This window comes from Chenopodium quinoa, unplaced genomic scaffold (assembly GCF_001683475.1).
Source record: "Chenopodium quinoa cultivar QQ74 unplaced genomic scaffold, ASM168347v1, whole genome shotgun sequence".
NCBI classification, from domain to species: domain Eukaryota; kingdom Viridiplantae; phylum Streptophyta; class Magnoliopsida; order Caryophyllales; family Amaranthaceae; genus Chenopodium; species Chenopodium quinoa.
The window spans coordinates 1,123,731-1,260,887 of record NW_018743066.1 but is presented as its reverse complement, the minus strand read 5'-3'; the positions used below and the strand labels follow the sequence as shown (position 1 = coordinate 1,260,887).

The window sequence follows — 137,157 nt, the reverse complement described above, 5'->3', positions numbered from 1 at the left end:
GGAAGCTAATAGAGAATAGGGGGAGTCTATAACCCTATTTGTGAGCTATAACTATAAGGAGGTAAGATTTTTTGGTGGCATGGAATCAAACTCTATGTCCGCCTATTTCATTGCCAAACTACAACTTATCTTTACTATTGCCCATTTGTCCACGCATTCCCACTCGTTTTCCCTTCATTTTTTGTGCTAAATTTTGCAAACGGCTAAACTAACCATGTTAAAAGCGGTTTTATAAATATTACTCTACTTTGTGTTTGATATTACTTTCTTGGTTTTATAAATATTTCTTTACTTTGTGTTTGATTTTATTATATGGGACGGTTTTAGTAGGATAAAATAAGACGAAGACTGTAAGTATTGTTGCTCAAGAGTATCCCATCGTTGGAACCTCATATATACACTCATTTTCGAGTCATCAACTTGTTAGATTTAGAATCTTATTCTTTCGTACATTTTCGGATTATTATCTTATTTAGCCATTTTGTGATTGGAAGTCTAAAGCATAACAAAAATAAAATAAATAAATAATCTAGGGCTTTTGTTAATTAGATTTGTTGGGTCTTTATTAATGATTGATTTAATGACTAAAGGTCTGTAATGAGGACTAAAGACAAGAGAGCTTTTGACCTAAATTTTACTAATTTTGACATAAGTTGATCCTTAGGGCCTTAGGTACCATATAAGTCCTTTAAAATTAGTCTATAATATAGAAGTCAATAACTTTTTAACACTTCTAACCTTTTTTAAGAGGGACAATTATAATTTGTAGTATAAGATTATTTGAAAATACATTTTGATGATGAATGCATCTCTCTCTATATATATACAAGTCCCTATAGGTTCATTTTCTTAAATTGTTAGCATCATGCTTTCTTTTGATAATTCTAAAATAATTCAAAATTAGCTCTAACACAATAATACTCTCATTGTCTCATTATAATTGTTCACATTAATTTAAAAACGATCACATAATTTGTTAGATGAGATAAGTAAATTAAACTTAAGTGGAGTAGCAGTCTCACATCTCCAATAGCCAATTGACACCATAAGTTAGTTTAAGTAGTTGATCCAAATATTCCACCACATAACAAATTATTCAAATATAATGAAAGAGTTTCATAAGTCTCATCAATCCTATATAACCGTAATTATTTTAGCATTTGCAAAAGTGGGTTTCAGCTAATAAAAAAGGGAAAATTTTAACAAAAAAAAAAGGCTGAAAAAGTTAGTGGGACACTTCGAATGTCTCTTCTTTAATTTATCTCTCTAGGTTATGAGGCTATGTTTGTAGCCTATTTATGGAGTACTACAATTTTTCTCTTCCAAGGTGGGTAACGTCTAACTTTTTAGTACACTAGAAAAATATAATTCCAAAAAAATATTGCTCTTCCAATTTTAATATTTGATCCGTGACCAACTATGTCGCCTTTGTATTTGTCTCCTTTCGTGTGCATAAATTCAATTATTATTGTTATAAGAGTTTAATTAGTAGTAATTTATGTTGCCAAAAAAAAAAAATAGTAGTATTTTATAATAGAGTATAAAACATATTTCTGGATTTTAATTTTTAGGTTAAGCTTTTAGTTACAATGGTTTTCTAACACAGTATTGGAGCCAAGTTGGCATGTTGCATCCACACTTCAAGCTTATATATTTTTTATGGAGTATTAATCAACGTTTAGACAATGAAGTGATGATAAGGGTATGTTTTCTTCAGCTTATTATCAATTCACTTTAGTTTAGTTCAGTTTAGTTCCTAATTTCATTCTCATAAAAATATAAAATATTCAGTTCAGCTCAATTCAGCTCAGTTTAGTAAATTAGAACAGAACCTAATGATAGGGATTTCATTACCTTTTATAGATATATAATCAATTAATTTAACAGTAATGTCTAGAGAGGGAATTTGTTATTACATTTTATTGAAGTTGTTTGTTTGGTTTTTTTTTTTTTTTTTTTTTTGACAAAGAGAACTAATAAAACACTAAAAAGACCACGAAATAGACAGACGACGGCGAGCATGACCCGCTAGCCAGTGATCCGGTAAGACCCAAGACCTAGGAACCTTCTGAACCCTGCAGGCCAAGAAACTGTTGATTGTATCTTTGATAGCCTCCAAAAGCCAAACGCAAGAAATATCATTACCACCTGGCCTTGACAGAAGGGAAACCACCTGAGCACAGTCCGTATAGACCAAAACCCGATCAAAGCCCCGACGCTTAGCCATTCTGAAAGCCCCTAAGCAAGCTTGAAGCTCAGCCTGCAATGCTGAGGCAGCCCTAGTAGCCCTCAACCCACCTCCCAAGACCAAATCCGAGTGAACGTCTCGGAAGATCCAACCAATACCTGCCGTATTATCATTACCATTCCAAGCTCCATCAAATATAATACAGCAGTCAAGAGTATCTGATACTAAGCCCCTAAGCCAACCTTTATCCAAGGGAGAAGAAAACTCCCAAGGCAAATGAACCGAAGATCGAATCTCAGAAACAGATAGCGCATCCTCCCCCCTTGAAATCCAAGTCGAAGCTAAACACAAAATTAGGCTAGGAGAAACCACAGCATTCCGAAAAATCTTGTTGTTACGAGAGACCCAAATTTCCCACATAAAGCAAACAAAATAGGAGAGACTAGACCAATCCTTGGACACCTTGAACCTTGTAATCGTGCCAGTGAACCAATCCTGGAATGGAACTTCCTGTAACGAAAAAAGAGAGAAACCTAAAGGACCATTAACAATCAGATCAGAAACAAACTCACAATCTCGGAAAATGTGCGAAGTCGTTTCGCAACTTTGACAGCAGAAGACACACACAGGAGTGATTGGCATTCCATGCTGATAAAGGATAGAAGTGAGAGGCAAGGCATCATGCAACAATTTTGAGACAAAAACCTTAATCTTCGGAAGCATAGCGATTCCCCAGAACTGCTTCCACCATGAATCAGAGGCTGGAATACTAGCCACCACATCCATTGACTGTCGAACCAGCATGGCATAAGCCGTCTTAGTGGAAAAGCTCCCATCCCTAAAGAACTTCCAGTAGACGAAATCATCCATGACACTGAAAGGCCTTTCCAGAGAAAGAATCCTTTACACAGAAACAGAGTCAAACAGGCGATGTATCATAGAGGTATCCCACGCGTTTGTACGCGGATTAATAATAGAAGAAACATGGGTCGGCAAAGACGACCCAATCACATAATCCTTGAATTTGACAGGGCCTCCTAGAACCCAGTCATCCTCCAAGATCCGAACCTTAGACCCGGACCCAACTTTCCAGGAAAGGCCGGCAGATAAGGCAAACATGCCGTTCATGAGACCACGACAACCCCAAGAAGATCTAGGAGTTCTAGCCGCCCTAGAGGAACCCAGAGAAGGATACTTGGAAAGTAAAACCCTTGCAGCCAAAAGCTGAGGATTATGCTGAAAACGCCAACATTGCTTAGCTAGCAAGGCTGAATTCAATAAAGAAACACTCCGAAGACCCAAACCTCCCATTCCTTTAGGGAGATGCAGAAGGGACGCAGAGCGAAGAGCCAGACCCCTAGAGGTAGGCGAAGTCCTCCACCAGAAACGAGCCAGCATGCCATCGATCCTATCGCAAATCGAGGAAGGAACCTTGAAAACCGATAAAACATGATTAAACAAGGCTACCAGAATTGAATTGATAATTACGAGCTTGGCAGCAGCTGATAAGCGAAGCGAAGAAAAATCAGCAAGACGTTTAGCCACAGAATCCAAAAGATGACCAAAAGCTTCAACCTTACTTCTACCCATGTCCACAGGAAGACCAAGATAGGAACCTAGAGAATCCTGGCAATGAAGACGCATACTGTTTGCCAAAGCATCCCGATAATCCGTCGGAGTGTTGGAACTAAATTTTGCAAATGACTTTTGAAGATTGATCATTTCACCTGACATGTCACAAAACTCCTTTAATAGCAACATTACCTGATCACAAGAATCCGGAGAAACTCGAAAGAAAAGAAGAGAGTCATCCGCAAAGAATAGATGAGAGATCGGAGGAGCACCCCGAGAAATCCGGATTCCTTGGATAAGAGAAAGATCCTCCGCTCTACGAAGCATAGCAGACAAAATCTCCATACATAAAACGAAAATATAAGAGGAAAGCGGATCACCCTGACGAAGACCACACTGAGGACGAAAAGCTGGGGAAGGGTCTCCATTGACCAGAACTTGATACGAAATGGTAGAGACACATTGAGAAACCAGGTGAATCCAATAAGGAGGAAAACCAAAAGCCTGTAAAACTTTACACAAAAAATCCCACCGAATACGATCATAGGCTTTGTTCATATCAAGCTTAAGGGCAGCGAAAAAACTTTTCCGCGCTCGAGAGCGATTCATATAAGAAAGAACCTCATGAGCCATCAACCCGTTATCCGATAGAAGGCGACCATGGACAAAAGCATTCTGAAACGGAGAGACCAGGTGCGGCAGCACAAGCCGAAGACGACTGGTGAGACACTTCGTAATGCATTTATATAGGACATTACACAAACCAATAGGTTTAAACTGAGAAACACACTCCGGACGGTCTACTTTCGGAAGTAAGACCAGAAACGTTCGATTCCATTCCTTTAACATATAACCATGAGCGAAGAAATATCGAACTGCCTTCATAACCAACGGGCCTACTTTTTGCCAGTGGTGCTTGAAGAAGGCAGAAGAATAACCATCGGGGCCCGGAGATTTATTATCCTCAATTTGAAACATCGCCTTCTGGATCTCCATATCAGAAAAAGGACGAAGCAAGAGGTCCTTATGGTGTTGAGAAAGCGTAGGGAGATGTAACTGATCCCACCAACCAGACTCCGGGATAGGCGTCGACGAAGAAGGAGTATAAAGATCCGAATAAAAGGAAGAAATAACATTGTGAATCCCATGAGCATCCGTAATCCATTGACCAGAAGTGTCCTTAAGACTATGAATGGCATTACGGCGACGTCTAGCATGGACAGAGGAAAATAAAAGCTTAGAATGACGTTCACCTAAGGCATTCCAACGGACCTTAGCTCTCTGACACCAATAAGAAAAAGCCACCTGGGCCGCTGCTAATTTCTCATTGCGCAAATTGAGAAAAAGCCGACGTTGTGACCTATGCTGCAAATCAGACTCCGAATCCCCTAACTCAGTAGCAAGAGTTTTCCAATCTACGCCCCAAAGTTTCCTATGGGAAACACACCAAGCCAACAAACGGCCTTTCAAAACTTGCAGCTTACGAGAGAGGGAATACATAGGAGAACCTGCTTGAAATTGTAGTAACGTGGATGAGATAATAGAGTGAACCTCAGCAGCCGAAAGACACCAATTTTCAATCCGATACGGGCGAGAAGATCTAATAGTACTGACCACATCCGAAAGCACTATTGCTGCATGATCTGAGAACAAAATTGGTTGGTGTACAACGCTGGTGTCGGGATAATTAAGCATCCAAGAAGGAGAGGCATAAGCCCTGTCTAGCCGCTCAAAAATGGGGTCTGAATCCAATCTATTATTTGTCCAAGTAAAGAGAGGACCCGAAAAAGGAACAACCACAAGTTCATTATCTAAGCGCCATTGCATAAAATCTAATCTCCCCAGGATACTACTATTCCCCCCTACTTTATCTGAGAGAAACTCAATTTGATTAAAATCCCCCAAAATTACTACATTCGAAATCATAGATAGAATATTAGTAATAGTGTTCCATACTTCTACTCTATCTAAAGTTTGAGGAGCTCCGTACACAAACATGACATGTTTTATTTCATTTCCCATCACCAATTTACAAGGATAACATGCTGAGATATATACACCGGCTCCAACCGAACAGGAGCAAACCAAAATACAAACATCCCGCCACTTAGGCCTACGACATCTATCCCACAACTACCCAAAAAGGAAATAGATGCTAATTTACGTACTACACTATCTACAGAGATTATGGTTTCCATTAGAAAAACTACATCCAAACTACACGAGCGGACCAAAGACAAAATATACGGAATTTTAGGGCTAGTTAAGGTGGTTATAGTTGCGTTTAATCATGCTTTCTAGTTAAAAATTAGAAAGATTGAGTGAGGGAATTGTGATCTTCCAAACAAAAGGAGTGGCTTGATTCGATTGCTCGAGCGAGTTCAATGTATAACATTCTAACCCATGTTATCCGTCTTTGTCATGTTTGAATCCTATATTGTTGAAGCAAATATCAAGTGTTTTTGAATAAAGATGATCCTTTGTGTAGATGGAATGCAAGCTAAAGCGTACCTTTTTTGGTATAGTGCTTAGTCAAAATTTTCAACACCTAATTTGGTCTAATCTAAACTTTATTATGATTTTGGTTAGAAAAGAAAATACTCATATATAATATGACAAGTATCGAATATTTATCTTCTAGATTTGTTTAGTTTAAGTATAAGTCTGTATCTATTGATAATGTGATTTGATTCAAACAAAACTTAGCAATTAATTAATGGAGTATAATATTGACGAAAGTGTAAAAGGAAAGATTGAACTACTAGTAATGTAATTTGATTCAAACAAAACTTAGCAATTAATTAAATTCATTTAATACGGGGTACAATATTGCGAAAGTAAAATATAATGGAAAGTGATTAATTATAATGATCATTAATCAATACTCCTTGTATTATTGTATTTATGCAATCAAAAATGGTTTATGTTGCACAATTTTACAAATGTACAAGTATATGGTTTTATTTAAGGGTCTGTTCTGATTTATTGAATTGAGTTGAACCAAACTGAATTGATTGGAGCCGAAGTGAACTGAACTGAACATTTTATGAGAGAAGAAAAGTGAAAACCAAAATGAACTGAATTAAACTGAAAATAAACCGAAGAGAATAAAGTTCAATGAAATAAATGAAAGAAGATGGTTGGCAACAGACGATGTACGTGTGTGAAAATAGTTGGACAGGCAAGAGAAGGATGTGTCTAATCTTAGTCTGCATATTTTTCTAATCTACAAGTCTATTTCTGTCTTTCACAAATATATTTTTAAAATTTTTATTTGAAATAGACTACGTTCAGTTTTCAGTATAATTTGATATGTATATTCAATTTGTCATCTTCCAACTACTACCCCCCATATTTCTAGCTTCTTCTAATCTAAGTACTGAAGTCTGAAGTAGTAGTACATTTTATATGCCTATAATTTATTTTGAGTCTCCTGCATGCCTGGATTATTGCAATTATTTTATTTTCATTTTCCGTTACCATGCATGATATTGATATATTGGTGCTATCAATCGTATCGTATGATCCATGGGAAGAGTTTGAAACTTGGAATCAAGTTCGGATACAAATTTAAGGTCCTGTTTTGTTCAACTTCATGAGTATAAGTTTAAACAAGGTTAGATCAATTATAGTATAATAGATAAAATAACAAGATGATAGGAACAAGTTTGATTTATTATTTTCAAATTAAAATTTACGTATATGTTAACTCCCATTAGGTTTCTATGAGTATTTGTTATATATTGTATGCGAAAAAGCTTACCAAGTAATACAAGTATTTAAAAGGCATTTAAAAGTTATTTAATTAGTACTACGGTAAGGACTGTATATTTCAATCTTAAAATTAGGGGTTCAATCCTACAACTCAATTACGGTACAAAGAATATGTAAATTCATCAAGCTATATCTCCCCCTATTAATTAATAATGCATGCTAAATTAAATCATAAGGCTATTCTTTTATACTACTAGCGCAAAAACTGTGTAAATTTATTGTGATTATTAAATTTCAGTCTTAATTTAGGGATAAAATAAAAATGGAAAAGATCCAAGGGACAAAACACAAGTCTCAAGCCTGAAGAACACATCCAATCACTGCGATAAATAGATTTACCGTACGCAGAAAATCAGATGCTCCATCGAATATTTTTACTATTTTCATTATTTCACTCACACCGTCCCATCATTATTATTGATATAAATATTTTTTAATCTTTATTATTATTATTATACAACACTTAAAAAATAAAAATAAATAAAGACAAAGTGGATGCTTCTCAAAGTTCTCTGCGATTATACATATACTCATAAACAAGCTTATAGCTAGCCTGTCCATATGGTATTTTTTTTCACACATAGCTAACCTTTTATTGTTAACTAGCTATAGGTTTTTGAGATTTTATATATTGCACATCAACATCACCATAATGGAAAATTATTTTGCACTATTTTTATACTTTACTTTGATTAGTATCGATGATTTATGCATAAAATTAAATACGTAGTATTACATATAAATATTTGTGTACTTGTTTGATTTATCTTTTAATGTGTAATTTCGTATATTAACTTTTTATTACGATGTACTCCGTATTATTTATTCATAGTGGTATGTGGCCTTGGGACCCCTTTGAAAATTTGGTTACAACATGTGGTTCGTAGGCCAGGCCTAGCCGATTTCAAGGTATGCAAACTCAAACACGATTTAACTCAATATACACCAAACTTTTATGAACAAGGAATGTGTAATATAACCTTTAATTTTATAGAATTTTTTACCTTTCCAATCCCAAAATTGATATAGATTGAATACTTCCGATTGATCCATGAGACCTTCCACGAGAGGCTACTTGTGTGGTTAGAATAATCAACTTTGCCTCCTAGATATTAATTAAATTTTTACTTCAAGAAACGCTGCCCCCCCACCCCCTTCTTGCTTTATTGGGTCCATCAAATGTCAACTTGGGTCCATCATATGGCGGATCCAGGGAGGTATATAAACTATAGAGGTACAACTGTTTCCCCATTCCGCCAAAAAGAAAAAACTGATAACAAAAGAGATTGCATGTTTATAATAGGGGGTCTATTAGGTTATGTAACTAACCAAAACAACGAATTAGCCCCACCTTTTTGTGTTAAATTCTAAGAGACAACCTATTTAAAAACTGGTCTCTTAGGTTATATTTTAAATTTTTTTTTGATGCCAAATCAATACTTTTAGATCAAAGAGACCTGTGGTTGTTGCAAATAACTACCGAACCTAACCAGCCTCAAGACACACACACACACACAAAAAAAAAAAAAAAAAAAAAAAAAACTCGAACGTCCCCACACAACATACTATTATTGTTGTTGTTGTGAGGGCCGAGCAAAACTATTTAAAAAACTGAAAGCTTGATCCGTAACAGATTTGAAAATTAGGGTGCCTTATCCGATAATCATAACGATCTGGTATTCAATTCGATAATTTGTTATCGAATACGGTTATTGGGTATCATTTTAAAAGTAATGGTAACCTGGTTCGATTTAGTAAGTAGCTAGTTCTTTTTCCCTCTACTTAAATCTATTTATCTAATTAAAATCTAGACACTTACTTTACTTTTAAATCACTTTATAGTTTAAATGATTAATAATATTATTGATAAGTAATTTGATCATGATAATCATGTAGCATTGTTGCTAATAAGTGTTGAATGATATCATAATAACTACATTATTAAATTTAATTTTTATTATTGAATATCATATTGGACACTCGATAACTAATCCAAACACCAGATACCCAAACTTATCGTTTCAATTAATGAATATCAGTTCGTTATTGGTTACTCGAACCAATAGTGTTAATGATTCAAGTACCCAATTCATGCTCACCCCTACTAATACTCCATAGTTGTTTGTTGTTATTGTTTAAGTAACTAGGGAGATAAAGGTGCTTAGGGTTAGGGTTAGGGTTAGGGTTAGGGTTAGGCCGCCCCAGCTAGCTCTTCTGTGGTACGCGAATCCGTCAAAACAGTGAAGCTTAAGAATTTATACCTGCAATAATATATAATACTACTGTAATTGCATAAAAAAAGTTTATACGTAGTATTATAAACTAATCTTACTAGAAAGCTTTTGTGAACGTCGTCAATTACTTGCATCGATATTACATAGAATTTGAGGGGCCAAAACAACCTGTTTTTCTTACTTTCTTTTTCTCTTTCGTTGTAATACTCCTAGTTGATAACTTTACGTCATTTCTATCAACAGTTTACTTGCATATAAAAAAGTATAATGTAGAATCATGAGCTAGTGAATAAAGTAAGAGAATATTTTATACTTGTACAAAGCTACTCGTAATAAAAAGTTTAGAGCTGATCAAAATCATTCCGACCTGATTTTTGGTGAATTTAGGGCATATTTATTTTGCTATTTAAAATTTAATTAAATGTTTGGGCATGCATTTTAACGATATTTAGTTTTTTTTCGAATCAGTTCAAAAAACGTAAAAGTCGGTTATTCCAGTCTTATTTTACAGGTTTGGGCAAGCTTTTTTCGGCTCAAACCTCTGCCCGGCCTAATCATGTGGATTGAATTTTCTTGCGTTGACCCAGACTAGTCCGTCCTTTGATCACCTCTAAATAATTTAATGCATAAATATGGATACAACAATTTAGTCATGAGTAAAAATTGATCAATTTAGGGTATGTTCACATTTGTTGAGTTGAATATAGTTGAAATGAATATTTTATGAGATAAGGAAATTAGGAGATGAACTGAAATTAAGCTGAAGTGACTAGGCCCTGTCACCTAGTTAGCTCGTCAGATGTAATTTTGAACCCGTATTGGGATTTTAAAGAATAATCAAAGGTTTAGCTCTTATTTACGAATTTCAATTTCAAGAGGATGGACTATATAATCTCTTCTTATTGGTATATACCGAAGGTTTAGCTCTTATTATTAGGGCATGCCACTTAGTTAGGTTTCTTAAGTGGGATTAATTATTCTAGCATGATCCGAGAAAGTTTCATGCCCTAACACAAAAGTCATTTAATTTCTCAAAATAAAAGAATTAAGTCGCCCGTGATCTGTAAGATAAGCATAGAATTTACTCGTAGATCAATTTTGTAAATAGTCATATACATCTAATCATACAAGTACGGAATTGTCTTAAATAATAATTACTTAGCTGAGTCATACCTTCTACAATAGATAATCTATTGATACGTAAATAATATAAAAGAAACATGATTAAAAGGTGAGTGTCACAATAATCATGGATTATTCAATTGGGGTCACTTAACCAGCCAAATTGATGATTTATGTACCTACCTTTCTAAAGATTTCAATTAATTATGACCTTTATCAATCTCTTTATAAAGCAATTAATTAATAAACCACTTTAATCAATTCAATAGTGTGCTAGCTAACATAAACTAGTTTATTCTATGTTCAAGCATGTGATGAACGATCATTAAAAAGTATGGATACTTTTGAAGGTTAAATAAATATATACATGCAAAATTAATCGTCTAGCTAGCTTAAGTGGACCTAATTTGTACTTCAGTTGTCCTTAATAACAACCAAATTAGTGGATATTTTCATAATAGTATATCAAGAATCTTATGCTTTATATTTTATAATATGCACTTTTTCATAAATTATTTTTATCTATATAGACCAACTTTCTTTTACTCTAGTCAATTGACTTGCTTTACAACATTGTGGAATAATTTGTATGTTTTTATTCTATTCTAATTTATGATAAAAGATTGTAGTTTTATGATATCATATCATGCAACACAAAAAGGTTGAGAAGTTATTAATAAATAAATTAATACACAAGCTTTTATATACCAGGGAGTACGTTTTCTACATGTACTGTCACATGCATATGACAAGGCTATGAATTGAAGTGGATAACGTATAGGAGAAAATTCCCTATACAACTAGCTTAATGACATGAATATAAGCATATGCTGTCAGTACATCTTACTTAGAAAGTTAAAGATAAATATTGTATTCAAATTATCTGGATACTCTTTTCGTCCCTAAATAAAATTTGTACTTCATATACTCTTGTATATGATTATCGCAAAGGTTAACATACTTAAAAAAGTTAACAATGGTAATCGTTAAATTTGGAATAATGATAAATTGAAATGGATAGAGAGTAGATAAAGTAATGAAAATGTTAATCAAGAACTTAAGATAGCTTATGCTTTTTTTTTTAGATGGAAAGTGTTTGGTTGATCCAAAGAATAATCCTGACCAAATTTCAATAGTTAGGGTCTATTCTCATTGACTGAACTCAGCTAAACTGAATTGAACTGAAGTGAAATGAATATTTTATAAGAGAAGGAAATTAAGAGCTGAACGGAACTGAAAATAATCGTATGAGAATAGACGCTTAAGGTCTTTTTGATCAAGTATTTGTGGGTAAAACGCTAAGAATTACTTTTTCTATCTATAATAATTGACATATTTATTAAGTTTAATTAATTATACCAATTATTCTAGCACGAAGGAAGTAGCCAAATGGAAGGAAAGAGGTAAGCGGATCCTCCACTCCACCTCCAAGTGTATACTTATGAGTCATAGAGTTATAGGCCCCCCGTACAATAGCATATTGTTTAGAAATTCAATCTATCTCTATATCCATGTTAAAATTATTGCTATCTTGAGTCTTGACATAATGAACAAGAGTGGACAAATGATGATATTATTGAATCAATCCATGGAAAATTTAACACACATAATTTCGAACATCATTGTAGTTTAATACTATTACTTGTGAGCAAAATCACTTCCTAAATCCGGGGGAGATCTTTTGACTAATTAAAAATAAAATCAAATTTTAAGGTATAGTATTATACTATGGTACTTTAAGACAAATAAGTTACATTTTATATGCCCTTACTCTTAATAGCACTTTCTCGTCAAAAAAAATAAAATTGCAAGTGGTATATATAAACTTGTTTGAGTTTTTACTAGCGTAGATATTGGTTAAGGGTCTGTTGTCTTCAACTTAATTTTACTTCATTTCAATTCACTTCAGTTCCTAATTTTCTTTTCTCATAAACAATTCATATCAGCTTACTTCAGTTCAGTTCCAATCAATTCAGTTCAGTTCAATTCAGATCAGCTCAATTCAATTCAGTAAATCAGAACAAGCCCTAAGAGGTGGTAATAAAATTTACAATCCTAAACATCATTTAGGATATTTTGTGAGATACAAGCCTTACTATCAAAAAATAACTAACCTTATATTACACGGTACTCCGATGGGTATTATGTAATAGTCATTAATATTAAATCATAAATTCATAATCCATTGATTTAGTCATTCTCATAGGTTCCTATGAATCACGACGAATGAAAAGCAAAAACGTAGAAGACAAAAAAGATTTGGAAAGCCTGACGTCATACACAGTGTCATTATCCTTGATCAATTGGCTATAATATAAGCATGCCAATATAAATAAAAACAAATATAAATAGCCCTTTAAAAAAAAGGGTTACCCTTATTTTGATAAAGAATTTCATGTTTAGAGTATGGCTTGCACATTTGAGTAACAAGGGCCCCTACATGTCCACCAATTTTGCCCAACTCTTTGAAAATATATATGGAATAGTATATTTATAAAAAAAGCCCAAAAAAAAAAAAAAAATCAAGTTATAAATTTATTTTTATATAATTTGGCCGACAAATTATGCTTTTGCTAGTCTAATCTAAGGCACTATGAATGGAGGTAAAATAATTTAAAAATAAGATGCTATCCTATAATTTTAGCCTTGCCAAATTCTTCCATTAATAAAAGATTGTAAGGCTATTTTCCATTTAGCATATTATCCAATGAGATGTTGATCATTTGAGTGAATCATTTTATGTTGTTTGATTGTTGGGGATTGACAAGAAATGTGTGTATCATTTCTAAGGTGACTTTTCCTTGTCTCTCTAACCCTAGCTTTCACATGTTACATTGATATAATAGAATATATGCATGAAACATCTAAATATATTATGGTCTAATCAAGGTCTTTTTTGGGAAAGTGATTAGGTAGTTCTAGTTATATACCCTTTATATTTAATATGTATGTTCGACCTAGTCAAATTAGTTAAAATGTTTAAATTTGGGATTTAAATAACTAATTTAGATAAACTCGGATTCTCTAACTAATTTAGACAAGTGTGCATCATGATGGGAAACATAAAAGAATTAAATCTTTTACGGTTTTTGCTAGTTGAGTTGTTCTAATGTGAAGATTGAAGTGGAGGAAAATAACAAGAGAGGATCTTAATTCAATTAGAAATATGGAATAATGTTTCATAATAGAAATTTGTTTGAAGATATGGAAATTATTTATTAGAACCATTCTTTTACATCTTTTTTATTCAATGTTGTGACTTGTGAGGTTACTTAGTAAGTGGTTCTGTGGAGGATATATTGGCAAAACTAAACTCACAAATAAAAGCTAAAATTTTGACGGCACCTTTCCAAGCTATTTCGATGTACTTTTTATAGCACTATTATATCAATGTATTTATGTGTCAAAATTATTGACATTTTTTGTTCAAAAAAATAAAATAAAATTATTGACAATTTATAAGCATTGGAAATTCACAATAGGTGAGTTCTTAGACTAAATTTTGACACTTCAAAGAGAATAAATATCTTAAAAAGTGTATGGTTATAATTATTACATATAACGACACAAAAATAAATATATAGGTAGTATATACCTTAAAACTGAGAGTGAGGAATAGCTAATATAAAGTAATTAGAGCTTTTCTCCCAATTCTAGAATACCTTGGGAACAATTCTCATCCCCACCCCTTGTGGCTTTTTTAAATAAAATAAAATAAAATAAAAATTAAAACTTTGATGTATATATATATATATGTATATATATATTTCAATACTTAAATCGAATGATCATTTGTTCTGAAAGGACCGCCAGCGATCTTAAGAAGACTTCCCCCTAAACAATAAAGTATATTTTATTTGCTTTGGATTTGTCTCAAGAGCATAAGACCTAAGGGGGAATTGAAGGCTGCATAGGGGAAGAAACCTAACAAAATTTCTGAGGATGTTGTTGGGAGAACTGAAGATTGCATAGGGAAAGAAACCGGCGTAATTGCTGGGAGTGTTGATGTAGCTTCACATGATAACTCGTGACTTGCCAAACCTATGGCTGAATCTTCTTGCATCAAATCTAGAGTTGTTTCACACCTATCGTGCCCTTCCATAGGGGGTGACTAAACTCCATTGGCGCAGAAACTTCCTAAGTTTCACCATGATCCATCTTCCTCAAAGGGTTGACTACTCGGATGGTAATGAAATTCTTTTGGAGAGAACAATAAGATTGTATTGTTCGCTCTTTGGAAATCACTCCATACATTGTTGGAGTTAGATGCAAATAGGACACAATTGTTATCAATAACTTCAGGCCTAAGATCTTGGTCGGTAGGGTTGACTTTACCCTCCAAATCCAAAGAATTGCCATCAACGTTCTTTTCCATTTTGGTGCTGTCTTTCACACCTAAACACCTTCAAACATGACCATCTCCTTCCTTTCTTTTCCCCTTTTTTCCTAACTTCCTACAATTATCTCCCTTCCCAAAATGAGCATAATCTCTAAACTTCTCACCCCCCCTTGTTACTACAAGTGCCTCATCAACGAACTTGGGAGACCAACCCAATATGGATATAACCTCCTGTAGTTTTTTTTTAGGACTCATAGTTATTGGGATCTATGTTTAAGGCTCGTGCAAGATCCATGAAAGCTAAGGAAGGTTTATTAAGCTCTAACGCTGCAATCGCTCTTCTAAAGTAGGCTTTCATTAGTGGTATCAAAACACAAAGCCGCTGAACATAATTGACCCACTCTATCGTAGTCTTTCACCTTGATGAAGCAAGCACCCAAGTTTAGATTAAGGAACACATCTATTAGAGCTGTCAATTAGGGTAAATGGGTCGGGTAAGAGTGAGTCAGGTCAACTCGGGTCGGGTCAATTTAGATTAATTCCATAACCTATGCGGGTCGGGTTTGGGTTGGGTCATGCTTGAGTCAATCACGTCGGGTCATACTTCTTATCGGATTTAGGTCGGGCTAATAACAGGTCGGGATACATTCGGGTCGAGTGAACAATAGGCAGGGTTTAATTCAGGTTTTCACGGGTTAAAACGGGTTAGGGTAATCCTCGGGTTCGAGTCTGGTTCGGTTCAAGTCAATAATTTGCGGGTTATAATCAAGTCGGGTCATTCTCGGGTTTGATTCGGGTTCGATTCAAGTCAATAATTTGCGGATTAATATCAGGTCGGGTCATTCTCGAGTTCAAGTCGGGTTCGGTTCAAGTCAGTAATTGCGGGTTATAATCAGGCTGGGTCATTTCCAAGTCGGGTCATTCTCGGATTCAAGTCGGGTTATGTTCGAGTTAATAATTTGCAGGTTACAATCAGGTCGGGTTTTTTCCAAGTCAGGTCATATTTGGGTTCAACTAACTATAAATAGATAATTATCATTTTTATCAAGCTATTTATTTCCTTTGACTATAATATATATGGCAATCTACTAGGGAGATATAGTCTATAATTTAGGAAGATAATTATCTCCTTTGACCACACAACAAATATATATTGTATTTAACTCTTAAATTTTTGGATGATGCTCCTTTCTTTTGCTGTCTGGACTGACTTGGTCTCCCAAGACAAAATGCTTTGTTCAACAATAATAAGGTAGTCTAAATTGCATTTAAGGTGATTTGAAATCGGGTCAGGAACAATTTGGGTTGAATTTAGGTCTGATCAATAACAAGTCGTGTTAATTTCGAGTCGGGTTAGTAACAGATTGGGTTGAATTTTTGGGTTGGGTAAGTAATATGTATGGTAAAAGTCGGGTCGGGTCATTAACAAGTCTGGTTAAATTTTGGTCAGGTTTATAACAAGTCAGGTTGATTTCGGGTCAGGTTTGTAACAGGTTGGGTTAAATTCGGGTCGGGTTAGGAACAAGTCGGGTTGAATTCAGGTCAGGTTAGTAACAAGACGGGTTAAATTCGAGTTTTGATGGGTCAAATTCGGTTCAAGTCGGGTTCGGTACAAGTTAATTAAATTGGTCGTTGTAAACCAGTAAATCGTTTCAAGTTGTAAACCGGTAAATTGGTTGTTTAAAAGCAAAATGAATGGTTCCACACACCCAATTTGACTCCCGTAGGGTATTAGGGAGGATGATAAACATTTCGGCAATTTTTATTTACGGCCGAAAAAAAGTTAAAAATTCCAAAATTGAAGGCTAATGTCCACGCTTTTTAAGAAATTTTGAAGGTTTCGGGGCCCGGTGTCGAAAAATCTTGAAATTCTATGGGATACATCTCGAGGTCATATAATGTAGTTTGGAACCATATATGATCATTATTTGTTGTCATAAATGTTCGTGTTAGTCTTGAATTAATGAAATCGGCGCAAGTTATAAACCGGTAAATTAGTCATTTAAAGGTAAATTGGATAGTTCCACCAACCCAATTGAACCCCTAGAGGTTATTAGGGACCATGGTAAACATTTCGGCGATTTTTATTTTCGGACGAAAAAAAGTAAAAAAAAAACCTAAATTGGAAGTTAATATCCATGTTTTTTTTGAGAAATTTCGATGGTTTCGAAACCAGGTGTCAAAAATAAAATGAGATTTTATTTGATACATCTCGCGGTCATATAATGACGTTTGAAACCATTAATGACCATTATATGTTGTCCAAAATGTTTGTGGTAGGCTTGAGTTAATGAAACCAGTGCAAGTTGTAAACCGGTAAATTAGTCGTTTAAATGCAAATTTGATGGTTCCACCCATCTAATTGGACTAACGGAGGGTATTAGGAACAATATTAAACATTTCGGCATTTTTTAAATTCCAAAATAGAAGGCTAATATTCACGCTTTTTGAGAAATTTTGGAGGTTTCGGGGCCTGGTGTCGAAAAGCTTTGAGTTAAAAAGATATATCTCGGGGTCATATAATTTCGTTTGGAACCATATATGATCATTTATTTGTTGTCATAAATGTTCGTGGTAGGCTTGAGTTAATGAATTCGGTGCAAGTTATAAACCGGTAAATAGGCTGTTTAAAGGCAAATTGGATGGTTCCACCCACCCAATTGGAATCCCAAAGGATATTAGGGAGCATGACAAAAATTTCGGCAATTTTTATTTCAGGGCGAATAAAGTCAAAAATTTCCAAAATTGAAGGCTAATATCCACGCTTTTTGACAAATTTTGGAGGTTTCGGGGTCCGTTGTCAAAAAATATAGAAATTCTATGGGATACATCTCGGGGTCATATAATATCATTTGTAACCATATATAATCATTATTTGTTGTAATAAATGTTCGTGTTAGGCTTGAACACGTATGAGTAGCTAAAAGTAAACATTTCATATCGTCGCAGAATATCATATCTCTGGTTAATCTTCGAAAACCAATGTGTATTGTATTAAAAATTCATTCTAATCATGGCCCACGGAGTACACTTGGTTTTCTAGACGTAAGAAGTTTTATGGTCCGACCCCTAATGTTCTATCGTGTAATTCTGCTTTCTTTACCTAGTTTAGGTTGTAATCATGTTTTTCATTAATAGTACTCTTTATCAAAAAAAAAAAAAAAACATTCTAAAGTTCAGTAGGGCATTATAAATTGCACAGAAGTTCCACCGGAAGATGGACATGCTCAAGCGTCAACTCGACTTTGTAATTTTTGCCATTAAACCTGATAGAAGCGTTGAATTTGGATGTATCCCCTTTCACTAAGAAAATTTCAAAGCATTTTACAACTATATAAAAATACTGTAAGATGGTAGAATGTAACATCAGGAAAGTGCAAAAAATTAAAAATGCATAGACAATTACCAGCTCTAAACTGTCATATAACCATATACTCATCGTTTCCCACACAAACGACTTGATTCACCTTTTCGACAAGGATGATTCAGCAGTTCACCCAGACGCATAAAAAGTGCACAAAAGGCCAGGTATGTTCATATTTGGCATAACATGTCCATTTTGAAACATTTAATCCCAACCGGAATATGCAACGCTACCTTAGCTTAGTTTCTGCATAACAACTGAATTAGCAAGACCAGCCTGCCCTATTGTCTGGTTCAGATCACTGAGTGGCTTGGGAGGAAATCCGACAGTTTGGAGCTGGTAAGTTCTACTTCCTCCTGGCCGTGAAGCATCAATGAAGGCGCGGATATCATTGATTGTGTGGTGGTAATTAAAATGGGCCACCATGCGAGTCCCATCTGCTAACCTGAGCTGAATGGGGGTCGAAGGTTGGCTCTGATCCACAACCAGGCCAGCAGAAGGGGGTGGGGCAGAGTTGAGAGGAGCAGTTTGCTCGGATGCTGCAGAGGAAGTGCTGCCGCCAAGGGTTCTTCCAACACCTTGAAATGCAACAGTCCGCTTCTCAGGTTCCTGCAAGTAAACAAGAGAAAATCAGGAAAGTGGTTATTCACTCCTTCAGTTCCATATTCCACAATATATGGGATTAATGGGAAGTCCAAAAATAATCTACCACTTACCAACCCCCCTCTTACAACCTATTTTTCAATTTTCTTAATTAAATGACAGCCCTACAAGATTACTTTATATGCACGACATAGCCTAAATTGAAGATTAAACTTTGGCAGAGGGATTATCAAACAACAACAATATGCATGGTGCTAAAAAAGACAGTCATTATATTCTACATCCTAAGCTAACCAAAAATATCAATCAATGAGTATTAAGCTACTTAAAGAAAGAAAAAATTTAACTGAGAACTCACAGGACAGTCGACTCCCTCCCTTCTGATGAGATTTACATGCACTGAAGACCTTCTATCTGCAGGTTCAAGCTCTTTTGGGCACTCAGATTTTCCAATGCTCTGCATTGGAGAAAAGTATAATGTAACTGAAAAACACGAGATACAAAACAGGATGGGGGACCGTACCGGGGGGGGGGGGACATAGGCTCTGAAACTGATTTATTACCTCTATGAATGATGCATTTTCAGGGTCATCCAACCTTCTGAGGGGACCATCATTTACAGTGAATCCATTCTGCCAGAAAACAATGTTGTGGACAACTGGCTCAGCTGGCTGAGAGCCAGCAGCTACTGCCTCCCCAGATGCAAGTGTTCTTCCAGTACCAGTGAAGCTTGAGCTAGAAGGGCGCAGGTTCTCCAGAGGACCTTCAACAGCACCTAGTTGCCTCGCTTGGTTAAAAATCGCATCCACATCATTACCCTTGGGTGGCTCTTGGACCAGCATTCCACTGCAAATGTGCAATTTCAAGCATTAGGCAAATCATTCAAAATATAATACAAAAAGGTTTTCCAAATAAACTCCCCGACAATCAACTGCATGGCTTTTGTTCATAGTGCTTTACAGTTATGACTGAAGTATCCAGGAGAGAGGGAAGGTGTTGGGGGGGGGGGGGTATCAGACACAAGCATTCGAATCTCTTACCTCGTTCGCAAGTTTTGCGACTCAATGACCTCATCAAAAAAAACACAGGAACTTGACCAGCTTAGTAATCTAAAGTTCCCTTTATTAACAATACTAGACCTCTTAGACAGAGCAGCAGATTAAAGTTGGAAAAGACAAAAGAGGAGAGGAGAATAAACCTCTTTATAAAGAAATTAAAGTACCCAAAAAAAAAAAAAAAAAAAAAAAAAGCACCCCTACCCCCGAACTGCCAAAGCTCATTAGCTGGGTGAGAAAACATCATCCATGACATGAAGTGCTATTCACTACAATTAGGTCCATACTTTACTACTCCACACGGAAAAACTTTCCTACAGCCAAACACCGCTCATCCTGTCACATTACAGTGAGACTCAAGAATGAATTGCTCACTGTGGTATTACGAGAGCCTTCAAATACAACTATTCCTTTCCCTCTCCTCTCACCCTAATTCTACTATCTTTCTCAACCGCTAGTTCTCTTTCTATTTCCAAACATCTCATTACAAGATGATATAAATCAATTCTAAACATTTCATCAACTGCTTTGGGTTCTAGCACGCAAACTCACACCTCCCACGTTCGTATTTGACAATCACGAATAATCAGCAGACATCCAACTTATGATAAGTGGAGTATAACCAACACCTTATACATGGGTATCATAGGCAAGAGGGAAAAAAGTTAATGACTTAAAGGGAACTGACGAGTATCCAAGCTCGCGGAACCACTTTTCTGACTTTTATCCAAGAGAATGCCTTAAGTCCCTTAACCCACCAATGCCGCGTCTGGCTAGCAGTTAGAAAAGAAAAGATTTATCGAAGGGCAAATAAAACTAATTCACACATTTCCAAGAGAGTGCCGCTAACTAAGGAAATCAGACTGCAGTCTTACGATTACCTCTCAATAAATCAAACTTGCTCTATCATTCACTGTCAAGTGTCAACCACCACCTATAAAGATAGGATAACTAACCTTACACCACACCCTTGAAACAAACCAATCATCGTTGTGATTTCCTACTTCCCATTCAATCACTAAAAAAAATTGAACTTTCGTCCCTTTCATTTGCCCAATATCCATTGTCTTTAGAATGCTAGATAACATTTAATATTGGCAGAAAAGTACGTCAGATTTTGACACTTAAAAAGCTAGTCCACTGTAATTCGTACATAGTGCCGCAAATTCCAAATAGTTGACACCAACAATTAAAATACTACCAAACAGAAGTACAAATGCAATCATGGCAGGACAACACTTGGTAACAACATCATAAACAACAAAAAAAATCTAAAAATGTACACTAAAAATCAAGCATTAAGAAAAGGATAAAGGTGCAACCCCTTCTCACCGCCATTAAAGCATTGATTATTATTATTATTATTACACACCAAAATTTCTAGAAAAAAAAAAGCATTCAACAACACAAGGCAATTCTTGACACAAACAAGCATTATTTAGTTTCACTAGCTTCAATAGACCTAAGTTCACAAGTTCGGTGTATGGTAAGTTCAGAAAAGGGCCAATAAGTACAATTAAAGTTAAGTTCACGACTAACCAAGTTGAATAACTACAATAAAATAAGTAACAAAGCTACATACAGGGCTAATAATTTAAGATATGATCATACTCGTATAAATTTAAATAAGTGAACTTCAGGTGAATGGAGCACACCCTTGACTGTAACAAAAAGGTTGTTCTTGAAACTAACAAGGTTATCCCATAACTGTCTCAAACCAAACCAAAACATACCCAAAAAGCCGAGAGCTTGACAACATCTTACAACAAAGAACATGACTTATACACCTCGATTTCATAAAACCAAGCATATTATAATAACTAAATCACAAAATTATATGTCATGAAGTATATTATTCCGTACTATATTAACAGTCCAAAAAGAACTAGCAAAAGGGGCTGTTCTTAATAATCCCAAACTAAACAAAAACATACCCAAAACCTGCAATTGACAGCATTAATAATCAACTCTATGATTCACAATAAAAAAACCTCAATTCAAATTACCAACAACGGCAATCCTTAAACATCCCAAACAAAAACATATCCAACAACGATTAACCACAAATTATCAAATTATACAATCAAAGCACAAAACAACAAGCAAATTAGCCTCAATTACATCATAATTAACAAAAGGGTAATTCTTAAAAATCAAAAACTAAACTAAAACAGATCAAAAACCCAAGATTAACAAGAAATTATCAAGTGGGTAACAAATAAATTAAATTAAAAAGGGTAAAAGCGTAAACCTTTTTTCACCACCAGTGTAATACTCTTGTGGGGCGTTATCAGAGTCGCTATCAGAGTCAGGACTTGAGCGACGATTCAAGTCGGCGAGTGTTCGAATCCCACCAGCGGGTCGACTACCACCGCTAACAGATCTCGTTGTTTTCTTGTCTTTGGAAGCCATGAAAATTATTAAGGTTTGATTGAGGTTTTTTTTACAGTTTTTTTGCAATTTCTTCTGCTGCAAACTTTAATAGTTTGATGTGTGAGGAAAGAGAAAACTGCGTGGATGGCTGGATGCTTTGTGTGTATATGTGTCAATGGGTGTATTTCCGATATTTTTTTTTGGTCAATGCTACTGTAATCCTTTATCTGTTTCTTAATCCTCGTTTGGTATTAATTGCAATATTAGGTATTCACCAAGTTTAAAATTTATAAGATGGGTCTAAAAGAGAGTTTTTTTTTTTTTTACTACAACGTCTAAAGTACTCCCTTTCTCTTTATTATTATGTGAGGAATAAATGCTAGAAAGAAGAATGTAATTTAGGGACAAGGAGTATTGTTAGTAAGACAGAGAAATAATTTTTTTTTTGGGAGAAGAGAGAGAAATAATAAAATAATAGTGGATCTTTTTTAAATATAAAAATATTGCAATTAATATGAAATAGATGTAAAAGAAAAGTGTTGCGCTGAATACGAAACGAATAGAGTAATATATATAGTACTTTGTATACTTCGTATTTTTTTATGTTTAGAGAACCACGTGGGTAGATGATGAGAGTCGATCCCAAGATTTATTGAGACCGGGAGGGAAGTTTTAAACACTTGAGCTTATCCTTACTCAATCTATTGCCTTAATATTGAAGCGTGGAAACCAAGCATAGTTTAATCTAGTGGTAAGATTTGCATTTCACAAGAGAGAAGAAAAAAAAGTGTATAAATAGAGAAATGTTGCACTATTTGTTTTATATATTATAAAATGATAAGTGTGACAATTAAAAACATACCAAGGGAGTACCTGTATATATTTGTTTTTTTGGTAATGTAAAATACTCCATTTATTTTTTTAATGCATCATTTACTACTTTTGGGTATATATTAATTTTATGATGGGTATTTGGTACCAATTACAAAGTGTATACAGTCGATACAGAGTATCAAAGTTCATTATTTTTCTCTCTTCCCTATTAAAACCCCTTATTTGGTTTTTTTTTTTTTTTTACCATTTCTTTCTCTTTTATGATCCAACTTAAATAATTAAAAACTATTATTTCTCACATGAAAACCCCTTATTTTTTAATTTTTTTTTTTTTTATCATTTCGTTATCTTTTATGATCCTACTTAAATAATTAAGTTCTCACATGATCTCTCTTTTATGTTCTCATTGTAAGTTTATTAAAATACTTGTATATTATGTACATTTTTTTTTTTGAATAGTAGTATACTATGTACTTAAAATAACATCTACTTGAACCCAACTACAATAGTTGGGTAGCCATTATATTTCAAAAAAAAAAAAAAAAATAGATAAAGCTATGTTGTTTAGAGTTGCTTTTCTCTGCCATGCTCTATTTTATACTCAAAAACTCTAGAGAGAAGGGTCTCTCTCTTACAATTTTTTTAGTAAATACAAGTGATACATCTAAAATTAACAATGATACTCCATATATATCTATAAAATAGTTTTTTTTTTTTTTTTTTTTTTTTTTTTTTTTTTTTTTTTTTTTTTTTTTGGAAAAAATCTACACAATAGACAATAGTAAACATAACTAAAACAGCGTATCAATAACAACAACCGAGCAAACAGATAAAGTGAGTAGACTGTAATAAGTAAAAGTGTAGAGTACAAATAGGACTAAAATAAATTATTTCTTTGGTTGTTGTACCAAAGTAAATAAATAAAAATTCCTTGGATTGTGGATTGGACCCCCCATGTTCAAAAGTTGTATACCAAATGTTTGTACCCCGTGATATCAACAAGACAACACAACAATAGATCTTTGCCTCTTGAGTTAATAATCAACTAATCACACAACAATTATTCCCATAAAATAACTTTAAGTTTGATTAGTTTTCCTTACACTAATGAGAGTATAGAGAATCAAGGATAATCACTCAATTCATGATGTTTATGTGTTACATAACCTCTTCTTTTTCAATAGGTAAGATGAATGATCCAATTAGTTATAACTCCCGAGATATCTAAATTTAATTTATGCTACGCATGGAAAAAAAGGGGCAAAATATCCCAAAAGAATCTTTATCTATTATCATTTATGCCTTGATCTTCTCAACTTTTTAATAAAGCGTATATTTAAAGGAAAAAAAATTGAGTTATTTAAAAGCCCGATTAAAATCTACACTGACAAAGTAACTCTTATAACATTGATAGAGTAATTTCATATACAAAGTATACTTGTTAAACTGTTGAGTAACCCTAAATATTGACATAGTAACCCCTATAACATAAGTCGAATAATCTCTATATTACTGACTGAGCAACCTCATGGTTGCTGGCTTCATTGTATAGTTAACCACATCTAAAGTTTAGTGGTCTAAGGGCCTGTTCTCTTCCGTTGAAATTCAGTTCAGTTCAGTTCAGCTCTTAATTTACGTCTAATGATATTGCTAATGATATAAAGCCAAATTTCATTCTTTTAAGCTCTTATTACAACGACAACAACAACAACAACAACAACAACAACAACAACAACAACAACAATAATAATAATAATAATAATAATAATAATAATAATAATATTAACAACAATAACAATAATAATAATAATAATCAATAAGTAATAAATAATAATAATAATCAATAAATAACAATAATAATAATAATAATAACAATAATAATTGAAATAATAATACTAATAATAATAATCAATAAATAATAATAATAATCATCAATAAATAATAATAATAATAATAATAAATAATAATAATAATAATAATAATCAATAATTAATAATAATAATAATAATAATCAATAAATAATAATAATAATAATAATCAATAATTAATAATAATAATAATATTAATAATAATAATAATAATAATAATATTAATAATTATAATAATAATAATATGTACATTTGTATATACACATATGTATAGTAATAAATAATCAATAAATAATCAAAGATCACTAATCCGTAGTTAAAAATCACTAATTAATAAGTTTAGTTCAGTTCAGCTGAGTTCAGTCAATCGGAACAGCAAAATAAGTTAAACTCCTTGGAAAAAAAAAATCTAGAATACAGTTTAAACTGTTGTGACCAACCTTGTATAAAATCTAGAATACAATCTAAACTGGTGTGGCAACCAACGAATTAAAGCTAGTGGACTAAATATCAAGAATACAGTGTAAACTAAAGCAATAATACGAGTATGAATATTTTATGTCGGTAATGGAGCTAAATACGGAGTATATACTAGTATTTCCAAGATAGTGACTGTGTTGTGGAATGTGGATAGAGTATATTCAAGTTGTATTTTGTCAGCAAATTTTTTTTAATATAAACTTCTTGAGTTTAATTTATTTAAACTTATTTTGTTAGATTGAACTTATTTGAACATATTTAAATTAATTAACTTTAGTTAGGAATAAAATCAAGTGACGAATGTGTTTTTGGTGTGACCGTTTGTAAAAAATAGAGTAATCTCTATAATAACTTGTCATACCGTGATGACTAGTCATATACGTAGTATAAAAGTTAGTGATAACCCAACTCTTTTATTTTTTATTTAGATTGATTAAACACGCGTTAATTATCAAAGGTGGTTCCACATAAATTCGAATCTTTTACCAAATTGTCAAAATTCACATGATCAGATTCTTTGTTATTGTCTTGGTTCTCAAGTGTCTGCATCTCTTTTGATTTTTGTTTCTAACACGTTTTGGATGTTTGCCCTTTACAGGAAATGTTGTAAAGAACAAAGAAGCGATGTCCATGCAGTACAAATTCATGACTTCATTGTTACATGTTGAGATATACTTCGTTGTAACCGAATCGACGGTATTTAAGCAAGAAAATGTGTATGCACCGTAAAAGTCATGCATCGTGCTAAACCTTTTCGGGAAGGGGATACATCTTCGGGGTCAGTCATTCATAAAAGTAACATGATACGCTGTTAAAACTTAAATACAAAAGTCAATTTTACATGTAATTCTAATAGAAAGTCTATTGGGGCAGACCATTTTCCTATGTACTTTGTGTAACGAGTCAAAAACAAGATCAATCTATTTCACTCTATGTTTGATGTCAAATCTATGACCTCCCATCAGCTCATGTCCAATGGCCGTTTATCAAGGCGACGACTCTGTTTTTGATTCCTTAGCTCTTCAATGTCAAAAAGGGTTTTCTTCCGAGATATTGCGCTTTCGATATACTCGTGTACAGGGGGAAGGGATCCTTCTTTAGCGTCTGTAGAGGTGTTAATTACTTTGTTCCGAATAACCTGTTGAAAGTAAAAGAAATTTCTTTTTGATTATATCACATTTACAAACATCAACAAAGGTGCAAATTCGCCTCAAGGCAAAAAAGTAATTTAAGAGGAAGCAAGGAAGGGGGAAAAAGAAAACTTACCTTGGATGCCCAGCGACGCTCTGCCTGCTGACATACATCTCTGATATCCCGTCCAGACAAGCTGGTTTTGGAAAAGAAAATGAGAACATTCATAGCAATGAGCATCACTATAAACAAAGTAGTCGTATTTTGCAATTTTTGTTTTGTTCTTTTCACTTCAAAACAGCCTTATTAAATTTGTTTTAATTGTAAACTGGACTTGGGTAGCCTTTATTTTTAATGACCATATTTATCTATAACTCCATAATCATTGATCCATGACCACAGGTCAAGTCAGTGCAAACACAGTTGAACTTTGCTTACCCTTCGGTAACTGAAGCAAACTCGTCGAGTTCAGAATTAGCAAGGTGCTTTGCATACTGAGCTGCTATTTTCTGTCGATTCTGGTGATCAGGCAGACCAAAGAAAATCATCGAATCAAATCGGCTGAAAATAAAACAAAGAGTTGGTTAGTTGAGGTCTTAAGACTCTTAACTCGCAAGTAGGAAAATGCAAATAAGATCTGAAGATAGCTTCTTAATTAAATTAGTAGCATATGCTGTACCTAATGAGAGCAGGATCAATATCCTGCTTTCTGTTTGTTGCAGCAATCACCACCACCTTCTTATCTTGTTCAAAACCATCAATCTGTACCAAAGAAGTTATTATATAGAACTCTGGTCTCGGTCTTATGAACAAGTATAATATAAACTTCACGCTAATTGTAATTTTTTTTAGAATCTTTACAACACTTTAAGGCAGAAATTGAAGTTCAAGATTTTTCGACTAGCGCACACTAAATTTTTAATCCACAATAGATTGTAGATAATTTCTAGACAGGCTTAAGAAGCAAGATGTCATTGAGTGTCAATAGAAGGCTTGATTTGGACCGGGTATGAGAGCAGAGTCCTGGCTTGACTAGGCCAAACTGGATGATCATGAGGGGTGGCTTGGTCTGAAAGTACTTTCAAGAACAACAAAGCTAAGAGGAACTATGAGATGCACAATACACACAAGAGAGATGCCTAGTTGGAGAAGACTAAGCAGCCGATAAAGGCAAAAGCAGAACATTCATTTAGTTCAATTGGCCTTGAGATGCGAAACAACAAAGCAATTTTAAGTTTGAAGGAGATTTGAAACACATTGTGCTGTTTTCATTCTCACTCCTCAAAAAATTATTTTCATACTAGTCAAATTCCAGGCCCAGAGGCATGGTCAAAGTACTTAGCTAGCAACTAACATATAAACAATATCAATCTTTCAACTCTTGCCATGTTGAAGACTGTTTTACCTGCCTCAATAACACCGATAAAATTCTTCTAGTAGCTTCATGTATCTCACTATCACGGGCAATAGCAAAAGAATCAACCTGCACGGATTAAAATACGGTCATGTTAGTAGATAATTGAGACCACACTTGAGTGGGCTGTCCATGAAATGCTAAGTCAGCTGCAAGAAATTAAGTACATCCTCTATCACAACATATTAAGCCATATTTCTATTTTAGATTGTCCCAAAATAATACCCCCACTTTCTAAACTTTGACAAGTCAAATTTTGAACTTCCCAAATTAACCCTTCATGATACCCTTATAAGAGTTCCAAATACTTTGTTCATACAACCTTAGTATGATGAAGATGGAACTTTTAAGCATGGTGTCAAGTACCTCGTCCAAAAATATGATTGCACCATCTGGAAGCTCATTGGCAAGAGAAAAAACCTTCCCAAAGAGACGCTCACTTTCACCGTAATACTTGGACATGACGACCTCCAATGGCACATAAAGAAGAGGAACCCCCTAGAAGGCACAGTAAAAGATAGCTCAGTTGAATTTGATAACTTATAAGTGACATGAAAATACAAGGCGCTACTGCAATTATAATTCTAAGAACAAAAAAACTTTCAGCAGAGTATACAAATTATTGCAATCCAACAAGCATGTCTACAATTGGATATTCGGAATCATAGTATTCAAACCTATGACATTTGTAAAAACCAAACTGCAAAGCAAGAGTGGTGCTACATAAACAGCTAGGTTAGTAAGGTTACTCAATGCATTTCAATTCACCACAAGTAACTATGTTGAGTCTTTGATAGTGAACGGATATGGACACTTGACACTTCACTTTGGTCTTTTGGACCAATAACACGGGCTGACTCTCAGGTGTTTCATTTGATCTCATGCTCATATAAGCAGCCTAGTTTCTAATCCACATTAATCTATAAGTCCATTGACTGGAATTATATGCTGCATTCAACTGCAGGGCATAGATATTCATTCTGTTTCTGAAAACTCGAATAAACAAGAACAGTATGACTGAATGACACACAATTATGTATGCGATTAGAAATTCAGAACCACATATAGCATGAAACCACATTAGTAAACCAACCATATGTAGCATACATTCTTCAACAAACTGCATTTAGTTCTTTTTCTTTTTCTTTTTTCTTTTTAATAAACCTGCAAAAAATACAGTATCACAAGTAACAAGCTCGGTGACAATATAGGATTGCTCCTGCATATGACATATCACATGTAAACAAAGACCGACTGATCAAAGTACAGCTGGAATGGTATGAGATATCATTTGTCCAAAAAAATAAAGGAGCAAATTTGACACTCATATTTTTTACGTAGTATATATCATTCTAAATGTAAAGTAACAAATCCATCAATTAAAGATCATTACAGAGAGTAAAGGCTTACCGCTTGATTAGCAATAACACGAGCACAAGATGTTTTCCCAGTACCTAAGCACAAAGTATATGCATGTCTTAATCGAATGGTCTCAAGATGGCTAATAAAGTCTATCATTTCCCTAGTAAATATTGACATTTACAAGACAAAATGTGGACAACATAGTTTCAGTTATTTTGGAAGGAAAACCTGGAGGGCCTTCAAAAAGAACAGCTCTGGGTCTATTGGACTCAAATTTTCGCCGAGTTCCACGGGCAATATCATCATATACTTCAGGACTACGCAGAGCCAACAGCACAGTATCCTCTATTTCCCTGTAAAAGAGAAAAAGAAGGGAAAAAAAAGGTGTATTAATCCTCTGTTGTTGGTCAGGAAGAATTTTAGGTATTGCATACAAAGTGTTTAATAAATCCATAAAATATTGTCTCTTATATACTTCGAATGAAGTATATCCAGTGGGACACTGCAAACGCAGCTATTAGATAAAAGGCACACATATAATAAGGTCAAGGAGATCACTCTTCCCCATTTCACAATTATTTTCATCACCTCCTGAGCCCAATTATTTGACATTCAATGACAATTACATTTGATACTTCACAAGTACGTGCATTAAAAAATCAAAGACCTCTAAAATTTAAGTCTACAATCTTAAATAAGCCAATTCATCAAAGACCCAAATCTCAAATACCTCTTTTGCTGATCATAGCCAGCAATGGTATCCCATGACACCTCTTCATTGGCATTACCAACAAGTGGTGCATCAAGCCCGAATACACGTATGCCCATGGCTTCTAAGCTAGTAATTGATTTACTCGTCGAAGGTGTTCCTGCAGAACTACTTCTATCTCCGGCTTTGCTCTGCCCTGGCCTTTCACCAGCTATTTGCATGATCGACACCAGAGCCTCAAGCTCTGCAGGACTAAAGCTTCCTTTCTTCAGGAACTCAACCTCCTGAAAGTTTATCATCAACAAAAACATCAGCTCGATGCTAGATGCCAGCAATACTCACTATGATTTTTTTTTTTGGGGGGGGGGGGGGGGAGGCCATATAGCATCTACAAGGACAGTATCAACTATCAAGTTTGATTTAAAGGCGATAATTACCGGCTTATCAGGACTTATCAGTGACCTAAATATTAAAACACAGAGATCACTGTCATTTGAAATGTTTTCTCCTGTGCCAACACTACTCCCTCCACTTTCTCTCTTTTCATTTGGGAGCCTGAGAGCTAGCTGCCAAGCAACTGTGCTGAAATTATACAGCGTAACAGAAAAAGAAAAAAGAAAAAAATATAGAGTTAACTGATAAAAGCAGATTCAATCACAATATATAACTGAATTGATTACTACTAATGGCAATGAAACTGAAATAGCATAGTTGCAGAAATAAATCTGACTTACAAAACATGTCAAAAGAAAAGCCAGAAAAAGATTGATAGAACTTAAGCTTCGAAATTACCTGTCCCAGGATTGAACTTCCAAAGGTGAACCACCATTGAGGCTTGCAGCAAGGTTTGCTATCAATCTAGGGATTTCACAATATGCAGGTACTGGGAACTTGATAGCAATCTACACATATCATAAAGAACCATTATCATAGCAGGCAACAATGCCAAAAAAAAAGAAGCTGATAACATAAGATCAAACAAAATGTACAAACTACAAACACTTGGGCTGCACAAAGCAAACAGCTTTCTTTGAATAGCTAGTAAGTTTGTTCTTATCTTTTGACTTCGTCAGCCTTGAGATGATTATACTTAATAGAAAAGTATAAGTAAAACCTCACAAGAGAAGCCTTCAGTGTTGGACCAATTTTGACCTTTTTAGGCCCAGAAAGAAAAGAGGCCGGGGTTCTTCCCATGGACCCCACAAGACCCCGGGAGGCTGGATGCGCCACCTTATTATCTACCTTGAATATATATTCACTCTAAACTTAAGTTTAAGGTATGCTTCCAAATTCTATCACAATCTTATTAAAGCTATGGTTTGTTATGTATGATTTCTACTAAATTTTGATCCCGATTTCCTCAATTAGAATGAAATAACAAAATTGTGAACATCGGAGGACTAAAGGAGTAAAGGACCAATGATTCATTTAATTAATCCCTAGGTTGACTCCAAATAGGAAGGAACCGGACTAGCCTCTTTTCTGTGCTCCTCGCCTCTTGTAACTCTTGTTATATCGTAATTAGATTTGATAGTAAACAAAGTTTGGAAAGAAGGTGATGCAGAACTATACAAGAAACTCTATAATCTGTCTCATCAGCAATAAATATGGTATTTGATGCAGAATTTTACTAGGGTGATAAGGTATGTGTACCTTTTGGCCCTTTACTGCAACAGTGAATCGTGGATAAGAACCATACTTCAAGCTTTTGCTTCTTATAAGATCCTCCAACCTACGTCGTTCATTTTTCGCTATTTCTTCCAGGTTATCATAACTTGAAGGGATATCAGACGGCAAGGGAGATTCTGAAGGGACCTGCAACGGGTTCAGCAACAATGAAGTGCTCTTCAATATACTCAGTATGCAGTTCAGTTTAGACTTTAGAGTCCAATTTTCCAAAACAAATCATACGGAACAAGAAGCAGGCAAACTAGGCCCAGCGCTAGCAATGCATGAAAACATGAATCGCCACACAGAGTAGTCAATCTAGATAACAAGCACAAACCTCATTTGTATCTGCATAAGCCACATCTACAATCCCAACACCAATAACACTAGCTAGCACAAGCGGAATGCAAAGTGACCGGGTAGACTCGAAACTAGAAAATGGAATACGGCCTTTAAACGCATTGGCTAATTGCTGCTGGGTTCCATAACCTGCACATCACATAATTGCAAACCTGAATTGATAAATGTTCTCGTGGTCTAGCATCAACCACTCAACCACAGTATCGCTACATATCGATTAAAAGGTATCAAAAGTTGTGATAACATAATCACAAGAACATTCATGTCTTCCAAAACAATTCTAGTAATAACACAATTTCAAAAACAAGATACAAGTATATGAATTAATAAAAAGTACTCTTTCTGAGCTACCATCACCTAATAATCAACTCAATCAAGCAAAATTAGAGGTCTTTCAGCTCAATTTTAAACATACTGATTTCTTGCTTATGATTTCACCAATGCTCTGCTAATAAAACACAATCTAGTGTTTCTTTCCAACAATATATAAAACTAATATTAACTAAAACTAGCAAAACCCCAATTCAGAAAAGCCACTAAATTTCACAACCAAACATACAAATTCAATTTTATCGAATCCTACCAGCAACAAGCAAAATCAGCTTAAATTACTCAATGACATAAACCCATTAATTCTACTTATAAAGTCTACAAATTTATGTGCTCAAGGTTCAAACTATAAGCTATAACATTAACAAGACTAAAGGTTAGTTATTATTATAAGACCCAAAAATAAAATTAAAGGGATAAACTTAAAAGAGTAAAATTCATAGAAAACCCAGAAATTAGAAAGAAAATATTACCATGACAAAGACGAGTTTGAAGGAGTTGAGGAGATGATGAAGGGTTTATGGTTTTAGAAGAAGAAATTGCACTGCGCCAAACTCTCCTAGTTAATAATCGACTGAATGTTGCCATGATAATTCCAACTTTTGATCAAAACTCGAGGGTTTTTGATGAAATTGAATTTTGCTAGAATTACTAGGAAATCGGAGAATTGAATTCCAAGTCAATTTTATTCATAGTCCCCCACCAATACTACAGTTGGGTCGAATAAGCATGAAGAATCTGATTCTGGTAGCTTCAATTTCTTGAAGGACAGGTTATGTGATTTTTCTTTGGAAGGAGAGGTGGGGAGTTTTTTTTTTTTTTTTTTTTTTTTTTTTTTTTTTTTTTAACCGCTCACGTCAACCTGACTCAAGTTAACGGGCTAAACGTGTTGGTTAATAGGCCGTTTTGGGGATAAGGGGATCTCCAATTCTCCATTATTACAATGCCTAGTGGGAGTTAAACCTCGGGTCGGAATATTCTTTCCATATCACTAGGAAAACAATTGGTTGGTAAAAGGGTTGGGGAGCATTGTATATTGCTTTTAATACCGTTCTATACTTCTATTTCATAGATACCTCATATTAAATAGTACTCGTAATTTCTATAGTACTTTATGTTACATGAGAAAGTAAGGGCAAAGAAAGATGAGAAGGATGCCAAATAAAAATGGTTTACACTATATCCTCAAACATTTTTTAAAAAAAAAACTACGTAATTTTTAAGTACATTACACTTGCTCATTGTTTTAGCTTGAAAACAGAAAAATAAATGTTTGATAGAGTGTTACTTCCTTTAACGAGACATTATGTTTGTCAATTCATCATTAGATATCGCTATGTTCTATACAACACGTGTAACACGTTTAGGTCGTTTACACATGTTGATCTAGGTATGATGTGCATAGTAAAATCTGTTTGATGTTAAGTAAATAGCGTAAACATCGAGAGACATGCCTGTTTGTAAAGATTGTCTACAAGTAAATGGGAATATTTTTTGGAGGAGAACCTTGATGCTAATTGCAATGAATATTTGTGGACTGATCCTTTGGGCTCGTTGTAAGGATTATTTGGGGCCTTGGGCTTGATTTAGGGCCAACTATGGGCTGTTAGAAGAAGTGTCTCTGTTGGGCTAAAACTGGGCTTAATTCAAGTCTAGTAGGATGACATTAGCCCAAATGATCCAACTGTTTTGTTTTTGTTTGATTCAGCTTTAAATTGCCAGGGAATTAAGTGACAATTACTACTTTTACATTTTTCATCACAATTCTAAAGCTTATTCTAACATACATAAGATTTTTCAACCTTTCCAATTTACAACAATTTGTCACACAAATTAGTAATCCATGAGTTGGTTATAAAACCATATTCGAGAAAGCATATTACATTTCAACACTAATCAAAGAGAAAGACCTCTTGGAGCATGCAGTGGCCTAGAGGTCACCTTGCATCCTTGAGGTGCGAGGTTTGACTCTCATCAGGCACAATGCCATCCCCCCCCCCCCCTCAGAACATTGCCAGCTAGGCTTTCTATGATAGGAGTTTTCGGTTGGCGTCTAGTTGATCTTGCCATGTAAAAAAAAAAAAAAAAATCAACACAAACCAAAACAAATTAAAACTATATAGCACCGACCTAATATAGTTATAAAACCAACCAAGTAACCATCTTAACTAGTTAATTTTTTATAGGATAGTGTTCGCCAATAATTAAATCATGTCTACATCATTTACCTATAATGTCGGTGTAAGAAAAATATCTTGTATTATATTTACTTGAAGGTCTTGTTCAAATCGCTAGTTCAGTACTATTGTCTTTATATCATGCATGCATGTATATAGTACGTACGTACTGTTGAAAGGCATTGGATTATAATCCAACAAAATTGACGTCAACTTTCTGCATGCAATTGTATGTCTTTAACTCATTTATCATTTTATGACTTTATATTATGTCATGCATTCGATCTGTATGTAGAAAACCATTGGATTATTATCCTACAAATTTGCTTTCAACTTTCTTCGATAATTTGGCCTTTTCTTTTGAAGGGTCTCTTAGATGACACTGCTACTTTCAACATTGTGCTCCATATCCATTATTGTCAATATAGTTTAATAACATAGATATCATCGATATAATTAATATCCATGATTTATAACATGATGATCACTTGTAGAAACTCACCCAAAACATCGTTGTATGTGTATTGTATATTATGGTGTTTAAATTAAGCACAAATTATGTATTCGTATGTAATATGTATAGTGTTGCACTTTGTAGCATTATGTGCATGGTGCATCCTTCAAACAAAAATAGTCATTATACCAAATGAATTAAACATATATAATTGTTAGACTAAATTTTTTTTAAAAAAAAATATATTCACTCAATTCATTATGTACAAACGCATTGTAAATCAGATTGTATTTTTATTGTGACCGGACTTACAGTGAGTCCAGTGTATAGTAATAAATTAATAATATCATATTTTAATATATTTATATTGTAAGATTTTGACGTTCTAATATCATATGGAGTACAATAATAAATATGAGCTACATTTTCATTTTAAATCATTCACGTACTGTCTATATTCATATTAAAATGCGACTTCAATTTATACGTCTTCTTATACTTTGTTTATTATATTTACTTTTTTTTTTTAAATTGCAAATCTCTATCCTTCCAAAAAAAAATTAAAGACTATTTTAACATAAGGCTACTTTTTATATTAGATGAGTCATAAGTTATAACGATGATTAGCCAAACATCACCACATAAATAATAAGCATATATTCCATATAAACCATCCCCTTAATTATCCAATTAAATAAAGAGCTATCCAGCCGTCCCATTAAGCTAATTTTCATATGTTTGGTAACCTTGTTATATGGAAGAAACAGCAAGGTTAGTTCCCACAATAAAGTGAAAGTATATGGATTATTTTGTTTATACTTGAATAAGGGCATAATTATTCAATATTATAAAGATTAAAGGTAACGAAAATTATAGTAATAGAAAGTACTTATATACCAAGAATAATTAATGTTAATTAAGTATTGTGACTTGGGTTATCTTCTGCATAGAGTGCACACAAGTTGTCACCCACACGTGCAGCTCTGGCTTGATCTCGTGCCATGCTTTAGATTTGAGGAACAAGAAAATCAGACAAACAGAAGAAAAGGAATAAGAAACCACAAATAACTAGGAGGAGCTAGACTGGGCATTTTATTACTCGTAATATAAATCAAGTTCCGTCAAAGTTAACACGTTGGAGGTGATAGAGACATAAAGCATATAAATCGATTTTAAACTTCAACTATTAGCTTACGCTTTTAGTTAAATTAGTCCTCTATTATGGTATCAGGAGCTGAGCTAACATGACAAGAGGGTCACGAGTTTCAATCTTATATACCCCTTCCCATTAGTTAAAATTCTTTAAATTAGTTAAATTGGTCTTCTAACATTGGTCAATATATAGGTTATACAAACCATTTCTTCAACTTATTAGGGTATGTTCTCATTGACTGAATTCAGCTGAACTGAACTGAACTGAACTTATTAGAGTTAAACTGAAGTAAACTGAATATTTTATAAGAGAAGGAAATTAAGAGCTGAACTAAACTGAACTGAACAATTTAAATCTTCAAAATAGAAAAACATAAACTATGTCATGGAACCAAGAGATTAAACATTATATGAGCTACTATATTTCCCGCCCTCTTCAAATTTACTTGCGGGTGGAGAGGCAGACAATGCAACAAGATGCGAAGGAGTTGGTGCAACAATTATGCGGTAAATGCCAGAAATTTTGGCCCTGTCATCCACTAGCTTGTTAGAGATCTTCAGCCAATCCCAAACTAATAATGATTTTATAATTTAGCAATGTACGTACGTGATGAGAATATTTGGTTTGGCTTAATTATTAGATTAATTGTTTGGTATCAACTAACAATAATTATACTTTGGTTTTTTTTTTATTTTTATAACTTTGTCATTCTAAAATTAAACTATACATAGATTTGTGAATTAACATAGCAAGGATATCTTAAAATTATAAATTATGTCGGTTGTTATGATATAATATTGATCTTATCAAAGTTTGTATGTGTATGAATGTGACTATCTATGTGAAAATAAAAGGCATGATTAGCTTATACGAAGCATATTAGTTTGAAGTAGATATATGTCCATTTTTATTCCAAATAAATTGGTGTGCTACGATTGCGATATTTTAAATTAAATGAAAAAGAAATAATATGTGTCACCTATTATACATTGAGCTAAAATAACATAATAATCCTTATTTAGGTAAATATTTACATTTTTACTATGTCACAAGACATTGTAATTTCATTTAATTCAAAATCGGTTTGTATTATACTTCCTAAATTCCTTAAGATCGAATCTCCCCATTTGTACTTTAAGCAACATCATTAAATGACCTGGAAAGTTGTTTAGGAAACGGAGATTGATAAAGTATACAACATAATTTTTGGGCCTCAATCATCAGCTTAACCTTTTGATTGAGTTGGTTCTTTGAAATAGTATCAGAGCCAACATGACATAGAGGTCACAAGTTCAAATCTCATCCACCCCTCTTTCAAAGTGAAATTAAATCGCGCCAGGTATGAGTGGGCCTGTACCGCATCCACGTTTCAAGCCCAAAGGACCTTTCATGTGAGGGAGAGTATATCTACGTATGTAGGGTATGCAAAGAGCAAATTATTATTAGTTTTGAAAGTATTATACTATTATAGACACTATGGTTGAATAAAAAAGTTCATACAAATTTTATTTTATTTATATATTTTTGTAAGAAAATTATGTTATATTAGAATCGATCCAAATTATGTCATAGGAGGAGATAATACAGAGACATATCATACAATATTGGTCATAATATAATCTCTAAATTTATAGGAGATGGCGAAAGCTCCCAACTAATCATCTATGTCATTGGTATAGAGCATGCTATAATATGTTAGGTAAAACGCATACTTCAATTTTTATGACTTTTCATTAAGATTGATCGACCGACTGCAAATCTTGTAAATTAGTTCAAGCAATTTGGCAATATATATAAGTTATTTAAGGCATTAAGCTAACACATTGCAAATCTGTATTAGTACAAATTAATGTACGATTGTACTCCGTAGCATTCTACTTCATACGAAGTAGCTAGTATATTTTGTGTAGCAAGTTAAATGTCTAGGGTTGGAATAATTAAAAAAAAAAAAAAAAGTGAATATGCTCTTTAGCTAATCACATAACATTAATAATTTTGGGTAAAAATTGAAATAGAGAAGGTAAAATTTTGTTTAATTAAGTGTAATGTAAACAAGCCTTAAGTGAGGTAGGCTAGCTCATAGCAATATCATTGTGAGACATTGTTATGGAGTAGTATCCTTCAAAGATTAATTACCGTCGTCCATTAAATTTGAAATTTCAATTTAACTTCACTTTAAACCAATACAAGATTATATACTAAACAACATTTTTCATGTAAAGAATGTCTAAATCATTTGTTTCATACTCGTATATATAAATGAATGGGGATCCTCTATGCTGTAATAAATTTCCCTTTTTTTTTTAAAAAAAAAAAAAAAAATTATTCTATTGGCTCTAATCATATCGAGAATGAACATCTAAACAAACATATATAGGAATAACTAAAGGCAAAATTCTCATATTTATCCTCATCAATTCATCATACACACCGTAAACCTTATCCTTCTCGGTCCATCTAAGAGCTAGCTATTTGCTAGACGGATAAACTCGATTTATAAGCTATTTGCTAGAAGGATAAACTAGATTTAAATTATATAAAGTTAACCCCTTAAATCAGATACAAATCCCTATCATATGCAATAACAATTAGCATTCAAACCAATGAAGATTGGATCGATTTATGTATACAAATTACAAAGCAAACATTAGTGGGAAGGCAAATTAATTACATAGAAAAAGATTAAAAAGGACATCAATATAAGTCATAAGATAGAGATTAAGGGAGCTTAATGCTTGAAACCCTAAATTGAGCTGTCAATTTAGGATTTGTTCCCTCCACTTACTTTTACAACCTCAACCCATGTGCCTTGTCTCATCTTAGAACTTCCCCAATTACAAAGTTATCACTATAATTAATCAATTAATTAATTTTACTTTTTAATTAATTACTTTAAAGCACATCTGAAAAATTCTTTTTTCCAAGTATATTATGTCATTTTTTAATTACCACGGATGGAGAGTTTGTCACCACTTATCCTATCTAGTTAACTGCCAATAAAAAGTTGTATTTTCTTAATCTAATTTTGTGTACTTTTGACGAACAATGTTGGAGACAAGTCGAATTAATTATCAATTTTTATGTGGTTCGTTTGTAGAGGATTAATCATTAAATTATTATTGTAAGTAAGTTTTATTAGTTGCATAATTACAAGATTTACAACTATTATTTAAGGTCATAGATAGTGCCATTGGATGTTTATTGGTGGCACTAATTTTCTAAGAAGGCTCCCTTCCATTCAAGGGTAGCTCTCACTTATATATATACTTTAAATTAAATTAATATATTTTATCATATCGTTGAATTAAATTAATAGAATTTACGAGGTTTATTATTTTTGTTGGACGAGGACACAACATATACAGTAACAAGAAAAGTACTGAGTAGTAAACATAGTAATATATGTAATTGAGAATTTAGACGTAGTTCTAATCAAATAATCAACTATTTATGTAAAAAAAAAAAAAAAAATAATGTGTTGGTATGAATCTAAATTTTGGATATAGGATATCATACGTTCAAATAGTATAAATGATACACTTTTTAATTTAGTCATTCTTTGATAATATTCTCCCTATTAAAACTATAATTAGATCACAAAGTTCCTATTTAACAATAATGATTATTGACTTTTAGCAATTTTGATGTGAAGGAGCATCAATTTTAGTGGTGTAGGACCAAGGTAGTTGTATAAGATTTTTAACATCTTGTGTTTGTGATTATATTACTTAGGATTATGAAAGATGTGACGATTTTAAAGAAGATAAGTTTTTTTTCCTACGTGAAAAATAATAATGGAAGATGTTGATATGAAGTGTAACGGGCAATAACTTTGACAATGATTCAATAAAACAAAGAGTGTGACAACCCATTTTGTTTTTTAAAAAAAAGTGTGAACCACATACTAGGTTCAACTTCAAGTAATGAACTAAATAGTGAAGATATTTAGGATAAGAAAATAATCCAAGAGATTATTTGATAGTAATTAAAATCATTTTTACTAGAACATAAATATCGGCTTAATTTGATGGATGAAAGAGGGTTTAGTAGAAAGGATATTCCTATCTTTGAGATTAAATTCTATATTGTAACCATTATTCTAGACATGTCTTTTGAATAATATTTTTTTTTAAAATTATCTTTGAGATTAAATTCTATATTGTAACCATTATTCTAGACATGTCTTTTGAATAATACTTTTATAAAAAAAAAAAATTCCTAAAATGACACTGACTTAATACACTAATTGGGACTGAACTGAACTGAACAGAAATTAAGCTGAAAAGAACAGACCCTTAAGCACAACCTCCTACAAAAATACTACATACTTATGTTAATTTAGACAAATAGATTTCCTCCACACATTTTTAACATTGTGCAAAGGTTCTTAATGATTATTGCTCTTGAAGCCAAAAAGAAGTATACTTGTATAACATCCAAAAAGCACTAGGGCCAAGGGTATTTTTTACATTCTTCTAAACATATGCTTAATTGCTTATGCTTTAAATCTCAAATTTCAAGGGCCCTCTGATTATTTTTCAGTGAAGAAAAGGAGGCAAAAAAAAAAGGTCCAATATTTGTACTCTCATTGTCAATCAGAAAAATAATGCTCAATAATTTAATGTCGACCCCTCAAGTTCAAATTTTGTACCGAATATAGAGACAACTTTAATTTAGTAAAAACGATCCTTGTATATTATCATGTGATATGTTAAGAATTTTCTTCGTGAAAAGGTTAGAGCTTCCCAATAATCATACTTCAAAAAAATTACAAAGTAATGTAATTAGGAGCAAGTACTTTAGAAGTTTAAACTAAATAAGTATGCAAGAGCTCTTAATTAGTAGCTTATGATTGTAGCTAGCTTGTGTCAAACACTAGTACTTTTACTTAGTCAAGCTCAAACTTGTATTTGAAAAAAGTCAAGCAAAATCTTCAATTTGAACAGAGTCAAGGAAAATCTTCTGTTTGAACAAAGTCAAACGAGCGAAAACTTAAGGGATACTTAATTACTTATGCAATACTCGTATTATAATCTTAGAAACAATCATCGAGAAATACTAGTGCTATAAACTACATCCCTAAGGCCTATTAGTCCATAAAAAATTACCACTATCATCAATTAAGTAAACCGCTAATATTCACTACTTTGTCAAACACTATATAAAATGATACTCGTAAAGTTAACAGTTGATTCTCAAATAAAAATATAGGCTATTATGAAATTTCGTCCTAAGCAGTGTGAGAAGATTACTTTTTATTCCTCATTCATAACAAATAGTGTTAATCAATTAAATCATCTAAAATAATATGTCGATTAAAGTGTAACACTTTAAACAAAAACACAAAATGAGTAAATCAATTAAATTGTCTAAAATAATGTGTCGATCAAACTATAACACTTAGGAAAAAAAAAAAAAAAACACGAAGGGTAATAAATTTTTTTTGCATAATTGCTAATGTATTCAACAATAATAATAGTGTAAGTAATACATACTCTCTGAATATGGAATAATATTTACAAAAAAATTTAAAATTAGGATGAAGAATAAAAATCTTATCCAATAAACTATACTTCCCTGTTAAAAATTTCACTCATTCCTACTACACCTAGTAATAAAAACAGTTAAAAACATAACTTAAACCGTTAAAACAGTACTTTTCTTACTAAACAACCCACGCAAACTAAACATATTATTACCATTACCACCACCACCACTACCGCCACTTCTCATCCCTCCTCCGCCACCGTCACCACCACCGCCACTTTCTTCGCTTCGACAGCTCAAACTCTGTCGATACCCGATACACACCGGAACATTCAGCTTCAAAACCCGGCCTTTACCCGAACCACCACCGTTGGGTGTTCGGTTCATCAAAACGGGCTTCCTCACTTGCCATACCGGGCTGGTCCGGCCCAAATGAACCCCGGCCCGGCCCGGACTACTGGGCCAAGACTTTCTCGATGTTTTTGACTCGCCTGATGAATTGCTCCTTGAACAAGGCGCGCTGCTCACTTTCCGGTTTGATTGAACCGCCGATCTGGCCCGACCCGAATTATTTCCCGCGGATCGGCTTCGCGAAAACGGCCAAATATTTATATTCAGCTCGGCCGAACTATTATTATTACTATTACTATTATTACTATTGTTACGAGCGTTTTTCCGCTCTTTCTCTCTCCTCTTCTCGGATTTCTCCACCTTATTTTCGGGTTCATTCCCCGGTTTTTTCTCGGCCCGCTTGAAAATCTCCCTCCACCGCTTCGAAGCGGTTAAAATCTTGTTATTCGAAGTGATCAAAGCAGAGGGTTCGGGCTCAGGTTCAGAGTCCGGTTCGGAAGGAGACGGGTCCGGGTCGGTCGGCCCGGTATCCGGTTCAGGGACAACTGATTGGTGAGGATGAAGGCGGTGAAGAGGGAGTAGGAAACCATCGGAGAAAAGCTCATCAGCTGATAGAAGAGTAGCGCTTTGTGGGTCGCAACCCGTGTTCGAGAACTCGAATTCGGGGGAGTTAACTGAGTCGCTGCTGCTACGGCGGCGGCGGAGAGAATGATTGGGTTGAGAAAGTGTTAGAGTTCTTGAAGGCGATTCCATTTTGTGTTGTGTTTTAGAGAGAGAAAATGGGTGTGTGTTTTAGAGAGAGAAAGTGTGAGAATGTTGAAGATTTTGGTGGTTGGAATGTGATGAATTGATGGAAGGTGGGATGCAATAAAAGAGAGGAAAGAAGAGAAGAGAAGAGTTAAATGAATGGAGAGAAAGGTGGGAGTGAGTAAATGAGGTGGGTGTAAAGATCATCGATAAACAAACACATACTTCATATCCTCTACCTTTCTTTTTATATAAGCCGTGTACGGAGTATGTTCTGTACACGTATTTTATATTTTTCCTTACGTATAAATTAATAAATGGAGTTAATTGATATTGTGTGTGAAAGTCAATATGGTTTAAGGAAGAAAGAATTATAAGCTTAGCTTTATGATTGTATTATTAGCATTGAATTAGATAGATATTGAAATTATTTACTCGTATTTTAAACAGTTTTTTTAAGGTAAGATAAATTAAAGGATCCTACTGAATCACCACCTCTCACATGTTAAATCAACCTAGATTTATAGGTCAACGCTTGAGAGTAGAGAGAAGGTAAGGGCATTCATCTACCCCCAAAGAATTGTAGTTGGTGAGGCTCAAACTTGTAACCTTAAAATCACAAAGGTTATTTTTTTTTTTTTTGGGTAAGATAAAGAACCATACCCGAAGCAATTGTTCTTGATAAGGTTCAAACTTGTAAACTCAAAGTCACAAAGTAAGTTTCCCATCAACTCCACAAAGGTATTCAATTATGACACAATATGTATCTTAGCTTTTTTCGTTGTTATTTACTTGTAACGCACCATTTTGACGTACATTAGCTACCCAAATCTATTGCTAAATGGTTCACTTTAATGGAGGGCTAAATGCAATTTGAATTTATAACCTTCTTAACTTCTTATCATCGAAAAGCCTAATTAAGTAAAATTTGATCGCATGACATTCAATTCACAAGTCCGAAAAGCCTAATTAAGTAAAATTTGATCGCATGACATTCAATTCACAAGTCCAAACCCATTACACTAGACCAAATCTTGCTTAATTGATTTGTGCAATATAGTAATAGAAATCATAAATTTTACATACATGTGTATGTTTTTGTGTGTAAGTTTAAAACTTTATTGATTTTGAAAACTCAAAGTCTAAGGATGTCTCCCCACTACTTTTTTGGGCTTGTATTTCTTGCACTTTGAGAATGCAACAAGCATGGTACACCTGTATTTTTTTGGTTTCCATAATATATGGCCTTTTTATAAAACGAATAATATAGTGTCAATAGTGGTATCATTATTAGCCAATTATACGATCCTAAGTTACTACACAAACTTATTATATTTTGATTTTAATTTCTTATTTTTTATTATTATTATTATCGTATAATTATTTGGTATAAGTGTTGCTTGATAACAGCGCATCTCCTTTTGAATGGAGAGCTACATGTACTTGATTTATACTTTAAGAAATGATCTTATACGATCGACTAGCAAGTAATCTTGAGATATTGACTTTAGTTATTGTTGGTGTTGATTTATCTTACTCAAATACTCAATTGCCCCCTCTTTTTAGGGTAAAATGGAGGGAAATGCCAACAACTAACCACACTAATTTAACTTTAGGGAAACTAATCATAGACAATAATATACAATTAAAGAGATAGTAAAAGTAACTACGTTAGTAACTTAAATTAACTTCTTTGAATTGAATACTTTAATTTGAATGGTGTATTTGGATAATGTTATGTGGTCAAATTTAAGAATTAACATACTCCATACGTATGATATATGAAGACTATACATTAGTATGATATAATGAAAAAAATAAAATTAATTTGTATTATAAATGCACCTAATAATTCAAGATGACATTTAATTTTAGATGCATACTTTTCACCTTACAAAAATAAGTTACGAGTCCAATAGATGCGGATAAGTTCCAAACAGGTTCAATTAAGGAGTTTTTTTTTTTAAAAAAAAAAATGTATTCAAATAATCCCTCTATCAGTGTACTATTCATTGATGCATTCAAAAATTGCTACAAGACAAACGGGACACATAATACATACAAGTGATACAACTTTATTAAATTCACTAATTTATCAACTAGCATAAATTTTCAAGTCCTTCTAATCCTTACGATAGTTTTATCTTCATACTCATTACTTGTATAGTCAATCAATTAACAGTACAACGACCTAAGCTACTTTATAATTGCATACATCTAATGATAGGTATCAACCAAATATGAATAAACAATGTAGGATCACAAATTTTTTGTAATTACATTGTTGTGTACATTATTGGAATTCATGGAAGTGACTAGACCGTCTAGACTATCAACAATAATGCAATTGATAACCAGAATTTTCAAAAATGATGATCATAATAATCCAAGAAATTTTTAAAAAATTGGAAAAGAAATAAAAATAAATAAATAAATAAATATGAAACTCATCAGGTGATCAGATCTGTATTACAACTATGTATAAAGGTTCAAGTGATGTCATATCAAAACGGTACGTAACATAACATGTGAGGGTTCATGCATGGTGCTCACATTTTCATAAGATCATCAAACTGTTATTACTAGTATTTGACTTCTCTGATTTTTTTGTTATGGAATAACTAAGCGTTGACTTCCTCCATTTATCTCTTTTTCTAAGTTTTTTCCAAGAAGGCTATATAGGAGTAAATCAAAGGATAATGAATTGTATATTATTGTGAGTGTAACCTCTCAAACATAGTAAAATCGTAGGATATATAACCAGTGATATATTGTCTCCCAATCGATTAGAGGTTAGCGTGTATAATATTTGAATTCAATCAAAAAATATTCTCAATTGACTAAAGGTGGTTAGCGCTTATTATATTTAATTGTTATACTGTTCAATCAAAAAAATATTGTATGTATTCTTTAATAATAATAATAATAAAAAATTCAGTCTATATATATCAGAGGAAATGAGTAAGAATAAAAAAGTAAATTATCAAACCTAATTTTCAAGCACAAATTTTTATACATGGCTGGTCATACCGTGTGACTGAGATTATTCGAGTTATTTGGTCAAGAGTTCGATCAGGGTTATTCGATCAAGGGTTACTTGAGGGGTTACTCGGTCACGAGTAACTCGAGTAACCTATAATTGATTATCTCGAGTAACTCCAATCACACATTGTGGCCATTCACATAGAAATATCCTCCATTTTCAAGTAATATGAAACAATTCAACCACTCGTCTGATCTACTAACAATATAATAGTGTTTGCCAAAAAGAAAAGATCCTATCTAGTTAGGTTACCTTATTAATTACTAAGCTTAAATAGCTACGTATTCAATCACAAGAAGGGACGAAGAAGTGTTGTACAACTGTACAAGACTTACAAGTGTATGTGCAACAACTGAACAACATTATCTAAAATACCATATTTGAGACCCTAAGTTGCTTGTTTCATTGGCCTTTATTAATTCAAAACTTCATGAAGTTACTAATCTTTATATCTAATAAATTAAGATCATTATTGTTGGGAAAATTATTAATTGCATACATGCATATTATTGCTCAGTACAATCTAATATGATTTAAATTGAAATCATATTATTTTTTTCATAACTCCTATTATACAAATTTACATATAGCATAATTTAAATTAAATAATAATGTTGTGAGATGAATATTCATATACGTGCTATAAAACTTATAATCGTTATATATTGTATTTTGTATAGGGAAAACCTTGATCTATCACAAAGTGTAATAATCACACTATATTACACTACTAATAAATATCCATGATTGAATGCCAATAATCATAAAGACCAATTCAATAAAAGTGGAAAATATCACAAAAGGAGATTAATATATATACATTATACTAATACTTATCCTTGACAAAATATTGAATGGCAAATCATGGCTCACCTCAAAATTATTATAACCAACCAATCACATGTAGGAAGTTTCTTTTTAAGAGTTTAGCTAAAGATTAAAGTATGTGAAGCCAATTCTCATAAATAAAATCAGTAAAAACCAAACAATTCCATACAAAGTCATCACTATCGTTGTTGCACATGCATGCTTACAAAATCCCCTTTATTATTTATTTTTATTGACAGAAATTGCTAATTTAAAGGTCCAACCTTGGAAATTATATTTTAATCTATGGCAAGAATCTTAATAATTTAGTTGTTTGGTCTCAAATGATCAATCTTGTATAGTTTAAAAGCAAAATTTGCACGGTTGGATTCAACAAAATCAAATAATTTAATATATTCCCTTCGTTTCTTATAAATCGTCCTATATTCAAATCGCATTTTATTAATATTGAACAAAATTGTGTGAATAAGAAGAGGAAAAGAGAGAAATGAAGTGAAGAATACATATTAAAAGAGGTACTCCATATACGTAATAAACTTAATCCGTATGTGACTATGTAAAAAATTCTAAGAGATAGTTCAAAATAATATACTGGACAATCTTTAACAAGCAATTAATGAAAAAATTGTTGTACAAATACATGAAAAATATCAAAAATGACAGATTGAATTATATAAACTAAATTATCTAAGTATGGGTTAGAAGAAGATTGGAAAATTAAAAAAATAGAAGAAAAAACAAGGTTGGTATGTACTCGTGGGGACTAGGAAATAGGAGGTAATGAAGAAGAATTGATAATAAAAGGAGTGATTTTTGTCAATTAGGAATTTGTTTGGTGGCTAAATGATGAACCATGTGTTGGCTAAAACCAACATTTTTGCTTTTAGTGCATTGGGCCCCTTCCTCTAAACTATCCCTTTCTCTAAATATATTACTTGATTTTTAGAGGTTGACATTGGTTTATTACATTTATATTCACACAATTGTACCGGGTATATCAACTTTGGGGGGAAAAAACTAAAAAGTATATTTGGCATATTTTTGGCAGTTGTCATACAATTCAATTTCGGAATGCACTAGTAAAAAAAACAATATTAGCAACCGGCAAAAAGTGACTAGTGGTGTGAGGAAAAAAAAAATGGTGAATTTCTAGATTACTTGCGTAGAAGTATTTCATGTTTATAGTGAAAGTTTTAGATGATTGTAGAGGTATATTGTTACCAATTAAGTTTGGTAAAGTTAGTGTTTGGGAAACTCATTTTAATTTCAAGGTCATACGTTTGAGCTTCACCAACTACAAGCATTTGAGAGTAGAAGGATTCCCTTACCTCCCGTCCTTCGATCCGCTTCCTCTATTATAAAAAATCATATTTCAATAGAAAGTACCAATGAATAAAAGAATTGATGGAGGAAATGAGTAAGACACAATTTTAAAAGTGATATTAAAAAGTAATTAATCAAGAGCTACAAGAAGTCAATACAAAAGAGTCAAAAAGTAGTAAAGATCAGTCCAATGGAATAGGTTTAGTCAAATACTACAAAAATGTGTGAAAAGGAGAAAAACAATTGTATATTTTTTGAAATTTGTGTTTGTGTGTTTATTTATATGGGGGATGAAATGTATGTCCTTATTGAACTCCATGAACAACGACCCATAAAGTTGCTTAAACACGCAAAGGAGTTCCTAGTTTATTGTAAGAAAATGTTTAATTGTTCCCCATATACATATAGTCTCTTTCTAGGAGGATGGATCCCAAGTGGAAATGTACTAATTAACTAAACTATTAAAGCCATAGTTTATGTTTTTATAAGATTTATAAAAACAACTTTCGGTACATGAAATTATGTAGATCTATATCAATCAATTCAATTTGTGTCAAATTATGTTGGAAAGGGATGACCTTAATTTGTGACTCTTGTGAGATTAAATAATTTTATTGTCAAATTATGTTGGAAAGGGATGACCTTAATTTGTGACTCTTGTGAGATTTATTTTTAACGTTCTTTACATGTAAAGTTCGAATATAAATGAATTAGATGATAAAGTTTTTTCAATTGAAATTACAGCCCACAAAAATAGTTTTACAAAAATTATCTATGCTACATAAAGTTAGAACATGCATGCAACCTTTCCAACTAGAGCTAGAGGGGTTTATTTCAAAAAATTTGTACGTAATACTCGTGAGAATGATAATTATTTAAATAATTTAGTAAATGTACACGAAACATTAACATCAAAAGCAATAATATTTTTTTATTTTTTTTGAAGGGGCAATAATCTTGCACACATGTAATAAATAAAAACTGGATTAAAAGAGGAGAAATTGTAAAAAAAAAAAAAAAAAAAAAAAAAAAAAAAAAAAAAAAAAAAAAAAAAACCTTATTCAACTAGTAAAAAGCAAAAGAGCATAAATAAAAAATGAAAAATAATACGCCCACCGTGGGGCTCGAACCCACGACCACAAGGTTAAGAGCCTTGCGCTCTACCAACTGAGCTAGACGGGCTTATGCATTCTAATGTAAATTTTATACAATTGTCTCTTGAAACGTAACATTCACTAATTCATTGTTTTGTGGTATTTTGGGAAATTGGTGTAGTGTGAATGTGTGATGTGTCTTGATGCTTACCCTTTACCAACCTTATATATGCCATTTGAGTCCTTTTAACACAATGAATTTGGATCAAATAAGTAGTGTGTACGTTTGTTTTTATCTATTATGACAATTAATATAGCTTTTATAAGTTTTAAAGATCATGGGGCGAACTTTATATTGAGAAATGAGATACATTTTTCGTCACATGGTATGAGGTTTTTTCATGCCATAATGTGCTACAAGCCTATGAGTATTTCGAATGTAACCACTTGGTTGTACTAAACCTATTGACGTGTATTATCTTCCCAAACAATTTCTCATTTCTATCTGTTTATCTTGCTCTCGTTATATATAGGATAATTATTATGAATTGTTGGTAAACAAAGAAGAAAATCATGGGGTGACAAGCTGACAACAGACAAACCCAAGCAAAAATGTTCATGAAAGGAATTGCAATCGTTTCTTATGCAATAAGGTGGATTAATCAAAGTGCTTGTCTCACACTGCATGGGAAAATGTCACACAACCTCTAGGATTATTAGGTCTCGAAATTAGAAGACTTCCAGATTGGATCATGAGCCAATCTTATGTTCAGATCAGGAGAGCAAGCAATGACTTGTGTTAACAATGTAGTCATACTAATTGTATCAAGCTTAGCCGACACTTTGGCGAATTATTTGAGTTTATTTGGCTAATCGTCAATAATTCTAAGAAAAATTAAATGCTTAAGAGCAAGGGGGATTGAGCAAAGGATAAAAGAAAATTACATTTCAAAGTTACTTTAGGTGAAAAAATGAAGTTATTTTTACTATTGTTTCTTTATTACGTTAAAACTTCCCGTTTATAAAAGTTATTCAATTGTAACAAATGATTTAAGGGTGTATTAAAAATTGGACATTGCCAACATAGAAGAAGCACCCAACATTCAGTGGATAGCTCCATTCTTATGAGTAAATCATCTCAAATATAATCCCGCAAAGTTCGTACACAAAACATGTATAGTGTTACTAACTAAAATTCGCCAGGACATATGACAATTATTCTACGCACAAATTATTTCCAAACAAGAGCGAAGGACATCTAAATATCTAATCATACAAGTCTGGTCATCAATGCTAATGAACTCGAATAAAAATAAAATCATCTAAAAACCTAGTCATGACCACGTATCAAGTTGAAACTTGTGTAAAGCACAATGCACACAAATCAGACACTATAAAGCTTTACTTGAGTCGAATGTCCTAGAAGCCTAACATCGGGGGAAAAAAAAAAAACTAGACTTGAGCTCCGAGCTCCAGAAGCAGAGTATGACAGACGGCATTTGATGTAGGACCAACGAATTGAATAGGACCTATATGATGGAAAATATTTAGAACAAATATGATAACACACTTGATAAAGGCAATGAGCACTTGCACTAATATCATAGGACAGTCGTGATAATATACACAATTCACATTCACAACTTACCAGGACTAATGTACCGATTGTTGATGGCCCAGTCATCTCGCATAGATACAAACTTCTTAAATGGTGCACCTACAATAAGAAAGGAAAATCGATCATTTCACATAAATTACTGGAATTTTCTAACAACGTAGAAAGCATCTATAAGAAACTCCACTGATAGTATAAAGTGAGATATGCGAATTAAGAACACATACCTTCGAGTTCAACCATAGCCTTCTTGATTACAGGCTTGAACTTACCTGCAAGTAGAAAAAACAGCATCAATGTTATAATTTTTTTTAATTTTTATTTCAATAACAGCTAGTGGTCTTTAAGAGGGATGATAATTTTTTTTGTTAAAAAAGGAAGAGAGCAACTGGAAAATAAACATATTACACAAATTTGGGGACCTCAACAAAAAAACTGATGCCAATCAAGTACTCCCACAAGTTACATGACTGAAAACACATTGCACACAAACTATCTTCTGGCGCTTCAATGAGAAATTCACAATTGTGTATGACCGAATAACAACCCAGGACAGGTACTTTGCTTAAATTTTGCTAATATAACCAATCTTTTAGCACAATCCTGAGGTTGTTACTTTCTTCGCCAGGAGATAGCAGGTTATTTAACGAGGGCTCAAAATCTAGTCAATGTAGATTGTAATATGAAAAAACAAAACAATGTAAAACAAATGTACCATGTCTCCTCTCCACATCCATTAAAGAAGTCAATGCTGTTCCACCAACAGTCCAATCCTCAACAGGTGCATCAAGGTTTCCCACCTACAAAGGAAAAGACAAATAAGGCACAAACATATTGGCATGCACAGCAAAAGGTAAATGATGCCTTTACTTTTAATGGGTTTACAGAACAATCGAAAAAATAAAATTTGTAGCAGAACTGAGATAGTCTTGATTTGCGATACAAATATCTTGGTTAGCCTATTGTTACCAGCCTATGTAAGCACAAAGACATAAAAATATATGGTAGCTCAGGTAATATGGACAAGAAAAAACAGTGATCATTAAAACTTTTAAAATATAGTGTCCAAAATTTGTCAATTAATATCATATAAGAAAAACATACTGATGATATCAATCCAGTCCTTCCAGCATGAAGTAGAGCTCCAGCAGCATATCCCAACGCATAACAATATGAAGAATCAAAATTGGTGGGCAAACCACATCTTCCCTCATATCTGTACACAATAAGAAAACGTTTAGTTAGATATGGTACTAAATATGCAAGCAAGGTAAGAAATAAACTTTAGTTGAACTATTGAAATACATTGTCAACTTTGACAAGGCTATTAACTAGGCTAACATGCATATAATATCATCTACATATCCAACTTGGCTACTTGCCAATTATACTTCACAAGAAAAGCATTAACCAACACTTCTACATTGCCACAGTATCCAAACTTTAATCTCTCAACCAGAATCTATTCTCATCACTAATGACACCAAGAGGCCAGAATTTTCAAATTTATGTCTGTCTCAAAACTCTCAATCACACAACGAGAGAAGTAATCCATACTGACACCCAATTCTCTCTATTTTATATTAAATGTAACAATTGGTTTTGCTATTATTATAATGCACTCCTGTGAGCATGATATAGATAAAGCTTGCAATTGATGACCTTTCTTTATAACTGCATGTTCTTTAGTTCATACTTTCATAATCTTATTTTGAAAAGCATGGATGTTGCTTTATTCTGATTCGTATGATTTTTCTTTAATGAAAGCAAGAAGATGCAAGTTTTTTTCTTAGGAATGATATGTTTTTCTTGGAGCACTAAGTTATTTCCGGGATCATGGTGTGCATTTGTAATGGAGGCTACTTCAGGCTATCCATGATATTAAATATGAGCATACAGGTGATGCAGCAAAATTAAATTCATGTGCAAGCACAGCATAAAAGACAGAAACTTCTGTCTTCACATTCATTCTCTTGAACTGATACTCTGATAGTCCAGTTCTCATAAATAATAACTATCAACAATCAAATAAGAAGGCTTGTTGTACATGCATATTCAGCAATTGGCATGTAAAATGATGGATAAGAACCCAAAGGAACAAGAAAGTTTTGCAAATTATGTGCACCGAGTTTCTCATTGTCAATATGTGACTAGAATATCGCTATCATCTACCCCTAATTTGCCAAAACTTAGTAAAATTGATGGGTATTATAAATAAATTCCATGCTGGCTTAGTGATAATTACCCGAAAAAGTGAGATTGTCCTTTGAAATCCCCCTTGTATACACCTTGTTCCCTCCTCTTCTCCAGTTCAGTCTCAACCATCTGGATAAGCATCTTTTCTGTTTCTATTTTGGCAACCTACAACAAAAGCAACCAGAATATATTTACTGCACACAAATGCCAGAAATAGGCAATTCCATCAACATATAACCTACGAGGAGATGCACTCACCTGGACATTTCCATGAGGATCTCGCTCAAGCATTAGTTGCTCCTGAATGGCTTGTGGTAGAAATTCAAAAAGTTCCAAAGACTGAGATGTCAATTTCTTCTTCCATAGACCAGCTTCATCGACAGCTTCATGAGCCAATATCTCATTTAGCTCACCAATAAGCTTTTGAACCTGTAAATTCATGAAAACAAAGTATTACTACTAGGATATGTGACTGATAATGAATGTTATACCACCCCATCAGCATATAGAGCAGCTCCTAACAGACTAGCTTTGTACCTCAGGGATAAAATCAATCAAGCCTTCTGGTATCAATATGACACCATAATTGTAGCCACGTTCAGCCCGTTTGCAGATTATGTCTACCATGTAGTCTGTCACATTTTTCAAGGTCTGTTTCTTGGCATAAACCTGCAGTAAAATTTTAAGTTAGATTCACTTCTTGACATGGAAACAAACATGCTGGGTTGGGGGGGAAGGGGGGGGGGGTTCATTAGGCATTAATTCTAGGGTAACTCAAGGGTGGAACTTGCATATGCTCTTTCCTGTTTGGTAACAAAACATTGTAACTATTTAAAGAATGAAACTTGGATGTATATCTAGAAAGAAATATAGAGCTTAAATTTCACACATAACACAGTATGTGCTACATCGAAAATAAGCACTTAATTTAACAGACTTTAAAGGTCAACTGATAGCAAGGTACCTCTTCTCCAATAAGAGAAATGTTTGGGTGAGTCTGCAGAGCACACTCCAAGGTGATGTGTGAAGCTGCACGACCCATCAGCCGCACAACTGGATATGCACACAGGAAAAACAAAAAAAAAACAATATTAGACATGTTCTTGCAGTGTGTCACCAGACAAGTCAAATGACCTACATACAGGGCAGAACAGAAACATCAAACAGAGAAATGATCTTGTTATCCTTGTACTTACAGTGATAATACTTTCCAGTTGAACGAGCATCAATCATAACATTTCCAATCATCTCAGCATAAATCTGCATATAGTAATGTTGTGTAAATGTACACACCAAAAGACAAATTGCACTATACTAAGCCTCAGGAATAAACTTGCTAAAGACAAAAGGCATACAAAGGAAGAAATAAAAGAGTTTCTAGCCGCCTCTTAAACTCACCTTGCAAGCAGTATCAAACCCAAAGCTTATTGGGACTTCTTTGGATTTCAAATCACCATCAATGGTCTTTGGGCAGCCAATGACACGAGTCTTCAAATTTTTACTCCTGTTCAATACACCAAAAGAAAAGGTTTACAGGATACAATTATATTCCAATTAGAGACCAAAATGTCTGGCATAATAAACAATTGCTGCAACTGTCAACAAGAAGTTGGCTAGGTCATGGCTGTAATAAATTGATCCTAACAGAGCTAACACAAGCATAAATCATAACTACAAATTTTTTCTATACCTGAAGTTCTCAGCAAGAAGACAAGCATTGGTATTTGAGTCATCTCCACCAATAACAACAAGCCCATCCAAATCTAGTTTCAGGGCTGTCTCTTCTGCTTGTTTGAACTGAAATCACCCAAATTGTTACCAAATAGTCAGTATTCAGAATGAAACAGCAAGCCAACAAGGATGGAAGGGAAGAACAAAGAAGAAAAGGAGCTACTTGCCTGTTCTGGAGTTTCAATCTTGTCTCTACCACTACAAATCATGTCAAACCCACCCTGAACAAAAAATTAATAACGTGATAAAATACCAACATTATGACACAAATTATGAAGTAATTAAATTAAATAATAGATTATACTTCCACTGTTTCTTTTTACTTGCAACGCTTTAAATTATGCAAAAAGCTCAACCATGACTAGTTTCGATGATTTATTATTAAGGAAAAATAGAATCATGCAAGATCTTGTTAGATTTGCCTCAAATTATACTTTCATAATATCAAGTTTTTACAAATTGACAATTAAAGATATCAATGGTTGAAATAATTCATTGACAAGCATGAAATGAAAAGTGATGCAAGTAAAAAAGAAATAGAGGAAGTACTGAAGTATATATTGAGAGCAACATGCATATCTAGAAAGGGTTTCCTCATTTCCAACTCCTTTCGATTGGCATTCAATGAACTTTTAACAAAGACTAAACAACACCAATATATGAAACGCACATTTGCACAGTCCAGTTGAGTTCACATGTGATAAAAATGATAACGTTCACTAACAGATATGTAAGAAATCATCAATCATTTACATTAAGGATGGTGATAGCTTCAAAATGTTAAAGAAACCTTCAAAATCATGAAAGCTGCTTGGGCTCCAAAATATTCTAAGCAGAAGATTTGAGCACTCTCACTTGACCTAAGCAGAACATAGACCAATGGTAAAAGGATTGGGAGCTTTCTATTTCAGCAATGGATCTCCTTTTTTTAGCTTCAAATGGATTGAGACCCAACATATTTTCTGGACCCTTTCAGGTTTAGTTAGGTAGTCACAGTTCCTAGGCTATAGGCACAAAAATATTCAAGTAGGCAACAGATTCTATAATAAATGGATAATGATAACCGTAAATTTTGGCTCAACGGCCAAAACACAAAGTACTAGCAGTTCCTTCAAAAGACTCCAGGCACTTGCCTCTATTACATTTGGTTGTAAATGATCGCGTAACAGCTTAGTGCTATCATAAGACTAACCCACATACCTTGCAAGCACATTGTATATTGGCAATTGGCAAAAATTCTGTAGACCTTTAATTTCTCCAAGTGATTAAATGACCTACATCCTTGACAAACTTATTCTGGGTTTTCTTGCTCGGAAAATTTATCTTACGATAAAAGCTCTTTTCTTTGTGTTGAGTACTTGAGTGACAAGAATACTCTCTCCAATAATAAGCTCAAGAACTACATAAATTTTTTTTAAAAAAGGAATAAAGAAGAAGATGAAAAAGGACTAAGAAACTGCCGAATCACATTGAGCAAATTTCTTTCCAGCCTTTGTCTTTTGCCCATGGAATGAAATATATGTGGAACAACAATCAAACAAGAACTGCAATGTAATGACATTCAGCTATCAGCATACAAGACAAATTAGATTATTATTCAGTTGTCAGCATCGTCCATATCTTTGAATTCATTCATTCTGGGGGGCACCAGTTGTATGGGGTTTGACTTTTGAGATAATGTTAGGAGTTCATAGCAAGTTGTAGGTTGGAACACTTCTGCAAACTAGGTTGAACAAACAAGTGCTTCTAACTACCATAGAATATCATGTGTTACACGCATCAGTGATACAATGTTAGCAGTTCATTGCAAGTTGTAGGTTGGTTAACAATTCCACAAACCAGGTTAGATTTAAAAGTTCTACTAACTTAGGCTATCATATGTCACACATATCAGTGAAAGAATTACCTAAAAAAAACAGACTTCCATTTTCTATCCAAAGGTTGATTGGTAACTGAACCAAACAAAAAATTACTTTCAAAGTTTAGCCCACTGTAATCGCTTGCATTCCTCAACAAACCTTACCTGATTTCTGTAAGGATGGACAAAGTCCCAGGTCAACTCTACATATTTGCCCTGCATGATCCCAGCAGGACCACCCCTGAATCCATACATTACACTGCCCTTAGCACGAGCTTGCAAATAATCTGCCACCAAATACCAAGCACACCCAAATACAAAAACAAATCAATCAATAACATCACTAAATTTCGCTTGATCAATTAAAATGCCAAACTAATGCATTATTCTAAAAAGGTGAACCACATACCAAAAATCCCACAAATGACATTGTGACCTCCTGGTGCTTGTCCTCCAGACAATACAACACCAATTTTGAGCTTCTGGTCTGATGCCAGTCCTTCAGTGTCACTCGGTACCATTACCGATGATGGTTGTCCAAACAAGCTAGGAAAAAGCTTCGCGATCTCATCTACAAACACACATAATATAATCACAACCATGCTCCGTAACAACTAATGAAACAACAATGTATATACATTCAATCCTCCAAATAGTTTAATTTTATTTTGTGCACATTGAACTCAAAAACACAAAAGGCTACACTTTTTTAAGAATCTAAAATTAATTCATTGATTTAAATCTATATGACACCTAATATTACATTATGCAATTAAATCCACATCAAATATTCTCGAAAAGTTTTAAAGCAATAAACTTTTCAAGAATATTCCCAATCAAACAAACGGATCCAAAATAATAAACAATTTAAATATCAGACATTATAGAGAAAACTTCGGATCAAACACTTTCCAGATTAAATTCTTACTACAAAACATTCAAATCATAATCAAATTGAATCCTTCAGTTCACTCGATTAGGTAAAAGTGTCAAAACTTCAAGCATTCAAAATATGATCAAATTCAAGCATCCTACAATTTCTATTTAATCGATCCAAATATATGCAACAATAATCATAACCTTAATCAATACGAAACAAAAATTCACAAAAAAATAAAAATAAAAATGATATACTTCGATTAATCAAGATCAAAAGTTAAAGAGCGAGAAATACCAGGATTTCCGGCAGCGGAACTGTTGGGACCATTAACGACGGTGAAGTTTCCGGTGAGAACACTAGGAAGAGGAAGAGAGTGATCGATGCGACTCCTCTGAAGTTCACTGTAAACATTCGAGAATCTTCCGGCAACCGGAGTAGATTTTCCGGCGGAGGTATTGCCGTTAGCAACTGCAACTGCCGCCATTGTTAGGGTTTAATTGGATTGATTTCAGCAAATTGAGTAGAGATTATTTTCGAGTTCACTTGATTAACAAGAAATAAGCACTTTTATTTTTTTCTCTCTCCTAATTATAAATAAAGAGGGAAAAAGAGTTGGTGAAGAGGGTAGATTTGCGGCTTCGAGATTTCCGCCCGCAAGTGCAACTACGCAAGTGAGTGAAAGAGGGTCGTTGTTGGTGGAATTCTTTGTGACTTGTGTGGACTAGAGCCCAAATATTAGTGCAACCGTTGTAAATCCGATGTGGCACGAGGGTCGTACGACTAAGCAAATTGGATCTATATTGATCAATTGGTGAAACTAGAATGTACTCGATAGTCAAAGTCTTGTCAATGCTTGCTCCAAGGTTTAACAAATTTTTAAAGGTTCGTTTACTAAACAACGGTTGGCTCGTTAGTATTTGTTAACATCTTGTTTATCAATCAATAATAGCTTATTTACCCTTGAATTAAACAAGTGAACTAATACGTACCTTATTATGAATTTCTTTGAAATAAAGTAAAATAGCAATAGTGAATCAAGATTTGCCATTTTGTTGAGGAGCCAATCAAATCCTCATTCTCCTCTTTTTAAGCAACAAGACATTTTCAACCTTTTTACACTTCCGGATATGGTTACTTCATGATAAATCTTCAAAATTTTATGGCTATGAAAATTATCCACGACGTTAATAAATACTCAATCACAAAATAATGTAGGTATTGTATAGTAGTCTTAGTTAACTATAGTTAACTTTTGCATGATCTCCAATTAATTAAGTCAAATGTAATCAGATAAGAGTAATTTCACGATATTGTTTCTTCGAAGTAAAACTACAAACATAGAGAATCTCCTGTGAAAGAAAGTATTTGAAGATGAAGTAATGAGTCAATCATAGTTAAGAATGACAATGTTTTTAAAATAACTTCATTAGCCCAACTTTTTAGATAATGAGGGTAATTAAGCTCTTCTACCTCCATCTTGAAGTTAAATCAAGGTTGAATGTATGATCCTCAATTCTATCTACATATACTTCTAATTTTAGTAAGTAACCTAGCTATTCCATTGGACCATAATTACACATTAAATGTTTAGGTATGTTTAGAGTTTAGATAATTATTGGTTTTGTTCTATTATAAGTGTCTCTAAATGTCTTGGAAACGCATGCATGAATGCATGTATAACTAAAGTAAGCCCGAGTAAAAATCTAACAGTGGTAAGCTGGAGTATATGTAAGGCCCCGTTCTCTTCACCTTAATTTTGCTGAACTGAAATTATTTTTACTGAACTAAAATTATTTTTGCTGAACTTAAATTATTTTTACTGAACTTAAATTAATTTTACTGAATTGAAATTATTTTTGTTGAACTGAAATTATTTTTACTGATTTTCTATTATAATTCTTCTTTAAGAAAACTGAATTTTACTAAACTAAACTTATTTTTACTGAACTGAAATTATTTTTACTTAATATTATTTTTTAAGGTGAAGAGAACGGGGCCTAACTGGTAACTCAATCGAAGGATGTTGAAATACCCTGCGAAAAATTCAAAATTTCATCAATTACATTAAGCTACTTCTACAAAAGCTCGAGAGTGGGGTTCCTATCTTATCTTATAAAAAAAAACAATGACAATATATGTCATATTTTTGTTAGAATATTGGAACCTTGATAATAACACTAAATCAAACATGAAGTGGGCATAAAAATTTGGTTATTAAGTTAATTTCACGATTATTAAGCAAACATATAACCAAGCTTCTCCCCAATTAATTTGATTTCCAAGAAGCATGATCGAAGAGTATGACTAAATTGTCCCAAGGAAATTGTATATAACACTTATTAAATAATTAGCTTAGGGTCATTAAGAATTTTAGTTAATAATTGTGTTGATTAGTGGAACAAAGAGTTATTAATATTAGCTTATGTTATAAACGGAATTGCACAAATAAAATAGTAAGAACAATGTTACCGAGAATAAGACTGAGTCGCGGACTATGTCGCTCTCTTTAGAACATTCGCGGCACTGCCTCAAAGTTGTGCAAGCAGCTCGTACCAAACCGGATGCCCCCAGGATAAAACAGTCTTTCACAAGTATAAAATACCGGCGGTTTTGCACCGAACCACCAGAAAGAAACTGCTCGACTGTTTTGAGAGGAAGAGAAAATATATTTTGCAAAGTGGTTTTCTGTATTTTTTCGTGTGTTTAAAAACAAAGCTGGAACCGTCCTTTTATAGGTAAAGATACGTAACAGCTTAAGCATGAAAACGGGAGAAAGATTAGCAACGTTTACTGCAATTAGTGTATCCGTTAAGCAAGAATCAAGGCATTAAATCAGTGTAACGGTGCAACGTTTAGCAGTTTGTTTAATAACCCAAACCCGACCCGACCCAGCCCGGCTCGGCTCGGTTTTGCGCGCGTGTGTGTGATATATGGTTTACCATATAGGTCCTCCCTCTCCACAAAATGTGGGTAGCCTAAGGGCCACACCCCTTTAGCCCACTCTCTATATTATAAAGAGAGTAAAACTCTCATTTCCCACCAATGTGGGACTTTGAGTTTTTTCACAAAATTCACACACTACACACTTGTTGTTCCAACAGCTTATAGGTTTGGTATGTAACTTAGAAATTCCATCACGTATATAAGATTGAATGCATGGGTAATTTGCAAGGCATGCCATAAAATGCTTACACTTCAAGTGCATCTCATTATAGTAAACTTTATCCTAAATTTTCCATCAATATTAATGCATACCATCACGTACATTTTTCAAAATTATTTTCTTTCTTCTCCGTACATTATCACAAAAATGATCACTCTCAAATATGCATCATTTGTCTTGTTAATCTCCGTAGGTTTATCCTTAACGACGACTAATTACCTTACTAATTCTCCCTTGCTACCATCCTTCAAACATGTCGAAAATTACAACCCTAGCTTGAAATTAAGCCATCATAACCATCGTCATGGACACCATGGTCATCACCATAACGATAACAATAATCATCATCATCATCATCGCAAAGATCATAATCAAAATGTGACTGTTAATATTTGTGATGATTTTCCACCAGATTTTCCTCCTCCAAATACGGATACAACATCAATTTTATGTGTTGATAGTAAAGGATGTTGTAACTACACAACGGTTCAATCTGCTGTTGATGATGCCCCTCTTCTTAGCCTAAAAAGAGTCATTATATGGATTAACTCAGGCTTATACTAGTAAGTTTAATGTTTTTCTAAGTATTTTATCATCAATTTTATCATACAGTTATGGTTTCTTGGTGCAACACATAACAACATATTTAAAGTTTTGTTATCCTTTATAAGTGTCCTAATTTGACAAGCATATTTGTAATAATTGTAAACACGTTACTTTGACCAATATAATATTTTTAATTCAGTAGTAAGTTATATAAAGTATGAAAAAGTTAATATTCACAATAAACTATACATGGAAAAGACTAGTTTCTAATAAGAACTTATACCAGTACTTGTATGTTTAATTATAAGTGGTACACCGTATACCTGGGTAATGCAAAAGTCAAACTGGAATACTTATAAAATAGAGGGAGATGATAGTTGAGTTATCAATGGTCGTATGTAGATCAGCTAAACTAAATTACACTAAATTATTTTGAAATGGAGATATTACTGTACGTGTTGATGGGTTGCTATTGAAAAATGATCAGCGAAAAGGTGACGGTCCCTAGAAACAAACCAAACATCACCTTCCAAGGGCAAGGGTACACCTCGACCGCCATTGTATGGAATGATACAGCATCTTCCGCACATGGCACATTCTCTAGTGGCTCAGTTCAAGTTTTTGCATCAAACTTCATTGCTAAGAACATTAGTTTCATGGTAAGACTATACAAATATATATATATATATATATATATATATATATATATATATATATATAATATATATATATATATATATATGTATATATATATATATATATATATATATAATATACTCAACACTTAACTTATGCTACAATATAATGTACATGGGTTTAACACCAAGTTGTTTTATCGTATAGAATGTAGCACCAATACCTGCACCCGGTGCTGTAGGAGCACAAGCTGTGGCTATTAGAGTCGGAGGAGATCAAGCCGCCTTTTGGGGTTGCGGTTTTTTTGGTGCACAAGACACACTTCATGATGATCGAGGCCGCCATTACTTTAAGGATTGTTACATCCAAGGTTCCATTGATTTCATCTTTGGCAATGGAAGATCATTCTACGAGGTAATGTTTATGTGATTAGAACAGTATAAACAGGCCCGTATCTAGGGCAGGGCAGGTGGGGCAACCGCCCTGGGCCCAATGTTGAAAAGCCCAAATTTAGTTATACTTAAGGCCCCTAAAAAAACCAAAAAACTATAAGATGTCTGTTATCAAGAGAAGTCAAACGGTTATGGTTTTCTTCCCCCTAATTTTTCGCACTAATTATTCAGTTGCCAAACTGTATTTAATTTACACCTCAAAAAAAATAAAAAAAAATCATTCAATCAATCCCCTTTTTTTGCTAGTTCTGTTTCAAAAATTCAATTACCTCTTATAGTCTTTCCAAACCTACATTAAATCCTTTCAAAATAAAATCTTAATTAACTCAAATTACTTAACTAATGATGAAAATATAAACGATCATATATCTCTTCAATTTCAATGAGCCATTTTTTTCTCTTTTTTCTTCTTATATTTTCATGCATATGTTTTCTGAATTTGGATTTGTTTGATTGGTTAAAAGTTTTTCAGTCCCTTTGTGTTAGATTGTTAGATAATCCTTAGATTTCATATGAAATTGTAAAGCCCGTTTTCAGTTGATGGGATGCACTTGTGTGAAGACATACCTTTGTAAAGTTATTAGTTGATGAAAGAATAGGTAACAAATTAAGAGCATATTTTTTTAATGCTTCAGCTCTAAGTATATTATACGAAGTAAGCAGTAAGAACATTGGTTGTTTTAGTTAACTATTATTGACTTTACTTCTAAAAATGCTAGTAGAAATTGTTTAGTATGAACATTTAGACTTTTATACTTCAATATATGTATATGAAATGTTTTATGAGATCGTTTATTTTATTTATTTTTTTTCTTTTTTTGAGAAATTATAAGATTGTTTGTTAATCATAAGAAAAAGTACCATTTGTAGGGTTTTTTTTTTTGCCCCTTAAAGTTTAATTATTTTAAATAATATGGAGTACTTGTTAGTTAGGGCCCCAAATTATATGTTCGCTCTAGGCCACCTAAATCTCAGAAACGGGCCTGAGTATAAATTGCTAATAATCATCCTACATACCTATTATAGTATTATTACTAACACTACCTACTATTTTTCCTAATAATTCTCTTTCAACTTACTCAATCCCACCTTATCGCTTAAAGGCACCAACTACAACTTGATGTGCATGCACACTAAGAAAAAATACTCCCTATGTTAGTTCCTAAAAGTTCGATATTTGCACAGTTTTCAACATTCATCTTTGACCATTAATATCTTCAACTATGTATAAGTGAAAATAATAAAAAGTTGATATTATATAAATTTACACATAGCCAATCTAATAAGATCCCCATGCTAATTTTATTTATTTATTTTTTTCATTTATACAAGTCAAAAATCGCGGTCAAAATTATTTTGGCCATCGGATGTAATATGTAAATTAAATTCTGTAGTTATTTTCCTAATATATATGAGCACCGACTCACAGATGTCTAATTTACACATAGAATGTATCTAATGATTTGCGTTCAAAATTATTGATTTATTCAGAATTGTGCAATGATCTCCATAGCAAGCCCGGTTCCAGCAGGCCAAAAAAACATAAACGGAGTAGTAACAGCAAGTGGAAGATCTTCCCAAGATGAAAATTCAGGGTTTGTATTCTACAATTGTAGCATTGGAGGCACCGGAAGAATTTGGCTTGGACGTGCATGGCGCTCATTTTCACGTGTACTTTTTGCTTACACCTCCATGTCCGATATTATTGCTCCTGAGGGTTGGAATGACTTTAACAACCCCAACAACGACGAGTAAGAAATTGTTTAAATTAACAATCTCTTTCGCTTATATAATACTCGTATGATTTTCCCGTGAGAACAACTTAATTGTTAGCTACTTTTGAAAACAACTACCTACGTACGTACTGTAACAAGTTTAATATTACACTAAGGTTCTCTTCTACTTTACTAAACTGAACTAAAATGAATTGTTTATTAGAAAAGGAAATTAGGAACTGAATTGAATTGATTGGAGCTGAATTGAAATTAAGTTGAAGAGAACAGGCGCTAACACCAGGTACCAATATAATGGAAAAATGTTTTGTTGCAGGACGGTGTTCTATGGGGAATATATGTGTTCGGGACCAGGCGCGAGTTTGAGTGCAAGGGTGTCTTACGAGCAAAAGCTTAATGAAACTATAGTAGCTCCTTTTCTTACCATGACATACATTGAAGCGGATCAATGGTTGGACTCTTATACTACTAATCTTGTCGTCCATTCTACTAAACCTTTAATTTAATCTAGTGAAATTAATCTATATGGGATGTTGATGAACATGTTAAATTACTAGCTGTATATATTTTGGGGATTGTTGAAATTGTAAAATTGGGATATAATCCCCCAACTTAAATGATTCTTTATTACGATTATATTTTGGGTAATCCTGCCAATAATGTATGTGCTACACATTTTCAAAACTGTATAACTAAACTACGTGACATACATATTTCACTAGGCTTCTGAACTAAGGAATAAATAATAAATAATCTTTAAAGTATTACATATATATGTGCGACGTGTAAACGTGGTTTATCCTATCAACCAATAAAGATTGAAGGTAGAGTACCTAATGAAGGACTCTCTACCTTACACTGATGGTGATGATTATGATAATATTGTTAATAATTATGGAAAGATGATGTTCAATTAGGGAACCAAATCAAACAAAAAAGGAGGGATATCAGGGCTTTACTAATTACATCACATGCTAAGTACTTTGTTATTGCATGAATTTCTTCTTCTTCTTCTTCTGCAATAGACTGAAGTCTAAGTCTATAACTAGTTTAACTACTATACATATTTAACCCAAAAAAAATTAAGGCTTTATTATCCACTACTCTTTTTTTGCTGTACAGAACACTAAGCACATATATTTACAAGCTGTTTTTTCTTCTTTTGTCAGATTTCTCATAATTAGTTTCATCTTGCTACTTGCAATGATTTAATTTTTGGGTAATTAAGGCTTAAGTATTAGCTTAGGTTATGTTCACTTATTTTAGGTCTAATGAATACAGATAACATAAGTTGTTCAGTGCTAATAAGTTAAGAGTTTATTGCATGTCAAATACGAGTAATAAGTTCAAACATTCCGTTATATGAGTTCAGAGTTTAGTTCATAGCCAATAAGTTCAAGTAAGATGAATCCGAGTCCAAATAAAACAAGTGTTTAACTAATAAATTTCAATTATAAGTTCAATGCTAATAAACTTGGGTAAAATAAGTGAAATTCAAGCAAAGAGAACACTATCATATATAGGTTAATTCTAAGAAAAAGTTTTGCTTAGATTATGTTTCAACAAATTAATCAAATAAGGAAGTCCTGTTTCATTGAATCTGCACCTACTCCTGGCCTTCAAAATTTCAGGTGCTTATACTAAGAAAAATTGATTATTTATCCTTTTTATTTCATTTTTGGTTTTTTTATCAATACCTGAATCCATCCTGATTATGATAAAGTTAGATAATTATTGACAGGACTTGTTGCTAATATATATCAAGTGCTTTATATGCATGTGATGAGTTTCAAGTTTCCTAAAACAAGAAGCAAAAGCCTTGTTTCAATGAATCTGCAACCTCTTAAGCCTATCCTACCACTCTCTCCCCCACCCTTTTGCATACATTGTGCTCTATTTGATGACCTACCAAAGTTTTGTAGGTAAGCCAATAATAGATATTAGATAGAGCATGGGAGATTACTATTTGATCCAAAGTTGGTGGTTCATCATCAATTCTTCATTAAGGAATAATTAAACCGCGAATGCTAATTATTACTATCATATGACACCTAGGTTTAGTTTACTCGAATAAGCATAGAAGATTACTCACGTATGGACAATGAACACACTTAATATGTCGAAGTGTCTCAAAATGAGAAAGTCTTGACCCAAAATTAGCCTTCATCATCGTTATGTTAGTTGTTTAGGAAAAGTAAGTTTGATAGAAAGAAAGAAAATAAGTTGAGAATAAATCATTAGAGATTTTATTTTGTAGTGAACCCTTTAACGACTAGCAATTCTATATTGGTCATCTATCATAACGAGCACACAATACAATGTACCAGTCATGATAAGTACATACACAAGCACCTACATTCAATCACCTAAAACAAGATTAAACTAAAGAAGCATGGCAAATTGACATGTAAAGTAAATCAAACCTAACCTTTAACCATCATATTCAGCATTACAAGCCTACTAAGATGAAAACTAAAACAGGGTCCCCTGTTCTAGTAGCAATAGATCATTTTTTTCCAGCAAAGTGCCAACTAATGTAAAGGTACAAAGGTTCAGATAATCACATTAAAAGGTGAACAAGACATCATAATCACATCATTAAATAATACCCAAATGTGCAATAATATAGTCATGCAAATAAAAATATTCAATGTTTCCTGTATGCCCTCCTGATACTCTTCAATATCCTGAGAATCAGAATTCAGAACATAATCATAATTAGCCAGACCCCACTTGCCATATATTGCTAATTAAGTCACTAATTATGTAATTAACATCATACTCTACTTAGAAACATAAGAGTGTTGTCTCACAATAAAATGCAAGGTAGGAGGAGCAACAAGTTTAAGGGTACAGGAGGTTGCAGGGCTTTATGCTGTACTAACTGCAGAACATCAACAGAAGGTGACGAAAGCTCTGGATCGTCAGACAGGTACCCATCAATCTCAAGCCTCGCGCATCACATGGTTCAAGAGAGATTAGATCAAATGATTAAGGAAAACGAGGAAGAAAAAGCAAGAAGCTTAATGGAGGCAAGAAAAAGGAAGCAAAAAAAGGTAGTAAAAAATGTAACAACTAGCAATAGCAGTAGCAGTAGCAGCAGCAGCAACAGAAAGTTGCTTCTGATGCTTGCTATGGAGAAATCATCTCATGATCCAATGGAAGATTTTAGGCGCTCAATGGTGGAAGTTATACTAGCAAACCGTATAAAAGAGCCTAATGATCTCCGGTATCTATTGAAGTGCTACATTACGATGAACTCTGTCGAGTATAGAGGGATTATACTAGAAGCCTTCCACCAGGTTTGTACTGATATTTTCTTTTGCTGTAAATGCCACTAATGAAATCATATTGTAGACAATAATACCTTTCATGTTGGCACCTTAAAGATGTGAATCCCTCATGCGAATTGAATTACAGCATGAGTAAACAAATTCTTGCGCGATTTTTAATGAAAATCAGTACTTCATGTTACCTGCATACAATACTGTTATAGTCTTTAACATTATCAATCATGTAGTGGAATTTGGAGTAGTATTACCTGCAATGGAAGAAGGGTGGAGTAGTCCATGCAAACATAAAAGGTAATTAGGTAAAACTTCCTGCATATATCACTATTTATCCTGAATGAAGGAGTAAAAGCAAATTTTGTATAGTCTATAGTATTAATGTCTATTCATAACAGTAGTAGTATTTAACTAAACTGATTCAGAAGTACTAAAATGATTCAAAGTTAAAATAGGAGGATTTTCATTCATATACTAGGAGTATCTAGCTCATAAGCAGTAGACTTCATATTTTCTAGCAGTCATACTGAGAAGTTCAAAAAATATTATAATAAAAGTTGTCAAACTTAAAGTTGCTAGACTGTTTTAGTGCAATCAAAAGAGCCTTAAAAATGCTTAAGACTCCATGAATGATGTAACTCATGCAAGTGGCCAGCTAGCATTCGTCGTACCACTGGCACCATTCAGCCATGTATATGATGAAGCATCGTATCTAAGATCAGATAGAACTCTACTCAGGATTGATGTTTATTACTCTCCTTGGACATTAAGTCATACTATATAAGACAATCAATACTTTTGATTTACAGATCCACAGGAAAATATACAAATCTTGAAATGGAAACGTAAGACTTACAAATACAGAGCAATACTAACCTGTAGAGTTTAGTATAACATGGAAGTTGCTCTCTCCGTCCTAAATTTAGCTGCCACATTACTAGCAGCAATTATATGAGTGTGACAGTTGATTCTTAACGTTAGAAACAGGTATAACTTGTAATATTCTTGGATTTTACTGTATATCATCACTGAAAGCATATTATGATATTACATCATCTTTTTGATATAGTATGTGAACTACAATATACAAGTGGCAATACACCTTTCTTACCATTCTGTAAATTACGAGTATTAGCACCAATAACTGGTGGTTTTATTGTGACATCATAGTATTAAACCCCCATCTAGATTGCAGTATATACTAATTAAGGGGTATTAAGCTTCATTTAGGGAGACAAGAGAAGACTGCCTTCCTTAATGAAAACAAACACACTGCCTGCATCACCCCTTGAGATTCGAAGCTCTTGATCAAGGTAGGTGGTAAGCAACCACGAGCCTTCATTTTGACCTATGTTGAACTTTAACGGTGGTTGGCTGGAAATTGTCCTAGCAACTGATGAAGCGGTGTCCTGTACTGAGTTAAACAGGCCCTTCAAAGGTGTGAGATCAATGTTTTGCCCCAGAAACTCTACATTCTCAGGTAAAACTACACTGTCTGTTATCTGGGGAGTGCCAATGACTCCTTCAATAATTTGATCTGCAAGGGATGATGGAACATTTAGATCTAAGCAATTTATAATATGAAAAAAAAAAAAAAAAAAAAAAAAAAACAAATAAATAAAATCAAATCAAATACAGAAATAAAGGAGTGCAATAGGTCAATAGGATTCCGGAATAATTGAGTATCAAATGGTAAAGTTGAATCTAACTTTGTGAGATCAGTTCTATTCCGAACTTGTTCTTCATTATAAATTTTTATTCACTTCTAGAGGTGGTAATGAGTCGATTGATCCATTGAGTATTAATGAAAGAAGCAGACAAGCATTGCCATGGACATTGATAAGAGATTTATCCTTTCAAAATTACATATTACTTATTACCACAACTTACGGTCTACGAAACAAGACTTCACCACAAAGCTTGTAAATTAAGAGTGAACGATCAATATAAATCTGTAATTATTGGGCAAACAAGCCTAGGAATGGTGAATATTAGTGGAACTAGGACACTTTACTAGGTATACTTGGAAGGGAATCAGGCAAGATCTGTGAAGTAATAGCTTTACCAAGTACATGATCTAGATTCCAAATCCATCAGTGCATCTTCCACCACCGAGTCCCAAACACAATGTCTACCACAGATTAAGCTATTAAAAATTTCTCAATCAGCAGTTATATCCCAAATTCATCAACCTCTTCAAGTGTTCTCATGTAACTCTGTCAGATACTACTCACACTAACACTTAGGCATGAATAATTAAATATGAACTCTTGAAGCTTAAATTTAGGCTAAAAGTAAGGAATTTTTCAAAACAACCAAGTCCATCATCAAAATGGTGCATCTATGTTTGACCAAGTTATATGCCTCTCAAAGAGCCAGAAGAAGCATCTAAAAGATACCTGAACACGCTTGGGGCTGCGGACTTCAAACTTCGCATTGGTACTAAGAGAAGTGGTGGCCAGAGGACCCGAAAATTGCACAGAGTTCTGGACAGTGAAATTCTCAGAATCAATAGTCTGTGAGATTTCGTCCACTTTGACCAGTGGTAATCTTCCTTGGGAAAGCAATGGGAACAAACCAGAAAACGATGTGTACCTGCAAAATGAAAGATACAGGATAAATTATTCCATTATGACGATTCATGTTAGCCGGCACCAAACCATTATGGGATTAAGGCTTTGTTGTTGTTGTTACACTAATCAAAATGCAATTTACTATCAGTAATTCCAGAGACAGATTGCAAACCGAGCAAGAGATGAAGATTCATTCTAGACATAGTTGTCTGCACCACATAACAGAAACTATAAAAGTTTACAAAATTATAAAAGATTTTAACAGGAACATACAGAATGGTCTTCAAATTATTGACATGCAATGGTCTGCGGCTCACCTTGAGAGTACTGAACAACAAACTTAGTAATACAAGCATTATTCTCACATATTTTCATTGGACTCAAGAGTTAATTAAGCAAACAGAATGAAGTACCAGGAACAGCATCCAGTCAATCTCCTTAACTGATATTCAAAATCAATCAAGAATTTGCAACTGTATATCCATTATTTTCAACTCTACTACCAAATGCCACTTGATTAATTAACTTAGTCAATCACTGAGATCAACCAGCAACTTCCCGGGTGCATGTAGATTGTATATTCATTATTTACAAATGTATATGCATGTAGATTGTATGTTCAATCATTCCAATTGAACCGAAGTTTCAACTCTATCACGAAATGCCACTTGATTGATTAACTTTAGTCAATCACTGAGATCAACCAGCAACTTCCCGGGTGCAAGATTACATAAGTATATACTCACAATCAATTGACAATTTAGATTGAATTAAGCAAGCTTTTATTATACTTCTTGCCAACAAAATTAAATCTTTCTTCACATATAGTTTTCCCAACCTCAAAATATTATCAATTCATAATCAAATTATAAGATAATATTCACTTATGTAGAGACTTAAGAGTGTGTAAATCATCAAGCTCTTATAAAAGATCTTTCACATAAGTAGTTGCATATCCTCATTCATTTCCAAGTAAAATTCCCATATAATCTTCAAAAACCTTGATATACACACACAGGGAATACATCAAATAGCAATTCCACAATAAAACCAAATAATATATACACTTGAAATGATCAATTATAAAATCCACCTAAAAAATACCATCACAAAATCTTAATACTAAAACACAAAGAATAGCATATATATGGATTTCTCAACTAGCTTAGTCAGTTAAAATTTCTAGGGTTTTAAGTTTTTACTAATACCCGAGACAAATCCCGTCTACATCATATTTCCGGGGTTTTAAGCTTTTGCCTAATACCCGAGACAAATCCCGTCAACATCATTAAACCCGTAAACTTAAAAGCAATCAAAATAAAGAATTAGAGAGAGTGAAAAGAAGAAAGAAACTCACGCTAAAATCCACTTGCCATTAAGAAGAGGAAGAGCATCAGTAGGAGCAGGAGTTGGATTCTTAGCTTCTAATTGCGTAATCAACTCCACAATTTCAGCCCTAGTTTCACTACTTGCTCTCAATCCTCTATCAGTTCCATAAAACGAATCCACTAACCGCTTTTTCAGCTTATAAATCTCCTCCGCTTCAACTGCCGTCTCCTCCTCCGCAACCGCCACTACTCCGCCGCCGGAGCTGCTGCTGTTGTTAAAGCTCTGCTTCTCTGGGCCCCACTCATCGTCTAATGAGGTTGCTTTGATTTTGATGCTTGTAAATTCCCTTTTTGCCCCTGTTGATTTTAGTGGGGTTGAGGAAAAGAGAGGAGATTTGGGGGGAAATTGCTGGATTTGTGAGGATAATTTGTGGGATTTTATGGGTAGTTGGCAAAATTGTGAAATTATCGACATTTTTTTTCTGACGAAAAATTAGCGAGATTCTGGGAAGTATAGCGTCGAAAATTTTGTTTTGTGTGGAAAAAGTGTCGGAAATTCAAAGAATTGATGATTTTGTTTTAGCGAAATGCCGGGAATGCACTTGGTAGCTGGTACTGTGTGAGGAGATGATATTTTATAGTGGTGCGTATTTTTGGTGTGAAAGTTTGGTGATTTGAAAAATTTATCACCACCCAAATAATTGCTAAGAATTTAATGGACTGATTTTAGCCACACATCACACATGAAAAATATGAAATTTAATTATACTTACAAAAATTGAAGTATTATTGAAATTGAATATTTTTGTGGCCTAATATTCGGTCCTTTTTAAATTAAGTGTCGAGTAATAATATAACCAGCTTGCTAATTTAATCTACAACTATAATCATTAATGTGTTTGAATTTCACTTGTACGTACAAATATTAATCACACTGAGTAGAACTATTTATATGGCCGTCTTGATTATAACTACTAAGCTAAGCTTGGGGATGGATTAGAAACAAAAAACATATTGCTAGAGGCCTAGAGCTATATTAAAACAGGACAAATATTTTATGATTGACAAATGAGGGGTCATCAAGCTTTGTTTGGTTTTAATACAATCTAGCAAGTGACATTTAGCAAAAAAATAAATTAATGAAAACTGTATTAGAGTCTAGATGGTTCTTTCTTTTAATGTTCCATTGTGAACGGAAGAAAGAACACGTAATTTGCTATGGGCTGGGCCCCTGGAATGTTCAAGTGATTGGCCTACCTTGTATGTATACATAACATAAGAAGGCCTTAAAGTAGAATATGAATAGACTGCTGATAACATAATCTGTAAATGAAAGTCCAATATATGTTGTCTGGGGCCTCTTGGCCCAAAGAATTTAGTATGTTTAGAAGGATAGAAATGACCCTTCAAGCTTGACCGACTAATTTGTTACCTCTATTTTTGATATTAGGTGGCCACAAACATATGTCATGTTAGTTTACCTCGTATTTAAAATGGCTAACAAATACGGAGTAATTATGTTGGATAGGACTTGAGACGATCATTCATAGAACAAAAGTATTGCACCGGCTGACTCACATGTCATGAACTCATGACGTGCCAATAAGCCTCTTAACTTTTTCTCTTATTTTGGTACATTGGTCAAAAATAAAGGGCCGACATGTCAATTGGCTCGTCATGCTGATGTCGGATCGTGCTATATTTTAAAAATGATGTTCAAGCATTACTCATAACCCACCAATGTGCATTTCATGTTGTGTCGGGCCTAATTGACCCTTTTGTCGGTCCAGTCTTTGACTCTTTGCCCATCTCTAAATGTTGTCATGTTTTATGGCATACTCCGTAGAAGATTAGAGTTGGCTGGTTAACTATGGGCCTTTGAGTCTGATCAGATCAAGCCAAAACTCATCTTATGTAGTCTTAGTTAATTGATAATTAACCAACTTAAAGTCAAGTTGTGGACTAAGACAATTCAAGTCAAGGTTGTATTGACATAAGATTTTTCTAGCCTAATTAGGTGCATAACTCTAAATTGAGAAGCTCTAAGCCTTAAGTTAGGTGCTTAACCCTAAATTGAAAAGCTCCGAGCCTTAGGTGGATCAAGTTAACCGAGGTTTAGTTTGAATAATACTCCGTATAGTCCGTGTTTTTGTTTAATATTTCAAATTGGTTAACATTTCATGAATATGCTAAATTTTTTGGAAATGTTGACGAATAAATTAGCTAACACGTCAAATCAATTAGCAATAGTTAATGAGCTTTAATTAAAAAATTCAACTCCATCAATAGGTTAGTGATTAATCAATAAAAAATAATTAATCAAATCTCTATCACAAATTTGAATAATTGCAACCAAGAAAGTCACCGAAACAAGTAAGGCTCGTGATTCATCACCATTGCGTCAATAGGTTGGAGCTACTTTATATTTAGGTGATCAAAGAAGACTCACATTATTTTAATTAATTTTTTTAGTAGAGTTGGTGGCCTAGCTATCCGATTCACTGAATCTTTATATAATTTGTAAGATTATAATTCAACAATTTGTTAATCAATCCTCAACAAAATAGTCAAATTATAACAAAAAAACATAATTAGCCAATTGAAGGACTCTAATAGACTAAATTTATCATTTTTTTTTTTACTAAATTAGGTTATAATTTGATGATTTTTGTATTTACATATCGGATTATCTAGTAAATATCACTTTATAATATTAACCAAATATGTAAATTTGAGTGATTAAAATTAATGAATACAATAATATAACTGTTGCGCAAATAACATTTTGAAGTAGAAATAGATATTATCGTATTAAGTAATGCAAAAGTCAAAATATTTAGAATTTATGGAGTAGAAGTGATGATGAAAAGTCAATATATGCCCAACTAGTCTTTTTGTTTAATTTATTTGTTGGTTAAATTATAAAATTCCTTTGGATGTTTGGTGACAAAAGCTTGAACACCACTAATATGATAATATTGTATCCAAATAATGCCTAAATAACATTTTATATACAATGTACGTTTTTTTTATTTAGCTATTTATTTTTTGCTAAATGTTTTAACAAAAGTAATCTATAATTGGTTGAAGATAACTTTAAAAATGGAGTAAATCATCGAAAGAACATAAGCATCTGGTAAAAGGTGAAATAAGACAAAACAAAGCTTCCAAACCAGATAAAAATGCAAAGGTTCTTCATAATTGAATGTGATAAGGTAACACATGATTTTTGCTTGTAGCAGTGAGCAAGTGACAACTATAAATAGGCCTTAAAGATTTGTTGAAATTAAACAAGATTTCAATCAAATCACTTGCGCGGGGAGTTGATTTTTTATTTCGACTTTTTTTATCCACTCGAACACTTTTACACACATATACAAATGCGAAATAGCACCCCCTCAACACTTATCGTCATGACTCGTGAGGATTTAAATAGACGAGAAAGGCATGAAGTATTTGGTCAAACTGTAAATAAATCAACAAAAATGCCTAATCAGTATGATATTTCTTAATTATATCAATAATTGTAGCCTCGTAGGACTCATAATTAATGAAAAACTTGTTGATCTATTTGTCGTTTAACAATAAAATGATAACCTCTATTTTCTCAAAGTAGACTATGGAAAATTATGTTACTATGACTTGTGAGAAATATATAAGAACAAGTAAACTGGTATTCCAAGGACTTTTTGTTAGTTTAATTTTATCTTATAATAGTAGTTTAAAAACCGTTGAAGAGATGTAAATACCGAAAAACTAAAGCATGACAAACATTATAATGACAAAAGTACTAAATCAAGGCCGTATAGCACATCATTAATCTATCATTAGCATAATATAAATGGTGTATCATAAAATAACCCTAAAGTGGCAAATTAGATCTATGTGTTAGAAGCATTGAAAACGAATTTCTGGCGCGAAATTTGTACGAATATCCCACCATCAATGGCCTACACCTTTTCCAACTTTCCATCACTATTTTCTTTAATTTTGGGGTCTAGTAATCCTTTTTTCTTCTTTCTAATTTGTCTTTTTGCTCTGTCCAATGTCTCTAATCTCAATAATTTATCATCAGTTGGCAATTCCTTCTTCCCCACATCTTCTTTTGACTTCTCCTTTCTCTCCCTTTTGGGGTCCCACTTTAGAGTAATTCTCCTCTAACTTATAAAAATATAAGTTTGTTTAGGGTTGTTAAAAATAAACCTGAATCTAGTACTACCCCCGTTTCATATTATTTGCAACGATTTGACATAAAATAGAGAGAAAAAATATCTAATCGTTGCAAATAATATGAAACGAAGGTAGTATATTCAATTTAAAATGAAAATTATCTGTTTTAGGGCATGTTTTGAGTTACCGAACTGATCTGAAATGATCTGATTGAAGCTGAACTGAAATAAAATAAATAAAAGTAAAATGAATTGTTTACAAGAGAAGGAAATTAGGAGCTGAGTTAAACTGAATTGAATTAATTGGAGCTGAAATTAAATTGAACTAAACTGAACAGAACATACCCTTAGTTTTCAATTAGTATATTAATATGCAAATAATGATTTACAAATTACAATGATTCAAATTCGACCCAACCAGACCTAATTTAACGCGACTCAATCACTCAAATTACTCCCACCATTTTAAGTCAATCACAAATTCACGATATTAAAGCACGAGAGTAAATAGGGCAAGTAGTTTAACAAAACATAAGGTGTCGTTTGGTTTTTATTTCTTTAACCGTCTTATACAAGAATTTGCTTTAACCATTTTTACATCGAAGTACGTGATAATTATTTTATTTTATTTTACAAATACTAAATTCTCTCTCACGAGTATAACATGTAGACACGTCTTTTCTCAAATTAAATTAAACCTTGTACAACTATAAATACAAACAACCTTCTTTGTTTTTTCACTCTTTATTTTATTTTCCTCTCTTCAACTTCTCATTCATTTGTAGATACAATCAGGTGAAGATGAGTACAGCAATAACTCATAGTCCGGCAAATCAAGACCGTCCATTACTTCTACACCCACCTTCACAACAACCGTCCGATCAAAGAAGAATCAGAACTCTTCTTGATCTTCTCACCGTCGAGAAAATGGACGGTGTAGATCGCACCATGAGACGAGAAGATGGAAGTAATAACAGCCGTTGGAAGATTCTAAGGGAACGGCTAGGATTTAACGGCATCGGTTGCTGTGGTGTCGCCACGTGGCGGTGCGAGGAGAATAATAATAATTCCTCTCCACTAGAGGAAGAAAACGGCGTCGTACAAGAAGAGTTTGAGACACGTCAGCAAGTGGGACCCGCTGAAAGAGGGATGAATTTGGGTGCTGCGTTGGCCGCAGAGAGGGAATTCCGTGCGGCCGAGAGCACCGGAAGTTACGGTGCGACCGTGCGAAATAATAACATTAACAATATTAACAATAATAATGTTGATATTAATAATGATGAAACGACGCCGTATAATGGTGGAACGACGCCGTTGAGGGTGTCGTTGATGAGATTATTGGAGGAGACAACGGACGGTCGAGGTTTAGAGAGAGAAAGATCGAAGGGTGGGGAAAGAGAGGGAAATAATAATGAAGGGAGTGATACGGTGTGTTGCGTGTGCATGGAAAGGAAGAAAGGAGCTGCGTTAATACCATGTGGTCATACGTATTGTAGGGTGTGTTCTAGGGAGTTATGGCTTAATCGAGGTTCTTGTCCCCTTTGCAACCGTCGAATTCTCGAGATCCTCGATATTTTCTGATCTCGAGTTTTCATACTCTCCTGTTTTTTTTAAGTGTTACACTTTTTTTGTGATTAATGAATATACAGTAGTCGGGATTACGAGTAGTATTCATTGCTATGCAATCCTAGGATCCTTGTGATTATTGATCTCGAGTTTTGTATAAATATGTCATTTTATGATTGGTAGGGATTACTAGTGAAAAATGATATACTCATGTGGGAAACAAAGGAAAGCAAAGCAAAGTGAGGTGGGTGTTCAACTTTAGTGTCACTTTCTTTTGCTTTTGTTGAATTCTTTGGTTCAAGATTTATGAGGTGTAAATCATATATATTTGTATGTGATTTTGATTTGTTCCTTGTGTGAAATGGTACAAATTAATACATCATATATCTTTATACTTATAACACCAAAAGAGAACGGAGTATTATGTTGCATTTGCTACTTTGTACTATGTATATTATTTGGTAATTTGTTTCCTAACTATGAGTAAATTTTAGATCAAAGTGTTGTTTATATGGATATGCAAATTCTAAATAACGAGAACACACATGTATAAAAGGAATGGAAATGAAATTTCATGGGCATGCAACAAATTAATGAAGTTCCAAGGTTTAAATTTTCCCTCTACTAGTACAGTATATTGTAACTTTGTAAGTTAAGTCAAAGTTTGTCGAACAACTTAAATTTTACCCTTGATTTCATAAGAGGTTTAACTGTTTAAAGTATCATTTGTTAGTCAAAAGCCAATGTATTCAATTGGAAGTGAGGTCTCATAAATTCATGACAAAAGTCATTCATTAAGCATATGCTAATTAATCAAACCTTTTCATCCTCCCTCTTAAAATGAATTACCTCTCACACGCCACACGTGACCCACAGATCGATGATGAGGCCAAATACATAATTAAAAAAGAAAAAGAAAAAAAACTTATATGTACTTATGAAGTACGGAGTACTATTCAAAAAGTATATATATATGGGAAAAATACGAAGTGAAATAATGTATCTTTTTCTTTACGGGTGTGTTTTTCTTTCCTTCTAGGGGGGACTACGAGTTTGAGAAGTAATAATGTATGCATGTACCGTACGTGGTAGCATGTACAGTGCTAGGTTGTTGGTTCATAACTTCATATTCTTATCATCAATGTTTGACCTTAAATTATTTCGATTCTTCTCTCAAATTAAAAGTCTATGCCTTATTATTATTTTTAATTTTTTTGGTTTCTTGTTGGTGAATTTGAGCATATCTATCTCTTTGTTCTTAATCTACTTAGGATTGATTGATTGATTGGTTTGGCAGTTCGTTGCTGCATCATTCATCAATTTGTTAGATTATTTTATCTTAAAATAGTCAAATATTATAACGACGTCAATGATCAAATTGATTCGAACATAGAAAATGACTTATTTTTTTAAAAAAAAATAAACAAATGGCATAGTTTTAATTTTATACTTATATGGCTGCAACAAGATGACTTATATAATTAGACGGAAACACTTATTTTAGATCCTAGATATTTAAGTATGATGCTCATGATACTCTTGCAAGCGCATTTAAAATTGTCATTTTTTAACGCTAGATGAATGAACATATCATTAAAGTATAATAACATTATGTACAATGGACATAAAAAGGAATTAAAAAAAAAAAATACAGAATAACTTTTTTTTTCATTGCACCAATAAAAGAACATATATACTACGTATGGAGCATATTAATAAACTTATGCTATTATAAAAATTATTAACCATTGCATATCTTTAGCAAGTGTATATCTTTAAAATATCGTGTTAAGTTTTTGCACGACGATCTTCTATAATTGGGGCCTATGCACATCCAAAACAATACGTTGTGATTGACTTGTCATGATCTTATTGTTTTCGGACGCTCCTACAATATGCTCATGTCAAGTTGGACCAATTTCATGCCACTCTTGCCCATGCTTAACTCTAATGGTGAAGTATAGCACACATCTAGTAAGTATCATACTTTCAGGATGGACCTGGGTTTTATTGGGCCTCCATGGGCTACCAAAATTTCACCATAAAGTTAATTATTATTGAAATAAAGGGATACTGTCATACACTCATACTTCAGAAGAGCCCAAGAAAAGCTTGTTTTTTTTTTGAATTGCAGCATATATCTGTCTAGTGATGCAAACTTAGGGCAAAGCCCAATGATCAATCATGAATTGTGATTGGGCTTCATCTCATGCTCTACTTATGAGCCTAGCTCTGTTATATCATCTTAGGGCCCTTTCTTTCTATCAAATTTCCCCCCTAGTTTTCCTAATTTTTTTTTAAAAAAAAGGCTCATGATTGGTTTCTAGTGGAATAGGTTAGTACAGACTACAGAGTACTTCGTACAAGATATTTCTGCACGCAATGCATTCATAATATTTTTTTTTTAGAAGAATGGACAATTTAAAAGACATAAATTGATGATTTACATTTGCGTATTAAAAATTTGGACATCTATTTCAATTCTTAAGAGTTGGCGTATGTTACAGTGATGTTTGGACATGTTTCGTACAATATTTAAGAAATTATTAATTTTCCTAAATACTTGCGATCAAATAAATATGAAAATAAAGAGATTGCTCAATATCGCTTCCCTTTATGTAGTCACTTTTGCAAACAACTTAATCCTCAATTTTATAAAGAAATTATTCACCTTCAATTCTATGGTTATGAATCTACAATTCTATGGTTATGAATCTGAACTGAGTCACACCTAATCCGACTTGGTCACTTTGAGTCATATGGACTCATATAGTCATATCCAATCCAACCAATAAAAACAGCAAATGGTCCATTCATATATATATGTGTGTCTACTCTGAAAAAGATTTTGAGTCATTGATTAAGGTCCAAGCTATGGATAAAATAAAAATAATTATACCGGCCTACATTTAAATGAAGTGGTGATTAATTAGAGGACAAAAAGAAGACAACTATTTTTTTTGGTGTTCAGAGAGTTACAAGGGTGGGTGGTGACTGATGAGAATCGATGCAAAAGATTTTGGAATCGGAATGAGAGCTATAACCACTTGGGCTACGCCTCACGTCTTCACTCTCAAAAAAGAACGAGACAACTATAAGAGTACTGAAAAACCATGTTGAAACCTTCATGATTCATGATTGAGATAATATGACACTTAATTTTACGAAAGGAATATATGCAAATAATATTTTCCAAAATAAATGGTATAAATTGTATAATAGAATATCGATTTCTTTCGAGGAACAAACCAAAGGTATGGACCAAAAATGAACATCAAGCCAAATAGAAGACATAAAATGTCAAATGATGCTCATTGTTTAGCTAACTTGCATTTGTGGGCGGATGAAAGAAGAAAAAAAGAAGGAGGATTATATTCTAAGTTAATTGATGTGTATGTAACTATTTATGAAAACGAAATGATTTTTTAGCTTCTTTTGTACATCCAAGTCATTACTTTATAATCTTTTTTGGATTTAACTTCCCAATCATATAATGCGTTAATTAATTAGTGTTGTGTAACGCATGATTTGTTACAATCAAACTCCCAACTTTTAATAAAGTTATTTCTTTGAGATATGAAATGAATATAATACACGTACGTTTTGAACTTTAATTGATTGGGAGATCTAGGACATGCAGTGCTTATCTTGCTTTGTTGAAGAATAAATCTTTCAAGTGTTACCACATGTAAGTGTCCCACATTGGTTGAAAAAGAGAGAGTTAAACACTTTATAAGGCTAAGGGGCTACTCCTCCTATTGCCATATGATTTTGGGATGGAACTTCCTTGGACTTGTGAAGTGGACTCTCTCTCTTAGTTTGCGGGTGCGGCCCAATCCCGCGTTTAATATGCTTTCCACTTTCAATCTTTTCTAAGAAAATGTGAATTGACCAGATAATCTATAGAATTGTTGGAATATTGTGACTGAGATGTGCTAATTAAACTAGTAACTCTCAGGAAATAGAAGGATTGACGGTAGATGGACATGCAAAAAAATGTTGTATCGGAGTAGATATAAACTAGCGTGTGGCATGGGACGATGCACTAGGTTTACTTGAATAATATATATAATTATTATTATTTGAGCTATAATATAAACTATATAATTAAAAAAATTAAACAATATAATAATAATTATGAAACCAAACACATAAATGCTCTCAAAATGATGTTTTATACAGAGTATGCTTAGTGTTACAAATCTTACAATAGCTATATTAATCCGTTGTCTAATATAATTTCACAAAGCTCTTACACACAGCCATGGGGAGCCGGGCCTCCACCCGCCCCCCATGTAGCTTCGCCCTTGCTTACACATATACATTCGGTCTATATTATTTGAGATTATACATAAATATATAAACTAGATTTCAGTTGACACTAACACAGGCTACATATCAAATCATCAAATTAAAAATCACTTGCGTAAAAAAATAGGAATTTTTTCAATGAGTTTGTATGTGAATTATAATTATGAATTATAATTATGCTCTTTATACTTCGTCTGCGTGTAAACAAGATCATATTAATTTACTTAACTTATAAAGAGATCACTAGGGTTATGCCCAATCTTTCATAAGAAAGAATATGATGACAAGAATTTACTTTTTCTTTTTCAATAAGAAAGTATGGAATAATTATTTTAGTAAAATGAAGTCATATGACATCCACAACCAAAATTCTCTAAACAAAATCATAACCAAAACTAATCCCTCCTCCAAATTTCTAATTGATAATTTTTTTTAAAAAAAAAACACTTAATAAGCATTCCAAAATCCTGATATTTATGTCATACATGAATAAATTTCGTTCTCTTAGCTTTCTCACAACTTTACTTGGAAATAATCTTTTACGTACAACATATAATAATTACACATTTACATTATTCACATATAGATGCATAGAATCATGCATGGCAGATAACAAATATAGAGGCATTCATATATACGTATAATTATTAGCAAAATTGTCATTCTTCCCTCATTCAATCATTTCTTATAGAGGCATATAATTTAATTATATTATGAGTAAAAATATATGGGAAAATAAAATTAAATGATATAGAGGTAGGGTTAGATCTAGGAAAAAGATTGAATAAATAAAAATTTGATGAGTTGACAGGTAAAGGATAGATGAAGTTAACTTTGGTGTACATAATTGCGGTTGGGTCATTGCCAAAGCATGCATAAGGCATGCCAACGATACCTCCACCACCATTACACCATTCTATTATCAGTGCCTTCCACAACAATTTGGGGTACGGTGGTCCAATATTTTTGGACATTGAATGAATGTTTGCATGGCATAACTACATTTTTTGTACTTATTATTATTAAATTAAGATTCGTAGATTAATTATGAACAAATAAAGTGAGTTATTTCTTTCAAAAAAAAAAAGTGAGATACTAGATTTGTTTTTATTAAAAAAAGTGTATTGAAAATTATTTCTTCATATTTGCAACACTTTTCTTTTCACGCTTATCAATGTATGATTGTAATAATCGTTAGTATCTTTAATTATTAATATTAAAAATTATAAATATTTGATATTAATTAAAATAGTATAAATCGAGATGAATTTAACAAAATCTCACATAATTATATTTTTTCTTTAATATAATTATTAAAGCCAGTCAAAGTAAAACAACGAATAGTGTAAAAGTCAAACTCTTGCAATTATTAAAAAAAATAATAATAATAATAATAATAATAATAATAATAATAAAACAAAAGTTGTATAAAGATATGAAATCTAACATAATAATTTAAAAATATACGGAGTAATTAAAGCACCATCATTTTTACCCAAGGCATAATTTTGGCACACTTGCACGCACCTCATGATTAACAACAAGATTAACAACTAGTCTAAAGAGTCTTTTTCAAGTTACGGAGTACCTTTTTATTTATTTATTTTATTTGTTAAGTGAGAAATCAGTGACTATTACTGTTCATCAAATTATCAAAAGAAATAAAATAAAGTTGAATGCATACTTAATTTAAAGCTAAGCTTGAACTTATCATATCTTTGCTAATTGTTTGCATTAAACCAAAGATTTATAATGTGGTCCCATGAAAATTAAACCTTCATCAAAAGCATATTTTTTTTTTTTGAAGCAAAAAGCATAATTTCCCTCTTTTTGGTTTTGCTATCTAATTTCACCTCGACTAATTACAATCACCATCACCACCTTATTATTACTGTATTTCATATTTCCTCTGTCCCCGAAAGAACAACTCATTTGGGTTGATTACGCGGGTATTAAGAAAGTTAAATAAAAAGAAGTAAGAGTATATTGAAAATATAAATTTATATGGGGTTTGTAAAAAAAATAGAGAGAGAAAGTAATAAAACTATATGGGAAATCAAATTTTTTTTTTTATCGGGAAGCTAATTTTACACAAATATTGTTGCAAATTGGTGGATGTTTTAATGCAAATGAGTCATTCTTTTAGGGACTAAAATTAGGTCAAATGGGTCGTTCTTTCGGGGACGGAGGGAGTAACAAATTAAAAATAACGTTATTAGAGATATCTTAATTAATTCTTAGTAGGAGAATTTTAAACATATAACAAAGTAATCAGAAGTTGGATCTATGATCGTCAAAAGATATGTTCTTGCATTAATTTTATGAGAATTTATTAAATTAAAGAAAGCTACCTCCAACAAGGTGACAAATTTAGCGTACATTATTTCTTACTACTTATAGAATTAGTTGAGTCATATTTGCATTGTATGAATGGATTGAAAAATGGCCAAAATTTTGCCAAGATTATCGGAGATACTAGGTTAGGTATTACTCTTGCTACCTACTTGAAGAATTTTCAATCTATCCTTAAATGTAGATTGTGCTTTTTTATGGGGGGAACTCAAACAAATTATCCTACTTGCTAAGAACTATAATTGATTATTGCTTTCTAGTTCTATTACTCCAACCAATATATATTCCAAAATAACATCTTTAAAAAATTATGCATGCACCTAAGTCTAAGAGTTGTTAGTTAAAGTCTTGGCGTTAATGATTGAATTGATTATTTCTGAAATAAGAAAACCGTTATTCAAATATATTGAACTGAACATAGCCTAATTCGATTATTTTCTTGGAAATCTGTATATTAATAGTTTAATACAATGTTTCACACTTTTTAAATTTTTTTTTTGAATACGATCAGAATAATGAAAAGCCAACTCAAGCCAAACACGACAGATCATCCAGAATTCTAGATCTATTCATGCCATATTGCCATACCTTTTATCATCTCTATTCTCTACTGAGGGGACTTGTATCTCATGTTGGAACAACAAGTGTGTAGTGTGTGAATTTTGTGAAAAAACTCAAAGTCCCACATTGGTGGGAAATGAGAGTTTTACTCTCTTTATAATATAGAGAGTGGGCTAAAGGGGTGTGGCCCTTGGGCTACCCACATTTTGTGGAGAGGGAGGACCTATATGGTAAACCATATATCACACACACGCGCGCCGAATCGAACCGAGCCGGGCTGGGCTGGGTCGGGTTTGGGTTTGGGTTATTAAACAAACTTAATTTTTGTTACCGGTTTGATTAATATTCAGTTACAAAACGTTTTACTGTTTTGGTTTAAATTTTTCCGTTACATTGCTTGATTCTCGTTGATGTTTTACTGCTAAACGTTGCACCGTTACACTGATTTAATGCCTTGATTCTTGCTTAACGAATACACTAATTGCAGTAAACGTTGCTAATCTTTCTCCCGTTTTCATGCTTAAGCTGTTACGTATCTTTACCTATAAAAGGACGGTTCCAGCTTTGTTTTTAAAAACACACGGAAAAAATACAGAAAACCACTTTGCAAAATATATTTTCTCTTCCTCTCAAAACAGTCGAGCAGTTTCTTTCTGATTTTCTGGTGTTCCGTTGTCCGGTGGTTCGGTGCAAAACCGCCGGTATTTTATACTTCTGAAAGACTGTTTTATCCTGGGGGCATCCGGTTTGGTACGAGCTGCTTGCACAAGTTTGAGGCAGTGCCGCGAATGTTCTAAAGAGAGCGACATAGTCCGCGACTCAGTCTTATTCTCGGTAACATTGTTCTTACTATTTTATTTGTGCAATTCCATTTATAACATCTCATTTTGAACATAACATCATAAAGGATAAAGGGCAATGATGCAACTAGCTAACAATCTAAAGGGGAAACTTATCCAAAAGTAAACTAAGCATGATGAAATTGATTTTATGAGTTGTGAGGTGAAATTCAAGCCATAAGAAATATTAAGAATTGTCCCAAGTAAAGCAAATTATATGAATGTTAGACCAAAATCAAGAAAGGTCAGGGAACCCACATTATCGTCCAAATAAAATAAAATAAAATAAAATAAAAAACATGTCATGTTCACAAAACATTACTTGCATTGCATGTGGGATCTATTTCCCATAAATATGGATCTTTCTTGCAACCCATAATTTGTATGATCATAAATCTACTTATTACTTGAGTGGCTAGGGAAGTTACACTGTACCATTATCCTTATATTGTAGATTCAATTTCTTAAAGCCTAATTAATTAGCTAGCTAGCTCAAATAAAAAACATGAAATATTCATTAATTAAATTATAAAGAATATTACGTCATAAAGCATATTATGCATGATCAAGATTAATTCATGCATATAACCTAAATTTATAGATATCCTCATATCCATTGAATCTGAAGCAGTAGTAAATGATGGAAACATTGATGCATGCAATCCCTGTTGGTAGGACTATTTCTAAATGACAAAGCTAAGCATTGATATATGACTTGTCTACATCAATTTGTCAAGTACGTACTTCATATTTAAGTTAATTGATAGAGTTTAAAGCATATATCCGGTCCTCAACTATAAGATCGAATATGTTTTATATATACTATATCTTTATCTATCATTAATTCATTTGATATAATTGCACTAGCTTATAGACGCATAGTGAAATTATTTTAGTACTTTAGCACGTCACTTTTTTTTATCACCAATTACTCAATTAGTAGTGTTAGGAATCTTAGAATATGAAGTTTTAATACGGATGGAGTACATGTTTTGTTTTCACTATTGCCTTAAATTCTTTATTTTGTCTTACACCCTTGACATTCGTTCTAATCCTTTTGTCCTAGTTCAATCCTTAAAGATAACATTTTTTTTTAAATGTCAATTTGTATTAATGTCACCTCTCGAGATGTGTTGGACAGTGTTTAAAGACATATTCCGTACTATATAATGTACATATATGCTATTATGGGAAGGACTTTTTAGTAATTTTGTAGTTTGCCTCACTGCACCCATAGCTTAGCTATGATTACATCTGGATTCGACCAGGGTTGTACATTGACTTATAGTGGGTGAGTCTCTCAACAAGTGTTTTCAGCATTCGGTGAAGCTTGAACTCGATCAAGACCTCATTTAAGCAACATCAAACAATTTATCACTTGAGCCAACTTTTGTTGGTTTCTCTTTTAGTAAAATTCTAACGAATCTTTAGCAAATGGTTGGAGGCTTGGAGCAATACCTATTTTGGACCAAAGGAAGAGCATATAGACATATATACCTTATTCTTCAGTACTTATGGTTTTTTTGTCGGAGAAACCATTACTCTTTATTAATGCATAACTTTAATTTGTTAAACAACTAAACACTACTATGATTACGTAAGTTGTAATGTTGCATCCAAGTTTAATTAAGAGGTTCAAAAGAAATTAATAATCTTTAAGAATGAGTCAAGTACGTCCATGATCTCAAGTGGAATTGATAGAAAGTGACTCATCTAAGAGTAGAAATCCAATACCAAAAAAAGAAAAGAAAATAGAAGAAAAAAAGGAATCCTTGATCTTCAAGGAAACGCCTTTATTTTTTTTGTAACTTTCTTTAATTTGTTCATAAAGCAGATTTTAAACAGTTGATCTTATACGAGTACTATTAGCTATTATGAAGGTGTAATGAAACTTCAACTCGGTTGAAAGGGAATGATCAATAGGCATGTAAACGACGCACAATTCTCTTGAACATAACATTTACAAATTTAACGAATATTGAGGAAGGCTGCTAGCTCTATTAATGGATATAACATGGACACGAGTATGAGTATGATACAACTTTATTTATCTATCTCAATCAGGCTATACATGACAAAATATATATGGTACTCCGCACTTAAACAATTGCCATCAAATTCATACATTAATACGTCTTTTTATAATCAAGGTTTGTTATCGAATTGTCACATTATGTCTTTTTATGAACAATTGTCAACCGGTTATACATGCTACAATTAGATCCATACTACGTAAATTATTTCAGAGAGATTAGGGTTATGCCTTGATCTCTACCACATCACGTACAATAGCTTATTAAAACCTACTCTAGCTATGCACAACATTATTGAAGCATAGATTAGCAACCATTGTGAGTACGAACAATTATTGACTCCATTAACTAACTAATACGGGCTTTATTAAAACTTATGGTGACATCTATGTTTATTACCGGTAGTATCCTTCAATTCATGTATCTATATACTTTATCGACCACAATTATATGAACCTTTTTGAGAGTAGTTATACCGTACCATAATACCATGCATATATATTCATTTAATCACTTGGATGTGCAACAATTATTATATGAGCATTATGTCATGAGATTCACCTGTAGTAAATGTTGAAAAGTACTAAATAGACTAAAATTAAGCACGAAGAGCTAACAGTAAAAATAAGAAAAGTACAAGTGCAAGAATAAAATGAGACCAAGTATAGCCTGCCATAATAGTGGGTAAATCTTGGATGAAAAGTTTGATTGGTTGGTAAAAAATGTAAAAATTTCTGTCAAGTCAAAGAGGCCCATAGGAATGACCTAATTTTTGGTACAATGACTTCATGATGAAATGCCCATGGTTTTGCAATTCTAACAATTAAAAAATAATTAAAACTCTAAATCACTATTTAATTAATTGAATATTCCTTAATTTATGATATCAATTGATGATGACATTAAACCAAGATTTTGCAATTACAAGTATTTCCATAATTGAAAGTTCAAATAAAATGTGTGGTATTGAGGGGGAAGAGTAATTAATAATTTAATTATGTATTTAGTATTGGTCCCGTTGATTTTCATTGTTACAACCATATACAAAAGTATAATAAATCTTTGTCTAAAAAAAAAAAAAAAAGGTTTACCAATTGGTTGTTGGTGTAGTGGTGATTGGGACTACACTTGGTAGGGAGGGGACTGGAATCTAACCACCCAGAACTGATCCCCGAATCCGGATTAGCCTAAAGGGTGAACCGGGTAGAACACCAAAAAAAAAAAAGTTTGATAAATCTTGATGCATGCACACAAGAATTATAAATTTCAATGTCGTGAATTGTCTTATATCCATAATGATTTGTACTCGATCTTCATTTGAAGAACTGAAGTAAAAATATACTAGTTGAAGCTTATAGTAGTATTTCGTTTTATTTATTATTGGTTATGACTTACACTCTCCCGTCAAAAAAAAAAAAAAAAGGACTTACACTCTTCGTTCTTTTTTATCCTCACCCCATAGTCCGCATAAAATTTTATATACAAGAATAATATTCCGTAATACCAATACTTCTAATCAACTTTCTCTCTCTTATCTAAACAGTGAAAATTGAGACCTACTTTCTACTTAAAACTTCATTTTATATAAACAGTAAATGGAAAGACTAAAATGAAACGGTATTATTATTGAACAGAAAAAATGATTTTATCTGGCACTTGTGATTTTATATATAAAGTTACTCATATTTACCAATTGGAATAGATTTATATTGCTAATTAATTAATTTTTAGTAAGTATTTCTTTTAATAAAAAATCAAGAAGATAGCTTAATTAGTTATTAGGGGATTTGAAATGAAGTTCAAAAGATTAAGAAATTAAATGATGACACATGTAACGCAAAAGGAGGAAAATTTCTAAAGCTAAGGGCAATAACATATACTAACAAACTCTTTAACATCACCTTTAAAAAGGTTTTAGAAGTTCTACAAGTTAATTTAACTTTTTCGCCGTTCCATTAGTGTACATAAGTTGTCCATTATCACACTATATTTAGCAATATTTTTTAAAAAAAATCTGAAAGACAAATCTAAGAAATTAATATTTTGTTCATAAATACGTACAAAAAATGAATACCTTAAAGAGGAAAAATAAGAAAAATGGAACATATGAAAAAATAAAAACAAATTGATAGCATAAAAAAAGGAAGACGGTTCAAAAATATATGAGGAAACATGTATAATGTATATGCATGAAAGTATGAAACAGCTCAAACACGTATATTATGGAAAATTAAATGGCAAGATATTCAACTATATGAAATGAATGAGTTGTTATCCAATAAAAACCATCGAGACAACTTAGGTAGCAATTAATTACTTAATATTGGAAATAAATGAGGATAAAACAAAAGGTTATGAAGCTTTACAAGCTTTATCCTTACTAGTTTAATCCATTCGATCAAAATATTTTATGATCACACCAATTATAATCTATTAATTAATCTCATATTCCTATAAATTATTAGATTATGGAAGGATTTAATAAATACATTGTGCAAATCAAAGAGAAGTTGAAAGCATTGTTATTGTCTTTTTTTTTTTCTTTCTTTTTTTCAAATAACTTAAGATGAGTCACACATAACATAATCCTACATACGTAAACTGCTGGTGGTTTATAGCTTTAGAGGAGTAAGTGTTTCAATAATCAATACAAAGATTATGAATTTATGATACTTAAGAAAAATGTACAAACTACGCAATCTTTAGATATATAGATTAATAAAACTTTAGTTACACAAAGCCACAAAGGTACAAAACACATTTAACCCTATTCATAACAAAGAAGAGGGCGTGATCAAGTACCAATTTACAAAATGGGATAAATAAAAAGTAATCAAAATATTTTTTTTTTTTTGAGGGAATAACAGAAATAGTTGATTACCTTGATTTTAATAAACCTAATCATTAGAACATGAAAGAAAAGCAAAGATTGGCGCATGCAATTTTATTTTTTTAAAGGTATGGAGTATGGTAAATGATTTGGCATATTGGCCCCTACCCCAAAATTTCAAGAAAAAAAAAAGGCAAAATGTCATCTAACTTGTTAATTTGGGCTGTTTAACAGTTTAACACTTGGGTATGGGCCCACCCTCACTGAAGTGGTCAAGACCAATTTTTATGGTTATTATGTGGCCCATCAAGAGTGTTCACATTTATATTCCACGTGTACATATTATATCCAAGGTTTTAACAATATTTTTTAATAATAAAAAAATAAAAATAAAAAATCAGGTTTCTTACTTTCCTGCAGGTTTCTCCATAAACTTTTGAGCATTCTTTATAATATTTTGCCTATAAATAGAGCCCAAAACTTTACCAATACATGCCAAAGTTGTATACACCACTAATATTAAGTCATTTTTACCAAATACAAGTAAGATTTCAAGTTTAGAAAAAAGGTAGAAAACAATGGAAAACTTCCCAATTGTTAATATGGAGAAGCTTAATGGTGATGAGAGGAATGTTATTATGGAGAAAATCAAGGATGCTTGTGAAAACTGGGGCTTTTTTGAGGTAATTTTTAAGTCGAACTATCAACCCGAATTGATAGTGCTACTAGTTCGTTCATATTTATATATTTAGTACATTATTACATTACATTATTGTTAAAGTAAACATATGTGTAACTTTCTTTTTTTTAAAAAAAAAAAAAAAATCGTATTATGTTAATTTAGGTGGTGAACCATCCAATATCAACTGAATTGTTGGACACTGTGGAAAGAGTAACAAAAGAACACTACAAGAAATGCATGGAACAAAAGTTTAAGGAGATGGTAGCACAAAAAGGCCTTGAAAATGCTCAGTCTGAGATTGATGATATTGATTGGGAAAGCACTTTCTTCCTTCGCCATCGTCCCACCTCTAACATCGCCGAGATCCCTGATCTCAGCGATGAATACAGGTACACCCCTTTTTTTTTTTGTCATGGATAAGGTTGCGTATATCTGAAGCTCTGCAGATTTTTAGATACAGTATAACAGTTCATGTTATTGCGGCGAATTGATTACTTTATTTTTTGTGATGTGTAATTTGTAGGAAGGTGATGAAGAAATTTGCAGGAGAAATAGAGAAGCTAGCAGAGCAACTTTTGGACTTACTTTGTGAGAACCTTGGGCTAGAAAAAGGGTACTTAAAGAAGGCCTTTTATGGAGCCAATGGACCCACTTTTGGTACAAAGGTTAGCAATTATCCACCATGTCCTAAGCCAAACCTGATCAAAGGGCTCAGGGCCCACACTGATGCTGGTGGAATCATCCTCCTCTTTCAAGATGACAAAGTCAGTGGGTTGCAGCTTCTTAAAGATGGCCAATGGGTTGATGTCCCACCTATGAAGCACTCCATTGTCATTAACTTGGGTGACCAACTTGAGGTAATTATATATCTTTTGTCCTAACGAGTCGAAATCCTGCACGAGTAAACCTGACTCGTGATAACGGACTAGCTAGACATTTTGAGAGAGAGGGGGAGGATAAAGGGATCGATCCAATCTCCACCCTTAAATATCTTTATTTAACACATTAGTATGACATGTCACACGTACACTTACTTACCATTTTGATACGTACATACTAGATATGACTATACAAGCATGGGCGTTTAAATATCAAGTTAAGCCAAGAACACAAATTTTTATTTTCTGAAATTGTTGAGCCTTACACCTAGATACGTACTTTGTGAATTATCTAAATCTATGTAACATTACTATTATAGATATGTATACAGTAAACTAAATAGGTAAGCGTTTCATATTATGTCTGTTCAAATTCGTATTGTCCACGAAATATGCCATATAAAACTAAATTGTACACTTGGTAACATATAAACTTGTCGTGTCATGTTTGAGTTTGTTTGTGTCACGTTGGATTTATTACAAGTTGTCCATGTTGTAATGTTTTGTCAAAACAACTAATCATGATTTATTATGCATAATTAGCTAAACAATCATAACACCAAAAATTTGACCATAGGTTATAACTAATGGAAAGTACAAGAGTGTGATGCACCGGGTGATAGCACAAACAGATGGGAACAGGATGTCAATAGCCTCATTCTACAACCCGGGCAGCGACGCGGTGATCTACCCGGCGCCTGAACTGCTAGAGAAACAGGAGGAGAAGAGTTCGGCCTACCCGAAATTCGTGTTTGAGGACTACATGAAACTCTATGCAGGGCTTAAGTTCCAGGAGAAGGAACCAAGATTTGAGGCTATGAAGGCAGTGGAAAGCACTGTGAAATTGGGTCCAATAGCAACTGCTTAATTAATAATCCAACCTTTCCTAATCAAATGATGTGTTTACCTAATAATATATATAGATATATAAAATCTAAAAGGGTCATCAAGTTAACTTGTATTAGAGTTTGTTGTTATGATTAGGAGTTTGGAATTTTTCATTGTTCATGATGTTTATGTTTGATATTATGAGATTCCCATTTATCAATGTGTGTGTTTTATGTTTGTTGTAAAAAGTGACCAAAAAAAGTTAAGTTTAAAGTACAATATTTAATAAAATAGTCTTTTAATTATGTGCCTGATTTTTTTTTACCTTTGCTTAAAATCTTGAAAAATAAAAATGACATCTTAAAAGTTGCATTTGATTATTCTGTTGAAGTTGTACTACACTTATCTACAGAAAATGAGCTGGAATCTTTTTTTATTTTTTTATTTTTAACAAAAAGGAAGAAACAAACAGAATTTTTAATTGCAAGAAGAAAGATCTTTTTTACCAATTCTGATGTGATCTTTGAGAATTTTTCTGGTATTAAAAAATCCACATTTCCTCATCATTTACCAAACAGAATCCTACCAAGTTGTAACAGTTCCTTTTTTTTTTTTTGAATGACACATAGCTATAAAAAGTATTAAAACAATAATCCGTATTTTCAATCCCTCCGTCCCTAAATAATTGTTGTTTCACCTTTCAAGATCAAATGTCCTAATAAATATCATAAAAATATCGAGAGAATTTAATGATCAATAACTAATCTTTAAAGGCAAAAGACATTAATTGAAACTATGGGAGTATTTGGTTGAAGAAGGATCACTAATGTAGTAATGTGTATTGAATTGTACAGTATCATTTTCAGATAGAATAAGAATAAGATTACGTGCATTCGTGACCATATTCACATCATCAAATGAATAAATCTTACACCGTAGATTGAAATTCTTTGCAAGGAATTAGATTAGATACCATTAATATTCTTTAATATATACGCTTCATATCTTATACATATGTGATCTGTATTAGATGATTTATAGTACTACTAAATTTATGGTGTTCGTACTCCATATTATTTCTAGATATGTAACATAAATAGAAACGCGACTTATTATACGGAAATAGAATCATCTTTCACTTAAGCAATCATGTGTTAGTGTTACTTGAACATAGAAGTATGACATAGGAGTACAAGGTTAGGTGTTTGCTGAATTTTCTGAATGTTCAAACATGTAAACTTGTACAGCTACTACTTATAAATTGCTTCAAAGTCAGAAAATTGACCCATTTTCTTTGAAAAATATTACAGTAATTACTACTACTAGAAAATGTGTAGACAATTCTAGACAGGAAAAACTTCAACTTTACAGACAGAAGAAAATATATTTTACTACTGTACAACAATTATTTAAGCATTATACAATGTGCAGACAGCTAGAAACCTATAACATTAATATTGGCAAGATTTGATTTTTTTTTTTTTTTTAAAAAAATATTTTTTTGGAAAAATCAGAGCAGTAGTTTTCTTACTTTTGTACAGAGAATATAATGGTTGTAGTCTTGGCAATAATTATATGTATGAAAATGATCGTCTACTATCAGATTTTCTACTCCGTAATATCTGGATAGTAGGAACTAGGAAGTACACCAGCTGTGTCATTTTATAGAGCTGGTCAAGTCTTCGATTCCGGTCAGGGTACAGCATTATTCGAGGTCGTGGCTCGGCCTGAATCTGAATAGCAATTGCTGACCAGTTTAGTCTTAGGCCTGCTCGGCCTTAACCGGCCTCAACCCTTGACCGAAATGATTTTGGTCGTAGCTTGACCATGATCGGCTCTAGTCAAAAGGCATATACAAAACCGAAGCTAAAGTATTTTATGAGCCGAGTTCAAGTCAATGTCAAACTAACTTATAAGTCATACGTGATGAGAACAAACGACTCTCGTGTTGTACCCTATACACATAAGATAAATGAAGATACATATATAGTCCTTTCAATTGATCTCTAGACAATCAAGTAGGGTTAAACAAGAAATGACTAGTGATGTTGTAATGCATATAAACAACCAACCATAACAAAAGATCGAATATGAACATCAATAATATACCGATGCCTCTAAACCAACTCCCCTGGTCCCGTTATGGGCAAGGTAAGGGGGGCTGAATACTTGAATGTACTCACAAACATTACTCGAACTAATCGATGTAAAGCTGGTGAATATATCGAACAAGAACAATCATTCAACCACCAGATAATCTCAGCCATACAAGTTCAGGGGAGCCTCACTCCTGCAATAACAAAGGCGGTATCTTGTACAAACGGATCAAGATATTGTTTGGTCCACTCCTTAAAAAAACATCAATAATCACATTCAACCATTAATTCCCATCACCTAAAGATGAAGAGAATGGCCCAGAAAGTAAATAGATTATTAAGGTGATGGACCAATATCTCACATTTCTTCCCCAAACAGTTAGCTGTTAAGTCTGTAATCAACTTGTAAAGCATGTAATCAATAAAATCTAACATAAATTTTAAAATACGAATCACTCGATTATAATATATACTTCATGCTCCTGATGGCTATAAACATTTACAGTTATTGGAAGCAAGAATCATATGCTATATGCCTATATTATATGAGCAAAGATAAGAAAAGGAACCAAAAAAAAAAAAAAAAAAAACAATGAAACAACAGTAAAAGCAAGACAGATATTGTTCATCTGAAAGATTATTATTTTCCTACATGTTTGTGTTCATCAACTTTATATTCCAAAGATCAGATATTAAGGACAGAAGAGTTAGACAGCAGTCGAGTTGCAATTTATCGGTTCAACAATAAGATGTGCCTAACCATTATTCATGGTAGAGTATTAGAACAGGTGTATTCTTCATTTCTTCTGCAATAATGGTGTCTTTGAAGCATGATCAGAATCTAGCAGATAATCTATGTTAGTCAAGGCTCAAAGTCCAATCACTCTGCCTGAACTCAAATATACGAAGTACGTAGTATCTTCCTCTTGTTTGTAACAGAAAGTGAAATAAAAAGAAGTGCAAGAAGATGAACACAAGATCAAAACAGGGATTTTTCAGATAGTCATAATATATTCTTGTTACTTTGACTCCGACTCTCACTTATGGGATTAAAGCTTTGATTGATTGATTTATTCTCTAACTCTGCATCTAACTATGGATATGGGACTTGTCATAATTCTACTTTGTCTAAATTAGCGAGCTCGAGTAACATAGCTTATGACTGACAAAAGGAGCAAGAGAATCAAAGAATCAGAAAATCCATCATAAAGATTTTATTGAATTGGATACCCATGTCTTTTTGTGTATCCTATGTGACTAAATAAAAGGAGAATAAGATATCTAGCATCAATTCGATCCTAATTATCTTTTAAACTAGGAAGGGTATCTTAGGCGGTCTAATTACTACCAAAGCAGCCCACTAAACAAGCAAAAATCCTTAAACAAATGTATTAAGATAGCATATAACTGATATGATGGATGGGAAAGCAGAAGTGGAATTCAACCCAATTATGTAAAGCTCCTAACCTCTGTTTGTCTTTCTACTGTCAAAAGAATAAAATCTAGGAGCCACAGCAATACATACAAGTATGATTGCAGTAATAGTATGAATATAAACAAATTAATGACATTAAAGTGCAATTATTCCAACAAAACCAATGAGCAACACTAACCAAGTATAACCACATAAGAGGGAATAATAGAAGTACAAGAAAAAAGCAACTTCGAAACAGGATGATAACTTAATAGGTAAAGGAGACTACATACTCCTTTCGTCCCAGAACTAAGTTGACATGCTATTTTTGGTAAGTTATTCTCTCTTCTTGCCTACACCCACACACACTTTTTTAGTTTTTTCTCTCATACTCCTTTTCACTATTTGATCTCCGGGTCGTAAAGCAATGTTACCTTAGCTCTGGGATGGAGGAAATGATCAACATGACTACTTTTTTTGCAAGTACACAGTCATTTTAAGCAACACAAGCACCATAATTGCAGTCAAGTTGTAACACCAAACAAAAGAAATTTACCTTACCTCCGGGGAAAGATGAGTCGCGTGAACTTTGACAGTCTATGAAGAACCCTTTATAGGTGTACCACCATAATGACTAGTACACAAGCAAGCAAAGAACAGAATACAGCAGCATTCAACATCTGAATTCTAGTGAGAGCAAGCATCTTCCTCAAAGCTATCATCTTTAGAAAACAAAGTATCCATCGATAGACAATAACAGAATTAAGATCTGAATAACACATTAAAATACTCGTAGGAAGTAATACTGGCTGACTATTCAACCTGCAACTGCATTGCAGAACATCTGTCTGCCAGCAAATCTTGATTGATGTAATGGCGAGCTTGGCACTCATCATCGGCAAACTCACCACAGTTATTTAAACACAATGCAACATTATTTTGTTGGCATGTTTGTCCTGCAATGAGTCATTCAAGAATCCTCAAAGCTAATAGCTTTATGTCTCCACTCACATCGAAATCCAATAGGGTCAATACACTCTAAACTCAGTCAATAGGATACCATCTTTGAGAGAAAAATCAATACGAGCACCAATGAGATTACCGTCAGCCAATCAGGCACGGTTGCAAGAATCAAGAGAGTTCGGATTTGTAGAGAAACAAATGTGATAATAACACCCCATTACGGCTATGAGCTCAAAACAACATAGAGATGAAACTATATAAGGACTTGTAGCATTAGAAAAATTACTGAAGCATAAAACCCAAAGACTGAGACATTAAGGATATGAAAAGTTTGGCACTCAAAAATCCAATATTAAGTTTAAGCAAGCCAAACAAATGAAGGGAAAAAAAAATCTATCAATCAGAGGTTCTAACTTATGAAGATAACAAAAATGCTACATTTGTGTAACATAAGCATCATAAGTACATGTTATTCTGAAACCATCAATAGCCATCATATACTCTTGCTTTATAACCCGAGCACTAATATTCGGCCCTGGATTATGCATTTGAAAAGGGGTGAAATCTACCCTGTCTTTACCTTGCTCTATAGGACACCCAGGTGATGATCTCAAGCTAGTGACATTCCTGACTTGCCTGGAAAACTGGAACACTCATAATATATCCGCTTAAATCACGTTGCCTCAACTTGGACACCTGTTTCAGAAGACACAACTGCATTATCATCTTTCTTCTCCTCTCCTCCAGCTGCATCTCCATTGGAGCAATGATTGCTTGTAACTGTAGAAATGTCAGCTTCTGAAGCTCCTGCTAACTTAAAACGTTCAACAGCAGCATCGAGATTCTTTTTCCAATTGGCAACTTCCAATCTAAATTCAATTTGAGAGCGCTCAAATAGCATATTACCCCAGAAGAGATGAATCTGTGATCTCATTACAACTGCTTGCTCAGCCAATTCCTCAGGAGTTGGCTCACTTGGAATCTTACCCGAGGATTCGCCATCATTTCCTGATTTCTTTCTCCTTTTTAGCAACTCCTCCACCTTACTTGAATTTGGGTCTTTCAGTTCATTGGCTCTCTGCTCCTCTAACTTTTCCCACATTTCAGTAGCAGCTTTCATCTTCTCCTCTGCACTGTCAAAGAGTTCGAATGTCTCTGTTGAGTCCCAGCTTGAAAGATCCTCTTTCTTTGCCAGAGCATAAGACCAGTGAAGCTTTGCCATCTCAAATTGCTGCTGCCCCATAGCAAGTAACCCTTCATAAAAGTCTGGCTTGATCGAAAGTGCCTCCTCATACTTCTCCTTGGCTAAGGAGTACTTTTCCTTAACCCAGTGGTATGCTTTCTGCAGCTGTGCCGCCTTAACCTCCTGAGATGCATTCTCATCCACCGGGATCTTTTTCCTTGCAGCACACATATGAACATTTCCCCAGTTAAAGAAAGCCAATGCAGCAACCTCCTGAAACTTCAGAGCAGCCTTATCAAAGAGAAGTTGTGCCTCTTCACTTGTGACTGTCTCTTCAAGAGCCTCCGAACACAGTTCCATTCCAATCTCGTGCAGATCAACATGAGCATCAGGATCAATACCAACATTGTTTCGGAAAAGCTGAGCAAACTCAAACAACCAATCATCCATCTCCACCTCCTTACATTCTCCTTCTTCAACCTCTGGCTTTCCTTTATGGATTTCTATTGATGTCTTGTCATCTGACTTGTCTGCCTCAATCCCGATGGAATCCACTCCACAGTCACCAATCGAAGAGTGAGAGCCATCATCTCCCTTGATTTCCTCGCTGTCCATAGGCTTCTCCTCCTCCTCTTCTTCTTCTACTACAGGTGGTTCTTGTTCAGGGTTCACTTCAACAATATGCAATCTTAACATTCCAAATGACTCTAACTTATCACTTTCTGGATCTTTCGGCACAAGGTTGTCCACATAAGCTTCAGCCAACTTTAGCTCACTGGTACATGTTATAGTCACCAAATCACCATCGGAATCTTTGTACTTGATCAAAACAGATTTTGATGATGGAAATCGTTGCCCCACAATCTCCCTTAAAACTCTGAAGCTGCAATTCACCGGCATTTGGGCTAGTCTTATATCATGATCATACACAAGCTTCAATTGCCTCCATTGAATGGCGGCCACTTGAGATGGCCTAGGAGCAGACATGGAAGTGGATGGTGCAGGTACGTGATCCTTTGAACTGCCCTTCAATTGCTTATCATTGGACTTAAAAGAACCAGTTGCAGGTTTCAAGACAACCTTCGGCATTTGTGTTTTGACATCAGGACCATTTTCTGTTGCTGCAATTTGTGGCTTTTCATTCTTGTTACTCGATGCACCATTGGTTCCCCCACCAACCCCTGCACCCTTCTTAGGTGGAGCCCTAGCAGGCAAACATGGGCCAAGGCCAGCAATAGGTGCACCTCTAACAGCAGAAGCTCCAAGAGCAGCAGGCGATGGGCGGCTCTGGAGATCCTGTTGAGCCTCCTGACGAGGCCCAAGAGCCGTCCGAAGCCTACGAGCAATATCTAAAGCATCCCCATGATTAGGATCAGAACCCAAAAGAATTTGCACATCCGCCATAGCCATTTCATACTTCCCTACAGCCTCATAAGCCCGAGCCCTTCGCAGAAGAGCCCGAACAAACCGAGGTTGAACCTGAAGGGCCATAGTGCACTCAGATATGACACTGTCATAATCAATTGGTCTCATTTGCATCAAACAAGCAGCCCTATTGCTATGAAACACAGCCCTATCAGGGTGGGTTTTGGGGATTAGCTTAATAGCACTATCATATTGCTCAAGGGCACCCACATAATCTTTGGCCTGAAATCTCTTATTTCCTTCCTCTTTTAGCTCATGAGCTCTTTTCAGAAAAACAGCTGAATCCAAATCTATGTTACCATTACTAGCAATGTTTGCATTGTTAGGAGCAGCATCACTAGCTACACCTTGGTTTCCTGCCCCCTTCTTTCTCCTACCCCAGACTTCCCCATACAATTTCAAAATTATCCCAGAATTATGCAAAAAAACACTGAATTTTAGACAATTTTATCAAAAAGATTCAATCTTTACAATTATTTGAGCAGTTGGGTATTCTAAATTATGAATTTCGATACAAATATAAATGATATTAAAGAGAAATAAAGATAACCCACTTACAAATAATGAAAGTTCTGACCTTTGACGATAGATTGGTGTTATCTGATAGCCCAGAAAACGCCTTTGAGATAACCCAGAAAAATGGTGGAGATAGATTTGATGGAAATGATAAACACCCCTCGGATGAATGTTCTAGAAAGGGTGGGAGAGGTGTAAGATGTGGTTTATGGAAGAGTTTTCAGAAGAAAGAGAAAAGTGAAACCCTAAAAAAAAAAAAAGGAAAAGGTAAAAAATGGGTTCAAGAACAAGTCATGGAGCTCAATCTCTTCTTTTTGCCCATTCCAAAAATGTATTTATCCTTTTTCCCTATTTCTTTTTTGGTACTAAAATATTTAATTTTTATATTCCATCACCCACCTACTTTGGATTGAGTTGTGGATTAATCTCATTTACAATCTCTAATTTCATTGAGATTTTTGCTCTAAAATATTAAGATGAACTATGATTATATTGAAAATTAATTTTTCTCCTAAAAATAGAATGCAACTATAAATAACGATAGGTTAGTCATTTAAGTTACAATGTTTAGGTTCATGATGAATTTATATCTGGATTATTAATGACAGATCATTAATTCGATATAGTTTTGTTATAGAAAATTACTTCATATAATTGTTGCAATGAACTTGACATCTTTTTACACTTTGATATCACAACTCTAAAATTGTCAATGAAAAGATAACGTGTTAAGACTAAGGTCATAAATCTCATTACGTCAATGTTATGGTGTGAAATTCGAGGCTCTCATAACCATCATTTTATTTGTTGCATAAAATTAGTTAGACCTTTTTCCTTTTCAAAAAAGTCTAATTGTCAATAATTGCATTATTAGTTTAGATTTTAGAAGACTTGTCCTTTTGATTAATCCATATAATAACAAATATGTAGATTACAAGAGAGAAAATGGAATTAAGAGCCAACAAGTTGCATTATTGGCTTTAAGTAGGAACTTGTATCACATACTAGTATTAGGGTTTTAAGGGTGTATAGTAAACAAAAATAAATGCTTGCAATTCATTAATGATAGGTGAAATCACAATACAAGGGTTGCTAAATTTTGAAAAAGGAATTAAATAAAAGTTAAATCACTAGCATTAGTTTAACTCAAGATTTGTATAAGATATGTGTATTGGGTTGTATCGCGTATGGGTAATAAGAAAGCCATTAAGAATAGGTGACAATTGTGATATTTTCTCATATATAAGAAAATGTCTAATCACAATGTGAAGGTCGTTAATTCTCTAATACGAAGAACTATCTTCCAAGGGCCTGTTTTCATACAATTATTTTGTTCAGTTCAGTTCAGTTCAGTTCAGCTCCTAATTTCTTTCTCTTATAAAATATTCATTTCATTTCAGTTCAGTTCAGCTCTAATAAGTTCAGTCCAGTTCAGTTCAGTTCAGCTGAGTTTAGTCAATGAGAACATGCCCTTATTACGAAATACTCCATACTTTGTATGCATAGAATTAATATATTTTTTTAATATATATTTTTTAATTCTTATAAAAAAAAAAAGGAATGATGAGGGCATAATAGTAAATAACGCAACACAAACTAGGGTTACAAAACTTAGGAACCGCCTTCCTATAAAACCTGACTTTCAATTTGTATTGTTCCATCATCTTCAGTCATTTTAGCTTCTTCGTTTTCATCTTCCTTTATTAGCATTAACATTTTCAATCTCAATCTTCCTTTAATTTAGTTAAATTTGGTTCTAAGTTATGTCAATTTTAATTCTATAAAATTTGAAATTAAGCCTCAATTCGTATAATTAGAGGAAAGATAAATTATAATTATCTTTCATCAATCGAAAAAGAAGGCAAAAATGAAGACGAGCTATCGTTTCAGTCGTCATCTTGTACATTTTTTATCTATTGACGATTCGATTGTTGACTCGCCTACATATTTAATCTGTTTTCTAGGGTTTATGATTTTTCTTTTTTGTGGGTTTTCGATGATTTTGATGATAAATAAATGTTAAATAGAGCGCATATGATGTTTTATATTATGCAGAAATTTGACACGAATGGAAAATTTGAATTTTTTCCTTGTGGACAACTTTATTTTGCTGATGCGTTTTTAAGTTATAAGTTTTCGATTTTAAAACTGTTTTTGATTTGATTTGAAATTACTTTGTTGAGAATTTTTTCGAAAGATTTTGTTGATAAAATTTGTATGATAGGTTAGTTATGCTTATGAATTGATTTAGATGTTTAACCTGCTCATTGGATGTATAAACGGGCTGATTGATCTCGAACTGTAAACGGAAACTGATTGTGCTTGAACTACTGATTTAGCATGAACTGTAAGCTGATTGAGCTCAAACTGTAACGGAAACTGATTGTGCTCAAACTGTAATGAAAGCTGATTGAGCTCAAACTGTAACGGAAACTGATTGCTCGAATTACTGATTGAGCTCGAACTGAAAGCTGATTGAGCTCAAACTGTATCGGAAACTGATTGTGTTCGAATTACTGATTGAGCTCGAACTGAAAGCTGATTGAGCTCAAACTGTATCGGAAATAAATTCTCCTTAAACTACTGTATATCAAAAATTGACTGAATCCGATCTATGGACAAATGTGGATTTATGGAGTTCTTGGAATAATTTGGAAGATTTACAACTATTAAAGATGCTTTCAATTGTGCAAAAAAATGTGTTTAATTTGATCTCTTTGTTACTGTCAGAGGACACTGCATCACACACTGATACACACAATAAGAAAAATGACTTCCTGAATCCTGAACATTATATGGAATTTGTACAATGACTAGCAGCTGAATGCAACCCTGACATAAGAATGTTGGAGGGTATTTGTCATGTTATCTACTCTTTGAGCATGAAAATTGCATTGGAGTGTTTTTCAAGCTCGAAATGTCAAACGTCTCCACAAATCTCTGATCGGATATCCTAGATTTCACTCCGGCAAACCTCTGGTACTCGTCGAAGATTGAGGACAGGCACCATTTTTGCAGCTTCCTTAAGCATCCCACAAGACATCCTGTTCGGTGCTGCATACATAACATAGATGGTTTACCTGACTGCTACTACTGCTTGAAACAATGCGACTGCAATAATATAAAAGCAAGAAGCCAAGAAATACAGAGTTGATAATCATACCTTTCCACGCTTGCAGTGTATAAGAACTGGCTGGTTTTTTGCATCTGCTTGACACAGGGAAGGAGAAAAAGATGTAAGGCGAATGAAACTGAAATTGTAATCTGAATGTAGATTTTTGGTCTAATAAGCTCTACATACCTAGAGCAGTTTTCAGAGCTTCACGTACCCTATCTTCAGGAATATTAACAAATGGTTCCTGCATAAATTGTACACAAGATTGAGGGTAAAAAAGATGAATTATACTGATGCTCAATCAATCTTCGAGTTCAAAATTTGATGAACAAGAACATGATAGCTAATGCTAAACCATTATGTATACACGCTAACAAGTTTAATCAAAGAGTTGTGGTGCATAATTAGCTTGCTTAAGAGTTGCTATGATGTCAAACGAGTCTACACTATCAAGCATAGAAATACCTGATAATAAAGTGAAACAGAGCAAAATTCTTAAGATAAGTTAAAATTCTTAAGGTATGTCATGTATAGAGCCAGCTTATGTAGTCTCTACTCTTAAGGAAAGCAGCAGTCTCTACTCTCTAGTTGAGCTATCAAGAAGACTAAGACGAACTATATCTAACAAATCTCACAAATCATGTTTATAAATTTTAAAAGCTGGCTCTAAGCCTCCAACAGCATGAAACCTTCAGATCCCGAAAACACTCAATTTGCCAAAAAAAAAAAAACAAAAAAAAAAACCTACTTCGTAGTAACTATCCTATGAAGAAGTTCTGGGCACCAACAACCCTTTTATTTCCCTGCAATCCAAAACAAGGTTGCTCATGGCACATGAGAATATGGACAGAAACAGTCACTAATTACCAATCTGCCACAACGATAATGTAGCTTGTACAATGCAAATAGTGGTTCCAAATTCTCATTTATCATTTCCTCTTGACACATTTTCAGCAGTTTAGTTTGAAAATTTTAGGTGCTCAGTTAACAATATCATCTGAGCAGATAAGAAGAATGATAGATTTCGTGACAGTTAGCAGTGAGCTTAAAGCCTTAAACATGACTTGAGTTTGAATAATGTTCTCAAAGTAACTTGACAATCACAGTTAACTACTAATCCATTCTGTAACACAGAAAACAGCAGCAACAATAATCGCCTCAGATTCCAATTTCAACAAGTTATCAATTAAAGAGTCCAACTTTCTGAAATTCCAAAAGAACATCTTTTTATGCCTCAACTACAAAAGACCGATTGATGTACTTGCCATATATCTCATGCAAGATTAATTCAATAAAATATTTCTCATACAAATTTCTACATTTGTTGCTAAATAATCTCTGGTATTATTTTCTTTAATCTTTATTCTCAATTCCTTATTCTTTATCTTTATTATTCTTTTCCACAATAAGCAACTTGATCATTTTTCCGTGAATAGATCCCAAAGGCAACTTGGCAAGTCAATTCATTCACAAATGCACAATAAGAAGTACCGAAAGGCCGAAACCACCAACAAGTGTTTGCATCAACTAGAAGAATCATTCCCCCTATTAGATTCTAATCCGGATTAATTACTCATTAGTCTAGTAGGTTCTAAATTACCCCAGGTATGTTATAAAAAATGTAAAAAGATGACAAAAATAACTTTTTACTTTAATTATATCCATAATAAATTATATATTTTGTTCACAATGTCACTCCATATTACATTGACTATATGCTTAACATTGATTTGACCAATTCAAATTCAAAGCTTAAAATAATGATCAAACTTTCCAAAAATCAAACCTTGCTCATCTCAATGCCAAATTGAAAGAGATGAATCCCATTTTCTTTCAAGAACTCCGCGATCGCCTCCGGATATGGCTCTGGACACAAACATCTACAAAATCACACCATTAAAAAAAAAATAAAAAAATTGAATCAATATTTTAAAAATATAATGTAAAAATCAGTTAAAAAAAAATTAAAATTAAAAATTGAGGTCAAAAAAAGAGAGGAGAGAGAATTACATGACTGATCGGAGGCCTAGGGTTTGCAAAAACTGTAAATTAGAAGTGTCGGGAAATCCAGACCTGAAAATGCCATTATCAACCATTGCAAAATTCAATGGCGGAACGTACGACAGCTCTTCGCCGTCGCCGTCGCCAACGCCGCCATTAAAGCCGCCGATTGTCGAGAAGAAGGAGAGAGAACCGTCGTCTTCTGTAGTTGAACTGTCGTTTTTCATGATTTTCGCGCCAAAAATCGGGAAACAAAAATCGTTGGATTTCTTTTTATTATTATTATTATATATAAATAAATATAAAATTTAATTTAGTTATTGTTGTTACCATATTTGTTGTTTTTATGGGATTTTTTTTTTATACTGGGAATTCTATGCGGAAGTTGGGAGAGGTGGAAGACAAAGAGAATCAGGGAATCATGGAGGATATTTGATGATCTCTACTTTTTATTATGGTTGGATTTATGAGGTGTATTGTGTTGATATTATAAAACAAGTGTATGTGGAGTCGTGGAGAGCAAGCAATATTCACAAGAATACTCAAGTAGTCAACTATGTAGCCATGTAGGCCGTGTTTGAAACGGGTTCAAATATAATTGTGCCGATCTATTATAAATGAAGCTCATGCATGACCCTCGACCCATATCAATGTGTCATAGCCGGACATGATAAATTTAACAGTTTAAGAAACTGAATAAACATATCAGGTTAATAATCTTTTAAATTTGCTTTTCAATATATTCATTTAAATTACTTTCAACTAAAATAAGTAAAGTCAAAATGAGCTAAATCAAGCAAAAGTTCAACAAAATTAAGTTAATTACAGCAAAAATAAGTTGTATTCATGTTCTCTTCAGTTTGCGAGTCTGATTAAAGGTTGTCATGCTATACCAGATCTAGCCAATGAATCAACTTCGTAACAAGAGGCGACAGAGCGAAGTAGCAGCGCATATATTATTTGCTGACATTAACCCAAATACAGCCAATTGGTAGCACACAAAATTTCAACCACTTCAAAAGATATGAGCAAGTATATAGGCTATTCATTGATTATGAGCAAGTAGTGGCACCACCAATAGGAAAAGTGAACTAAGCAGTCATGGAAACGACTGTCAAAAGTGCGGGGTGTTGAGAACTACAACACTGCAGAGTGCAGGCAGCCAACAATGTAAGTTGTATACGATATAGCTTGAAGAATATCTCATCATTACCGGTCAACAACCATCAGGCTAGAACTCTAGATAGCCATATAGATTGATTCACGCTTTTTCTATGATCATATCTGCTCTCTTCCACAAGGAAGGAGCAATCAAATAGTTACACGGTTCCTTTCGATAATGAACTCCTAAAACTGACTATATACACAAAAGAAATCAGCTAGAAGGAAGTTACAAGAACTTTCCATGACATATCTACCTCTGTAACTTGTTTCAGGTAGCAAGAGCAAGTAGTTTGACATTTCCTTGACTGTTAGCAGCCATAATCATGGGGCTGTCACTCTTCCAGCAAACTGCACTGATAAAGTGTGATCCTCGATCATCATCAGCATCAAACAGTTCTGATGAATTGAACTTGTACCGAGCAACAGGCTTAGAAATAGCCTGCAAGTGATAGAAAAATTGAATTGACCATAGAATTACCAAAGATATAGCATTTGCAATACAAGTAGTTTCCATGTCCTATTTTCTGTAAGGGCTGTATTGATTGATTTAAACACTTTTTATAATCAAATGAGAGAAATTACAAGTGTTTGCATTGTCCTATTTTTTTGGGGTCATTTGCATACCTTATGATAGACAAAGACTTCGTTTGATTCACTGCCACAAGCAAGGTATTCGCTATTTGCAGTGAGGCCTACAAAATTCTTTTCATTCGTATGACCTCTATACACCTGAAGCTGCAATGTAGTGGAAAAATAAATGAGCTAACAGATGTGATTGAATAAGCAATCTTTTTGAAAGAATGAACATAATATTTCCAATAAATGTAAATCATGAGCCCCACTTTCAACTAGATTATGAATAAACAAAATACCACCACTCCTGAAACTTAGGTGAGCTGTGAGCATAAGCCCCACAAGTAACTAGTTTCTACATAATAGATACTTTAAATATTACCAACTTATTTTCCTTGACATCCCACAAGCGCAAAGTGCTATCAGTTGATGCAGAAGCAAGTTCGTTGGCAGATAAAAAATGAACATAAGAAACAGCTTTTCTATGACCAGAAAAGACATGAACCGGCTGGCTTGTATTTCTTAAGTCATAATAGTGAACATTATGATCTGCAGAACCCACCTGCGCAAGATAACATCCAGCATGAAAAGTTGAAGTAATCAAAGACACTGAAGAAGACATAGAATAATACTCTTCGTCCAAAATTAATTCACATTGTCCCAAGCCCTCATAACTAAGGATATGAATTGATTAAACAAAAAAATACCTCTTCCATACTTGGGTCACCACTATGGGCTTAATGATAAATATTTAACCATAAACTAACACTAAATTATGAAAGTGACAACCTTTTTTTGGACATCCTAGCCTCCTAGGTGCGTAAATATATATTCCAAACAGAGGGAATACTTCAAAATAGAAAAAGATTCTACAGTGTTGCGTTACATGACAGTGGGGTGAATACCACAAAAGTTTGAAATAAATTAGAAGAAACAGTCACGTAACTATATCTCACAAGACATCAAAAAATTACAGAATTGAATTTGAAGAAGAGGAATACTTACTGCCACATGCATGCTAGATCCAGGATTACATTTCACAGAGCATATATTTGCATTCAAGTCAATATTCAGAGCACTCTTTTCCTGTTTGGTGCACCAAACTTTAACCTGTTGAAAAGCACCCAAAATGCAATGGATCCATAATGAGCTGTCAATCTGGAGTGCTTTAAAATATTTCACTAACTATGATATTAGCCTCCTTTCAAAGACATGCCTGCAAATAATATCATCACAGATTCCTTCATCCTTTTTCTTTGGTGTGAGTGTGTGGGTTTTGTTTTGTTTTTTTTTTTTTTTTTTTGTGGGGGGGGGGGGGGGGGGAAGGGTGGCGGCAATCCCCAAAGGATCACCACATATTATAATTTAAATGACTTAGATCAAGTTCACTTCATAAATAGTTGTCTAAGTTCCATCTCCCAATTTCTTTCCCATCATAAATTTCTGTTTGCTATTTCCTACTAGTAGAATTCACCATGATCATCAAGTTTATTTCCAGAAACAGTTCTCAATGTTTCATCTCCCATTTTCTTTTCTATCATTTATTTCTGTTGTGTTATTTCCTACTAGTAAAACCTAAGCTTTTACACTGAGGCCAATCTGAGAAGAGATCTGCCACAAGAGAACTTCAAGCTTTAAAATGGTACACCATCACCAGATTCAGCACCACTCAATAAGGATATCGCTGCAGGGTGGGTCAGTACAGCCCTGCCAGGTGATGACATGTAGCCTCGTCACTTGTAACTTATAAGAAAAGATGGTGTTCGTCAATGACAACCTCCAAATAGTTAAACAAGGATTTCACCGTGACAAAAATTCACAAATGTCACTGACTGAAAAGACAGGTCCAAAATCATATAATGTAAAAATATGCATTATAAGATATGGGATTTATGACCTTCAGGTTAGATAAATCCCACCACTTTTTTCATTCAATTTCTTGTGAAAAGGGATGTAAGATACATATGCAGTATCTTGATAAGTATAGCCCAAAAGACGGCTAAGCTCCATATACCTTGCAGTCATCCCCACCAGATACCAATAGCGAAGGTTCAGTACGCGAAAAGTCCACACTCCAAGCCCGTTTTTCATGCTCCTCGTATTCTCCAATACTCTAACAAAGGAAGTTAGCATTATTGACATTAGTCAAAGTACAACCAAACCAGTAGCCTAAGAATGTAGAACAAGCTTAATGGAACAAAACAGCTTATTAGTACTATTAATACCACCTGATTAGTAGCAACATCCCAAACATTTACAATCCCCTCATAATCACTGCTGGCAATACAATGTTTGGTATACTTATTCCAACTCAAACAGCTTAGTTTAGATCGTGTAGCAATGTCAACAACAGCACAGTGCACTTCTGCAGGTTCATCAATCACCTGGAGATCAATTATTTGTTCCCAAGGTTAAGTACTCAAGTAACAATTAGAGCAAAAGATCTTGTGAAAATGAGCGTGAACCCTTCACATTCATTTAAAGTGTTTACTCTCCAAACTTTTAATCATTCTTTTTCTTTCTTCTTCATTTATTTAGTTTGGGGGGGGGGGGGGTTGTGCTAGGGAAATAAAATACTAAGATGAAATATGTTGAAGTAGTGTACATCCTTCTCTTGAGCATGAAATGACTTACTGAGGAAAATTCAAAAACTTTAATCCGCTTGGAGACACCAGCAGTAGCAAACAATTCATGATCTCTGTCAAATTCTATGCTGCAAAAGGAGATGCACATATCAAAGGTGGTGAAGAAGCAATTCATCAGAATAAATCAAGTTGTAACTTGATCATCAATTAAGATTAAAACAAGATAACAAGCAAAAAGATAGAATGAGCAACATGATGCAAAGGTCAAAGCTAGTTCTACTAAAAAAATCATTCAAATTTGGCCCTCTCTACCACTGCATTGAAGCAAATTTCAGGGGAAAATCATACACTAACAAACCATTTACAACCAGGATAACCAGGACTTATTCAAACAAAGGATTATACAGAATGAACTGAACAATTTTAGCTACCACACAGACTTGCAGATACTACCTCCATTTCATATTATTTGCAGCGATTTGACATATAGTGTGAGTAGAGATTGTCTATTTGTTGCAAATAATATGAAACGGAGGTAGTATGTAAGATGCAAGAAAAGTTAAAAAAGGATAGATAGCGAGACACTGAGAAAGTAGCAAGTCCCATTTCTTTAATAAAAGTTTGCATAAGCAGATACACTCTCCACGTAGCATAATAGTGCGTCCATAGCATGTCCATCACTAGCCAAATTCATAAACATTGTATTTTAGAAGATGTAACTAAAATGTAAAGCCAGCAAAGAATGACACACTGCAGTGCATTTATTAAAACAGAAGAAGCTTCTAGCTTAGTGGCTAATGACCATAATCAAGCAAAATACCTACAACCAATACTTAGCATATAAACAGGTACAAGTCAGCCTCTCATCATCAAAAATTACATATAAAAGTTAACAGTATATCAATGACATGGAGCATAGTCAATCAAAAGAATAAAGATTTTAAAGAAAAGACCCACCTGGAAATGATATTGGCAGAGTGAAAAACGTTGCCAAGTCTCAACTCTGAAATAGGCCTCAACTGGCTGTAAAATTCCACCAAAAAGACAAAAGAAATTGAACTTCTCAATAATCCAACTATGGGAGTTTAAAGCAATAATTGCAAATAACAGATACGATATACACGGATATACCTGTATCGAGTACAGGAAGTAAGCACAGACTGAAAATCCTCAAGTCCTGCATGATAGCCTCTATTTGTATGATTCGTATCTCTTCCTTCTGCTGGTTTCTTTTCTTTGGCCCAGTTTCTCCTTTTTTGAAGGTAACACTCTTGCAGTTCAGTGAACTGCAGAAAATTAATTGATAACAAATTAATAAGTTTCGATGCTCAACTGAATCGATTGTAATGAAGCTTCACTTTAGCCAACTTTTCGACCTATTTAACTATATAGCTAAGAGTCATCATGCATAACTTCAATATGCAGCTTAAAAACTATTGACGTACTTCTTTCATATACATGCAGACTTCAACTGAATTCAAGAGAAGGTACTATAGTTAAATAGTTAATTATTAAGCCACCATCAAGAAGTTGCAAGACCTAACATCGTGACATCATATGAAAGCTGAATGTGAATTATGGGCGTATGCTGGTCAGTTAATCTTCACTTAACAAAAAAACATAACAACTCACAAATGTAAATTATGTAAAGTTTAATAGAAGTGCTTCTGGACTTCTTAAAAAAAACACTACTACATATAAATTACAGCAATTATCAGAATTTTAGAAAATACAACCTGTGTCTCAACCTGCCTTTTTCTAGCTTTAAATTTTTCCGTTGGAACCTGCTGTTGCAATTCTGAGCCTGCACAAACATCATTTTCTAAATGTTCTTGAGAGCATGGAGCATCTAACTTGCCTCCTTTACATTGAAGATTTCCTGTAAATGTCTCTTGTTGTGTACCAGAACCACCAGCCACAGGCCTCTGTACTTTATCACAAAAACCTTTTGTATCAAAGTCATCTCCTCTCAGTCTCAATCTAGCTGTATGGCTCTTGTTTACATTCCACAATTCTGTTTTGTACTTTTGAACAGCATCTATGTCTTCTTTGATGTACTGGAGATCATTTTGTATCTATACGAACACCATGAGATAGATTTAAAATACTATGCTCCGTTAGAGTTGAAGTTTAAAATTCTAGGACAGTAAAGAAGTACAACTACATAGGACAATAAAGAAGTACAAATACACCTAAAAAAAGTTATAGATGCATCTCACATGTGACGAGGAGGAGGAACCAAAGGATGATAAGTCAAAACATAGTATTAGATAAAGTACATCAAACTATCAAAGTATCAAACTAGCTTTAAGAGGAGCCAAAAAAAAAGGTCTAATACAGCAGCAGCAGCAACAAAGCCTTAGCCCCAAAATGATTCGGTGTCACTACTATGTCGGCTAACAAGAATCATCATAAGGAACCCATCCGCAAAGAAAAAAAAAGTTATAAAGAAAGAAAAGTGATAAAATGAAAGTGAGCAAAAAACATAGTGAGCAAAAAATGGGGCAGTATAGACTCTGTAAAGTTAAAACACAAAAACAGGAAATACAAATAAAATTTGAGAAAGTTTGATCAAAGGGGTCAAGGGGAGATAAAAAGAGAGGAAAAGCATGGAAGTAAAAACACAAGAAAGTTTGAGAAAACCTACTTGGTATATTAAATTAATTAATTAAATTAAATAAATAAAAAAATTTAAAAACCTTGCTAAAAAAATCTAGCAATATCGATATAATTTTGACCTTGTCTTGGCTATACCACTTACCACCACAATTAATAGATACCCTATGAAGAAGCGATAGAAGTTTTAATCAACCTTGTCACTAAGGGTGTGTGTGTGTGTGTGTGTGTGTGTGTGTGTGTGTGTGTGTATTTTCATTCCACAAGCAGTAAATTAAGATACTTTAATTTACTAAGCATTCAACCAAAGATTTTTCCATCACAACTAAGAAATAAGTACATTTTACCATCAGTAGAGGTCGGAGAAAAACAAGAGCATCCAATACTGCTTTACATTGTTTACAGAAAGATGCAAGACACACTCAGATGACTTTTATTAGTTTCTTATGCAATACAGGCTACAGAGCAAGGGCCTTACAGGCTTACACTACCATTTATTCCAATGCAACCATTTCCTACACAACTTCAACTGTATAAACAATAATATTAGGATGTACTCCGTATTACCTACAAAGCACTAACTCTTACAGGAGAAATAAAATGCATCAAACATTACACGGTTAATTTGAATTTAGTTGAACACACCTGACTAAGCTCTTCCAATTTTCTTTTTCTTAAGCAGACCAAAAACTCAAGGAGAACTTGCAAGTTTGTCTCAGCCTCCTCTTGCTCCATCTTTCTTTTCTTTTCCGCAAGTAGAGACAAAAGGCAGTCAAGATCCTTCACAGACACGTCACAATCCTGTCTACAGGTTATATCAAAGAGTGAATTCCAAATTAAAAAGAATTAAAGCCACGATTAAAGCATACAATTAAGTACATGGAAAAATATTCTAACAATTCGCTTCACTCATGCCAGTTTGATTTATTTTAAGAATTCAGACCGATACCAGTGGGAAGAAAAATATTACAGGAATAATCAGTTAAGAAAAAAATTGCCTATGTTTGGTATTATATGAAAGCAACATTGCTTGATAAATTTCAATAGTTTCTAGTGAAAATTTCAATTTCACTTCCAAAGCAACATAGGATCATAAACCTTAAATGTAAGATTACATTGGCAAATTATTTTTAGATACTTTCCTTATAGGAATATAATGACTAGAATCATATTGAATTCAAAAGATTTTTGGACAAGGGTAAATGATAACATCCTAGCAAAATATGATAAAGTAAATTTTGCAGGCTAGAGAGAGGATGAAATGACAACAATTTGTAGCTACTGTTTACGGAAGTCAACTAACCTGCTGCATTGCTCGGCGAAATTGTTCACTCGAAGAGGCATTTTTTGCAAATTGATAATCAGACATTCTCTTTAATATCTGTGGAATGAGACACATTGTTTGGTTATAGATTGAATTTCAACATAATTTACAAACAGCTTATTTGATTAACTACCATGGAGTGGGGGAAAGGGAAGGAGTCTACTTGCATTATTCATTCCCAAAGTCCAAATTCCCTAATATAATACTTGTTCGAAGTAAAATATATGTTTGTGTTAAAATTAATCCCGAACTGGAGAAAGAGAGAAAGCAAGAGAGGAAACAAAAATGCAACATATGCCAATAAAACACCATACACCAATCACTACCCACAATGTCCCCACACGTGACACACCCGATACCTAAAAAGATAGAGAATTTCTGGTATTCTTCCCATATCACGGCGATTGAGGCTTTTCACTACTTAGATTAGATTCATGGAAGACAAGGATAAAACTCGACGCTAATGGTATCCTCATCATATAGCCAGATAACTTGAACTTCAAACTGAGATTCTGCAAAAGTGAGACCCACAACCATTGATTCACATAAACAAGATATGCACCACAAGTTATAAACTTTTGATCACCCTTGCCCCCTCAAAGGACAAGAAAAAGAAAGTAAAACAGAGAAAGATCCCAAAACTTTTATTCCGAACTATCTCATAACCACAGATCTATCTCCCAAAATCTCAATTCCTATCAAATTAACACACTCTATAACACTTATTTCACTCAATTATGAAATATTCTACACAAGTCTATCAAATTCACACCGAAAATTACGGAAATAATCACTTCAACGGCCAAGAACTAAGCTGCTATGTCCATGTTTATGCTTAAACTCAACATAGACAAATTCATGAAACATTTTTGTCAACCTTAACCTAATATTACAAAATGATCGCAATTCAACACCAAAAAAACCTACAAAAAATCACATTCAAATATCAAAATAATTTGAATTTACCTTAACATAACACATTTAAACAGCAAAATGCATATAATCAATCTCAAAAATCAAGATACATTGCACTAAAAAACAACGAAAATTCAAAATTAGACAATCAAATTCAACACAAGAAACCTCAAACAAAATCAACAAAAACAGAGAGAAGATCAAATAAAGCGACGAACCTTATCAAGGGCAAAATTAGGGAAAATAAGCTTAGGAGTGAGAAAACGACCACAACAAGGGCAATCAGACTTGTTATGAAGATGAGTGAAGATACACATATAACAGTAACTATGACCGCAAGCAGTGAGAAAAGCGTTTTTGATAATCTGCATGCAAATAGGGCAGAGAAAATCCTTATCGCCGGCGACGGAATCGCCATCGCCGTCGCCGTCAACGGCGGTATCATGCGGCGGAGAATCGGATTTGACATAAGGAACTAAAGCTCCTTCTCCAATGGAGGTTTCCGCCATTGTTGAGGTTTTTCCGATTTGTTCGAGGTTTGAGGGAGGAGAGAGAAAGTAGGAGAAGTTTCAGAGAAGAGAGAGAGAAAGAGAGGAGATTGACGTGTCAGAGAAGAAAGGAGAAGGAAATTTAAGAGAGAGAGAAAGAGGGAAGAATGAATATGAGGGTGGAAACTGACCACGTTAATATGGCGGGTGAGTTTGTCCTTTGAAGAACAAGCATTGTATCAATCGTATCAAGATATTTTTTTAAGAAGATACGAGTTTTGTATTTTCAGGTGCTTTTTATGTGTTTTTTTTATGGTATTGGATTTTCTCAAAAAAAAAATTATTATGGAGTATTATTATTTTTTCAACAGTAGTAAGATACGGTGGTCTAGGGATTCCTTAAAATAAAGGCGTGTTTTGTTTACCTTTTTAATTACAGGTGTTAAGTTTAAATAAGTTCAATTCAAGAAAAATAAATTCTGATAATGGTTATAAATTACAACTAAAATAAGTTTTAATAAGTTCTGATAGAGAAAATCATGTGGATAGAGCACATAGTCCCATCATCAGAGGGGGATATGGTATCGTAGATATATAAAAATGTAAAATGATGGTTTGTGTCTTCCTACCTTATCCATCCGGAAAAATTACAATTATTTTGAGAAAAATATGAACACTTTTCTGGATCACTCGAAAAATAGAAAAAAAATAATGTGATGATCATTAGAAATGGAACGAATTTTGATAATCAAGCAGAAAATTTGTAAATAATTAAATCAACAACCGTAGCTTTCATTAAGGGTTTGTTCACATTTACTGAACTGAGCTGAATTGAACTGAACTGAACAGAACTGAGATGAAATTAAATGAATATTTTATGAGAGAAGGAAATCGGGAGCTGAGCTGAACTGAAAATGAATTGATTAGAGCCGAGCTGAGCTGAACTGATTGGAGTTGAACTGAACTGAACTGAACATGCCCTAAATGTTGGCCTGGTTCTATATTCATTGATTTTATTATGAACATGTTGTGTGACTTGATAAAATTGTTAATTTATTTGCGAAAATGCTACTTGATTAACAATTTTTGTTTATCCCGGAAATAAATTGGTACATCCTCCTAGAAATAATATGTTATTTTGGATGTGGCTGAAAGGCCGAGTAATAACATATGTTATTCATTGGTAGCCTTCTTTTTGTTTTTTGGGTTTTTATTTTTTTTTGACACAGGGTTTTATTCAATCTATAAGTAATTCAACAAAACATATGTACCTTTCATGTTCAAACATTCATCACCCCTACAAATCATTCATAGTTTTGATCTCATTTGCATTGTAGAAGTAACTCAAGGGTAAGTTATTTTTAAGCTTAGTATGTGTTGTGCAAAGGGTTTCAACATTCAGATCAAATGACTCTAGTTGCTTATGTTGCTTTAAGGGTTTCAACATTCAAATGACTATAGTTGCTTATGTTGCTGTAGTTTCTTGTACTATGCAAATTCTTCTTTAAGTTTAATGACGGTTTTATGTCAAAACAAAACACAAAAGGAATAAAAAAAAAGAGCATGATATGAGTGATTGAGTGGGGATGAATGGAAAAGTGGAAAGGGGATTGAATGAAGGAAGAAAGATCAAGATATAAAAGGAGTGGATATGTTAAATTAAAATCATTTTAGGATACATATCATTGGTTCTATCTAGAGTGATTTTAAAAAAATCTTCCTCTTTGAAAAGTAATGGTTGATAAACTAATTTAGAATATGTATTAAAACTTATAAACTTAATCATTAAATTAAAAAAACTATTAAATTATCTTTACAAAAATTTAGTTAGATCAAATAATGAACTAGGCCAACTCTAATTAAATGCTAGTGTAATTTTTATTTTAGATGACATTTACTTTTGAATAAAAGGACAAAATTACAAATACTAGTTTAAAGTCATATCTCGGATGTTTTTTAAAAGCGGGATAGGATAAGCAATATTTTTGCCTACTAATCATAGAGTATAAGATTAATGATAATTAATGATAGTTTAATATCCAACCACAAAAGTAGCTTACAATCACTCATTAATTAGTACATTAATGGTTGAATAGACTTGACAATAATAGAGTGAATATCTTCCCATCATCGAGCTCCAACCACCTTTGATACATCCATGGTAGACAATTGAAAGAGTAACGGTTGATTGAACATAAATGGTGACTTACTGACTTGACATGCAAGGTTAGTAAGACACATATCCTTCACGAAGATGTCAATGATTAAGGTGGCAAAATTAGTGAGGTGTGGCTTCCCACCTGGCCACCTGTCCATCATCACACACATATATTTTTTTTTACGACAAGGAGAAGAACTCTGACCAAACCTCAACCCTTACGATTTTATATTAATTGTTCATCATCACACTATGTTATGCAAAGTTAATGTAATTTGTTAGGTAACCCCACAATGACCGGAATATGAGTTTGGCATTCCAAATCTTTAGCTTTGGTACCCTCCAATCTCCATTTGTGGGTATATCATTAAAAAAAAGTGTTATCACAATGAGAGTGTCAAAATCAATTCGCTTAGTGACGTCAAGATATGCACAATACGTGTGGCATGTAAGCATTTCCATTGACGCCATCTATATCATGCAGCATGCATGACACTTGACACACACAGATGAGCACACCAGATGTTGCCCATTAGCCCAAATGTATTTAGCCAAGGAGTATATCAGTATGTAACTTGAAGTTTCATTATGGATTTATGGAGCTTGGATCCTTAGGTCTCTGCATTCCTACAATTTGCTAATGTGAGTTTTATCAAATATAACAATGAAAAAGATTGCAGAGGAATTAATCATAGGCCGATTCGAGTTCTAAATAATGCCTCGCAAGGTTCTCTGTTATAAGCCACACTTCAACACGTAAATATCTGTCTCTAGACTATATAATCAAGCCAAACCATATTAAACAGATCTATCTAGTACACAAGCATGAAGGTAACACTTCAACTAATCTGTATTTATAAAACTTAATGATGCACATAAATTTAGCAGTCTCAAATTTACCTTATACTCTGGAAACACTAGTCCCATTATCATAACTTCATCGCCAATCAAACATTGACACCTCTTGTGACTCACATACAACAGTTTATAGTTAGGGTAACTCAGTTGGTAGCTATCCTATGGTGTTAGTTGTTACGAAGTCGGACCGAGATCAAGTCATGAGAAGGGATAAGGGGTAGACAGAAAGAGCAAGATACCCCAAAAGGGTTGTTTGCCCAGACAGTGTTAACTAATGAGGCCCGCAGTTTACCATCTAAAAAATCCTTAAAAAGGTTTAGTCACTCTCACTCCACTAGTTTTGTGCCCCACTAGTTGGTGAATAGATACAAAAGAGATGAGAACAAATCCTGAATCAATGTATTGTACAATCCACTAGAAACTTATCACAAACTAATCTTGATAATCTCAGCTATTATGGATGTAGCGATCGACTTCTCAATTATAATTGAACTTAACAGGAAACACATCCTCCCCGAACCCCCCAAACAATCGAAAAACAGAACCGAACAGTTCAGCTGAAAGTACACACATCAACCATCACATCGTGCCTCCTCTAGGCATCCACTGGCCTGGGTATCCAACAGGCGCAAGCACCATTCATAATATCCATACTTACATAACAACTGTTGTCGTCGTCTTCATCCACGATTTTTTGTTCACTTCTCTCTATACTTTGTCCTTCTCTATTAATTTGAGCCCACAAGAAACTTTACATAAGTAGCTGAAAATATCCACTCATGTGGTCCTGTGGAAACCCTTCAACATTCCAAATGATCCCTTATCGACATGCATTGCATGAACATCGGCCACAACCTGGACCAAATGGTTCCTCCAGGAGATCAGAAAGAGCTCCACAGAGGGGATGGAGACAAATAACAACCCACATTGCTTGGCATTATGTGTTATGAGGCTAAATCTCATAACATTCTAGCAAAGTCGAAAATATGCAGTAAACGATGAGCTATGTTATGCCAGTCCAGTAATTTCTAAGATGGACCTGTATCAATTACATTTACTAGTATGACAAATAAATTTACCAGAGAAACTTGATAATTATTGGAGTTGATCCTTCCACTACAGGACAAACCCAAGAGAAACTGGGACACCGAATATAACACGACTGATGTGCAAGTGTGTGTATACCATAAGTGCACTAGCATGCATGGTCTTATCACATAACACATAAAAAGTAATCCTAACTAACAAGCTTGATTGCAAATCACCCAACCACCTAAGCAAGATATGATAGGCTAATATCTACACACTAGCCCAAAGGTGTTGTGACCAGACACATGTAATACCTACAAGGCAGGTGCAACGTACCTTCCCTCCAGTCTCCACTTTTCGTTTCGGTAACGAAACTTTTTGTTGCTTTAGCTGTTGTAACTCTTAGATGATTATGCAGTACAAAATACGTCATAAATCATAATAGTACTACTGCAAATAATATTAGCAATCATAAATGTGTTCATGTCTATTAAAATAATACTCCAGTATCAATATCTAGCCATCACAAGATTTCAAACAATCAAAAGTCAAAATACGAAGTATTAATCTATTGTGTATCTAGTAGAGGATGCTAAGGGTGTGGCCTTACCATGCCATAAGAAAAATATATATATACTGCATATGCTCTAGTGGACGCAATGTTCAATAGAGAAGCTAACATGTTAAGGATTCGCATAGCAAATTCAATACTGTAGAGTGAGATTTCAAGAAAATAACAGACACCTTAAGAGTGGGACTTGCAAAGAGTGATAGATTCATATATTTATGGAAAGGGAACTCCGTACAAACTACTGACAAAGGGAAACTTTCTGCCTAAAGGAGAGAGTATATGAAGGGGGGGGGGGGGGGATGAGAAATCACTAGAGTCAGAGCAACTATCAGGTCAAGCGGTTTAGGGTGAAATCCAGTTTTTTTGCTAGTAATAGAATTATAGAAATATAAAAGACAAGACAAAAAATCTATGAGTAACGGTAAGGTCTGTAACTTATAGCACCACAGAGAAGTAATTAAAGCTACCCCTCCATCAAACTGCAACATCCTTCAGATCCCATGATAAGTTTCTGATGCAACCCCAAAGGATCGGAGGAAAAAAAATAATGGGTCTACAAAGGACTGCAGTAGATTAACATACTAATGAGCCTGTATTATTATTACATTCTTACGTGCCTGTAACATTTATAAATTTTACCCTAACCATGAAATGCAGGCATCCAAATTCTAGGGTAGATAGTAGGAAAAGAAAAATCAAACAGCACTATTCCACAGAGAGGAAAAAAAAAAAAACATTAAAAAACTTTTTTTTATTGCATTAAATGATTTCAGTGGCTAATTTTCTATCACTGTGATAAGTTCTGTTATACATGTATATTATCCTGTGTAATATTTTACTTACTCTTCGCAGGAGAAGTTGTCACTGATTTCTTTATACAATCTACTAGGCCTTCACAATCTTGAGACAAAACACATCCAGAATCATCAATATCTTCTGTAGAGTGAGGAGAGCGGAGGTTCCCATGAGTTTGACAAGCCCTCATTGTCTTACAATGTTCAGCTTCGTCATCTCTGATATTTAGGAACACATCATACAAGTTTTCTGCAATGACAGCCAATAATAAGATAAAGCAGGCTATTATTAATATGCCATGTTGAAAAACTTAAAAGCAGGCTAGAATGAAGAATATGCAATTCAGTTCATATTTTACATAACTGCATACCATAGAAATGCATAAAATTACAATTTTAATTTGCATTTTAGGAATTGGAAGACACAACTACAGGCAATACTGCAGCAACATAGTCATGTTGGGAAATGCTCAATGTCATTCTCCTTGAACATCCTCGCTACCTCCCCAACCCCAATAAAATGGTTTAGCCAAATACAGCCCTTAGAAAAACGAAACTCTAGATTAATCATAAGCATTACAAAATCATAAATAATTCCTGAAATGGAAGTTGGAAATTTATGAAACATTATGCATTGTTTGGTCATTTTGGGACTAAGGCTCCCTATCTATAGCCTTAGGGACTGTGTTTATCATTTTAAGAAATCAAGAAAAAAAAAGAAGGGGGGGGAGGCATTGCTCCTGCAAGTAATATTATTCTCAATTTGAAGGGGCTAAAGCCACAAAAGACCTTTTGTTTTATAGCAAGACAATAGCAATAAGCAATAACTTCAAACAAGGAATGACTTCCAAAGGATTCTCTAGCAATTAACTTTGTCTAGCTTATTTACTAATTTTCACCAAGAGCGAAATTGATACAGCAAAAGGTTGACCTTTTCTTCATTTTTAGAAAATAAGCTAATCCCATTTCATTCATAAACTTGCAGCAATATTTATACTATCCACCCGTCTATATAGAAGTTATGACCTATAATATTCGGACTTGGATACAGGTTTCAAACTCGAAACATATCCAAGAGTGTAACGTGAAAAAAGCTCAACTGAAGGAGTGGAGGATACTTTTAAAATTGATAGTGTCTAAAAAAACTGAATGGTCACGGATACATGTTACACAGTTAATGCCATTAAGATAACCAACCAGTTTTCTGAGGTTCTAAAAAAATGATTGTTAAAACTTAAAGTCAAGTATGATGCAAGAAAAAAGGCAAATCCAGAAATTACCTAAGGTCTTCGAGAACAGGGAACTCGGGAGGTTTGAAATTCGTCTGTGAATATAAATAGCTACAGTGATCAGAATACTATATACTTTGGGCAAAGGAACCTGATAAGGAATCAACTGACTTACCAAACAAGTACAAGTCACCTCCGGTATAGTACTTCACAGCCACATCCGGCGCAGGCAACTTCTTCAATTCATCTACACGAGAACAAGAGAATAATATCAACATTTACTACAGAAACAATCAATTGTGAATCAGCATAAGGGGAAAATGCATAAACAAGGTCATTCATTATATAATCACTACAACTTTAGAAACTGCCAACTGAACACAACTAGAGAATAAGGTGCAGATGTAGGGAAAAGAGTGGAAATCAATATTTTGCACCAGCCAAACTTAAAAGCAAAAGTTGACTAGCTCACCTCCTTGGACCTTGATAAACTTGTCGTAAGTTTCAAATGCATGATTCTCAACACATTCAGAGAAATGATCTGCATAAAGTACCCAAATTGGATACATAAGTTGTAATAAAAATCAACTTTCAAATAAAGTAAGATATAAAAGCTCAATGCTTATCACCACAACCATTATTATTAAGAAGCAACAAGAAATTAAAGTGAGATAGATAAAAGTAAAAAATAATGCACCACCGCAGAAGGACCTAAATACTTGCAAGCCATTCTCGGGCTGATAATATACATGCCAACCGTCATAAAGTAATAAAAGACAGCGATATGCTGAGCAAGAAAACGGTCAAACCACCAAGCATTTCCCCCCAATTCCGCAATTAACAGAAAAGAATTCCGTAAAAAAGAATATTTCAGATAAAAATTAACTTTCAACAACAACAACAAAAAAGAATTTTTGACAGAGCCAATAAAGCTTTAAAGACATCAATCAATCTCTCTGAAGGCATGGACACTAGAGATGACACAAGCATGTCATCCTCACTTTTCAAGCCATTTCCCCCTACATTCAATCCAAGAATTTTACTCCAAGCTATGATGGAGTATAAGCAATCTTTGCATATTAGGAGGTTAAGTACAAGGATAAAAAATAATAAATAATTAAAATCCAAATTATACATACAGAACTGGGATTCATGCATCAGTCATAATGCACAAATATGGTGTGAATCAAAAGCTTTGATTGAGTCTCGTCAAAAAAAAAAAAAAAAAAAAAAAAATCTTTGATTGAGCTTCCACATGACCTCACCAACTACCTTAATGATTGCAACTGAGCAGACACGATTCCAGGCCATTTATGGAAGACAGTAGCACCTTCATATAGTAACACCAACCAGTCGGGATACTATTTATACTACAGTAAGAAGCATATAGACATTCAAGACAACTCTAGCACACAAACACATATAAGAACAAAACAGAAGAAGACTATTTCTGGTAAGAAGGTCAAACAAAAGCCTGACTGTGAAAGTGAAACTGCCACAATCTCTCCTACATGTTTAAACTATGCAAAAGCCTGAATGTGAAACTGCCACAATTTCTCCTACTACATTAAACACAGGCCATTAAACGGCCACAATATCTCCTAGTTCATACAAGTGAAGATAGGTCATGAACCCACAGGCTAGTGCATACAAGTGAAGATAGGCAAGCTAGCAGATGTACAGATATCACAGCCACTCAATGTATGTGTAACCAAGCAAAATCCCAGAAGAACCTACCTCCATGATCAGAAGATGGTGCATTTCATTCCAGCTCTCAGCAAAATGGACTTTCAAGTAATCAGCTCTTCTCCACCAACCAAAGCTTTCATACAGATGTAGCACAGATATAAATGCTGTCAAGAGAACAGTCATTTTTCAAAATGTATAGTGAATTGTAAATAAGTACGAAGTATATGATTGACAATAGGAAAGAGGACTTTTTTTTAAAAAAAAAATATAGGAATGGAGATTTATTAAAGCTTATTTAACCAAAAAGTGTATGTAAACAAATTTAAACAAAAAAAATCCACCCCAATATCAGGAGAAGAACAGAGCATCACATTTACCAATTTATAAAATAAAAGCTTCAAGGCAACATAGCTTTATATATATATATATATATATATATATATATATATATATATATATATATATATATATATATAAAGCTAAGTTTTTTTTTTTTTTTTTGTGCCTTGAAGCTTTTATTTTTTATATATATATAATTATATTGGTACAAATCAATTTCTGAAAATAAGTGAAACAAATTCAATAAGAGGGTGTGAAGGCAGTAATTCCTTCAACGGGACTATCAAGTCTCAAAATAATTTAGTTCTTCCTTTGAGTGCTATTTTACTCTGCCTCTTTCTTTGAGTGCTACGTTCCCCTACTTTTACTAGTCTATGCATATATGGTTATTAGGTATACTAAGCATGCTCGGAGTGTTTCACATGAGATAAAAACTTCTCAAGTTTTGTATCATTGATTTGCAATATATTTAGGGAATTATCTTCAAAATACGCAAGAAATGGCCAAGTTGCCTTTCAGATTTGTTCATCATGCTATACTAAGAAAACAGTATGCTTGCAGGATGCACAATCTAAATAATTGATTTCCGTGTTATGGGGCATGTAGAAATAACAATTACACAAAGAAACGAGAGGCCTCACCGAAATACGGAACTCTTGCAACAGTTTCCAGGACAAAGAACCTTGCATAATCTCTGTACGATATAAAGCATCTAGTATCTTTATCACTGAATCCTGCAACAATTATAGAATTCAAGTTACAATTAAAAGGAAAAAAGGTTGAACTGTCCTCAACAAAATCCAAAACAATGTCTAATAGGGATTCATTATAGAGCTAAAGAAGCCCAAGTGCAACAATGGGTGAAGAGTAATCGTAAAACAAAGATAATAAAAAACCAAAAGAGTGGTAAGGGACTCTGGGTAATACTGGCAATGTTTTGCGTTATTGGCATGCAAATATCAGATGTCATTCAGTGTGTGTGTGTGTATATATATAGAGAGAGAGGGGGGGGGGGGACAAATTAAGAAGATATACGTTTTGTATGCAACAGAAATCTATATGATAAGGATGCAAAGGTCCAATGACCTAAATAAGATCCAGCAAGGTTCCAAATTAGTGTAGAAGACTCTCATCTTAGATGGCAGTAACATAAAAATAAACATGCAGAAAAGAACAGTTTAAAATTGCAATGAAACCTCTTATTTGAAAAGGCAGTAGTATTTAGATGAAGAAACTAACAAGGAAAAAAGAATACCGTGAGGGTGATATTAATAGACTGCTCTAACTTGATGATCCATCTCTCAAAACCATTAGGTGTTGAATCTTTCAACGGCATTGCCTCACTGTTTCCCATCTCTTCATTATCTGCTAAAGTCTTTGGTAGAAAAGACTTCTCTACTTCTACTTTCTCCTCATCATCTTGCAAAATTGTAGCTTGGACGTGGAATTTGGAAAAATTGCTACAGATGTCACAAGTAGCATATTAGAGGAGAATGTATAGGTGGAAAGATACTGATCCTACAAGACAGTAATTAAGTAACCGAATAATAACCCTCCAAAATTTGAATGAATAGCACAAGGTTTTCTTTTATAACTGATAAAAAGATAGACAAATGACTGTAAAGATAATTGAATGAGGATTGCATCCTAAAGTTAAGGATCTCCAACCTTACTTGCCACGAGACTAAGATAATTTATAAGATTAGGAGCTCCAAGCCTCCAAACAATTGGGAATAGAACCACAGAAAACTTATGTAAAATATCTCAAACTTAAATAAAGACAACCAGGCATAAATAACGGCATGCTGGAAAACTTATGATGTGAAATATAATACTTGGTTCAATCTCCAATTGGAAAAAAAAGAAACTGATTTACAATTAAGCAATAACTATAGCCCCAAGAACTAATGCTTTAAACCCATTAAACCTTGTACCAGGTACTTTCTAACTGAAGGATTTGCACTTGAACGAAGTATTTAAGATTGTTCATCTCACTACTCCTAATACAATCATTATTTGTTCGTTAAATTAGTTACTACAAGCATACTAGGCAAAGCTTTTACCCCAACAAACTAAGAAACAAGCTTCCATTAATCATGCTACAAGACCAAGTCATTACTTTTATCACTAAAGGAGAACTTCAGGTAAACTGGTAAACAAAGGAGGTCTCATAGCATATATGATATATGAAATACTACATATGAACTATTAATGAATAATTGGCCCCAATGGAAAATAGTGAAATTACAAATCTGGACCCCTATTTTTGGGTGCGGGACAATCTACTTCAGCATTGAAATACGAAATCCATGGACCAATTTGACCCTTCAGCCCGATTCAATTAGTTCAGCTAAATACTGAATCTAATTAAATCTTTCATCCAAAGTTAGGACTTAGGACAGGTTTGAATCCGATGTCCAGTTAACCAATTATCTAAAATTTTGTTATACTAACAAGAAAACTTCAGAATCCTATGATAATTTCATTTCACATAGGTGCGAGGTATTCAATTGAATACCAATATCCCAATAGATCATGTGAAATTTTAGCTTGAAGATGATGGCTTTCAATCAAATTCCATGATGAGTTCATGATCCCACTTAAGGCACCTTGTTTAATACCTTATACTCATTACCAAATTTCTGGACACTAACAAAGGTTAAACAAGTCTTCTATAGTTGATAAGAAGCATTGGCTCAAAAGTCTGCAAATGTTGGTTGTATAAGCAACTACAGATCCTAGTTGTTAGGCATAGACGCATAGTAGGGAATTACATGTACAAAAGTTCCAGAAAAACCTACCTTAAAGTTCCAATTTTCTAAGTGCTCATCGAACAAATGCTTACCAGCTGAAAGTCGGAAAGTGAGAGCTGTCAGCTGTGCATAAAGGTCAATTTAAGCTTCTTCTAAAATTATGTTCCATGTATTATAACATTCTCAGCTGTACACTTTCTCTAGTCTTTATTAATACTATTCCATATAATCTAATCTCTTAAAGTCCCAATTCTCCCAAACACCTCCTAAATCATTACCTTGCCTACAACTTGACTTCCAGAGTATACAATAACTTTCAGTTTACTAGCGTCATTTCACGATAAATTTCCTGTATCCAACACTATATTCCCTACTGGACTGATGTAGCAATCACTCTCCTAAGTCGCCAATTATCGAAATCAGAACCTTCCAAAGCAAACTATGAAAGATGACTGCATCAAAATTATGTTATATTTAAGGTTCTTTTACCTATTATTAACCTAACAAACTACTACTCGTAGTACATACTGAATTTACTTAATCCAAAAATATTTCAAGATAAAAGCTTCCTAATACAAATAGCTTAAGATAACAATCATTACCAATCTAGTAAGTAGTAACAGCAGAAAATCAAAGTTCATCCAACAAAATCAAAAACAGATATTTCAAGCTCTTAAATCGTCACTCTTGTAACACCAGAAAATCCAACTTTATCCTTTAATATTGAACATCAAAAAATTGCAACATAAAAATTACAAAATCTAGCATAAATACACTTCAACCGCAGAAAATTCAAGTTTATTATTAAAAATCAACCAAAAATTGCAACAACTTCCTTTAATTGAGAAACAAAAAAAAATTAACGATAAACAATGACAAAAATTAAGTTATTTAACAAAAAGTTGCAACACCAAAAAAAAAATAGCCATAATCAATTACAAAATCAATTTAACATGCAAAATCCAGAGAAATTGAACGCAAAATTGAGAATTACCTAGAAATTAATCGACGAGAAGAAAGACGAGTGGAATTGAGAGAATTAAATCTGCGTAAAGGAATTAAGGAGCTAAAAATGGCGGAATTTCCAGAAATTCTAGATGATTTTACAAAGGTTGTTGCAGAAGTAGAAGGAAGAGGGAGAAATGCCGCCATTTTCTCTCTCCTCGATGAGATTATTTGAGGAATAAAATAAAAATGGAATGTTTTCTGGGTTTTAATTACGGATTAAATAGAAGAAAGGCGGTAAACGACGGTGCTTTGATTGATGATTACTCAATTTGACGTGGTTTTACGGTGGTTTTGTCGGCGTTGTTGAATTTTCCGGTTTTTATTTTGCAAGAAAATTAGTGAGCTACGTGTTTGAATTTGAGATTGTTAGATTTTTTTTTAATTTTTTTTTAGTGGTTGGGCCTGTGGTTTCGTCATGAAAATTAGGCCTATGCGAAGTATGGGCTCATTTTGGAAGTGGGAATCCAATCGTTATCCAATTTCTTGAGTTTTACTCGTTTACTAAGTTAAATTTCGTGCAATAAATATACCGTTGTTAAATAATTATAATAAAAATCAAATTATAAATTTTTTTGAGGATTTTAAAAAAACATAATTTAATAAATTTATATGAGATATTTATCAATAATTACACCTACTTCTCGTTGTGTATTTTAAGATATACGAAGTATATTAAGTTTACAAGATTTTGAATTTTAAGAGATGTGTCCAGTTACACCTCTCTTAGAGTATGCCACAACCTGATCTAAGGGTCTATTCTTGATTTACCGAACTGAGTTGAACTGAACTAAACTGAATTGATTAGAGCTGAATTAAACTAAACTGAATTGTTTATGATAGAAGGAAATTAGGAACTGAAATGAAGTGAAATTAAGTTGAAGAGAACATGCCCTAAAATGAATCAAACTCTAAAAAATCTAGATTTTGATGTTTTTTCTATATACAATACGATTTAAATACATTTAATTCCTTGTTTTTTAAAAAAAAAATTATAAAGTCTTAGAAAAAAAAAATATTATCATAAACGCTTACTCACTTGTCTATTAAAATCATCACAAAATATTAAGAATTAATGTTTTGAAAATGTTAGTTGAACTGAGAAATCTCTATACCACTTTTTTCATAATTTGTTTAAATTTTTAACCGTTTTTTAACAATTTTATTTAACTTAATTTAAGGGTCTGTTCTCATTGACTGAGCTGAACTGAACTGAACTGAACTGAACTGAATTGAAATGAATATTTTATAAGAGAAGGAAATTAGGAGCTGAACTGAACTGAAGTGAAATGAATATTTTATAAGAGAAGGAAATTAGGAGCTGAACTGAACTGAACTGAGCTGAGCTGAACTGAACTGAACTGAGCTGAACTGAACTGAACTGAGCTGAACTGAACTGAATTTCAACGTAAGAGAACAGACCCTAAGTATCAAACCACCCCAAATTAGATTGCGAACAATCTTAGCCCTGACTAGCGCCTCGAAAATTTCAATAGATTTAAAAAAGGTAAGGAAATAATGAGTGAGGGATAGGCTAGCTTAAGTGGTTAAAGCTTCCTTTCCGATTCTAAAATATTATGGGATCGGTTCTCGCCCCACCTTTGTGCCGCTATTAAATAAATAAATACTCATAATAAAACATTATTATTACAATTGCATTTTAAGTATTTAGTCATAGGATCTTATTGCCTTAATTTCCTTGGTCTTTGATGTGACTTGTGTATTCTACGTTTAAGACACTTGAGGTTTTTTTTGTCATCACAGAATTTTCTACCATCTTTGTCGTTTCTTTCCACTCGATTAAAGTTGCAATTAAATATTAGATTAAATATAGTAAAAGGGACTAGTTGTACAATTTGCAAAATAAACATCATTAACAACTGGTTTCAACCTACTAAGATTTTAGTCACCTTTTGTTTTATTTTAATTCTTAGATTAAATAAACTGTTGCAAATAAAAAACATAAACGTTTAATTAAACATATTAACATCTTACATACTTCATATTATAGAAGGAATAATATATAGAAGGAATAATATAGTACCAGTACAATAATAATACTTTAAATCTATCCATTACGGAATAGTTATTTAAGTAAGATTTTGTTGAATTCGTTTACTACCTCCGTTAAGTTTTATTTGCAACTTTGGAGTATTATTTGTGAGATATAAAATATTTCAAATAAAGTTGCAAATAAAAGTTAACGGAGGTAGTATGTTTTTTGAACTTTATTTATATAAGAATTTGTTTCATTCTGATTATCTGATTAAAATTTGGAATTCATCCACAAAATTTGGATTGTTAATGTATACGGAGTAATATATTGTCGTGGAGTGTTATTAGACTACTTGTAGTATCTTACTTGTAGGCTCGTAGCATCCTTAGCTAGCATTTGATGATGAAAAAAAAAATAAAAATACACGTTAATTTTAGCTGACAAAGATTTTTATACCAACTCAATTAATCGATTCTTTCCATTGGATGAATGGTGCAACTAGAATGAAAGAAGACTAGTTTTACAATTTGCAAGCTAAACATCATTAACAATTGGTTCCAAACTTTCAAATACTAAAGTTTAGTCAACGATTTGTTTTACTATGTATGTACTTTAGTTCTAAATAATATCAGCGGGATTATAGATCAATTTAAAATGTAGCGACTATCATTTCATTTCTTATAAATTGAATATAAGAAGGTATTTAGAGTGACAATATACTATCAACTTTTCTTAATTAGAGGCCGCTATAACTCTGGAAGTTCATTTTAATTATTATTTTCAATACTTAGGCTTGCACATCCAAAGGACCAAAGGAATGTCATATGCATGTGAGGTATGAGTACACGTAGGTGTAGGGTTATATAGGTACTACGCAGCGGAAAAACATGAATCATATTCATACAGTACCTAATCTCAAGATCTAATGCATAACACATAAAGAACATATAATCGTACCTTTGAAGCGTGATTCCACGTGCGATCGAGCAAGAACAATGGGAGATAAAGAACCCCAAGCGTGATTCCTCTACTTAGTCCACGAGCATGGATTAAACCTCCACTAATGCTAGTTAGTTGTGACTGAACACTTCAATCAACCTTCAACGGAGATTTGAGTCACGAACACACCACAACACCACCCACGCGCCACCACACGCGCCACCCGGGGAGGAGGGTCGTACGAACAAGGAGGAGAGAGAGAGGGTCGAGTAGAGAGAGAAAGTTAGGGTTTTTGGGAAACCTGGTTGCTTGTGTGACAATTCACTGTATGTCAATTGTTATCTCATGCAACCCTAGGCATGGTTTATATTTGTAGATCATATCTAGAAATAAAACCATGTCAAGTCCAAAACCCATTAGACTCTTCTAACTATCCAAGCTCAATTATCAACATGGTATGTCATGTACTCATGAGGCCCAATAATGGGTCTCTAACTTGTTTAACCCAATACTCTTATGTGTGACCTTGTAGGATCCATTCTATAAAGCTTTGGGCCATTAAGCTGGCCCAAAGATCAATTGTCATATCTAGCACCAAACATTGACGACCCTATAGAATGAACTTATTATCTCCATAATAGTGATCCTTGATATATCTAGTAATTACACTTATCGAAGACATAACTCCTTCAGTAGGCGCATTGTCATGCATAGCTTAGGCACACCCAATTGCATATGAAAAAAAAATGCATGCTTAACTTTATATGCGCTACTCCACTCGACATTAAGATAATCCTAGTTGGATTATAGAAATTCGTAAAATAAAAAATCAACAACTTTCAAACTTAATTAGCTCAAGATATAATTTTCTATACATATCATCAAATAATAAATACCAAAACTTACGTACGTACGTAATTGACATTGACATGGACATCTTACATGAACAATTGAACATGCTATTAGATCAATTTAATTATTATACGTTTCTACTTTCACCACTTGACATTAAGATAATCCTAATAAAAATTAACATCAATATATACAAAATCAGAAAATAAAGACATAGACAACTACCAAACTAAAATTTAGATATCCTGTCATAAATATTTAAACTTGACATCAACATCTTATATCCTAATATACTAAAGTTAACCATACATGATGCTATCCTTTTTAATTTAGGTAGAACAACTTCTAATCAAAGTACCATGCACTTGAAGTAACACGTTATTTATTAAGGTATATATGAAGCCATCTGTATATCGATCTCAAGGCTTCAACCTTACTTTGTTGAGCTTTCACGAGTTATATACACAAATATGGTTGGAATTTTAAAGTTTTTACATAAATATTTGGTCATACCTTTTTTAATAGGTGCCAAGATATAAGTGTAACTAGTACTTGCATTTGTCAACTTTAGAATTCTACACATCGAAAGCTGTAATTAAGCTGTATATCTCACATGAATTGGCTTGGCTGCTATGTATATTCTCATCAACTACTTGACTGCTCAATTAGGTAACACAACATCACCATAGTCCGCTTTTCGGTGATGATTTACATCCTCCTTTTATTTATATTTTTGAACGGTTATTTGAAATCCACGTTCACTACTGCATAAATTATACAGTCCATAAATATTATAAATATTATAAGTGGTAAAAGATGTTTAAAGTTGATATACAAAATATATATATTGAGATAAATTTAATAAAATCTCTAGACTATAATTTTTCTTATTAAAAAGAATTCTTGAGCTAATAATTTGATTTTCATGTGATGTAGTTCAATCTAAATCAAAAAAATGATTGAAGAAAAAAAAGGTAAATATTTTATATCATGGTTGCACTATTATCAAAGATAATACTCCATACAAGTATTACAACTAAGAGGTTAAGAAGACATATTTTCTCATAAATTGGCCACTTATTATGTTGATTGGGTTATGAAATCATCAAATAGCTAACATTTGTAACTTAGCCAATGATCATGAAGCAAGTATTTTTCAACAATACTATAATATAAATTAGATAAAGCATCTTCAACTCCAATACTTTTGTAACAAGTGTGTCCCTACTTGTGACTATAATAAAACTAGAAATATCATCTTTGTTTTTGATTCAAGACACAACTTCTGGTTGTATAAGAAAAAAAGACATTAAATTAATACGCATGGTTCACATATTGATATTGATATGTATTTTAACAACTAAAGACATCAGATATAGATAGGTCATTAAACTTTACTGTTAGATTATGTAAATAATCTAGTATGTAATTAGTTTGTAAATTACTAGTTTAGCCTAACCCTAACCTAGCTTACGATTGTATTATATACTGTTTCATGATCAATGAGAAAGGCACGGCAAATATTCTCTCATGGTATCACGAGTCTAGGTTTTTCAATCCGAAACCCTACCTCTCTTCCGCTCATCTAATCTTCTTCTTCTTTTCTTCTCTAATAGATGATTCTAGCAAGCTACATCCGGCCACACTTGTTAGCAACATCAAGACATGTATTCCGGTTACTCTGGATTACAAGGGCACTCAATACAACCTTTGGAGAACTCTCTTTCAACTTCACTGCCGCGCAAATATGGTAATTGATATTATCATTCCTCCACTGGTTGATCCCTCTGCTAAGAAACCCGAACCTTCTGCTGCTGAATTGGCTTTCTCGCAACGTCTTGATGACCTTGTCCGTCAATGGATATATGGGACAATATCCATTGATTTGCTCAACACCATTGCCGACCCCGATGACAAAGCGGTCGACGCTTGGAAACGTTTGGAGAATTTCTTTCTAAATAACAAGGCTGCTCGTGCTATGACCCTTGATGCACAATTCACAAACACCAAGCTTGAACAGTTTGATGGTGTTAAACCGTACTGCTCACATATGAAAACCCTTGCGGATAATCTGAGGAACGTTGGAGATACGGTCTCTGATCATCGAATGGCTCTGCAATTATTGAAGGGTTTCACCGATGACTACAAATCCTTTCGATCCTCTGTTCGACACCTCGATCCGCTGCCTTCCTTTGAGGCATTGCGCTCCATGCTTGAATTGGAAGAGCAGAGCAATGCATCTGATATTCCAGATTCCGGTGAGGAAGCTCTCCTCTCTCAAACCTCACAACCAGCGTCGTTTCCGCAACAGGGGAGGGGTATTTCCGCGACTGACTCTGCTCGTGGAGGTGCGCCACCTGCTCGCGGTGGTCTAAAAATTAAAGGGAAGGGTGGTAAGAAGAGCAGCGTCGGCTCCGGTGGCCGGCACAACCAGTCCCAGCAGTCAGCACCGCAAGCTCAGCCCTCAGCGCAACATTCTCACTCGGGGCAGCAGGGGTGGATGTATCCCCCCCCCCCCTTGGGCTTATTGGTCTCAGCCACCATGGGCCACTCCCCCATGTCCGTACCCTTCACAGGGTCAAGGCCTAATGCAGTGGGGTGGGAGGCCTCAATCACAGCAGCCCGGTCTTCTCGGTGCTCGTCCACAGCAGGCATATTTCATGTCTTCTCCTCCTCCTTCTTCCTCGGGACATGTGCCAACCAACATCGAGCAAGCTATGCATACAATGTCTCTTGCCGACCCGAATTACTACATGGATACCGGTGCTACTTCACATATGACAAACTCTCAAGGTAACTTGTCGTCATATTTTTATTTGAGCAAAAATAATAATAATAATAATAATATTATTGTTGGTGATGGTAGCAAAGTTCCAATTCATGGTTATGGTCACAAATCCTTAAACCAAAACACACTTCAACTAAAAAATGTCCTACACGTGCCTAAACTTGTCAAAAATCTAATTTATGTTAGAAAATTCACTATTGATAATCATGTGTCAATTGAATTTGATCCGTTTGGGTTTTCTGTGAAGGATTTGCAGACGGGGAGCAAAATAGTGAGATGTAATAGCCATGGCGATCTTTATCCCTTCTTCAATGATCGTCAAGTCATTTCCAATTCTATTCCGTCAGCTTTTGCAGTTGTTTCTCCTAGTGTGTGGCATTCCCGTTTAGGTCATCCGGGAAATGCAATTCTTAGCTCTTTACGTAGTAGTAAACTCATAAATTGTAATAAGGCTACAAATCACGTTTGTCATTCTTGTCCTTTGGGAAAACTAATGAAATTGCCATTTTATGATTCTATGTCTTTTACTACTATGCCCTTTGATATTGTTCACAGTGATTTATGGACTTCTCCCATTGTTAGCTCTCTTGGTCACAAATTTTATGTTCTATTCCTTGACAATTACACGAATTTTCTTTGGACTTTTCCTATCTCATCCAAATCCCAAGTTCACAACTTGTTTCTTCATGTACGAACATATATTAAGACTCAATTTGAAAAAGAAATAAAAGCTTTTCAATGTGACAATGGCACGGAATTTACCAACACTCCATTTCAAAAATTTTGTGAACAACATGGCATGACCTTTCGCTTCTCTTGTCCATATTCTTCTCCTCAAAATGGCAAAGCCGAAAGAAAAATCAAAACGATCAACAATGTTGTTCGTACTCTTCTTAGTCATGCCTCCATGCCTCCTACTTTTTGGCATCATGCTTTAGAAATGGCCACATACCTTCATAACATCATTCATACCAAACTCCTAGGCTATAAATCTCTAACTCAAATTCTATATCAAAAACATCCCGCTTATTCTCATCTTAGGGTGTTTGGTTGTCTTTGTTACCCTTTATTTCCTTCCACTAAAATTCACAAGCTTCAATCTCGTTCTACTCCTTGTGTTTTTATTGGTTATCCGTCTAATCATAGGGGCTACAAGTGTTTTGATATCTCGAGTCGTAAAATTATAATAGCTAGGCATGTTTGGTTTGATGAGTCGGTTTTCCCATTTTCTAAAATTCATACCCCAAATGAACATACTTATGATTTTTTGGGTGATGCCTTAAGTCCCCTTCCTCTCCCTATCTTGCGGCAGCATCAGGAGCAGCCTGCTGCTACCTCACCCACACGGGATCCAGCAGGCGCTGGAGTGGGGAGGGTACAGCAAGTTGCTGTGTCTGCTCAGCCCGCACAGCCCCCTGCCCCACACAGCGCGGTGAGCGAGGTAGTGCAGCAGCAGCACGAACCCTCATCACCATGTTCTCCCACTGCTGCCTCACCCTTATCACCCCCTTCTCCTCTTGCTGCCACCCATGTGTCACCACGGCAGCTTGCTGCCACCTCTTCCCCATCATCACCACCGCATCTTTCCCCTCCTACTCATGTTCCCGCACCATCCCCAATGCCCACGCACTCCATGGCTACTCGTAGCAAGCATGGAATTGTGAAACCAAATCCCAAATACCAAGACCACACACATCATACTACCACCTCCATATCACCCATTCCAAAGAACCCGGTTACCGCTCTTCGTGACCATAATTGGAAAATTGCTATGCAGGAAGAATATGATGCTCTTATTGAAAATGGTACTTGGAAATTGGTTCCGCGACCACCGAATGTGAACATAATTCGGTCATTGTGGATTTTTCGGCATAAGACTAAGTCTGATGGGTCTTTTGAGAGGCATAAGGCTCGCCTTGTTGGTGATGGTAAAACTCAAAGTGAAGGCATTCATTGTGATGAGACTTTTAGCCCGGTTGTTAAGCCGGCTACTATTCGGGTGGTTCTTAGCATTGCTTTGGCTAAGTCTTGGCAAATTCATCAATTGGACGTCAAAAATGCTTTCTTACATGGTAATTTGAATGAAACGGTTTACATGTATCAACCTATGGGATTCAGAGATCCTAATAAACCTGATCATGTCTGCTTATTAGACAAGTCACTTTATGGTCTCAAACAGGCACCCCGTGCGTGGTACAAACGGTTTGCAGATTTTGTGGCTACTATTGGCTTTGCTAATAGCAAATCTGATACCTCTTTGTTCATCTATCGCCATGGTAATGATACTGCTTATCTACTTCTATATGTTGATGATATTGTGCTTACTGCTTCATCGGAATCTCTCCGTCGACATATTATTTCTCGGCTCAGCTCTGAATTTGCAATGAAGGATTTGGGTTCTCTGAGTTATTTTTTGGGTATTGCTGTTACTAGAGGTAAAAGTGGTCTATTTTTATCTCAAAAGAAGTATGCGCAGGAAATTTTGGAAAAAGCAGGAATGGCAAATTGCAAGCCTTCAGCTACTCCTGTTGACACCAAAGGCAAATTGAGTACTCAGGAGGGTGCTCTGTATGACGATCCTACTTCTTATCGGTGCCTCTGTGGTGCTTTGCAGTACTTGACATTCACCCGACCAGATATCTCTTATGCAGTTCAACAGGTTTGCTTATTTATGCACTCGCCCCGTGTTGAGCACATGAATGCGTTGAAACGCATTCTACGATACATTAAGGGTATGACAGATTTTGGTTTACAACTGCATAAATCTCCTATTTCTACCCTTGTGTCATACACGGATGCAGATTGGGGCGGGTGTCCGGATACTCGTCGTTCCACATCGGGGTATTGTGTATACCTTGGTGACAATCTGATTTCTTGGTCTTCAAAACGCCAACCCACTTTGTCTAAGTCTAGTTGTGAAGCAGAGTACAGAGGGGTTGCCAATGTGGTCGTTTTCCTCCTTTGATTCGACATGTTTGTTTTGCTCGAGGACGAGCAAAAACTTAGCTTGGGGGGATTTGATAACTTGTTATTTGGCATGATTTTAGGGTACTTTTGAACCTTGTTTTCGTTATTAATCGACATCAAAGTTCATTTTTTATCCTATTTTTATGCAAATTTTGTACCATTCATGCTTCACCAGTTGTTTGTGTTTTTGATGTAATGTAGCTATTAGCACTATGGACATGATCAAGCATGAGTGAGCAAGGATAAGGGCAAGCTTGGTTGATAGAGCCATGGAGGAAGAAGGAGGAATGCCTTAAAGGGAAATGAAAAGCTTTTGGAGAACCTTGAA

The 137,157-nt window shown here is 33.7% G+C and overlaps 11 protein-coding genes, 1 non-coding gene and 1 pseudogene across 13 annotated transcripts; 3 read left to right on the top strand and 10 right to left on the bottom strand.

Moving 5' to 3' along the window:
- Positions 1-18,491: 18,491 nt before the first annotated feature.
- On the bottom strand, positions 18,492-22,834 carry LOC110731292 (plant UBX domain-containing protein 4-like). The gene is made up of 4 exons (XM_021911134.1): positions 22,503-22,834; positions 19,760-20,042; positions 19,555-19,653; positions 18,492-19,202 (listed from the first exon to the last, which is right to left on the bottom strand). The coding sequence occupies exons 1-4, from the start codon at positions 22,661-22,663 to the stop codon at positions 18,828-18,830; spliced, it is 918 nt and encodes a 305-aa protein (XP_021766826.1). The 5' UTR covers positions 22,664-22,834; the 3' UTR covers positions 18,492-18,827.
- Positions 22,835-26,470: 3,636 nt separating this feature from the next.
- Positions 26,471-33,740, bottom strand: LOC110731291 (nuclear valosin-containing protein-like). The gene is made up of 14 exons (XM_021911132.1): positions 33,254-33,740; positions 32,428-32,579; positions 32,076-32,237; positions 31,215-31,324; positions 30,860-31,004; positions 30,444-30,706; positions 29,942-30,066; positions 29,762-29,805; positions 28,718-28,849; positions 28,343-28,420; positions 27,617-27,699; positions 27,376-27,498; positions 27,073-27,133; positions 26,471-26,944 (listed from the first exon to the last, which is right to left on the bottom strand). Exons 1-14 carry the CDS (start codon positions 33,366-33,368, stop codon positions 26,768-26,770), a joined length of 1,770 nt encoding a protein of 589 aa, XP_021766824.1. The 5' UTR covers positions 33,369-33,740; the 3' UTR covers positions 26,471-26,767.
- An 8,254-nt stretch (positions 33,741-41,994) lies between these two features.
- LOC110731290 (ankyrin repeat and ELMO domain-containing protein D-like) lies at positions 41,995-43,337 on the bottom strand. The gene has a single exon (XM_021911131.1). It carries the CDS (start codon positions 43,153-43,155, stop codon positions 42,202-42,204), a length of 954 nt encoding a protein of 317 aa, XP_021766823.1. The 5' UTR covers positions 43,156-43,337; the 3' UTR covers positions 41,995-42,201.
- Positions 43,338-49,452: 6,115 nt separating this feature from the next.
- Positions 49,453-49,525, bottom strand: TRNAK-CUU. Its single transcript has one exon. It is a non-coding gene; the product is annotated as a tRNA-Lys (tRNA).
- Positions 49,526-50,496: 971 nt separating this feature from the next.
- Positions 50,497-58,371, bottom strand: LOC110731289 (pyrophosphate--fructose 6-phosphate 1-phosphotransferase subunit beta-like). Its single transcript, XM_021911130.1, has 16 exons — positions 58,012-58,371; positions 57,247-57,408; positions 57,003-57,124; positions 55,147-55,200; positions 54,939-55,045; positions 54,647-54,752; positions 54,445-54,508; positions 54,213-54,301; positions 53,786-53,917; positions 53,507-53,677; positions 53,298-53,413; positions 52,157-52,268; positions 51,768-51,852; positions 51,280-51,324; positions 51,086-51,154; positions 50,497-50,966 (listed from the first exon to the last, which is right to left on the bottom strand). The coding sequence occupies exons 1-16, from the start codon at positions 58,199-58,201 to the stop codon at positions 50,890-50,892; spliced, it is 1,701 nt and encodes a 566-aa protein (XP_021766822.1). The 5' UTR covers positions 58,202-58,371; the 3' UTR covers positions 50,497-50,889.
- A 2,636-nt stretch (positions 58,372-61,007) lies between these two features.
- Positions 61,008-64,973, top strand: LOC110731287 (probable pectinesterase 8). The gene is made up of 5 exons (XM_021911129.1): positions 61,008-61,443; positions 61,914-62,085; positions 62,270-62,476; positions 64,006-64,265; positions 64,564-64,973. Exons 1-5 carry the CDS (start codon positions 61,028-61,030, stop codon positions 64,751-64,753), a joined length of 1,245 nt encoding a protein of 414 aa, XP_021766821.1. The 5' UTR covers positions 61,008-61,027; the 3' UTR covers positions 64,754-64,973.
- Positions 64,974-68,511: 3,538 nt separating this feature from the next.
- On the bottom strand, positions 68,512-72,182 carry LOC110731286 (plastid-lipid-associated protein, chloroplastic-like). Its single transcript, XM_021911128.1, has 3 exons — positions 71,465-72,182; positions 69,921-70,129; positions 68,512-69,071 (listed from the first exon to the last, which is right to left on the bottom strand). The coding sequence occupies exons 1-3, from the start codon at positions 71,908-71,910 to the stop codon at positions 68,761-68,763; spliced, it is 966 nt and encodes a 321-aa protein (XP_021766820.1). The 5' UTR covers positions 71,911-72,182; the 3' UTR covers positions 68,512-68,760.
- A 4,047-nt stretch (positions 72,183-76,229) lies between these two features.
- On the top strand, positions 76,230-77,532 carry LOC110731285. The gene has a single exon (XM_021911127.1). The coding sequence runs from the start codon at positions 76,406-76,408 to the stop codon at positions 77,183-77,185; it is 780 nt and encodes a 259-aa protein (XP_021766819.1). The 5' UTR covers positions 76,230-76,405; the 3' UTR covers positions 77,186-77,532.
- Positions 77,533-90,562: 13,030 nt separating this feature from the next.
- Positions 90,563-92,786, top strand: LOC110731284 (1-aminocyclopropane-1-carboxylate oxidase-like). Its single transcript, XM_021911126.1, has 4 exons — positions 90,563-90,779; positions 90,941-91,167; positions 91,302-91,635; positions 92,234-92,786. Exons 1-4 carry the CDS (start codon positions 90,675-90,677, stop codon positions 92,522-92,524), a joined length of 957 nt encoding a protein of 318 aa, XP_021766818.1. The 5' UTR covers positions 90,563-90,674; the 3' UTR covers positions 92,525-92,786.
- A 4,457-nt stretch (positions 92,787-97,243) lies between these two features.
- On the bottom strand, positions 97,244-101,797 carry LOC110731145 (protein CLMP1-like). Its single transcript, XM_021910977.1, has 3 exons — positions 101,717-101,797; positions 100,143-100,165; positions 97,244-100,007 (listed from the first exon to the last, which is right to left on the bottom strand). Exons 1-3 carry the CDS (start codon positions 101,795-101,797, stop codon positions 97,631-97,633), a joined length of 2,481 nt encoding a protein of 826 aa, XP_021766669.1. The 3' UTR covers positions 97,244-97,630.
- Positions 101,798-102,694: 897 nt separating this feature from the next.
- On the bottom strand, positions 102,695-106,120 carry LOC110731283 (probable tyrosine-protein phosphatase At1g05000). The gene is made up of 5 exons (XM_021911125.1): positions 105,207-106,120; positions 104,983-105,076; positions 103,383-103,440; positions 103,245-103,288; positions 102,695-103,135 (listed from the first exon to the last, which is right to left on the bottom strand). The coding sequence occupies exons 1-5, from the start codon at positions 105,422-105,424 to the stop codon at positions 102,947-102,949; spliced, it is 603 nt and encodes a 200-aa protein (XP_021766817.1). The 5' UTR covers positions 105,425-106,120; the 3' UTR covers positions 102,695-102,946.
- Positions 106,121-106,350: 230 nt separating this feature from the next.
- LOC110731282 (E3 ubiquitin-protein ligase COP1-like) lies at positions 106,351-115,160 on the bottom strand. Of its 2 annotated transcripts, none has more exons than XM_021911123.1 (13): positions 114,593-115,160; positions 113,439-113,516; positions 112,781-112,936; positions 111,256-111,594; positions 110,651-110,805; positions 110,477-110,542; positions 109,569-109,647; positions 109,163-109,318; positions 108,949-109,047; positions 107,940-108,044; positions 107,317-107,496; positions 106,986-107,096; positions 106,351-106,800 (listed from the first exon to the last, which is right to left on the bottom strand). In XM_021911123.1, the coding sequence occupies exons 1-13, from the start codon at positions 114,881-114,883 to the stop codon at positions 106,630-106,632; spliced, it is 1,986 nt and encodes a 661-aa protein (XP_021766815.1). In that variant the 5' UTR covers positions 114,884-115,160; the 3' UTR covers positions 106,351-106,629. The 2 variants fall into 2 exon arrangements, with proteins under 2 accessions (XP_021766815.1, XP_021766816.1); XM_021911124.1 differs by having other exon boundaries at positions 112,781-112,940; positions 114,593-114,717.
- A 5,054-nt stretch (positions 115,161-120,214) lies between these two features.
- LOC110731281 lies at positions 120,215-127,845 on the bottom strand (annotated as a pseudogene).
- Between the last annotated feature and the right edge of the window lie 9,312 nt (positions 127,846-137,157).

What these genes read in the sequence shown, in the direction of transcription:
- LOC110731282 (XM_021911123.1), bottom strand. Translation starts at nt 114,883, where the DNA reads ATGGCGGAAACCTCCATTGGAGAAGGAGCTTTAGTTCCTTATGTCAAA. An exon ending in CTGGTGGGGATGACTGCAAG is followed by an intron (nt 108,045 to 108,948) that starts GTATATGGAGCT and finishes GCTTTTCAACAG; the next exon opens with GTTAAAGTTTGGTGCACCAA. An exon ending in ATGTCAAGGAAAATAAGTTG is followed by an intron (nt 107,097 to 107,316) that starts GTAATATTTAAA and finishes ACTACATTGCAG; the next exon opens with CTTCAGGTGTATAGAGGTCA.
- LOC110731290 (XM_021911131.1), bottom strand. Translation starts at nt 43,155, where the DNA reads ATGGAATCGCCTTCAAGAACTCTAACACTTTCTCAACCCAATCATTCT.
- LOC110731292 (XM_021911134.1), bottom strand. Translation starts at nt 22,663, where the DNA reads ATGGCTTCCAAAGACAAGAAAACAACGAGATCTGTTAGCGGTGGTAGT. An exon ending in TACACTGGTGGTGAAAAAAG is followed by an intron (nt 20,043 to 22,502) that starts GTTTACGCTTTT and finishes GCACATTTGCAG; the next exon opens with TGGAATGCTGGTCCAAGAGC. An exon ending in GGGAGGGAGTCGACTGTCCT is followed by an intron (nt 19,203 to 19,554) that starts GTGAGTTCTCAG and finishes GTTTACTTGCAG; the next exon opens with GAACCTGAGAAGCGGACTGT.
- LOC110731285 (XM_021911127.1), top strand. Translation starts at nt 76,406, where the DNA reads ATGAGTACAGCAATAACTCATAGTCCGGCAAATCAAGACCGTCCATTA.
- LOC110731291 (XM_021911132.1), bottom strand. Translation starts at nt 33,368, where the DNA reads ATGGCAACATTCAGTCGATTATTAACTAGGAGAGTTTGGCGCAGTGCA. An exon ending in GAAGTTCAATCCTGGGACAG is followed by an intron (nt 31,005 to 31,214) that starts GTAATTTCGAAG and finishes GTATAATTTCAG; the next exon opens with CACAGTTGCTTGGCAGCTAG. An exon ending in ATTGATCCTGCTCTCATTAG is followed by an intron (nt 27,499 to 27,616) that starts GTACAGCATATG and finishes TTTTATTTTCAG; the next exon opens with CCGATTTGATTCGATGATTT.
- LOC110731287 (XM_021911129.1), top strand. Translation starts at nt 61,028, where the DNA reads ATGATCACTCTCAAATATGCATCATTTGTCTTGTTAATCTCCGTAGGT. An exon ending in ATTAACTCAGGCTTATACTA is followed by an intron (nt 61,444 to 61,913) that starts GTAAGTTTAATG and finishes AAAAATGATCAG; the next exon opens with CGAAAAGGTGACGGTCCCTA. An exon ending in AACAACCCCAACAACGACGA is followed by an intron (nt 64,266 to 64,563) that starts GTAAGAAATTGT and finishes GTTTTGTTGCAG; the next exon opens with GACGGTGTTCTATGGGGAAT.
- LOC110731289 (XM_021911130.1), bottom strand. Translation starts at nt 58,201, where the DNA reads ATGGCGGCAGTTGCAGTTGCTAACGGCAATACCTCCGCCGGAAAATCT. An exon ending in GGTTTGATACTGCTTGCAAG is followed by an intron (nt 54,509 to 54,646) that starts GTGAGTTTAAGA and finishes TACTATATGCAG; the next exon opens with ATTTATGCTGAGATGATTGG. An exon ending in GGACTGGATTGATATCATCA is followed by an intron (nt 51,853 to 52,156) that starts GTATGTTTTTCT and finishes TTTCCTTTGTAG; the next exon opens with GTGGGAAACCTTGATGCACC.
- LOC110731284 (XM_021911126.1), top strand. Translation starts at nt 90,675, where the DNA reads ATGGAAAACTTCCCAATTGTTAATATGGAGAAGCTTAATGGTGATGAG. An exon ending in AAAACTGGGGCTTTTTTGAG is followed by an intron (nt 90,780 to 90,940) that starts GTAATTTTTAAG and finishes ATGTTAATTTAG; the next exon opens with GTGGTGAACCATCCAATATC. An exon ending in ACTTGGGTGACCAACTTGAG is followed by an intron (nt 91,636 to 92,233) that starts GTAATTATATAT and finishes ATTTGACCATAG; the next exon opens with GTTATAACTAATGGAAAGTA.
- LOC110731145 (XM_021910977.1), bottom strand. Translation starts at nt 101,797, where the DNA reads ATGTTAATGCTAATAAAGGAAGATGAAAACGAAGAAGCTAAAATGACT. An exon ending in CAATACAAATTGAAAGTCAG is followed by an intron (nt 100,166 to 101,716) that starts GTTTTATAGGAA and finishes CTGGGCTATCAG; the next exon opens with ATAACACCAATCTATCGTCA. An exon ending in ACACCAATCTATCGTCAAAG is followed by an intron (nt 100,008 to 100,142) that starts GTCAGAACTTTC and finishes TTGATAAAATTG; the next exon opens with TCTAAAATTCAGTGTTTTTT.
- LOC110731286 (XM_021911128.1), bottom strand. Translation starts at nt 71,910, where the DNA reads ATGTCGATAATTTCACAATTTTGCCAACTACCCATAAAATCCCACAAA. An exon ending in AATGGCAAGTGGATTTTAGC is followed by an intron (nt 70,130 to 71,464) that starts GTGAGTTTCTTT and finishes TTCATTTTGCAG; the next exon opens with GTACACATCGTTTTCTGGTT. An exon ending in TGTTCAGGTATCTTTTAGAT is followed by an intron (nt 69,072 to 69,920) that starts GCTTCTTCTGGC and finishes CATCCCTTGCAG; the next exon opens with ATCAAATTATTGAAGGAGTC.
- LOC110731283 (XM_021911125.1), bottom strand. Translation starts at nt 105,424, where the DNA reads ATGAAAAACGACAGTTCAACTACAGAAGACGACGGTTCTCTCTCCTTC. An exon ending in AGCTCTGAAAACTGCTCTAG is followed by an intron (nt 103,289 to 103,382) that starts GTATGTAGAGCT and finishes TGTGTCAAGCAG; the next exon opens with ATGCAAAAAACCAGCCAGTT. An exon ending in TACACTGCAAGCGTGGAAAG is followed by an intron (nt 103,136 to 103,244) that starts GTATGATTATCA and finishes TTATGTATGCAG; the next exon opens with CACCGAACAGGATGTCTTGT.